General features: G+C 34.2%; 4 protein-coding genes across 55 annotated transcripts in view; 1 reads left to right on the top strand and 3 right to left on the bottom strand.

The window, feature by feature from the left end:
- Positions 1 to 12,400, bottom strand: part of LOC106060741 (uncharacterized) — an 18,166-nt gene extending 5,766 nt beyond the window's left edge. The window contains exons 1-5 of one of the 3 annotated variants that reach the window (XM_013218728.2): positions 11,380 to 11,559; positions 3,925 to 4,441; positions 3,392 to 3,460; positions 2,411 to 2,467; positions 1 to 793 (exon numbers count right to left, since the gene is read on the bottom strand). The exon at positions 1 to 793 is cut by the window's left edge and continues 899 nt beyond it. In XM_013218728.2, coding sequence (XP_013074182.2) covers positions 1 to 793; positions 2,411 to 2,467; positions 3,392 to 3,460; positions 3,925 to 4,438 — 1,433 coding nt within the window. In that variant the 5' untranslated portion in view covers positions 4,439 to 4,441; positions 11,380 to 11,559. Of the gene's footprint in view, positions 794 to 2,410; positions 2,468 to 3,391; positions 3,461 to 3,924; positions 4,442 to 11,379; positions 11,560 to 12,233 lie in introns of those variants that run through there. The other 2 variants (XM_056043138.1, XM_013218727.2) reach the window with 2 other exon arrangements.
- A 21,463-nt stretch (positions 12,401 to 33,863) lies between these two features.
- On the top strand, positions 33,864 to 64,521 carry LOC106069790 (uncharacterized). Of its 7 annotated transcripts, XR_008779979.1 has the most exons (7): positions 33,916 to 34,239; positions 36,944 to 37,720; positions 38,120 to 38,314; positions 55,079 to 55,170; positions 59,512 to 59,731; positions 60,511 to 60,806; positions 62,130 to 62,261. XR_008779979.1 is itself a non-coding variant. In XM_056042836.1 (6 exons), exons 2-6 carry the CDS (start codon positions 36,958 to 36,960, stop codon positions 62,846 to 62,848), a joined length of 1,863 nt encoding a protein of 620 aa, XP_055898811.1. In that variant the 5' UTR covers positions 33,881 to 34,239; positions 36,944 to 36,957; the 3' UTR covers positions 62,849 to 64,521. The 7 variants fall into 7 exon arrangements, 6 of the variants coding, with proteins under 6 accessions (XP_013084987.2, XP_013084984.2, XP_013084986.2 ...); XM_056042836.1 differs by lacking the exon at positions 60,511 to 60,806 and having other exon boundaries at positions 33,881 to 34,239; positions 36,944 to 37,594; positions 62,130 to 64,521; XM_013229531.2 differs by lacking the exon at positions 60,511 to 60,806 and having other exon boundaries at positions 33,887 to 34,239; positions 62,130 to 64,521.
- A 3,550-nt stretch (positions 64,522 to 68,071) lies between these two features.
- LOC129925016 (uncharacterized) lies at positions 68,072 to 68,986 on the bottom strand. Its single transcript, XM_056022909.1, has one exon. The coding sequence runs from the start codon at positions 68,984 to 68,986 to the stop codon at positions 68,072 to 68,074; it is 915 nt and encodes a 304-aa protein (XP_055878884.1).
- Positions 68,987 to 70,551: 1,565 nt separating this feature from the next.
- Positions 70,552 to 127,041, bottom strand: LOC106053932 (uncharacterized). Of its 44 annotated transcripts, none has more exons than XM_056042947.1 (8): positions 126,934 to 127,041; positions 116,838 to 117,640; positions 114,240 to 114,389; positions 102,511 to 102,584; positions 98,479 to 98,559; positions 89,351 to 89,462; positions 72,128 to 72,277; positions 70,552 to 71,968 (listed from the first exon to the last, which is right to left on the bottom strand). In XM_056042947.1, the coding sequence occupies exons 2-8, from the start codon at positions 117,616 to 117,618 to the stop codon at positions 71,649 to 71,651; spliced, it is 1,668 nt and encodes a 555-aa protein (XP_055898922.1). In that variant the 5' UTR covers positions 117,619 to 117,640; positions 126,934 to 127,041; the 3' UTR covers positions 70,552 to 71,648. The 44 variants fall into 44 exon arrangements, with proteins under 44 accessions (XP_055898922.1, XP_055898884.1, XP_055898890.1 ...); XM_056042909.1 differs by lacking the exon at positions 89,351 to 89,462 and adding an exon at positions 89,099 to 89,210; XM_056042915.1 differs by lacking the exon at positions 89,351 to 89,462 and adding an exon at positions 88,538 to 88,649.
- Between the last annotated feature and the right edge of the window lie 17,138 nt (positions 127,042 to 144,179).

Below are 144,179 nucleotides of genomic sequence, written 5' to 3'. Positions count from 1 at the left end.
GCAGGGAGTTTTCCTACCTTTCTCAAATAGGAAACCCTGTTTATTAAGCTTTTTTTCTCTAAAACATCTGAATCTTGATTAGATTGATTGAAGCGTCTCCGTTCTTTTGCTTGATCCTCTTTGGATAATTTTTTATAGTATTCATATCGATCAGGGTCTTCCTTCCTTAATTTCACAAGATAGCTGCCTCTATGCTTAGGTAATGGTTGTTGACGAATACTATCATGAAATACTGATTTTGAAAAATGAGAATCAATGCTAATTTCCTCAGAATGAGCATTAATTACAGACCCTAGAGCAGCCACAGGTTCCTGATCATCATTATCATCATTTCCTGGAGTCACATTACAACTCAAATGCTCCTTTGGAAGCAAAATCATTTTTTTAGATGCAGCCGCCTTTAAATAATTATTTTTTAGTGCAGGTTTAGAAGTACAGCTTTCCACTGTAGCAGTTGTGTCACATAAACTTGATGGTGTGCTTAGAATTATGTGTTTATCATTAGATTTCAAGCCCTGACTAAAATTTGTTTCTAAACCTTGAATACAAGATTGAGATGAGCTGGAAGAAATGAGGGGGGTAGTAAATTTTACTGGCTTAATTGTTATGGCTACACCATATTTTTGTGCAAGATCAGAAAATACTTTTAGCATCTCTTTTCTATCTGGCAGTTTAGTTTTCAATTGGTTGTAGATGTTGTATCTTGCTAGATATTCTTTACAAGAAAAAGCAGCAGAAGATATTTTTCTCTGTGAAACCTTGAAAACTTTACAAGTGGGCTCTGTGTCCTTACCTGTGAGATACAATAGCAACATACACATTCTTTTTTATTCAGCTAAGTCTCCTACCCAGCTAATTAAGCACCAACAAAAACATCAGATTTATAAGAATATCATATTTACTCAATAGTTCTGAATGCAACTTGTCTCAGGGAAATCTAATTGTTAAAACAAAAACCTTTTTGGATGTTAATTTTTCAGCCTTTATAATTAGCTCTTTGGCAAGTTTGCTGTCTGTTTTAGTTTAGTAATAGAAATTCCCAAGATGAAAAAAAAAGCATTTCACATGCTACGATTAAAAAAAAAAAAAAAAAAAAAGTAATTAAATTTAGATAAATATGTATTAACAAAAAACATTTTCAATTTGTTGAAGTATCAAACTAAAACTAAAGGTATGTCCCATGAACTTTAAAATGTGTTTGTTAATAGTGAATTAGCACTTTTGGCTAACAAATAATGAATAGTGCTTAGTTTATAAAAAAAATGTGACAAACAAGGACAAGACACTAAGAAAACATAAATTAAGCCTTTTTTTAAACCATGATTATGTTAAGTGTAATTCAATAGTAAGAGTGTGTGATCAGAATCTTGCATTTAAAATTATACAATTTTAAAGATTGACAACAGTAACTATATCATTGCAATTTAAAAATTGAGCCTTTCATTCTATTTGACTCACTTAAAATAAATATCAGAATAAAAAAAACTAGAAAGCTGCAAGCATCCATGTATATAATATTACTAATATCTTTGGGTGACCATAATTTTATCTGAGGTTAGTCACTAGTTTTAAAATTGAAATACATGTAAATTAAAAAATATGATAATTAACAAAGAAGGATTATAAAATTTAACCTTTAAAAGGTTGAAGCAAAGATGTGTAAACAATTATAAAAAAAACTTTGTAAGGCAACAAACAGCTACATCATTGTTAACTGTATCCTATTTTCTGTCTCTGTCCTCTGCTCTTCTTGTCTACAAATGATAAGCCTGTCCATATCTACTTATTTTCTCAGTAATCCTAATACTGCCTACTTATTTATCAGCATGTGATGGAAATGTCAAATACCATATAAGAGGAAGCTTGCTTTTCTTGAAAAAGTTAATCATCACTTTCTGAATCCAAGTCTATTCATCAGTTCATCATGGCTTCCCCTACATCATATATACATATAAACTTCCTTTCTTCACCAATTTCACATCTGCCTAATTTATATGATGAAAGAAAAGGTCTTTGTTTATTATCAGACAGTTTGAGTTTGAGGAACTTCCACAGTTTCAGTCACTGCTGCAGTGTTCTCTCCAGGTCATCTAGAGTAAATCAGTGTTGCAATGATCAGTCAGCCATTAGGAACTGTAGTAGTTATGCAGATGATGCCCACAACATTGTGGTATTAAGGAAAAGTGAGGTGTTGCATCTGAAACGGTCTGTGACAATCTTAGTTCAATTAGGATCTTAATGCTACCGATGTGAGGTTTCCTGATAAACTTTGAAAACAGAGAATCTCCAAATAAAGATTTTTATGGTTGCCATGAGACATTATGTCATCATAATTTTCCTTCCACTTACTAATCAATTAAAGTTCACTTAGTGCATAAAAGCAAAAGTTTAAAAAAAAACAACTACTTACTCTGATTAACAGCTTTTCTTCTTTTCCTGGTAAGTATGGCTTGATTTCCATTGGATTCTACACACACACAAATTAATTAAAATATTTCAATAAATACTTTTTTTTAAAACTTAACTAAGCTAATATAAGGGAAAGAAATGTGCATTCATAGCCATATCTATCAACGATGTATGATTTATTTCACTTAATAGATATCAAAGTAAATTAATTAATACTAGTTAATTAATTAAATGGTATTTTTTATTATTGATTTATGTTTTCTTAGGGACAATGAATAATTGTGCAAAGTTTCAACTTGATCTGAAAATGGGAAGTGGAAGAAATAACATACATGTATAAAAATTGTACCAGATAGAGTGGCTTGATATAAGCTTGTAAAAAACAAGCTTTTCTAATTAGGTATTTTAAACAATTTTACACAGTCATTCCCATAATATTATAAAAACTTCAACTATGTATTCATTCTTTAATAGAAAAGTAATGCTTAATTTACGTTTTAAAACTATTTTACAATCTAACAATTGTAAATAGTTATTTGAAAAGAGGAAACCAATTTTCATTCAATCTGTTGTATGGTTGTTGCCTTATCTCTAGTGAGTTTGCCTAATTTCATTTTAAAGTAATTTTTATTGAGATTTCAATGGATACTATATAGCATTAATGTTTTAAGATATTGTCTGTAAATTAATAAGAACAAAATCAAAATGGTTAATGAAGAAGTTCAATAACAAACAATGAGTCATACACCTTTTTATTAATTAAAAGTCATATACCTTTTTATTAATAAAAAAAAAATCATAATTACAATTTTATGTTTGTTTCCCTCAATTAATCAACAATTAAAATAGTTTTAATGCAGTGCATAATTATATCCTTATAAATATAAAAGAATAATATATAATATAATAATATAAGCAATCATCACATATTAGTATTATCATTACAGTAATAACTTTTTTTAAAATAAAAATATTGACTCACCATCAAATGAACTACTAGGACCAGGAACTGAATATGACTCGGTTCTGTTTGCTTCACCTTCATAATCAACTGTTTAAAAAAAATAGTGGGTATATATTTTTAACACATTTTTTTTTCACTCAAATTAGGGTTAGGGTTATTGTCTCTATATATATTATATAACAAAGACAATCAATTGGGCCATTAACATTTCACTTTTCATGTAAAGAAATAGGTGTCTGTACTCAGTGATGGATTGCCTAACTTTTAACTAATAATAAATTAATAATAAACTTTAAAATACAAGAAAAGTAATAATTTTCCCCCACATTGAAAAAGGTGCCGGTATGTTGTACCAGTGCGTACAGTCACCAAAAAAAAGCACTGCCTGTATTTAGTAAAATAACTGAACAATAATTAAGCTTTGTTTTTTTTTTTTAGTAAGAAATCTAAAATAAAAACTATTTAAATAAAATAGTTGTAAATGACATTTTAGCTTGAATGAAACCAATGCATTCATTTTTACTGAGCAAGAGGTATTTTTTTATTTTTACCTGGAGAAGCAGGAAGCACCATGCAATCATTGGAGTCTTCTCCTCCTTCCAATTTAACTACCATCTGATTAGGTTCATTACAATGTTTGTCTACTGACACTGAATAATTCTGATGGCTATTTTCTCTTTGTAATTCTGTAGACTCAGGTTGTTTTTCTAGCTCATGCATATTTTTCATTTGTTTCAGGCGCCTCTGACTATCAGTAGGAATTTCTGAAAATATTACATCTTGTTCAAGTTCTGCAGGATTAGCTTTTTTATGTGTCTGTTTGGTGGGACGGCAGGAATGATAACTATTACTAAGGAATGTTGTGGATGAATCCTCTCCTTCTTTAGAGACCTGTTCATCTACTATGTAATCAAATTTGTAAATGTGATCTATTTTTACATTGATATGTCCAACCAGTTCAATACTTTCATTGAATTCCACTTGACCATTGCAGAGAATCTGAAGAGATCTCACTAAAGATGAAATAAACTTAGTAGCTGCTGGGTTTAGTTCTTGTTCTGGCATTTTCTGAAGAATACAAATTAAAGTATACATATAAATAAAGAAAAATCAAAAAGCAAATTACTTAAAGAACTATTCCAGTGATAGAATTATAAATAATATTTTGATTTCTTTTTTTTTTTTAAATCAGGAGCATTTCAAACCTTTTGTTGTTGTTGCTAGTTAGCAAATGTTAACTAATCTTTTTTTAAGGGAGCAATAAAAAAATAATAATTAGGACTGTAAACTCTTTTGTTTCTGTGGCCAAGTTTATGAAAGTCATATGGTCTACAGACCGACCAATTTTTTATTTCACAACAAATGTCAGGTTTCCATAATAGCTTACAGTCTGTGACGCTGCTGATCCAAAACTGTATCAGCACTTGCTGTTGCTTTGGATACATTAGCTGCATGGAAAGGGAGGAACTACAGTGTGGACATCATTCCAACCATAGCGATGCCTATGAGATGATATGACTGAAGGAGGCCATAGACTACCCAACACATCATTCATTTATTGTAATGATATGTTTAATCAACAACCAATCAATTTTTTTTTTTTTGCTGATGACTGATAAGTCACCAAGTGACAATGATATTCATCATTTTCTCATTCGAATGAGGAATACAATATCTTTAGTGTATTAAGAATGTATCAAAATGTATCATCTTGTAATAATCGTATGTCTTACTTATCACAGTAAATAGCAGTAATGATACTCTCAACTCCGATTTTTTTTCAAAAGCTGGCAAGCCCCCATATCATGCCATATGAAATTGGTTTAGACTCTCTAGATCTAGATAATCTAGATCAAAAGTATTCAAATTAAAGAAACTAGATATCTTATCTGAGGATATATCTATCTAAACTGATTCAAACCACTCTAGACCTAGATCAATAGTCTAAACGACTCTAGACTTAGATCTAGTCTATAAGACAATATGACAACACAAGATTTTTCTAAAAATAGAACTTAAACTGTGTCAAAAGACTGGATGTGTGCATACATGTCATAACCTTTGTTTAAATAAGGGGTGTTCACTAATATTCGTTTATTACTATTAATGACATTAACGAACACTATTTTAATGAATACTGAGCTTAGACTTAAGACTTATGAGGCGACGATAGATCTACATTTTTTTTTACACTAGATTTTATTACTATTTTGTCACACATCACTAATGCTAAATAAATGTAAAGACAATCTAAAGTCATAGGCTACGAACACTTTCTAAAGCAAAAAAAATGCTAAAACAATTAACAAACAAACAAACACAATGATAGGCTCATTCTGTCTCTCCTTGGTGCCCTAATTATTGATAAACAAGGTAGGTACTAAGCATGGTATCATCAACACAGTATCAGAAAAAAAAACCTAGAGGGAGGGACAATTATTGATAGATCAGGTACCAAATTAGGTCACATGTCACTGAGCAGAGTGAGTGGGCTAGACAACCGGGGTCACACAGTTTTATATTTTTTATTTGGGTCAATTAAACCTAGATAGGCTACAGTACACAGTATAGATATAGGTAAAACTTGTGTCTAATGGCCTTGTTGTGGTGTCAGTTATAAACAGAGAAGGAAAGTGGGAAAAGTAAAACTGACCTGTCTGTCTTGAGTTAATGTAAGAAGAAATTGATATAAAAAAAGAAAATTAAAAATAACTTTTTTTTTAAACCAATAACTGTGAGGTGTTCGTTAGTGTACAGAGTAGGGAAAGGTGTTCGTTAGTGTACAGAGCGGGGAATGGTGTTTGTTAATGTTAGCGCTGGACCTCGTTGACCTGACCCTCATCAACATAATATTTTACTGTAACTATAAATAGTGTAACAAAACAATAATTCAATTTTTATTCACAAATGGATGACGAATTTAGATGTTTCCAGTTTTTTCCTAGGACTAACCATTAAGGAGCTATAAAAATTCAAACTTTAAAATTGCGGTGACAGCGCTTAACTTATTCGAAAGATGAAAATTAACATACTATATAGATCTAGGGAAAAAATTGACATGTCCTAACTTATAACTATTGTAGATTCTTATATCAGAACACCGACTTTCGGGAACCAGGTCAAATTTTTATTTTATTTTTTTATTTGGTGGTTTAACTTACAAAAAAAACTGAAAGCAGATTCTTATTCTTCAACTAATGGACAATAAAAATATATGTATTACTACTCATAGTCAAGATTTTATTTTAAAATAAATTGGGTCACTTCATTCTCCTATGCTGAACGCAGTTTTTGAGCTTTGCCCTTCATTGGACACTGAGCACCGTCCCTGAACACCACTATATAATTGCTAATAAATTATATATGTGTTAATTGTAAATTATTTAGATTGTATTAAAAGATGTAGATACACTTCTGCAATATGTATTTATAGTATAATTGCCTCTGTCTCTGTCTCACTCTCTCTCTCTATATATATATATATTATATATATATATAAATCGTTTATAGTTTATTTATTTATATATGCCTACCTATATAATTTATGTGTATGAACAGACAGAAATAAATCTATATAAATTATAAATCTATATAAATTATAGATCTATAAATTAATTATAATTTAATAAACATGATATTTTCAACTAGGCTACATGTATTCTCTGTCTCTTTCTTTTAATTCCCATCCAAGGACCCTCTTCTTTTCATAATTTGGATGTTCGTATTGTTACACCGTGACATCCCCTCCCTCCCATAGATGCTTTTCTTTGTCTTTTCATGACTCTCTCCCCCTTCCCTCCACTGCCTGTATGATAGGTTGTGACACTACACGTTTAGTGTATACCTCTCCTCACCACCTCACCACTGGCGTGATCACCTGCAGTGGGCATGGTCTCTGGCTTCAAATTAGCAGCCCGCACTTTTCTTTCATTCATAAATTAAATATTCTAGATATCTCGATCTAGGTTACATTTATTCATTGAAAAAATCATAGATTTATTAATCCCAATAATATTTCTTATTACGATTTTGCCTTGTGCACTATAGGAGAATGTGTTAAATTCATTATTATCGTTGAAACACCTCCTTTTTAATTTTATTTAACAGCTAACAGTATGAATGTGATTGGAATGTCTTTCTAAAGATGTTTAGAAGCTTATTTTGATATATCCATTAGCCTACGATCAAACAGGCTAATAATATAGCCTTCATCCCTTATATGGGTATGAATTGCCAGGGGAGGTTAAAACAATAGCTTTACATACTTGGTTACCGAGAATCTAAAAAACTGCCATCTGCTTTGGAAAAGCGGAACAAAAATACAGGAACTTATCTAAAATTGGACATGCACTGTCCTGAAACGTCGTTTTTAGCTCCAAACATAAAAACAAATTAATTATAAACAAAAAAAGCGACATGTTTCTGAAAGGAGAATTCGATGAGCTGTGCCTTATATAAATAAGAATCTACTAAGCATAGACTATAGATCTAGAATCTAGAGTAAAGTGCGAAGTTCGAGCAGTCCCGATTTGACAAGAGGTTCGAACAGTTCACTTTTTATTGCTATAACTTTTTTATTTGAATGTTTACCAAATTACTACTATATTGCTACTGCGCATGCACCTTTTTTCTTCACTTCCGACACATACTATTTCCTTTTCCTGGTGAGGTCAAACTCAGGAGGTGTGGAATTATTCTTTTTTACTACCCGGCAGTGAAGGAAATGGGTAATGGGCTTAGGGCTATTTTTAAGTCTGATGGCTCATCAGCTCAAAGAGACTATTTGAAGTTGTGGAGGGTGGGAAATGGTGCAATGGATGGTGTTCTTGTGCTGGAGTAGAAAGAAAATGACTTTATAGTAAAAATTAAATATTAAAACATGTTTTTAGATATATTTTCTTTGATCTGTTCGAACCTTCCATCAACCCGATCGAGCTTACTAGATCTAACTAGGGAAAAATCTGCTCGAGGAAAAGTACACTTGGCGATACTAACTTACACTACACCTCTTTGACTTCGTATTTAATTTTAACTAAGCCTAGTGAGGCCTAGTGCCTAGTGATACATTAAATCCAATCTATTTTTATAGAAAAAAGGACGAGGATTTCAGAGATACCATCAGTTTTTTCATAGGTCAGACCGTTATGGTGCTATAAAAATCCAAACTTGAAAATTGCTGCCAGCGGGCTTAATTGCCTTAATGCGCTCGAACTTCGACTCTACTCTAGAGTAACTTACATCTATCGAACACCTTCGTTTTAAGGTACTTATCGAACACCCCATTGTATTTTTTAAAATTCTCCTTTATTTCGATGATTATAAAGAAACTAGTCCATTCTTATTATGCATCGTCCATTTCTTTATAATTAAGTTATAATTAGTTTCATTTTCACCCAAGGATCATTTTTTTACTTATATTCAAAGTGCATTGGTAATATTGGTATAAAAATTTCACATTTTTTGAACTCTTGGGAAGAGTGGAGTGAGTCTCGGGTTAAGGGTATTTTTTAATGCTAATGATGCTTCAGCTAAAAAAAAACTATATAATACGCTTCTAATTAGGCTGAGAAATATTTACAACTATTTATTCAAAAGTGTCCTTTGTTACCTAAACATGAAAATTGAGGTTTAAAAAGGGGGTGTTCGATAATAGCAGTTTTTATATAAGCAATCTCAGCTTCGTAAGATATCGAACGCCATTTTAATGTTAAAAATAAACATCAAAGGGATATAACCCAAAGAAGACAAAATATTTAAATTATATATTTTTTAATTGTTATTTTTTTAAATAATGTAATGCAAAGTACAGATATAAATTAATCATATGTTACAATTTGTATCAGTTATTTGTGGTTTACCGTAAATGTGCTATATTTTTTTAAGTAAATAGATTTACATCGATATATGCACTAATTGTACCCATTTTAAAAGCTTGATTTTATGACACATATATTATAGCTAGATGCTAATAGTATCAATGCCGTCAGTCAGGGAGGAAAACAGTGGATTGTATTCAGTTGTTGTTTCTTTTTCAGATGCCCCATTCTATTAACTTCTGAATTTGCCCCATTCTATTAACTTCTGAATTATGTGTTATAAACCAATACCTAGCGCATGTGCTTGATGTGAAGAGATATTAATAAAACGAAAGGGCAAAGGGGGAGTTATAGAATGCAGATATGGTATTTTGAAATAAAAATGTCTTGGGCAGGTAAAAAAAAAAGGTCGGGGGGTGGGGGAGAGAAACAGTCAAGACACTGTATCCAGAGATCATCAATAATTGATCGACCATTAGAATGTGACGTCAGCCTCAAATACATAGAGTCAGTTGTGCTTCTCGATCTAGACGTGTGGTGCCGGGTCTATAAAATTATATATATATATATATATATATATATATATATTAATGCGCTACAAAGACACTCCTTTGAAACATCACAAATACACAAAAATAATAACAATAACGCATTTAACCACTCTCTTATTCTGCCTACACCCCCTTACCCGCGCTTCCACTCTCCAACATTCACACTTTTTCAGTGCAAAGTAACAACGTAAATTTCAAGACTCAATCCAAACGCAGCCACCAGACTAACACACAACAAAAAAAAAAAAGGTCAGTGATAGCGTAACACACAGGTGTAAACCAGGCCATCAACACAGCCCCAAAACATTGTTCAAGTTGTAGTAAGAACAATGTTGAGGGGAAAGGGGGAGGAGCCATCAGTCGAGTACCTACGGTCAAGCCGCTAATTAGGTCACAAACACTAGGCATGATAGATACGTAGTATATATAGTTATGTTGTTTGTGTGTGTGTGTGACAAATACTAAGCGTGCTCTAAAATACGTTGTTGTTTTTTTGGTCAACCAGGTGGTTTAGGGAGGGTGGATTTATCTACATCTATAGGTAACACAGCTTGCAAGCTACCATAGCTTTTCAGCACCCCCCCCCCTCCCCGCCCAGATCGAAAAATATCTAGCACTGACTTTTAGGCTGTTACATACACTGAGCGTGCTAGATCGGCGGCTAGTTACGTAGGGCCGCGTACCGTATGTTTTGTTTTTAGGTCAACCAAGTAAACTGTTGTGTCCTGCAATGACTTGGGGAGGGCGGGATTATCTATTGGCTACCAAAGCTTATTAGGCTCTCCCTCAAATAAATAATATCTGGATTTAATTTATTAATGGTCTTATGTCTCAAAATAGCTTAGACCTAAATAAGTACTACGGTAATGCGTTACTGGGCTTAGCACCGTCAGATTCCTTCGATGTGGACCATTTGAAAATGACTAAAAATCTGTCTTTCTTGACATGGCGTAAAAAGAAAATGACATAAATAAAAAAAATATAGATTATAACACTTTTGAAACACCATACTTTTCACAAAATTTTAGGATTATAACACTTTTAAAACACCATACTTCTCGTGTGTTCGATAAGTTCTTAATATGTTCGATAAGATAAGATAAAGCTAAAAAAGTGTTCGATAATTTAAGCTTTTGAAATCCTCAACCTGACCCATTTTAACATCAAATATAAGTTTAACTATGAGTAGTAATAGAATAAAACATGTCTACTTTTTAAGAAAAATGGATGAGGAGTTCACAGATACAATCAGTTTTTTTCTAGGTCTAATTTTTACGGAGATACACAAATTCAAACATAAAAAATGTCGGCGAATGAGCTTAACTTGTTCGATAAACGTAAGTTACTGTAGGTCAGTCTAGCTAGAATCTAGGTCTAGATTCTAATGATCTAAATGTGCCTGATTATAAAGATATGTTAGCTATCAAAATAAAGACTTATTTTAACAAATTTGGTGACAGGTGTTGTGTTCTCTAATAAGAAAAGTATCTATAGACTAATAGAGTCCTAGTGATACTGATAACGATAAGGTATTTCACCGTTTTGCCAGTTTTGGTTAGACGAAAATGGCTCTTCTTGTCTCGACTATTCTAGATAGAGTAGATAGAGATTGAATAAAATGAAATGTGCGAATGCTTACGGCTAGGCTCCAATTCCAATCATTAATTTTTAAGTAGACTGTGGTCTATAGTGTATTTAATGTTATATAAATCTAGATTATAGTCTAGATCTAAATTGAGAACTCAATAATAAGTAATAAAAATAGTCTCTATAAAAAAAAAAAAGTACACAATAGGAAAGACTTTTTAAGAATGGCTCCCTAGTTTTTAAAAATGCCCATGTTAATTTCTTTTAAATACCCAGAAAAATCTAGACATTTGTGACCACTTTTCTCTGACCTCTATATTGTCTTATTGTTTTTTTATAAATTAAATACGTTCATTTTTAACAGGAGATAATTACATCCAGCGCTAATCCATGTGTCAATCTAATCGGCATGTTTAATTCTGCTAAGTCATTGTTTTTTTTTTCTGGCTGATTCAGGCAACCCGTGCCACATATGCCCTAATAGCAATAGAAAAGAAGGGAGCACTTGTAGGATTTTGACCTAGCAATAATTAAGCGTATGAAATAAGGAATGTGTCTTAATCTTTGAGTCGGGGTATTTTATTAGGTTTTATTAAGTTTGTATAGGCCTTGGCCTACTATACTTTTTAGTATTCTGTCCATATTGATGAAACTATCAAAAAATCAAGCAAAGCTTTGGGGTTTATTAAAAGAAATTTCTATAAATCAAATAAGAACATAAAACTAAAATGTTATTTAACCTTGGTTAGGCCAATAATAGAATATGCATCCTCTGTTAGGGACCCCTCAACTCAAGAAAATATTAAGAAACTGTAACAGACACACAACAGAGCATTGAGATTCATAACAAACGAATATTCACATTTAACTAGAGACTAGAGTAACACCTTTAGTAAAATCACTTACTTTAAAAAGCCTTCAGGAGAGAAGACTCAAAAGTAAAGTAGCAGTTATACATAAGACACTGAACAATAATATTCAAATATAAAAAAAAAATAATAAAATACTTAGAAAGACACAAAGATAAAGGCACACTCCTCGTTCCATATGCTAGAAAAAATTTGTACAAATGCTCCTTCTTCCATAGCGCTATTAGAGCATGGAATGGGTTGCCTGAGCAAGCCAGGAAAACCAATGACTTGGCAGAATTTAAGTCATTAGTTAACATGCATGACAAAATGCATGACGCGTAGAACGTAATCATGTTCTTTTTTAAAGTAATGTCTGTGTATTATGTAAGATAAGAAAAACTGTCATGGAAAAGTAATGTCTCTAAGTTAACGGATTTTACTAAATGTTGTTTCTTGAATCCAGTCAAATTGGAATATTAATTTGTTATAAATCTCACAGCTGTCTTGTGCCTGTTCTAGTTTCTTTATGGTTTCTTGGGTGAGTGGCCCTAAACAGTAGATCAGGATACATATTGTAATATTGAATTCCTAATATGGGTCGCTCCGGCTACGGCCGAATGTCATATTTTACTATTTGGCAATATCCGTCTCCGCCCGGGTTATCAAAAAGCACTTTCCGTAGCACCCCTAATTCCTAATTTAACCTATAAATATATTCTGATCCCGTATATTTTTACCTTTTACCTATCCCTTAGTCTGTTGGACCGTTGGGGCACCAGGCAAGATTTGTCGACCGTCTTTCTCCATTCCTCCCTTTTTTTTTTTTTTTGCCTTGTTTAGAACCTCTCTCAATGGCAGGTCCGTCCATTCTTTAATGTTGTCCTCCCATCGCTTTTTCTGTCTTCCTCTTCTTCTTTTCCCTGAAGGAAGGTCTTTGCGAGCCCCGTAGATCTTGTAATGTGGCCAAAGGTTTTAAGCTTTCGTCTTTTTACAATAATTAGCAGGTCGTCATGGGGTCCGATCGCTACAGCAACCTTGTCTCTGATTTCTTGGTTTGTGATGCGGTCTTTGAATGTGATGCCTAGGATCCTTCTGTAGCATCTCAATTCCATTGCTAGGATCCTCCTCTCAAGCTCTGCATTCAACGTCCACGACTCGCAAGCATATAAAAATGTGGCCATGACCAGAGAGCGCATCAGTCTGATTTTGGTGCCGAGGGCTAAGCCCTTATCTTTCCATATTATTTTAAGTTTTGAAAGGGCTGCTGTGGACTGTGCTATTCGGGCCAATAGTTCGGGTTTTGTTCCCTCATCTGAGACAATAGCTCCGAGGTATTTGAAGCTGTTAACACTAGTTAGCTTTTCACCTTCAAAACTGATGCCTCTTTTAAAGCCCTGATGGCTATTGGTCATAATTTGAGTTTTTTTCGGCATTTATTTGCATGCCATATGCTGCGGAAGTCTTGTCAATGCGCATCACCAGGTCAGCTAGTTCTTCTTCTGTCCCTGCTAGGCCGTCAATGTCATCTGCGAAGCGCAAGTTAGTAATTCTTCTTCCTCCTTCATAGCCCTCGAGGGCATCTTCCATTATCCTTTCAAGGAAGATATTGATGAGTGTTGGTGACAGTAGGCAGCCTTGTCTTACTCCAACTGTGGTTTTGAACCAGTCCCCAATATTATTGTTGAAGTACACCGCACTGGTATATATTTAGGTTTTTAACCTTTAAAGACCGCATCACCAACGAATAGATTAGAGCAGGGGAAGGCAACTTTTTCTTTCGAGGGCCGCATTAAAAAAAAAGAAAAATGGGGGGCCGCTTACATATATATAGGCTTATAATATGTACTTACAAATAAGAAAAATACGCTAGCTAACTGCGAATAATGTCTTTTAATTCACATTTATACATTTACATTATATTTTTGTACACTCCCAATGGCGGAATTGCAACAAGAGTTAGCGATATCTGAAACTTATTTTACTAATTAAAAAAATGATGTTTTACATCACAACATTTCACCACAAAGTAACAGTTGTACTTAATGTGAAGTATTTAACTGTTTACATTGTGCATAATGTTCCGGAACTGTGGAACTAGCTTACTAGCTGTTATCCTTGTGACTGCTTTCAAATTACAGCAAATCATCATCGACCTGTTTTTACTTTTGTTTATTAAAAAAAAATGCTTGTTCACAGATTATGTGGACCCAAATAATGTGAAAGTTGTGCAGCAAAGTGTGGAAATACAGCTTCTGGCACCCATAAAGCTCCCGCGGAAGAACTGACCCTAACTTCTCTTATTGGTCATAATTTTCTTGGAGGTATGTCTTCTGGAGCTGAATCAGCTTCTGCACTAAATATTGAAAAATTGTTCCAAGTTCTTGAATTCTTTAAATTTGCTTTCAAATTCCAAAATCAAGGAATCCAAATAAGTTTTGTACATTTTCATTTAACCATTTCACTATAAATAGTTTTACCTTTCAGCAATGGAAAATTACGATAACTGTTTTCACTTGCTTACCTGGAGAAATAGGAAAGCTTTGTTCGAAAAAAATTAAAATGCACATACATTTCAGGTGCAAACAACCCATTGCAACATTTGGAACACTCCCTGCTGTAAAACGCGAAGTCTGTCTTCCACTCTTCATTAGAAATATTAGTAACAAAGTCACAGTCAATGTTCTTCAAGGAACATAAAAATGAGATCCCATATTCTTCTCAATACCTTGCCCTTGCTAAACCAGCGGATACTACTGTGGTACCAAGCATCGCAATGTTTTGTTTCCAAATCTTTAAGTACTTCCCTGAACTGCCTGTGGTTAAGACCCCTAGCTCCAATAAGTTTGATCACTGAGAAAATTTGTTCAATAATATGTTTTATTCAATGCAGTTTATAGTTTATGATTGGGATATTGTTCTTTAATTTAAAATTTAATTTTCTCAGTCAAAGCACGGACTCCATCAGTTGTTACAGTCGCCATCTTGTTCCAAGACAACTCAACACTTTCTACACAGTTATTTATAGTATTGAAAAAATACTAGCCTGACTTTGTGTCTTTGACTGAATATTTTGAAATAAGAATAATCTTCGTTTACTTTAAATTTTGTAGAATGACGCGTGGAGACAATGTTTCTTTAGCCTCTTCATTATATGTGATAACAGTCAGAAGTTTCAATAATTTATATAGATATTTATAATAATTTTTTTATAATATATTTGGGTTATATAGTCTGTGAGCACACCTGTAGGGCCCTGGATTAGAGACAAGATTATTAGATTATTGAATTAGACCCCACGATGACCTGCTAACTATCGTTAAAAAAAAAACGCAAAATAAAACTATATGTCTATATTACAAGGTGCTCGCTTGGAGGGAGACAAAGAAAGCGATGGGGAGACAACATCAAAGAATGGACGGGCCTGCCATTGAAAGAGGTTCTTTCCAAGGCAAAAGACAGAGAGGAATAAAGAAAGACGGTCGAAAAATCTTGCGAGGTGCCCCAACGGTCCATCAGACTAAGGGATGGATAGGTGAAGTTAGGCCTCAGTAGCGGCCCTAGGGAGTGTTAAGTGGGGCAATCGACCCAGGCCCCGCGCCTTTGGGGTGGGGGGAGCGATCGTAGTTGTCTTGTTCACCTTCAGCTTCGCCAACCAGATCAGTTCTCACTAATTAGGACTTATGACTCAATAGTTTGGAAGCCTTCCCGGCAAGTTACCGGCATCTATATGCTACCAAATTATCATGCAAGTTCTTAACATGACATTTTTGGTTTCAAATACCGTTCAGTTTCGGTAAAGACGATTGGAGGAGGATATCGTCGTTTAACGGTTCCCCTTGGCATCAATAAAAACAAGTAGCCGGAAGCGACTAATTAACATCGTTTATTTCCTAAATAAACGACATCCAATCGGATTTGAATAGGAAAACGCCAAGTGAACACGTTTGAACTAGCTGCAAGAGTTATTTCCACATGAAATAGTCATATATCGTTTATATTGTTGTAATATAAATGAAACTTTTGAAAAATTGATTTTTTAAAATGAAAATTAATTAAAAGATATAGTGTGTTGTTTTTTTTACTTTCAATGGGGATACGTTCCGAGACATTAAATTTCCGCTGTATGTTTTTTCATATACGTAGGCCTACACTATTTTTGTATCACAAGGTGGGATTATTGGATCATCTGGCATACGCGGATTTAGAGGTTCCTACAAATGTATCCAAAAGAGCTGAATACTTTTCTTGAATTTTATTTAAATATAAAATTAATAATCCAAAGTAGAATCCTTAAAAGGTTGACTGCCTAGTTGTGCGGTTTGCGCGCTGGACTATAGTACGAATTTATCGATGGTCCCGGCTTAAACCCTGCCCGCTCCCATCCCCTGTCGTCCTGCGGGAGGTTTGGACTAGGAAGTAAATTATCTTTGACTCCTGAAGGAACGTCTGAAACATGGAAAAAATTTTACAAACATTTTATTTTATAAGCCAAGTATACACTGACTTTAAATAAAACCTGTAATGTTGTGTTTCTCACATTTCCGGGTGGCGACCCATTAGATAACAACATTTTCGTTCCAACCCTCTAAGAAGATGGGGCCAAGAGGAGCAATGTAGGCTTCCACAGTGAGATCTGTAAGTTTTTTGTTGTTTTTTTAGAATGTAATGAAAAAGAAAAGAAATTTTGTCTTAAGTTTTAGGTTATATTTTGTTAATTAAAAATTCTTTTTCTAACGTCTACAACGCCCTTTTCTCATAGTAAAATGAGAGAAAATAAAAAAGGTTTAAAAGATTTTACCTGAGATGAGATATAGCTCTATTAATAATGAAATAAACTAATAAAAAACGACTTTAGTCTTTCATGTCTCAAGATCTGCCTTTCAAATTTGCACTAAGTACGCTAACTTCATCATCCTCACTGCATAACCAATCAGTCGCTTGGCCTCTTCTTATCGCCGCCTAGGAAACACACTCACTCCATAACACCCCTTTATGTCAGGACGTTGCGCCTCCCCCCCCCCATATGAGAAACTCGCGCCTCCCTAGACAAACGCTGCACTAAAGATGCAGAAGATCAATAAACGAAAACTGAATAATAATAATACCTGTAATATTTTTTTAAATAAAACGCTAAAAAGAGATTTAAAAGCCATCGAAAATAAAAGTGTCTCTGCAATTGATTTTTACATTACCGGTAAAAGATCTACTTACAGACTCAAAACAGATACTGCAAACAACCTGCGAAAATTTTAGGCCAGAAATGAGTTGCCTCCTATGGAAAAACCCATGAGAATCTTGTTCACTTGTTCAATTTTAGGCCAGAAATGAGTTGCCTCCTATGGAAAAACCCATGAGAATCTTGTTCACTTGTTCAATTTTAGGCCAGAAATGAGTTGCCTCCTATGGAAAAACCCATGAGAATCTTGTTCACTTGTTCAATTTTATGCCAGAAATGAGTTGCCTCCTATGGAAAAACCCATGAGAATCTTGTTCACTTGTTCAATTTTAGGCCAGAAATGAGTTGCCTCCTATGGAAAAACCCATGAGAATCTTGTTCACTTGTTCAATTTTAGGCCAGAAATGAGTTGCCTCCTATGGAAAAACCCATGAGAATCTTGTTCACTTGTTCAATTTTAGGCCAGAAATGAGTTGCCTCCTATGGAAAAACCCATGAGAATCTTGTTCACTTGTTCAATTTTAGGCCAGAAATGAGTTGCCTCCTATGGAAAAACCCATGAGAATCTTGTTCACTTGTTCAATTTTAGGCCAGAAATGAGTTGCCTCCTATGGAAAAACCCATGAGAATCTTGTTCACTTGTTCAATTTTAGGCCAGAAATGAGTTGCCTCCTATGGAAAAACCCATGAGAATCTTGTTCACTTGTTCAATTTTATGCCAGAAATGAGTTGCCTCCTATGGAAAAACCCATGAGAATCTTGTTCACTTGTTCAATTTTAGGCCAGAAATGAGTTGCCTCCTATGGAAAAACCCATGAGAATCTTGTTCACTTGTTCAATTTTAGGCCAGAAATGAGTTGCCTCCTATGGAAAAACCCATGAGAATCTTGTTCACTTGTTCAATTTTAGGCCAGAAATGAGTTGCCTCCTATGGAAAAACCCATGAGAATCTTGTTCACTTGTTCAATTTTAGGCCAGAAATGAGTTGCCTCCTATGGAAAAACCCATGAGAATCTTGTTCACTTGTTCAATTTTAGGCCAGAAATGAGTTGCCTCCTATGGAAAAACCCATGAGAATCTTGTTCACTTGTTCAATTTTATGCCAGAAATGAGTTGCCTCCTATGGAAAAACCCATGAGGATCTTGTTCACTTGTTCAATTTTAGGCCAGAAATGAGTTGCCTCCTATGGAAAAACCCATGAGAATCTTGTTCACTTGTTCAATTTTAGGCCAGAAATGAGTTGCCTCCTATGGAAAAACCCATGAGAATCTTGTTCACTTGTTCAATTTTAGGCCAGAAATGAGTTGCCTCCTATGGAAAAACCCATGAGAATTTTGTTCACTTGTTCAATTTTAGGCCAGAAATGAGTTGCCTCCTATGGAAAAACCCATGAGAATCTTGTTCACTTGTTCAATTTTAGGCCAGAAATGAGTTGCCTCCTATGGAAAAACCCATGAGAATCTTGTTCACTTGTTCAATTTTAGGCCAGAAATGAGTTGCCTCCTATGGAAAAACCCATGAGAATCTTGTTCACTTGTTCAATTTTAGGCCAGAAATGAGTTGCCTCCTATGGAAAAACCCATGAGAATCTTGTTCACTTGTTCAATTTTAGGCCAGAAATGAGTTGCCTCCTATGGAAAAACCCATGAGAATCTTGTTCACTTGTTCAATTTTAGGCCAGAAATGAGTTGCCTCCTATGGAAAAACCCATGAGAATCTTGTTCACTTGTTCAATTTTAGGCCAGAAATGAGTTGCCTCCTATGGAAAAACCCATGAAAATCTTGTTCACTTGTTCAATTTTAGGCCAGAAATGAGTTGCCTCCTATGGAAAAACCCATGAGAATCCCTCGCGCGCTGCTGAATTTTATTTGTTCTAAAGTTTCCTAAACAATTTCTCATGTACGATATTTTTTTTTACTGTTTTCAACGGATAATTGAATAATTAGAATTTATATAAAATACTTTTAATATTTTTTTTATTTAACTAAATTTTTTAAAAAAAGGAACCTTGGAATAATAATTTGGCCGCCTGCGTGCAATGCTCACATTGCACAATAGGTAGCTGTGGCATATATATATATATATACAGGGGCGGACTGGCTATATGGGCAAACGGGCAAATGCCCGGTGGGCCGGTACCAAATGGGCCCGTCTGGTCGCGACGAAAGAAAAAAAATTCAATGCAGACAACGTAAAAAAAAAGTGACAGCAGCGAGACACAAAGGCACGAACACGTTTTCTTTTTAATTTTTTTTTTTTTTAATTCTCATTACAATAAATTTTGTTTGAAATTCAACAAGAATATAAAAAAAAAAAAAACACTATACACTGTACGTATTATCATTTGCAAAACGTTAGACCGTACTTTCTGCTATGCACAAGCGGCATGGGCTGCTTTGATGTCTTTGAGATTGTGTTTGACCTAATCATTTTGCTGGTTGGCATAGGCCGTTGATGGCAATCCCATTTTTTTTTGCCCCTTCCCTCCCCCGTCTTTTAATTTTTCCAATGAAATTTAACCAAAAAGAGGGATTAGAGAGGTAAAGTTAGAAAACATTGATATAACGCAGAAAAAAAAATTAAAAAAGATAGGCGCGACAATTAACTTTTGAACAAAAGGCCTACTTAATAGAAATTAATTTTTAACACATACACACAGCCGCGTAATTGCAAACCACCCAACTTATTCATAGCTCAATATGGGTATAAAGCTCTACTTTCTGCGATTTGAAAAGAAAAAGTGAGTTTCTTTTTGTTTATTTTTAAAAACATAGATCTAAAAATACTACACAATTAAGGCTTACAAAAAAAAAATATTTCATTAAAAAATAAATCTAGATCTAAATCTATTTTTATACTATTATAATTAATGGCAAACTTATGCTTAGTATGAAGTCATTAATGATGTATGAAGTATGAAGTCATTAATAAAGCTCCCCCCCCCCACCCGTGTGGTCCTCACAGCGCTCCCCCGGACTACCTAGCTACCTTTTTGCGGTGTGTACTGTCTTTCCTCTAATTATAGAAAGAGAGTATTCTAGGGTAGAAAAAACGTTTGAAAGAATGAAAGATCAGAATGCAATGAAGATTATTTACATATACACATACACTAATATGTATATATATACATTGCGGTGTGGGGTAAAAATCCCACCCCCCACCGAAAATATATGACATGCCATTTGTGGCAGGTTTACATAGTAATGCCGGGGCCGATTTTGAAACCCAGTCCGCCCCTGTATATATATATATACATATGGGCGTAGCCGGGGGGGGGGGTTGAGCCGAAATGAAATACCCCTCCCCGAAGTGGGGGGGGGATCGGAAGTTAGTGACTAACTTTTGCTTTGATTTTGTTTATTTTAGGTGAGATTTAAATACTAAACCAGCACAGCCAATGATTTTTGAGTTTCAAACCCCTTACTAGGGGTTTTGAGTTTAAAACCCCCTACCAGGGGTTTTAGCAGTTAAATCCCCCTCTTTTATAAAACAAAACAAAAAAAAAATGCAAACGACAATCCCCAAATTCCAAGAGCACAGTTAAGGAAGATTGTCATTTTAAAACCCCCTCCAAAATTTACGATAAACGCCCTATTCAATATAAAAAAGCAAATTACAGACTAAAAATTTTGAATGGGTTTTTTAGTTTAACCCCCCCCCCCCTTCCTCCATAGGGTTTGAAGCTAAAAAATACCTGTTAAATATAAAAAAAAAAGCTAATTACGCACTCAAAATGTTATGCGCGTAGCTAAATGGGTTTTTAAAAAATACCTCTTTAATATTAAAAGTAAAGCGAATTATACACTCAAAATTCTCTGAGCGTAGCCAAAGGGGTTTTGAGTTTACCCCCCCCCCCCCGGCCGCCAGCGGGGTTTGAAGATAAAAAAATGCATCTTCAACGTAAAAAAAAAGCAAATTACGCGCTTAAAATGCTATGAGCGTTGCCAAAATTGGTTTGACCCCCCCCCCTTTCAGAGGGGTTTGATGCTTTAAAAATACCACTTCAATATTAAAAAAAAAAAGCAAATTACATACTAAAATTATTTGAGCCTAGCCAAGCCAATTGGGGGTTTTGAGTTTAAACCCTTTCTTTCAGACGGCTTGTTTTAAAGTTTAAAACCCCTCCAGATGGTTTTGAGTTTAAAATCCCCTTATAGATCGTTTTGAGGTGGGAAAACCTCTATCTTCAATATTATTCTAAAGCAAACTACAGTTACCAAATTCTAAATGGGTGTTCAATTTACAAAAAAAAAAAAACTTCAGAGATTTTTTTAGTTTAAAACCCCCCAACAGATGATTTTGACGATAAAACTTCCCTTTTCGATATAAAATCTAAAGCAAACTACAATCACCTAATTCCAAGAGCGTATTCAAGAGCAAACACATTTCTACCAGTGGCGGGGCTCCATTAATAAAGTGCAGTGAATAGTCATCTGCGAAATTGAAAAACACTAAATGTGGCTCAACAAAGATGGCTAAGACAGATTTTAAGAGTCTGTTATAGAGATCGGGTCTAAATCAAGGAAATCCTATGCCAAACTGGGAGTCGACCCCTTAGTAAGATTGTGACATAGCGTTGCATGAGGTTTGCGGGAAATGCTCTCCAACAAAATGAATTACGCACAATAAGAGTTGCGATGACATCATATTAAGTACAACTTGGCGCCACACATTCATGGAGGTCCTCAGAGCAGGTGGGAAGAGCTTTAGTGACAGATTTTTGTGGAAACAGCTTGACGGCGAATGCGCCGAACTGCGCGGGAGGGCCTAAGTCAGTAAGAATAGCACATTAGGTTTTTGGGATCCATGTCAATTGTTCGTGTGTCAATTGTTCGTGTGTCAATTGCCTCATACATCAATGAAAGATCAATAATTCAGAATAATAAACAAACTTTAACATAAACATAAAATCACAATGTAATATACTATATATAGGCCAATATTTTAATTAACATCAGAATGATTATCAATCATAACAGTAAAGTAAACACTCATCACAATAATTGTCTATCCTTCCTACGAATATGACAGATGAGCCGCTTGGTCAAAATTATTGTAATCGCACTTCTATCTCTCAAAAGATTCCCACTACTTGTACCACACCTTGGCCAGGGGATGAAATGACCGGGGGATGAAGTGACCGGGGATGAAGTGACCGGGGATGAAGTGACCGGGGATGAAGTGACCAAGTGAACAATAGGCACGCGAACAACTGACGCGCGAACAATTGACGCGCGAACAATTGACCAGATACCAGGTTTTTGAAATAAAACTTTTTAATAGCAGGAAAATGCACTGTAGATACCTCAGAATATGTATTTAGTTGGCTTTCAATACTAGAAATAATGCTTGGCGGTTGGGCTCCGTCCCGCGTTGGTGGAGCTCCTAGCGCTCCCCCAGACCCCCTTTCTGGCAATGGCGGGGAGTCTACAATTTTTCCACTTACTCCAGGAAGAAATTCTAGGGCACAATAAACGTCTTCCGAAAGAATGAAGGGTCAGAATGTAATAATTTGCGGGGGGGGGGGGGGGGAGGGGCGGGGGGGGGGAGAGAAACAAAATGCTCCCGAAAAAAAAACCTGGCTACGCCAATATATATAAAGGCCTATATATATATATATATATATATATATATATATATATATATATATATATATATATATATATATATATATATATATATATATATATATATATATATATATATATATATATATATATATATGCGAAGGGCGTGTGTGTGTGCGTGTGTGTGCATATGTGTGTGTGTGTGTGTGTAAACTATTTATCAGCATTATTCGAATCAAAAATTACTTTCTCATGAAATTATTTATTTATTCTCGCTAAAGCGTTTGTTTCCTTTTCCCACTTTAAAAAAAACAAAAACAAAAAAAACTCAGATATAGTGAAAAATATCTAGCTTTGTAAACACCGCCAAGACACAAGCAAGCCTCGATTTGAAAATCAGTGACCTTTCTTTAATTAAACGGACCGTTACAGATTGTGCGTGTTCTAGTGAGTGTTTGTGTATGTGTTTCTATTCCAAGCATTGAAATGCCGGTTATTGCACATGCGTACAAGAGTCTAGATCTAATTATCTCAATACTAGGCCTACTTGAGTGTGATACCTTAGCCTTATAATCATAAGAAGTTACCGATAAATAAAATTAGATCTAGATTAGTTTGTATTGTGTAGACTAAAATTCTAAATATTACATTTTAACCATTTTTTCTTAATGCATAGTTTATAGATCTAGATCTAGTAGTCTAGTCCTTTAAATTTAGTCTTAAAATATGAAGCTTTCTGCATTACTTTACATGAGAAAATATGATTATGATTATGAAGCATTATAGAAGTTATACTCTTAAATTTGTATTAAAATTTAAAGACACGCACATATACATATATGTAATTATGCCCTGCATATACACATACATGTATGTATGTATGCGGCCTGTATGCCCGTTTATAACAATTACAATATATAAGCCTGCTATATATTCTTCTTTTCAGTTTTTATTGGAAATATTTGATCAGCTCGATCTATGATATATTTTGGCCTGCCCCTTTTCTTTTTTTACATTCTGCAAATGTTAATTTAATGCTCACGTAATATTTTGGCCGTAAGCCTACTTTATTTTATTCATGTAGGCTATGTAAGTTGTTTTTTTTTTTTCTCACTTTTAATAAATCTACCCGCATTTCAACAATGCTCCTTTTGGCCTATGAGTTCTTTTCATGGGCGTAGCCAGGGGGGGGGGTTTGGGGGTTCAACCCCCCCCCCCCCGAAATGAAATCCCCCCCCGGGGGGGTGGGGGGGGAATCGGAATATAGTGATTGATTTTTTGCTTTGATTTTGTTTATTTTAGGTGAGATTTTAATACTAAACCATCACTTGCCCCAGCACAACCAAAGGGGTTTTGAGTTTAAAACCCCCTACCAGGGGGTTTTGAGTTTAAAACCCCCTACCAGGGGGTTCGAGTTTTAAAAACTCCTTCCAGGGGGGGGGGGCTTCGAGTTTAAAACCCCTACCAGAGGGGTTCGAGTTTAAAAACCCCTACCAGGGGTTTTGAGTTTAAAAACCCCTACCAGGGGTTTTGAGTTTTAAACCCCCTACCTGCTGTTTTTGCAGTTAACTCCCCCTCTTCTATAAAACAAAACAAAAAAAATGCAAACGAAAATCCCCTAATTCCAAGAGCACAGTTAAGAAAGATTTTGATTTTAAAACCCCCTCTAAAATTTACGATAAACCCCCTCTTCAACATAAAAAAAAACAAATTACGCACTCAAAATGTTATGAGCGTAGCTAAATGGGTTTTGACTCAGTTTTGAGTTTAAATCCCACTTCAGCGGGGTTTGAAGGTAAAAAATACCTCTTTAATATTAAAAACAAAGCAAATTATACACTCAAAATGTTATGAGTGTAGTCAAAGGGGTTTTGAGTTTAAACTCCCCTCCAGTGGAGTTTGAAGCTAAAACGTACCTCTTCAATATAAATAAAAGCAAATTACTCACTCTTAAATCTATGAGCGTAGCCAAAGGGGTTTTGAGTTTAAACCCCCCGCCAGGGGGGTTTGAGGCTAAAAAATACATCTTCAGTGTAAGAAAAAAAAAGCAAATTACGCACTCAAAATGATATGAGCGTTGCCAAAAAGGGTTTTGAGTTTAAACCCCCATTCAGAGGGGTTTGATGTTAAAAATACCTCTTCAATATTAAAAAAAAAAGCAAATTAGGCCTACACACTAAAATTATTTGAGCATAGCCAATCCAATCGGGGGTTTTGAGTTTAAACCCCTCTTCTACAATGGCTTTTTTTTAAAGTTTAAAACCCCTCCAGATGGTTTTGAGTTTAAGATCCCCCTACAGAGCATTTTGAGGTGGAAAACCCCCAACAGATGATTTTGACGATAAAACTTCTCTTTTCGATATAAAATCTAAAGCAAACTACAGTCACTTAATTCCAAGAGCGTATTCAAGAGAGGTTACACATTTTTACCATTGACAGGGCTCCATTAATAAACTGCCGAAATTGAAAAACACTAAATGTGGCTCAACAAAGATGGCTAAGACAGATTTTAGGAGTCAGAGTCAGTTATAGAGATCGGGTCTAAATCAAGGAAATCCTATGCCGAACTAGGTGTCGACCCCTTAGTTAGATTGTAAGAGAGCGACGCATGAGGTTTGCGGGACATGTTCTCTGACAAAATGAATTACGCTGGGGAACTCCTAGCGCTCCCCCAGACCCCCTTGCTAGTAATGTCGGGGAGTCTACAATTTTATGGAAACAGCTTGACGGCAAATGCGCCGAACGGCGCGGGAGGATCTAAGTCAGTAAGAATAGCACATTAGGATTTTGAAATAGAAATTTTTAATAGCAGGAAAATGCACTGTAGATACCTCAGAATATGCATTTTGTTGGCTTTCAATATCAGAAATAGTGCTTGGCGGCGGGGCTTCGCCCCGCGCTGGGGGAGCTCCTAGCGCTCCCACAGACCCCATTGCTAGTAATGGCGGGGAATCTACAATTTTTCCACTAACTCATGGAAGAACCTATTCTAGGGCACATTAATCGTCTTCCGAAAGAATGAAGGGTCAGAATGTAATAAAGATTATGTAGGCACACACACATAAATACATATAAAAAATAATTTTCGCGGGGGAAAAAAATCCCCCCCCCCAAACCCCCCGAAAAAAAATCCTGGCTACGCCCATGGTTCTTTTATATATGTTATAATTGGAACGGCCACATTAAAAGCGCTTCCTAAGCACACTCACGTATGGCCTGTGAATTCTATATCCCTTTTCTCTCCTTCTACCCCTCCCCTCATCTCACCCCTTATGCCTCGCTCGCCCCTTAAAAAGATGAATTTAGTATCGTAGGGAAGTGGAACATCAGAATCCTTTACGATAGTGACAAAGTAAATGCAATGAGAAAATACAAAATTAAGGTCTCAGTGAAACTCGATGGAATGGAAGCGGTCTGAGCAAACTTACATTTGATGAGACCTTTATGTATTCTGGGCACGAATATCTAGACCACGATCACATACACGGGGGGATCACTTTTACTGTCATCAGAGGCATCAAAAGCTTTGCTAGAATATGAGTCAGTTTCCTCGCGTCTAATGTCAGGCAGGTTTAATGCAAAGAGACGGAAAATAACAATTATCCAGTTTTATGCAACCAACAAATGCTGAACCGGAAGAAGAGAAAAAAGAATTGTATAATGCTCTACAGTTCGTACTAGAACAATCACCCAAAAGGGACAACAAGTTGATTATGGTTGATATGAAAGCAAAAGTTGGTACAAACGACCTCTACGTGGAAAAGCACAGCGCAGGCACATGCAATAATAATGGAGACCTTTTTGCTGATTTGTGCCCACTCGGCGATGTTATAATTGATGGAACCATCTTTCCACACAAAACCAGCACAAGACAACCTGGACTTCCCTGGATGATAAAACAGAAAATCTAACTGATCATTTTGCAATCTCTAGGAAGTCGAGAAGAAGCCTACTTGGTGCCAGGGTGAGAAGAGGAGCAAGGATCAAACTCCAATTATTTAAGGATCCTTCAGATAGACCACACTACAAACTCAGCATCAGGTATTTGAAGAGTGAAACAACGAAGGAAGTCTTCAACTCTGAGGTCAAAAATAAATTTGAAGTAGCCTACTTGCTGCCGTTGCTGGAGTAATGACAGACGAACCCCTCCAGTAACACTGCCTTACCCACCAAGATATATAGAAAAAGCACATTAAAAAAAGTAAAGTTCGCCTTTCAGACCTTGTGGTTTATTGGGCAGATGATGTAGAGGTTCAGTAACGATTCTAATAGATGTGGCGTCCTGCCTGTGGAATCCCGCCGCGCAGGTAGGGGGCCGGGCTCTCCGCCTCGAGCGAGCTGGTGGTTCTTCTATCTCTGACAAGAAAGTAAATACTACTGGCCAATACTCCAAGACCAAAAGTCTAAAAATCTTACAATGGAACGCAGAGGGCATCCAAAAGAAAAAAGAAGCTCTAAAAATATTTCTGCATGAGAAATAAATTGATGTAGCTTGCATCCAAGAAACTAATTTGAACAGTAATCTTCGTTTCTCCATTAGAGGCTATTATTATTATTATAGCTTTTATATAGCGCTATTTTCATGCTTATAGCATGCTCAGAGCGCTTTTGGTCCAAAGTCATTTGTGGACCGGTGGGGGGGAGGGGGTATCTAGGAGTTGGTTTTCCGTGCTGCCTTTAGGCGCTCAGTAAACACAACTCTGCCCGAGTCGGGTGTCGAACCTCGAGCCCCCTTCTGGGTAGCCAAGCCAAGCCAAGTTCAAGCGCACTTGGCCTCTCGACCACGCTTCCCACGGCTACACCTGCATCAGACAAGATAGAGAAACCAGACAAAAAGGAGGAATCCTCACCCTCATTAAAAATGACATCCCTACCACAGACATAACTATGCCCAACTCCTCAGAATCAGAAATAATGGGAACTAAGCTAATTCTCCCAGATGGAAATATTAATCTATTTAACTGCTACTTCCCACCAGATAAGGAAATATAGATTGACCACATACAAATACCTGACCAAGAAGACTGTCTAATCTTAGGAGATATGATTAGTCACTCTCAGAGCTGGGGATACCCAGACCTAAATGCCAGGGGAGAAGAAATTGAAAAATGGCAAGCAGAGAACAGACTTGTCTTACTTAATAAACCTGAGGATAAACCAACCTTTTTCTCAAGAGCATGGCTAACATCAACCACTCCAGATCTAGCCTTTGCAACTGACAACTTATCCAAAAAGTGCACCAGAGAAGATGCAGACCAGCTAGCCAACAGTGACCACAGACCTATATTGATCAGTATTAATACCCCTTGAAAATATCAAAAAAACTCCACCATCCCCAGATGGAACTACAAAAAAAACCAACTGGAAGCCAAGTGCTTTACCGCTTAGCCACCGCGCCTCCTAGAAAAAGCGCATGCTCGTTGATAAAGTAATACAAGCAACAGCCTGAGAAAAACTAAATCAAAACTTGTCGAACAACCCCCAAATAAAAACTACAGTTACCTACAGATTTGAAATTGAGGAGCTTTTAAAAATCCTAAACAAGTAAACAAACTAGTTACCGGTACTGTACAAGTTAGGTTTATCCGATTGGCCCTAAGGTCAATCAAGCAAAAACCGCCAACGTGGCTGTCGAAACTGTCAATAATATCGTGCACAGTGCTGAGAATCTACTTCATGTTCCAGCTCTTGTCTCGTTTTAGAATGGAGACTCTAAACAAGTTGAACTAGGCATTATTGTTGCTCGAAAAACGAGACGTTAATGAAGAAACTAATCAATTTAGATGTAAAGCCATGTTCTGTTATAGCTCTCAAAATCCAAACATGTTTTTTGTTTGGTTCGGTGTGTCTGTCGACTTCAAATTCTAGGCAGCACCAACTCAATAACAAGTTTGTCTGCCAGCAGTCTGGCCTTAGTCTAAATGCCATTTCTGATGTGTTCCCCATGGTCACGGCGGTTTTGCTTATGGGGCTGATATGCTATTGAACGGTCACTATATTAAGTTGGAAAGACTGAAATACTGGTTCAAGAACAGAAGAATAATTGACGACAATGAAAACACAAATCAGAAACGTTCATTGCAGGTGCATTTAGTCTGGCTTCACCAGCAGCCCTTATTTAAAGATCCGCAATACAGTCAAAGATCTTCTCAAAGTTGTGACTGAAAGCGCGGATGGATTTGTATTTCTCAGACCATCGTTTCTTACATAAAGAGGTAAATTGAGTACTAACGCTTTCGCTTATCCGAAAAGACATTCACGTGATTGACAACAATATTAAGTCTTTTAGACGTCTAAGGGACAAAAGCTTATTTTGGATATTTTTCCAGAATCCTTGACTGAACATAGTTCTGCATGCTATCCATCACGGAGCAGCTTCTGCCATTTTCTGCTCTCGCACCCTCTTAGGCAATCCCACGGGAACTTTGTTTTGCTACCTTTGGCCTAATCGTCCCCTCTCACGGTCGTTTTCACCCAAACGCCACGATGAGGCATGCTAGCTTGTCCGGGAGTGTCATCACCAAACTTAGATCTGGTTGCATCTCCTGGAGAAGCAGCTGAAGAATCAAAATTCAAACGCAGAACCGCTACCATCAGAGAATAGCGACAATGTTACGGAGATCAATTCGTGAAATAAAGAAACCGAAAAATTGAAGAAATAAACTAGTATGCATATTGTTTTTATTATGTACTGTTCATGGGCGTAGCCAGGGGGGGGGGTTCTTGGGGTTCAACCCCCCCCCCCGAAATGAAATCCCCCGCGGGGGGGGGGGGACGGAATTAAGTGACTGATTTTTGCTTTCATTTTGTTTATTTTAGGTGAGATTTTAATACTAAATCATCACTTACCACAGCACAGCCAAGGCAGTTTTGAGTTAAAAACCCTCTACCAGGGAGTTTTGAGTTTAAATCCCCCTACCAGGGGGTTTTGAGATTTTAAAAACCACTATCAGGGGGTTTTGAGATACAAATCCCTCTACCAGGGGGCTTTGAGTTTAAAACCCCCTACAGGGGGTTTTGAATTTTAGACCCCCTACCAGAGGTTTTTGCAGTTAAATCCCCCTCTTCTATAAAACAAAACAAAAAAAATACAAACAACAATCCCCAAATTCCAACAGCACAGTTGAGGAAGATTTTGATTTTAAAACCCCATCCAAAATTTACGATAACCCCATCTTCAATGTAAAAAAAAGCAAATTACACACTAAAAATTCTATGAGCGTAGCCAAAGGGGTTTTGAGTTTAACCCCCCTCCCCCTTCCAGTTGGGGTTTGAAGCTAAAAAGTACCTCTTCAATATAAAAAAAAGCAAATTACACACTATAAAATCTATGAGCATAGCCAAAGGGGTTTTGAGTTTAAATCCCCCTCCTCCAGATGGCTTTTTCTTTAAAGTTTAAAACCCCTCCAGATGGTTTTGAGTTTAAAATTCCCCTACAGAGCGTTTAGAGTTGAAAACCTCTCTCTTAAATATTATTTTAAAGCAAACTACAGTCACCAATTCTATGATCGTAGCTAAATGGGGTTTTGAATTAAAAACAAAAAAAAAAACCCAGAGATTTTTTAGTTTAAAACCCCTCAACAGATGATTTGACGAAAAAACTTTCCTTTTCGATATAAAATATAAAGCGAAATACAGGCATTTAATTCCAAGAGCGTAGTCAAGAAAGGTTACAAATTTCTACCAGTGGCTTGGGCTCAATTAATTAAGTGTGAATAGTCTTCTGCCGAAATTGAAAATCATTAAATGTGTCTCCATAAAGATGGCTAAGACAGATTTTAGGAGTCAGTCGTAGAGATCGGGTCTAAATCAAAGAAATCATATGCCGAACTGGGAGTCGAATCCTTAGTAAGGTTGTGACAGAGCGTCGCATGAGGTTTTGCGGGACATGTTTTCCGACAAAATGAATTACGCAAAATAAGAGTTGCGGAAACAGCTTGCCGGAAAATGCGCCGAACGGCGCGAGAGGGTCTAAGTCAGTAAGAATGGCACATTAGGTTTTTGAAATAAAACTTTTAAATAGCAAGATAATGCACTGTAGATACTTCAGAATATGTATTTTGTTGGCTTTCAATACCAGAAATAGTGCTCGGCGGCGGGGCTTCGCCCCGCGCTGCGGGAGCGCTGCGAACTCCCCCAGACTCCCCTTGCTAGCAAGGGCGGGGGAGTCTACAATAAACAATAAACGTCTTCCGAAAAGGTCAGAATGTAATAAAGATTAATTATGTACACACACACACACACATATATATATATATAATTTTTTTCCCTTGGGGGGGGGGGATAACCAAAACCCTCCCCGAAAAAAAAAATCCTGGCTACGCCCATGGTACTGTTACAATTTTTTTCCCTTTTATTACCCTTCCTTCACCTTCATCTAGCCCCTTATCCATTAAGACGTTGGGGCGCCACACATGATCTGTTTGTTGATCGTCTTTCTCCATTCCTCTGTTTTAAATTTAGCCTTGGATATAATCTCTTTCAATTAACGTCCATTCTCTTGTGTTGTCTTTCCATCGCTATTATTATAGACGACTTTAAATTAGGAAGTCATAATAGTTTTAGTATTAGAAAGTTCATTTTTCTGTTATATTTTTTCTGTTAAAAAAAAAAAGGAAGATGTGCTGATATATAAATGTATTGGCCTCCTTCAGTTGTACAACGACTAGGGTTCATCTCGTAGGACACTTTTTCACCTGACTGTGGAGCCCTATTATCGAGAGATATTCCCGTCCACATATTGCTTATCGCAGGTTAAGTTGACATTCGCTTTGGTGGTAGAAGAGCCAGACGCTTTTCTTCCAGACCTGAGGTCAATGCTTTTTGATATCCATAGCTTTCTTGGTCACCATCTCTTTCCGCACAGAGTCTAGGGCTATATGCATATATGACTTCCCAGTAGTCAGTTTTAATGTCCACACAGAGCGGTCTAGGTCTTCCCAGTAGTCAACATCAATGTCCACACAGATCGGTCTAGGTCTTACCAGTAGTCAGCATCAAAGTCCGCACAGAGCGGTCTAGGTCTAGGTCTTCCCAGTATTCAGTATCAAAGTACGCACAGAGCGGTCTAGGTCTAGGTTTTCCCAGTAGTCAGTATCAAAGTCTGCAAAGAGCGGTCTAGGTTTTCCCAGTAGTCAGTATCAAAGTCTGCAAAGAGCGGTCTAGGTCTAGGTTTTCCCAGTAGTCAGTATCAAAGTCTGCAAAGAGCGGTCTAGGTCTAATTAGTCTTCCCAGTAGTTAGTATCAAAGTCTGCAAAGAGCGGTCTAGGTCTAATTAGTCTTCCCAGTAGTTAGTATCAAAGTCTGCACAGAGCGGTCTAGGTTTTCCCAGTATTTAACATCAATATCCACTGCTTTGAGGTCCCGTTTGATTACTTCCACATATAGAAGGTGGGGATTCGACGACCAGTTTTTCTTGAGCCAGTCTCAAGTTGACCATAAAGGAAGACTCTCAGGATACGGTTGTCCTCCACCCGGCGGGCATGACCAGGCCGCGCAGGCGACGTCTGAGGTTTGTAAGCCTAAAGATGCTGAGAAGACCTGTTCGAGCAAGTAGGCGGCAATAGGCCGCATATGTTAGTGATACACAGTGATATGGAAAATATGCACAAATAATGTAGCACGGTGCTACCAGTGATACCAGTCAAAGCGCTGGTTGTGGTAAAATATGTAGGTCGCAGCTGGGACTGCGTACTACGTGAAATACTGCATTTTTCATTAATCTTTGGACTCGAAGACAAGCCTTATGATTATTTTATCAGTTAAACCCTCTAGAAATCCAAATATCACATTTTATCAATGCCATATAATATTTGGACATGTAATCTAAGGGTTCCATATCTCAAAATAACTTAGGGCCTTTTCAAGCTTAAATCCAGACCTACGCCCATGATTTTAGATGTGTGATCATGGATCAAACCTAAAATTATTACTAGATCTAGTACTACTGCTAGGATCAAATCTGAAACATAGCAAACGGTCAGCTGTGTGCCATTTGTGTCTTGCTGTTTCTGTTGTAGACCAAGATCTCTGTCAATATATAGACTCTAGGTCTATCTTTCTATTCTATATATATAATTCTCTTCATGTCTCGAGAGTTTGGACACCACGTAATGGAAAGATCAATCTTTTATTTTTGCAAGTCGGACGGACTAGAGTTACCCTACGAAAAAAATTGTGGGGGGTGGGGAGAACAAGTAGTATTCACCCGTCACAAAATATCAGGGCCGGACTTAGGTCTAACCGTTGTGACCAAGAAGTCATGGAAAGACCACTCTTTTTTTATTTTTACCCCACGTAGTTTTAGCGGTCTGCGAAAAAAAAAAAAGAGGGGGGGGGGAGAACAAGTAATCTACTCTGCATTCACCCGTAACTAAAAAGCAGGGCCGGACTTAACCATTGTGGGGCTCTATTAGAAAAAACATTCGTCTTTGCATTTATATTCATTCTTTATTACGTACAGAATTACTTTACGAGCCTTGAATGTAGCGAAGTCATACAGTACATCATAAAAATTCTATTTCCTACATAGATCACGCTCAATAGCAAGAATTAACGAATGTTTCAATCTATCTACGAGTATTGTTGACCTCAAGTAATTCTTCATTAGTTTAAGGCTCGAGAAGCTTCTTTCATCCGATTCCAAAATTACGGGATAATGCCGTTTTTTTTATCGCGCGTAGGATTGTCGTTTTCCATATTGAATGACACCACAAAATGACTATTTTTTTGTCTATATATTTCAGGAATTTCTTTTTTTTTTTTTTTTTTAGTTTTCAAAAGATTTTAATAATTTCCGGAGATTCCCATGACTTTTTCATATATTTTGCAATTTTATGAGATTTCCAGGAAACTCCTGGTAAATCAGAAGGCTGCGGAAATGCTTTTTTAAGTTATAAAATGGTTTAATTTAATAATTTAGACCTAGAATTTGCGCGGGTCCTTTGAAAGTGCGGGGTCTACTGAGGTCGCATATGTTGCATTGGCCTAAGGCCGGCCCTGCAAAATATCGGTGTATGCTACGCCATGGGTCGACTAGTATTATATGCCAGCTAAAATAGCCTAGGCAAACCTGTCACTAAATAACGCCGTTAACAGTGGCTGGCTACTTAGTGCTCTAGATCTAGATCTAGTTATTTAGGCGAATAAAATATTTAAAGAGGGTTAAAAAATTATGCGCATGCGCAATGAGTAACTTTGAGAATGTAATGTCAGCCATAATTGTTAGTAAGGTACTATTGTTTCTAATTTGTGGAATTAATAATAAATTCCCTCAACACATCGACATGTCCTTGTAATTGATACAGAAGAAACAAGGTTTGAAAGTTTACATACTAAATGCAAAGTTTTTAGAAGCTAACATGTCATTAATGATCGAATTAGGGGTTTGTTAGACTACAGTACATGTAGTTGTAGTACATGCATTTTTATCATTTTATTTTTATTATAAAATTAAATTAATTTTATATTTTATTTATATTTATTGTACACTTAATCTTAATCAACTTATTTTTACTTAATGTGGCTTATTACACTACTGTCAGTACTGTTGACTACCGTACAATGAACAATCACAATGAGTACTGACTACTGAGACTTGAGTACTGTACAGTTACTTGAGTTATAATACATAACGACACTGTCAGTGTCAGAGTTAGATTACTCTTACTTAGCCTTAGCCAAAGTCTTACTTTACAATTTACATGATTACTCATTTACTGAGTTATCATGAGTCCGAGGAGTCTAACTCTGTCTGAGTACTCTGACTCTGAGCCATCTTACTTAGATCAAATCTAGTCTAGATTCTAGACTAGATCTATCTACATCTAGAATTAGTAGAATCAAGATTCTCTAGAATGACTAGATCTATCATCTACTACTACTGATCATGTCTGATCTATCATCTAGATTTAGAAAGCTAGGGCCATTAGACTTAGGTTTTAGATCATTAGCATTAGGCAGGGGCTAGATCTAAAATCCTTATAAATTCTAGTCTAGAATCTACTCAAAGACTAAAGACAAACTTGAGTTTACAGTCTAGTCAGAGTCAGTCAGTGCCAGTCACTGCTATTCAAAATGAACAAACTTACAAAGTTACTCACCCTTTACTGACTGTTAAAATACACACTTGTCTTTACTTAGAATTAGAAATCTAGACTCTAGATCTTGTCTTGAGCAAAGATACTTACCAACTTGAATACAAAATATATTGTTCTATAATATTTAGATCTAGATCTATAATATCTTATCTTATATGATACAGACATTACTTCAAAAAAGAAGATGATTGTGTCCTGCATGTCATGCATTTAGTCATGCATGTTAACCAATAATTTAAATTCCTGGCTGGCTCAGGCAACCCATTCCATGCTCTAATAGCACTAGAAAAGAAGGGGCATTTGTACAAATTTGTCCTAGCATATGGAACGAGGAATGTGCCTTTATCTTTGTGTCTTTCTGATTATATCTATAGGTCAAGTATCAAGACTCTAGATAGAATCTACCTAGATCTAGATCTACAGCTAGATAGTAGATCTACTAATCCATCATCTAGAATCTAGGTCTAGGTCTAGTTAATAATAATAATAGTAGAATGTCTAGATTTATTAATAATACTAATTATTTGATTATTAAATACATTCTAAATCTAGAATGTAGACTAGGTCATCCTAGTCTAGGACTAGTCTTAAGGCTTAGAGTGCCAAATGCTGGAGTGCTTGTTGATAAGAGCAGAGTATTGGCTAGATTGGAACCTAGGACCATGTAACATGTCGATTGTGACTTCAGTCAGATTAGAGCGCATACCATGTAACTGTCCATATGTTCAGCCATATACACCACTGCACTGTACAATTTCTAGATTCATCTAGAGCTTTCCTAGAATCTAGATTATAAAGTAGATCTCAATGGTTTTAAACATTCACCTTCACATAACTATAATTATATCCCTTAATTTGTTGGGGCACCACACATGATATATGACAACCATTTCTCTCTCTCCGTTCCTGTCTTGGTAGGATTAAAGTCTCTTCTATAGACATGCCTGTCCATTCACACATACTCATCAATTTTAACACTACATAACCTGAATAAAGTCTGTCAAGGGTTATATTGAATGCCAGGCTTAGTCTCCCTGTGTGCATAATGTGGTAACTGAGAAGGATTTTTTCCAGTGGTCAGGGTTGAAGCAGTATCTGAAGGTTCCATGCTGGTTGTTACTTGTACCATTCTGGATTTTGGTCATTCTGTTTTATCCAGATGTTTTACTTGGTTGCTTTCCACACACTCCAAAAAATGTCCTCCTATTAGTGTTGCCACCAATGTATCAGGGGTGTCTGAATTGTTATCTCACAATCATTCTACTTTACATTGAGATGGCCCCATCGCAGCCCTCCCCTGAAAATGGGCATGCCATCATTTTGTTTTTGGTCTGCCCCAAAGCTAGACTGACTTGGTCTTACTGAGCAATAATAAGGTAATCCACTGGGGACCAGGTTTTACTAATATTGTTAGCTTTTTTGCTTCCACATACTGTTTCATTATTTTCAATATGATGAGAACTCAAAAAAAACTAGAATCTCCTGATACAATAATTACAGAATGTTTCAGAGATAATCAGCGTCTAATCTACACATCTTTGCCTCAATTTTTTTTAAGATTTCTAGATCATGACTTGATTACTAGATGGACTTGAGCTATCTTTTTATTTATAACCTGATACTCCTCTGCTCTAGTAGAGCTAAACATCTAGGTTACAGCTAGCTGTAGACAGTTCAGAAATAAAATTAGCTTAGAATAGCTTCTAAAGTGCCTAATTATGCTTTATTTGAACAAAAAACTTTTTTTTTTGGTTAGATTTGTTTTATAATTATTCAAATATTGTAAAATACCCTGGTGTAAAATTGTTAAATGCAGTGCTGCAGTTGTAAATTGCAAAAGGGGTTTGAATTCATCAAATTTGTCAATTTTAAACCTCGATGTACATAATTCAATTTAAGTTTTTTAAAAATTATTTCCACAGAGTGATCAAGAGCAATGAACGGAGACTCAGCAAATAAATTTATATCCGCTCTTGTAAAGTCACTACAAACACTTTGTCATGGCTATGTTGAGTTTAATGATGGCATAGAAATTATTGGCCATTTATATTTAAACATAGACAGTGGAGCAAGTTTTGATTATGTAGTAAAAGAGAAGGTTTGTAAAAATGCTGAAAACTCAACTGTGTTTGTGAGCAAAAGCTTCCAGGCTCAAGCCCCAGCTGAGGAGTGTATAACAAGAAAAGATAAAGATGACGAAGCTGTACCAGTCTTTGAAGAGTCTTCTGAAATGTCACCAACCACAGGCACTTCCAGGCTGCAGTCTGCCATCACCAGCATTAGTAATGTTTTATCTGGAAGTCAGCATGATGTTCATAAATCTCGAATGCTTGATCATTCATCACATCATTCACCTGTACAGAATAATGGCAAACGGAAAAGAGAGCACAATGGCAGCTATAGCGGCTTGCAACCTCCTTACAAGTATACCACTTTACAAGCAACTCCCTCCACTTATTTCAACACCCCTTCATCATCTACAAAACAAGTAGTGGACCGTAATCATTCTTCTGAACATTTCAACAATTCTTCCCATGCTGAGTTTTTTGGCGGTGACAGCAATCAAAGCTCAGGTATGGGCAGAGAAGATGAAGATGATCTAGACTTAGATGTGACATTTGTGAAAGAAGAATATGAGAGTCAGAGAAATTCTGGCCAAAGGGGAGTTTCAGCAGGTGGAGCATCCAGGCTTAGTCAAGGTAGTTTCCTTTCCCTGTAGTAGCATAAAAACCCTGCTGATGAGGATTAGACCTCTTTACAAAGTCATTTACAGTTTGTTAATGACAGGGATTGAATGACAATATTATGAGCAGGGCTTTAATAGTAGCCTGTTTTATTTGGGTTGCTTATATCCCCTTTCTCTTCTTTAAATACCATACACATTATTCCATAGAAAATGTTCCAGATTGTGATAGAATTCAGATAAAAAACATAATTTCAGTGTTGGGGTGATTGATATAATGGACTAGCTAGAGTTCTACCCTCAATTGAATGTTAAATTATTAACATGTATCTCAAAACTATGAATATTTATAAATATAAATAGTGATCTCCAACTAAAAAATAATTTATTTTACTTATCTGTTACTTTATTACAGATCCGTCCTCTAATCAATCCAACATTCTTCATGATGGTGGTACATTAGGCTATCAGTCTACCAATCACCACCAGGCTCCCCAGCAGTTTGCCAGTGGGACTGCTGTTGAATTAGGTACATCAAGTCAAAACTTTACAGACCCGTCTCAAGTTGATTTATCGCAGCATTCATCACAAAGCTCACAGAATCCAAGAAGTAAGTAACCCAGTAGCTTTTAATAGAGGAAATAGTGCCAAGATTACTCTTGAGAATAATACTATAAAACAATTTATTAAGCACCATAGCTAATAGTAAGGTTAAGGCTTCTGTCTTTTGTCAATCATTACACTACACATCATAATTCAATAATGGTATGAGATGATGATATAAATCTTCTAAAAAAATTTTTTAATAGTTATTTTCTTAGTAACATTTTGTATTGTTTTTACAGACAGAGAGAGATTTTAATCAACTCACCAATTTTTCTCGTAATAATAATAATAATAATTTAACAAAGCTTGATCATCAGAAAAGTAGTATTAGCTCAGTCTGTACTCAACACTATCAGTTGCATTCACTTGTTTGTTGTTGACATTTTTAGTTTTTAATTACTGATATATATACATACATATTTATTTTCTAAATTATGTGTTAATGTATATACATTTTTAAATACAAATATTGTGTATTTATCCTTAGTAACTGTATGTTGTTTTTATGAAGTAGAAACAAATACCAATAAATGGTTATTTATCTTTTTAAAGTATTGTTAGTTGTTTGTTTAGCTGTATTTTTCAAAGCACTGTTTGAAAGTGCTTGTTATGAAAAAAAAAATGTGTGGAAGTAAAATGTATGGTTAAAATTGATCTGTTGCAATTAAGCTGCTATGGCATGAGATCTTCTCATTCTCCAGGTGATGTTGACCTTTCAAGACACATGGACTGCACCTTGTCTGGGATGGCTTTGGATTTCACCAGTTCTCCTTTTAATTCATCAAACATGTCTGGCATATCTGACACACTGCAGCTAGGGATCAAGCTATTTGGACCTACATTTGTTGCTGACGTTGCTGCAGGGGATTTAAGTCTTCCATTAACAACTTTGACAGATGAAAACCGAGCACTTCCGGAACCTGTCAACGCTAGTGTATTTCCTGAAATGTTTGATGTTACAACTGTTAGTAGCTCATCTTTAAAACCTAATCAAAAAGTTTTATGGCATGATCGTAAAGACAAACTGAGACGAAGTATTTTAATGAGAAAAGCCAATTCTACTAAAATAAGAAATAGATCCAGCTCCAAGAAAGTTGCCTGTAATGAAAATGAAACGACTAGGTCCCCAGTCAAAACAATAAATACTTTCAGTGAGGGTTGTAGTATTTTAGATCCTCTTGGGTTACCTTTTAAAAGAAAACGAGGTAGGCCGCCCAAAATACTTAAAATGATTTGCCGAAGTGAATTTCTTTTAGATGGTACTTCCAGAGATCCTGTGCTTGGTCATTCTATATCTTCAGAAAACAGTGAGACTGATGCTAATTCTATAGTACAAGATCTTGCATTGTCTGATAGAATAACACCATCTAGATCTATATTTCTGTCAGAAGGTTCATCCAAGAGAATAAGAGGCTCTTATAGACAATATACACCTGCTGATAAGCTGAAAATAGTGGAATTTGGTATCAAATATGGATCAACAGCAGCGTCTCGGAAATATAATATTCCTGAGTCAACTGTTCGTTCGTGGACCAAAAAAATGGATATTTTTTTAATGCAAATGAAAAATGAACAAAAATCTCAAGAAAGTAGTCATTCAATTGATGTATTAGAAACTAAACACAAAAGTTTATCAAAAAATAATGAAGAGGCAAAAACATCTGTCACAGAAATACAGCAAACCAGTCAAGCAGACACAGAAGATGGATCTGATTTGGAAAAAGAGAAAGATATTTTCTCTTCTAAACCATTAGTCAAACAATCACCAGCAAATGATGAACAAGTGAAGGAGAAATAAGAACAAATAAAACTGTCACCAAAATGTTGAGTGCATTTTATATCTTGACTTGTGGTTATCTGGTTTGTGTTTGAAATGACTGACATCTTAAGGCTAATTTATTTATGTAGGTTCATATTTATACAATGTAATCAAAGACATTTCACTTTGAATGCCAAGTCAGATCTGAGTTGATAATTATTTTAAGGAAATGTTGCATTCCAAACTAATGTAAATAAACTATTAAAAAAACTGCCACCTTGGAGGACTCAGTTTTGAAACATTCTGGTTCATAATTTTAAAATATATTCAAGAACAAGAATCTTTTTTTTTTTCAATGTTTTTTGTCTTTGAATGTATACACTTTGGTGGTGATATTTGCGAACATTGTTTAGTCATTTGTTATAGATTTGTCTTCCAAGACATATTGACTGTTAAACGCATATCAATAGTATTTGTATATTTTTAACGTAACAGTAAAGTTGCTATTTAATTCTTTTGTTTAATACCAACAATTTTTGGATATTCTGTGATAAAACGAGGCACAATAACTCTTGATTAGAATTTATTTTTAAACTGCTGCATTTTTTTCTTATGATTCCAAAAGAAATACTTTCTGCAATAACAAGCCTCAGATCAGATTTGAATATTTTATTGTTTATATCAGAAAGACAAGATTGAATTGTGTACAGTTTATAGAATTTTGATGGGTTTGAAGTAAGAATGACAAATTATGGTCACAAAGCATGTTCACATGGGAAATGTCTAAGCCTAGCAGCATGTATCAAAATAAAATATATCTTGTTGAGAAATAAAAAAAAACATTTTAAGTTTTGTTGTTAGAGCAAACAATTTTTTTTTTAAACAATGTTAGTCTTTTTTTTTTTAATTGAAATTTGAACTCTTCATAATGTAAATTTCATTTTAGCATCTTATTATGTCAGATTTTTTTTCTGAAATAAACTAATTTTATTTTTGTTATATGATTGTTATATTGCACATTAATAGTTTCCTGTGTTAATAGAGGACTCTGGAAGTAGTTCTCAAAAGTATACGTAGTCTATTATATAAAAAAAAGTGACATATCATTGACTTACAGTATTGATGAATGAACATACAACTTTATGAGAAGTCATGCCCAACTATCTAGTAATTGTGATATATATTTTAAAATAAGAAAAGGTTGTGTTTTATTGTTTACAAAGAAAAGTGTTCACAATTATTGAAGAATTCATTTGGATAGAAGTTTTATGGACTAAATTTGTACTAATTGAACAGAATAAAAAAAAAGTTCCTGAAATATATGAGGACTTTTTCCCTATTTAGTCCATTCAAATTAAACAATAGAGTTGAACTCAAATTTACAGGAGTGCCAATCAGATGCTAGTATTTATTTTTCACTTCCAAGTATAAACTTTTATAAAGTTATTTATAGAGCATGTATTTTTAAAAAAAATTAGGATAATTCTAAATATAAAAATAGTCAGTGGATTTTAATTTAATGTATTTTTTTTATCCAAATGGATTCCTCCACAAATGGTATTCCTCCTTTATACCCACTCATTTGGTGTATTTGATACAAACATGAAATCATAATGGGTAGACTACAGCTGGGGAAGTCCTTTTTTTTTTTTTTTTTTTTATGAAATGTATGGAGCTGAAAACTAACTTGGTAATGTTTTTTGTTTCAACTATTTATCTGATGATCTAGAACATAACACACTATTTGACTCTAAGTGTTTACAATCTTGTTGTTTAATTTGCATTTTGAATAGAGTAATTTTTTTTTACTACCACCTTGTGATACCATTGTTGAATTTATCATTATAAATTTATAATATATATATATATATATGTTTTGCCATTTACACTTTAGAATTTTATCTCTCATTTATTTTAAGACTATTGTATGCACAGTCTTCATATTTTTTTTATCCCGAGTAAGAAATCCCCTCTATGTAAATAGAGCAGTGTTGGAGACAGGGACATTGAATAAGTTTTTTGTTTTTATTGCTAGTTAAGACTGATGACTTGTGTATATATGTGATTGAATTCCAATTATTGTCTTGAAATGCAAAGTTTATTTATTGTTTTATTTTCTTGTAATATTGAAAAAGAAAAAAAATAATGGTCTAATGTATAATTTGTTAGACTGAAAATGGTATTGTAATTGTTGAGTTTAGCATAGGTAGACAACATATCTTTGTCCATTTCTTTTTTGTGTTCATTATGTTGTTGTTTCTTAACCTGTTGATAGAAATTGTTTTGATATTATGTCAAAGTCTTTTCTCCAACACAATCCAGACCCAGATGGTTGAGCAGAAAACTTTTAGTAGTGACAGTTGACCAATTCTTTGATTGCAGGTAAATTGGAGGTAGTGGAAAGTGGCAAGGAGCATCACAATTTTCAAGTTCCAGGTGTACCTATCAAATATTTCAGATGCCCAGTATGCGGCATTGTCATTCGACACAAGAACAACATAAAAAGACACATGCGCCGGCATAATGGTGACGTTTTTCAATGTTCCTTCTGTGATTCTACTCAAACTTGCCGTTGGCAACTTCAGAAACATTTAGAATCCAAGCATTTCTTTTTCTCTCATGAGCCCAACCAAAGTGAAGACCTGGCTCAAGAAGAAGATAAAAAAATAAATCCCTTGAATGCTAGTTAACAATCAATGCCAAACATTTAGTTATCTTTCAGTACAGAAATGTTAACCCAACAAACTATTAAATAAGAAAGCTTGTAATTGTTGCTCAATTTAAAGTCCTTAGTTTAGGCAATCTTCCATTGTAAACAAATTTTTTTTAAATTTTAGAATACATTTTAAATGGAAAGAAAAACTCTTTGTGGTTTCTTATTAATCTTCTTTTCCCACCATTTCATGTCTTCTTAAATTGGGCATAAACAAGCTTTCTTATTGTTGCAGATTCCTCCACTCTTGGCAATATTGATGTTAAGCCAGCCTGGTCACAGCATTTTGTCATAGCCCCTGTGGGCACACAGTTGTATGGAGGACGGCCCATTCGCAGCTACAATTGTCCAATCTGTGGCTTACTGATAATCCACAGAAAAAATGTTCATCGACATATGAGGAAACACACTGGTGAAATGTTTTTTTGCGATCTGTGTGAGTGGCGTGGAACATGCAGGTGGAAGATGCGGAAACATCGAGAAAAGAAGCATGGGATATCACCACTGACTCCATCCTTAGAGAGCCCTGTTTGAATTTCTCTCCTTTGAAACAGTACACAAACTTATCTGTTCACTATGAGTCATAATGTTTAGTTTGATTTTAATTTAAACTTTGTTATGAAGTAATATAAAAAGAGTTTTATTACTCTTTTATTGAGTTGATAAGGAGGGGGAGGAAACTGGTAAATTAAATGTTTCCTTAAGATGCCCTTAGATCTTTTTTTTTTTTTTAACTATCATTTGTGTACATAAGTATACCCATGCCATTTTTACACTTAATATTAACCTTTTGTTACTTGTCATTATTTCTTTTCCTGGTTTGTGCATAATTCTAAAATTAATTTTTAAAAATCTATTGTATGTTTTTGTCTCATTACAAGTTGCTGCTGATTTTTCTTTTAAATTGTCAGAAATCGTTTCCTTTTTTCTTTTAAACATACTAGAATAAAACCATTGGAATCAAGTTATTGTTATGATACAATAGTTAAAAGTTTATTTTGACTAGTGGAATAAATGTAATTTATAAACATATTGATCTTGTACATTTTGTAAATAAAGGAGTTAGTGAGTTGGATAGAAATAGATGGATTATACATTGGTATATTTTCTCTGTACCTTTTGACTTTTTTTTTTCAAAAGTAGGAAAACATTTGACAGTGTCGCTGATAATCCAAGTACATCTAAGAGTATTATTGATTTACAAATAAATATTAAATGATTTTTATTGTGTGTTTTTCATGAGGATTCTGTTGTAACGTGAAGTTAGTGCATTTATCATTATATTGTTGTTTTTTTTTATTGTTTTTTGTTTTTTTTGCCTTAAGCTTTTTAATACCTAGCTTTTTTTTTGTGCATGTGCAATAATTTATTGCCATTTACTAGAAATTTATTAACTGTATATTTTAAAAATAAAATTCTATGATGTTATTGTATCACAGAAATAAATTTAATTTTGTGTCTAAAATTATAATTTTAATAATTAAACATTCTGATTTAATGAATTAGAGAAATACAGTTTTGTTTTAGTATGTCTTATATAATTGTTGGAATATACACAAATGTACTTTAGTAATATTGGTTAGCAGTACCACAAAAATTGTCTTCATTTACCTAGGACTGTTGTTGTTTTATTAAGTCATGTATTGTACAGTTTTTCTTAGACTTCTTTTGTGCTCATTTAATTGTACTTCTAGGCATTTAGGACTTGGCTTTTTGGCCTGAGACCAACTATCAAATTAAATAAACTTCAATAGCTTTGAACTACAAGTAGAACAATAAGTTTTGTTTTAATATAACCCAATTTAAGGTTAATCAGAAGATAAGATGTAGTTATATTTTCATTAACTGTTGAGATTTCAGATATTTAGAAATTAGTTTTAATCATTCTTAACATGTTGATGGCTTCAAAAAGTGAAATACTTAAGTCAATTTTTAACTTTTGTGAAATGTCTTTATGATTTACTATGTCATGAATAAATGGCAATAGTTTGATTCATTTGAAAATACTAAATTTGCAAATAACTCCAACATTTAAAAAAAGGTTGTTTTTTTTTAAAGAGAGCTGGCGTCTTAATTGTTTAGGTCAAATGTCAACTAATTGTAAAGCTGTAAATGTCAAGCTTAGATATTATTGTTTGTCAGAAACTTGTCTTAGCATTGTATGTACTAAAGTAGTGTAATAAATGGATTGATTTGACAAGAATCTCTTTGCTTTGTTTCTAAAATGTCAATTTTAGTTGACAATATTTTTACAATTATCTTTAATTATCTAAAAGAAATTCTGTGTAAAGGCTAATAGTATAATACAGACATTCTAAAACTATAGAAAAATATATATTGATATATATAGTCTCTATTAGTATTGACTGTCTCTCATTTAGCTAAATTTGTACTAAACCAAGGCAGAAGTTTTCAGTTAGAAAGCTTCAGAAATCGGTATAAACTTGTATTCAATAAATGCCATAGTTAATGTGTATTTCAATCTAGGAATGCATGTGTGATGAACCAAACAAACACCATTCCACTTAGGTAGAGAGATTGAATATTACATACCTTACTAAATGGCTTGCTTTCAAACAAAGACAGAAGTCTTCACCTTTTGATATATTTTTTTTAGGTTGAGTTAATTTTATTGAGGTGATACAGTAATTAATTCTTTCAAATTACTGGTAATCTATTATTCTTTTAAATCACCCTTTAAATCCATATTACTAAATCTTTTTTTTTTTACTCAGTTTTGAATATTTTATTATCAATTATTATTCCTTTGTTCTGGCTTAATGTATTGAATGTGCCCTTAAAATGTCTTTCTGAACTACTGAATTGTATACCATCTATAAACTTAGATTACTTATTTAGAGGAAATACATTGTCCAAAAAAAAATTAACATTTCTTAGAGAAGAAAAAAGCATACAAGAAAAGTAGTTAGAATTAACTTGGTATATCAGGGAAATGAATACACTCTGTTGTATTCGTATATGTTTACAAGCACCAGCTATGCAAATATTTAAATAATGAAAACTTACTACAACTAATAATTATTTCGCATACACAAACTGTGACATTTGCACTACAAACATTATTATTGTGTAAACTTTTGTTGGAGCCAGAGTGGAGCTTTCATTCACTGCTCCTCCACCCATTTCAGCCTTGCTGGCTTTTCCTTCCCGTACTTTGAACAATCGCCATATGTCCCCATCGTCGCCATCTGCACCAGTCTTTGACATGACAGTATCGCCTCGTCTGTCGCTCCAGAACTCTCCCAAAGCAAGAGGACAAGAGTTACTTCACACACAGAGACAGACCAAATGGGCAATAGCCAGGGCTAGAGGTAAAATGTCTATTTTGTAGTGTCAATTTAACATTAGAGTTGATGTTAGTCAAAAGTTTTTTTTAATTTTGGTGAGTGGTTTCAATGATTAGCATCACTAATATTCTTCATGTTATAAATACTTGTTATGTAAGATAAAATGGAATCTTAGCTTCAAAATTTTAGAATTTTTTTTTTTTAAATATGGCTTCTAATTAGGGTAGTAGAAATACTGAGATGCCCTATGGTTGGGTCATAAACAGTCAGCTGAGAATCAATCATAATAATTATAATAAAATGGTCCACTTTTTAAAGAAAAACCTGAATTTCTAAAAAAAAATTTTGCTTCCATTTTTTGTTTAGGTCATACTTCCTTACTTTAACAAAAGATATAAAATGTATTGATTTAATACAAAATTACAATGAAAATCAATTTTTTTTATTAACCAGAATGGCTGGCCCTTCATGGCATGAACATAAATTTTGAACAGTTCACAGATGAACAACTGGATCAGATGTTCCTGGGCTTCTACACATCCAGTCAAAAAAAAGATGGATCACCATTCTCAGCTACTGCTCTTCTTGCTTTTAGAACAGCCATCAGTCGTTATCTGAATACAAAGTGTGCCAGACAGACTAGTATTGCAGTGAGTCATACATTTAAAAATTCTAATGCTGTTCTGGCTAGATTGATGGCTACAGCAGTCAAAGTAAACAAAACAATTTCTGTTCAGGATATAATTTTGATGTACACAACTGGCACTTTGTCCTGTGCCAACCCTGAGGCACTACTTTATAAAGTTTGGTTTGAACTCCAGATGCACTTCCGAAGCAAAGTTGATTGGAGCAAAGTTTTGGTGGATCATTTCTTTTTCTCTCGAAATCAATCAGGTAAGATTACTGTTACTTGGAATACATGTGGCCTTGGAAATTGTAACCAGGTCACAATATTTGAGGCCACAGGAGGCCCTTATTGCCCTGTAGAATCTCTGAGAATTTATTTGGAGCATCGCAACAATACAGTCAAAGTTCTGCTTCAAATTCCTGCTTCAAAAGATTTATTGGACAAGGGGATTTGGTATTTACCAGAAGAAATAAGAGACTATCGAGAGAAAAGCTTTATGAAAAAGATTTCATCACAAGCTAAACTAAGTCAGACATACACTAATGCTTGTGTTCTTAATTCATTTGAAGATTATTTTCAAGCTATGCTGAACTTGAATCAGGGCAAAACATAAACATACAAAAATCTACTGAAATAAATAATGAGATAAATAGCATCTCTTTCCTTGTGGCATTGTTCATGAGCAAAGCTAGTACAAAAACAGGTGTCACTTCCTTTAGGCACTGACGTGTTAGAACAGTAGCTCTTATTTTATTGCATCTCAGAATCAGGGCTTTTTTTTGTGATGGTATTGCGTACCGGCACCTTATTATAAACATTATTACTTTTCTTGTATTTTAATGTATATTATTAATTTTTAGTAGTTAAAAGTTAGGCAATCAACTACTGAGTATTGGCACCTAATCACCTATTGTTTTACAAAAAAAAAAAAAGCACTGCTCAGAATAGACCACAACTTTTAGTTCACTAATGCTTTGTCAAGTTCATATTGGAGAAAAGTGGACTGATTACTTAGTATCCTCAAAATAAAAGATTCAGTCAATTGGAGGTGGTCACATAATTTAACCTTGACTTAAACTGGTCTTGTCCTTGATTTCAAACCAAAAACCAGTGCTACATTGGGCAATAGAAAATATTGAATTTATTTCCTAAATGATCTTACTCTTAATCAATAGTATTCTTTATATCCACCTTTAAAAAAATATTTAGCTGTCTTTTTGTTCACAAAGCTTATCACTTAAAAAAGAAAACAGATAAAGATGAAATGAATTCTATAATAAATTATTACACTTCACATTGATAGAAATTGAAAAAAAAACACTATTTTCTTTTAAACTTTTATAATAAATCTATGTCATATCATTAACTTTTTTTATGAAGAGACATTTACACATAGCATCAAAATGTAGAGCCCATGACATGTAGATGTTAGGATGTAGGACCACTAAACATAATGCTAGTAGTTATTCTTGCCTGTAATTATTTACTCTTTTTTATCAGTAGTTTCTTCTGTGCTTTCATCTGCATCATTAGAATAGATTAATATCTAGTCCTACATTTGAGATAACTCCACAGTTAATTTGTCTGTTATCAACTGATTTGTGTACATTTTATTACACAAGTGTGGCTTAAATGTTGTTGTTTTTTAAAAAGAGATATTACATTGTGATAGACATTTCGCATAGCATTCAAAATGCTTGTGACTTACCAGGTATGGCAATATTTCTAAACATGGCTAAGCTGTTCTTCTCGTCTTGATTGTCTATTCTTCATTGATGAACAGTAGTGGTAACAAAGAACTATTCTTGTTGAAATCTCATCAGTCTTGGAATTTTTACTCCACTTGAAAAGTCCAATGATTAAAAGCTGTTATTGTCTTCAAAAGTGTACTCATTTCTTTCATGTTACCTTGCAATTCTCTAGTTTAAATTTCCTTAATGCTAAGGTTTGTTAGCAGTATACACTCATTTGTTACAGTTAATGACATGTACTAGACATCTGTTAAAAGATAGTTTAGATTGCAGTGCATTAACTCTTACTGTTGGAACTCATTTATAATGATTAATTTCTTAATACTTCTATTGGTAACATTGTGTGGAGTATTCAATTGCCTGGTTGAAGGTCATGGGTTTCATTCCTTCTCTAAAGTTTACTTGTTCTGTATTTAAGTTTAGTTTTTGTTGATAGGAAAGTAAGCATCAGTCACTACACTTCTTCTAAGGACCTTTAGATCACTTAATTTGTTTCATTGACATTTAGGTCACATCACTTGTTCCATGAGCCTGTTTAGCCAGGTCTTTTGTTTCAAGGATTTTCAGGTCACTTCACTTGTTTCCTAGACTTTCAGGTCACTTCACTTGTTTCCTAGACTTTCAGGTCACTTCACTTGTTTCCTAGACTTCAGGTCACTTCACTTGTTTCATGGACCTCAAGATCTGACATTGTGTTCAATTTTTTTTTCTTTTTTTGATTTAATGTTCAATTCAATGTTTTCATTCTCCCACTAAAAACAGCTGTTGTGAAATAAGATATTTCCAAAGATATGGTCTTAAAACATCACTTATTTTTGTGGGAACTAGACATTGTGCTAATGCATAACCTGAAATGGTTTACAAAGAAAATGTTTGTTTGTTTTTTAAAAATATTTTTGTTTTGTTTTGTTATGGTTCGAAGGCCTAATTATTTTTATATATTTGTATATAAAATTTTAAAATTGTTCATATAAAATAATTTTGCTGTCTTAATATTGATATGGGATTACTGAATATTTGTTGTCTAATTTGTAAGCCTGGCACAAATGTACTTAGTAGTTCTCTAACCAAGTTTGAATATCACTGAAACTTTTCTCATAAGCATCTTATTGATTATTTGTTTTAATATAACATATAAATATACTAAAAATGAGTATTTGAAGATGTATGTGAATGTTAAGTATCTTATAAAATAAGTATCATATCATTGTTACTGTTATGTATCAGCACTTTCTGTTCATTGTTATAGATTAGTTTTGTTGATTTGAATTCAGTACCATAGTTGTAGTATTAATAAACTGAATTACTCCACACTTTAAGTCTTTCTTATTGAATTACAAAAATTATTTATGTTGTGCTGTGTTTCCCTGTAAATCTTGAAATCTTTCAAAGTGAACATGTTCTGGGAAAGTAAAAAAAAACAATGGATAATATATATAAAAAAAAAACACCCTCTCACAAACACTCTTATTCCTGCTTCCAGAGATTCTCATCTGGTTAAAACAAAAAAAAATTGCATTCAAAAATTGCAATTTCCACTGTCCCTATACAGTCATCTGATTAATAATTAGATACTGGAATTTAAAGATAAAACAGTGTCATCCTTAAATGTTTTTTTTTTAAATTTTGACAACACTATGTCTACTCACCTGGGTCACAGCTGGGGGGAGGAGCGCACTCAAGTGAAATATTGAAACAAATTTAACCCTCTTTTTGTATTAAAAGACTACTAATGGCTCCCTAGATTTTACAATTACACAGTATAAGAAAAGTTTTTAAAACTCTATAAATAGAATGTATGAGGAATTTCTTTCCAAATATAATTTGCCTTTTGAGGGTTAGGGACTATCACCCTACTGCCTCACCCCCCTTTTGCGACACATTATTGATTTTAATGTTGGTTGGTCATTAATTAGCTAAGACTTTACAGTTTCCTTTGGCATGGTAATTTATTAGCAAAAAGTATGGCAGCAACCTTTTTGTCTGATTCTATCTATTCTTATGCACGAACTGTGGCAAAATCTGCTGCTCCAGAATTGGCTTGATTAGCCACACCAGATTCTGACTTGTCTTAAGACTAAACAAAAACCAGTGACTCAGCTGGGTGCATCCATTGTCTTCAGAGACAGAAGGAGCCATAATATATAATATAATCTATTCTTTTACAAACTGTTATAGTTTTTGTTTGACATTCAGTGATCTACTTTTGTGCCTTGTTGAAGTTGAAGGTCTGCTATTAACAGTGTTAGTAGAGAACAAAATTCTTGGCTTCTGAAGACTCAATACAGCTTGAAGCATTCTTTTGCATTGCACTAAGATCACATAGAGCTTATATCAGTATGATTTAACCAACTAGTAGACTAAAAATATGTTCAATAACTTCAAAGGTTACATCAAAATCTTCCAAAAAAGGTACTGTTTGTAAGTATTGGTAGAACACTTGATTAGATTTTGAATGAACTGATTACAGTAAAGGGAATAGACTCCTGTAATATACTTTTTGAAAAACTTAGGTTCTATGAAGCAGAGGATGTAAAGCTCATTTGTATGGCTGTCAGCTAATGATGGTTTTGTGTGGCCAGCACAGGGGCCAACTGCTCTTACTTCCCCATGTACCCATTAGAGTTTGGTGTGTTCTAAAAATCTCCACCGGGATTGGAACTCAGGACAGCTCAGCTGAGATACCAAGCTAATTACCACTCAAACATCACAATACATGATTGCAACAGGGGCACAATTAGCATAAGAAATTACTTGAAAAAAAGAGGACTGTAACCAAATGGTCTTACAGTTTATTGCATATACATATGACACTGTTCTCTTGTTGAAGAATATTTTAGATGGTTATTTTTGTTTTACATCTTAATGACAAAGATCACACAGAATTAGTAAGCATTAGAATTAATGTAACTTGTTAGTAAAACAAAATATTTAGATTTTATGATTAACAATTGTTGTAAAAGAAATACCTGCTGCAATCTGGAATAATATAGTACTAAACAAATAGTTAAAAGCAAAGCAAATCTTAAGAAGAAAAAAAGATTTTAAAAAATCTTAGTCATGAATGCAGCAAGAAATGGACCTTGGCAAAAAAAAAAATACAGAAAATTATATAAATACCAGTGTATGAAAACTATATACAAGCTTAACAGGGCTCATCTACATTGAAAAAACCCAACACTGGCAATGTTGTGCAAGTTAGATTGAAAAAACCCAACACTGGCAATGTTGTGCAAGTTAGATTGAAAAAACCCAACACTGGCAATGTTGTGCAAGTTAGATTGAAAAAACCCAACACTGGCAATGTTGTGCAAGTTAGATTGAAAAAACCCAACACTGGCAATGTTGTGCAAGTTAGATTGAAAAAACCCAACACTGGCAATGTTGTGCAAGTTAGATTGAAAAAACCCAACACTGGCAATGTTGTGCAAGTTAGATTGAAAAAACCCAACACTGGCAATGTTGTGCAAGTTAGATTGAAAAAACCCAACACTGGCAATGTTGTGCAAGTTAGATTGAAAAAACCCAACACTGGCAATGTTGTGCAAGTTAGATTGAAAAAACCCAACACTGGCAATGTTGTGCAAGTTAGATTGAAAAAACCCAACACTGGCAATGTTGTGCAAGTTAGATTGAAAAAACCCAACACTGGCAATGTTGTGCAAGTTAGATTGAAAAAACCCAACACTGGCAATGTTGTGCAAGTTAGATTGAAAAAACCCAACACTGGCAATGTTGTGCAAGTTAGATTGAAAAAACCCAACACTGGCAATGTTGTGCAAGTTAGATTGAAAAAACCCAACACTGGCAATGTTGTGCAAGTTAGATTGAAAAAACCCAACACTGGCAATGTTGTGCAAGTTAGATTGAAAAAACCCAACACTGGCAATGTTGTGCAAGTTAGATTGAAAAAACCCAACACTGGCAATGTTGTGCAAGTTAGATTGAAAAAACCCAACACTGGCAATGTTGTGCAAGTTAGATTGAAAAAACCCAACACTGGCAATGTTGTGCAAGTTAGATTGAAAAAACCCAACACTGGCAATGTTGTGCAAGTTAGATTGAAAAAACCCAACACTGGCAATGTTGTGCAAGTTAGATTGAAAAAACCCAACACTGGCAATGTTGTGCAAGTTAGATTGAAAAAACCCAACACTGGCAATGTTGTGCAAGTTAGATTGAAAAAACCCAACACTGGCAATGTTGTGCAAGTTAGATTGAAAAAACCCAACACTGGCAATGTTGTGCAAGTTAGATTGAAAAAACCCAACACTGGCAATGTTGTGCAAGTTAGATTGAAAAAACCCAACACTGGCAATGTTGTGCAAGTTAGATTGAAAAAACCCAACACTGGCAATGTTGTGCAAGTTAGATTGAAAAAACCCAACACTGGCAATGTTGTGCAAGTTAGATTGAAAAAACCCAACACTGGCAATGTTGTGCAAGTTAGATTGAAAAAACCCAACACTGGCAATGTTGTGCAAGTTAGATTGAAAAAACCCAACACTGGCAATGTTGTGCAAGTTAGATTGAAAAAACCCAACACTGGCAATGTTGTGCAAGTTAGATTGAAAAAACACAACACTGGCAATGTTGTGCAAGTTAGATTGAAAAAACACAACACTGGCAATGTTGTGCAAGTTAGATTGAAAAAACACAACACTGGCAATGTTGTGCAAGTTAGATTGAAAAAACACAACACTGGCAATGTTGTGCAAGTTAGATTGAAAAAACACAACACTGGCAATGTTGTGCAAGTTAGATTGAAAAAACACAACACTGGCAATGTTGTGCAAGTTAGATTGAAAAAACACAACACTGGCAATGTTGTGCAAGTTAGATTGAAAAAACACAACACTGGCAATGTTGTGCAAGTTAGATTGAAAAAACACAACACTGGCAATGTTGTGCAAGTTAGATTGAAAAAACACAACACTGGCAATGTTGTGCAAGTTAGATTGAAAAAACACAACACTGGCAATGTTGTGCAAGTTAGATTGAAAAAACACAACACTGGCAATGTTGTGCAAGTTAGATTGAAAAAACACAACACTGGCAATGTTGTGCAAGTTAGATTGAAAAAACACAACACTGGCAATGTTGTGCAAGTTAGATTGAAAAAACACAACACTGGCAATGTTGTGCAAGTTAGATTGAAAAAACACAACACTGGCAATGTTGTGCAAGTTAGATTGAAAAAACACAACACTGGCAATGTTGTGCAAGTTAGATTGAAAAAACACAACACTGGCAATGTTGTGCAAGTTAGATTGAAAAAACACAACACTGGCAATGTTGTGCAAGTTAGATTGAAAAAACACAACACTGGCAATGTTGTGCAAGTTAGATTGAAAAAACACAACACTGGCAATGTTGTGCAAGTTAGATTGAAAAAACACAACACTGGCAATGTTGTGCAAGCTAGATTGAAAAAACACAACACTGGCAATGTTGTGCAAGCTAGATTGAAAAAACACAACACTGGCAATGTTGTGCAAGTTAGATTGAAAAAAAACAACACTGGCAATGTTGTGCAAGTTAGATTGAAAAAAAACAACACTGGCAATGTTGTGCAAGTTAGATTGAAAAAAAACAACACTGGCAATGTTGTGCAAGTTAGATTGAAAAAACACAACACTGGCAATGTTGTGCAAGTTAGATTGAAAAAACACAACACTGGCAATGTTGTGCAAGTTAGATTGAAAAAAAACATCACAGAAGACAAGGCTTCTCTTTGTTGAGCAATTTGTTATTTCTGTGTCCACATCAATGACATGGCGTTCCATCTTTGCACACAAAAAAGTAAGGTACCAATTGGTTCAGTGGCAAGCTGGGATTAACAACATAATGTTCTAACAATATTCAATGATGCTATTTTGTTTTCAGACATTGACAAACGAATGGTTTACTTTTGAATTATTAATCAGGACACAATTTGTTTCAGTTGCAATAATTAATTTTTATACCAAATGGTGGTTTGCACTGAAAAGATTTCAGCAAAAGCAACATAAAACAATTTTCTCTGCAATTTGAACTAAATAAAAAGCCAGTTTGCTTGTTTTGTAAGTTTCAGGTGTTCCTTCAGAAATGAAATGTTTACATCCTTTTTTAAACTTCTTGCAGGATGATAGTATGGGTATAGAAGGGAGAGTTAAACTTCTTGCAGGATGTTGGGTTATAAAAGTAGGTAGAGTTAAACTTCTTGCAGGATGTTGGGTTATAAAAGTAGGTAGAGTTAAACTTCTTGCAGGATGATGGGGTATAGAAATGGATTTAAACTTGGGACCAATGTTTTCATATCACACAATTATTCTACAATTAATTTTTTGTGCTTTTCATACTTTTAATAATATATCTTTATAATCCTTGTTAGATTTGTCTTACAATTTTGCAGTACAAATTACAAAACATGAAAATAGCAAATAAAATATAAATTCATAGCACAGTTTCACTCAAACATTAAATGTTAAGTTTGGATTGTATTTAATAATCTAATTGCAAAGAGAACAAAAGAATTATTGTGCCAGTTTATTTTTGTGATCAGTGTCTTGTAGTTAGCATGACAGTTTTTGGCTAAATATGACATAGATCCATTTTTTTTCTCTTCAGATGATGCTACAGCTGGTTCACCTCCTCGAATGCCTGATGGTGTCAAACCTTTATGTGGTTATGTCCATCCTGATGATGCCAGGAAATGGATGGTCAGTTATTTCAATTACTACTTTAAGATGTACTATAACTTAAATTTGACTCAGATCAGGGAAACATATTATTTTTGGCTAAATTAGTAATGCTAATTAAGCAATATGATGTGGTAATCTAGAACCTTGTATTGATTGCCTAAAGATGTGGTACTCTAGAACCTTGATTACCTAAAGATATGATACTCTAGAACCTTGTAGTGATTGCCCAAAGATGTGGTACTTTAGAACCTTGATTGCCTAAAGCTGTTGTACTCTAGGACCTAATATTGATTGCCTAAAGATGTGGTACTCTAGAACCTTGAACTGATTGCCTAAAGATGTGGTACTCTAGAACCTTGTACTGATTGCCTAAAGATGTTGTACTCTAGAACCTTGTAGTGATTACCTAAAGATATGGTACTCTAGAACCTTGTAGTGATTGCCCAAAGATGTGGTACTTTAGAACCTTGATTGCCTAAAGCTGTTGTACTCTAGGACCTAATATTGATTGCCTAAAGATGTGGTACTTTAGAACCTTGTATTGATTGTGTAAAAATGTGGTACTTTAGAACCTTGATTGCCTAAAGCTGTGGTACTCTAGAACCTTATATTGATTGCCTAAAGATGTGGTACTTTAGAACCTTGTATTGATTGCCTAAAGATGTGGTACTCTAGAACCTTGATTACCTAAAGATATGATACTCTAGAACCTTGTAGTGATTGCCCAAAGATGTGGTACTTTAGAACCTTGATTGCCTAAAGCTGTTGTACTCTAGGACCTAATATTGATTGCCTAAAGATGTGGTACTCTAGAACCTTGTACTGATTGCCTAAAGATGTGGTACTCTAGAACCTTGTACTGATTGCCTAAAGATGTTGTACTCTAGAACCTTGTAGTGATTACCTAAAGATATGGTACTCTAGAACCTTGTAGTGATTGCCCAAAGATGTGGTACTTTAGAACCTTGATTGCCTAAAGCTGTGGTACTCTAGAACCTTATATTGATTGCCTAAAGATGTGGTACTTTAGAACCTTGTATTGATTGCCTAAAGATATGGTACTTTGGAACCTTTTATTGATTGCCTAAAGATTTGTACCTGTACTCAAGAACTTCACTAGAAATGTGGTGCTAAAAAATATTATATTGATGTCATCTTTTAAATAGTTTTTGGTTTATTTCATTAAAATATATAAATTTTTTATTTGATTGATGGTTATCATCGACTACTTGGTACAAAATATTATTATCATTAGTTCTAGATTGAAAGTTGACAATACTAGAATGTCATTCATAGAAAACTTTATTTAAATGTGTTTATCTTATCATATCTTATATGATACAGACGAAGATGATTACGTCCTACGCATCATGCATTTAGTCATGTATATTAACCAATGACCCAAACTCTGCCAAGTCACTGGTTTTCCTGGCTAGCTCAGGCAACCCATTCCATGCTCTAATATCTCTAATAGTGTTAGGGAAGAAGGAGCTTTTGTACAAATTTGTCTTAGCATATGGAACGAGGAATGTGCCTTTATCTTTGTGTCTTTCTGAGTATTTTATTAAATTTTGTTTTTGTATTTGAAGATTTTGGTTCAGTGTTTAATGTATAATTGCTACTTTACTTTTAAGTCTTCTATCCTGAAGGCTTTCTAAATTTAGTGATTTTACTAAAGGTGTTACTCTAGTCAAATGTGAATATTCATTTGTTATGAATCTCACTGCTCTATTTTGTGTCTGTTCCAGTTTTTAAATATTTTCTTGAGTTGAGGGGTCCCAAACAGAAGATGCGTATTCTATTATTGGCAACACAATTGCAGACTCTTTGGCCCACCAGGGAGGGCAAATTCCACCCACTGATGAGGCTGTAAGCTTTCATCAAGCCCTGGCTATAATACAAAAAACAGAAATAGAAAAGTGGTTTGAGTGCTGGGACAAGTCCCAAAAAGCCCGTGGAGTCCGGGAGCGCATGAGGCGCCCTGACTGCACTTCCCCGTGGTGGAGGCTGTCCAGGCCTGAGCAAGCTATTATAGCACAGTGCAGGACAGGCCACTGTCCTGTTGGCTCATATTTCTCATGGCTGTGGCCAAATTTTGATTCGCGGTGCCCCCGCTGCGGGGAAGAAGAGGAAACCGTGCCTCATATCCTGTTTGACTGCCCCAGACTTGCTGATATCCGTCTCGACAGGTCTGGGAAACCCAAAATTCTCGACCTGTATGGCGACATTCATGCACTACGCAAGACAGCAGGGTTTCTGTCCAGGGCTTTTGCAAGAGAGGATTTGAGCCTCTCAAGCCCTCACTCTAATGGAGTTTGATGATGATGATGATGATTATTGGCCTAACCAAGGTTAAAAAACATTTAAGTTTTATGTTCTTATTTGATTTATAGAAATTTCTTCTAATAAATCCTAATGCTTTGTTTGATTTTTTTTATAGTTTCATCAATATGGGGATTCCATGACAGTTTTTCATTTATTATAACACCTAGGTATTTTGCATTTTTAGTCTGTGTTACTGATTTACCATGAATAAGATAAGTGGGATTTGTTTTAGTGTTTTTGTTACTCTTAATAACTGACATTTTTCTGGGTGGAAAGACATGCTCCAATTTGATTACCATTTCTGTAATGCATCTAATTCTCTTTGTAAAATTTCTGTGTCTTGTGTTGTTTTTTTTTGTTCTATATATTATGCAATCATCTGCAAATAATCTGACTTTTGTTCCTGAACTAATGCAATTTGGTAAATCATTTATGTAAATTAAAAATAGTAGTGAACCTAAGACTGTTCCTTGTGGTACACCTGAGTTTACTGTTATTGGTGTTGATTTAGAGACATTTATTATTACAGTTTGTTCTCTCCCTATCAGAAAATCTTTAATCCACTGATGCAGTGGACCATTAATGCTGAAATATTTTAGTTTTTTAAGCAAACTATGATGGTGAACTTTGTCAAAAGCCTTGGAAAAATCTAGTAAGATAGCATCTATTTGCTCACTGTTCTCTAAACCTTTTGAAAAATCATCAATTAGTCCTATTAGTTATGTTTCACATGATCTATATTTCCAAAAACCATGGTGGTATGGAGTAAGGACATTATGTTTGTCTAAGTGGTTTATGATGTTGCTACATATTATGTGTTCTAGGATTTTACATGTGATGTTGGTAAGTGATACTGGTCTGTAGTTTCCTGGGTCATATTTTTCTCCTTTTTTAAATAGGGGGGGGGGTGACATTAGCTTCTTTCCAGTCCCTTGGTACTCTGCCCTGGTTAAGAGATGCCTGAAAATGTATTTTGAACACTGGTGCTAGCTCATTGCTTAGTTCCTTGAGTAATCTAGCTGGAATACCATCAGGTCCAGAAGCTTTATTCGGTTTGATGTTGGCTAATATTTTTTGGATTCTCTTTTTCTTGTGCTACTATATCTTCTATGTTGTTTACTTTTAAAATATGTTGTTTTATAATGGCCATATGGTAAATTACAACAGCAGTCATTTAAGATAAGATAATTTTATTCATCCAATCAAATGGAAATTTAGTTTGACTACAATTGACAATATCAGTGTAACTATTGTGCAATAACAGTATAGATGAAAAATTCAAACAACATTAACACACACAAATTCATAAGTATTTTAAATCCATTAAGAATTTTTAAAATTCAAAATTTGATATGACTAAAAAGCTGAGCTACTTCAAACAAAAATATAAAAAGATTCACACATTTCACCTGTTTTATTGTTCAAACCTACATCTTGATGTTATATTCGCTAAACTCCAATGCAGAGAACATATTCTAGGGAAAAATGATTCTTATAGCTAATACAAAATTGTGCTTTCTAATCTTCTAAACAATTAACTGATATAATTATTTCTAAATTATTTATTACAAAGCTTAAATTAACTCACTCTTCTCTTTTTTTACATTTTTTTCTCCCACTTCCCATTCTCAGATCTAGTTGAAATTTAGCAAAATTATTTATAGTCAATGATAATAAATGAATCAATAAAAAAATTAACCAATTATTTGATGAATTAGTGGTAATTAAGTAATGTTGTTTTATGTAGGAAAAGGGGATTTAAACCTTGCAGGATTGAGATCAGTTATTTTGCAGTTCTTCTCCTTAGATTAGCTTTGTTTTTGTTTTTTTCAAAAAAGTATTTTTGTGATGTTTTGCTTGTTTCATTTGTTACATTATTTGTGAAATAGGAATTCACCATAGAAAATATTTTTAGTTATTGATTTTATGTGCAGATTAATCTTGTAACAGTTGCCTTAAAAATGCTTTCAATTTAAACATTCTATCTCCTCTCTCTTGACACTGCCACAATCTTTTAGTCGATTACTCTTTCAGATGTTTGAACTAGTCCCAGGGTCAAGTGTGTATATTCACCAAGAGAATTACAATCTGGCATTGTCTAAAACTCGACATGAACGTCCCGATGGTAAAGCCATGGCCAGGTACCTCATGTCTTGCTTTTGGCGTCAAAGTGATCTTGTTGGGGCCAGCATAGCAGAGCCTCCGAAACCGTATCAAAAGTCCCTAGACAGAGGCATTATCAATGCAATACTTAGTAAGTTTTGCTGTTTTATTTTGACCTGCCTGTGTTGTGACAGCAGTTGTTGTTTTTCTCCTTAGCAAAAGATATAACATTTTTTTAAGGTTTTCTTGACAGAAAAATGTGGTAAATGTTAAGTCTAAATTTATTTTTGTAAGTTATAGGCAAGCTAGTAATTTGTAGGCCTATATAGCTATTTATTCTTAGTAAGTCCAGTTGAAAATCATAAGCTAGGTGTTTGATTTTTTCTTAAGGGATAATTTGTAATCTTTACCTTGGCTTTGTTTTGATAGGTCCACATAATTATTTATTCACTAACAGTATTGCTATTGTTTCTAATTTTTGACAAACTCTTCTTTTAGTGACTTAAAATACAACATTATTCTCCTTGACCATTCACAAATGAAATTATCTGCAAACTAATATTATTTGTAAGGAAAAAAAAAAAATCAACAATTTTGTTGTAGAATTAAAGGTCTTAATAGTTTTATTCAAATTAACTTTTGTACCAATATGAATTTTTTTTTAAACTAAGTTCTATAAACTAAAAAATTGGATTACTTAAATTAAAGTAATGAAAATCTTACAAATGAATGGCCTAAAAATATGCCATTTATTATGGACCTAGCCTGTTATGAACCTGCTTGTTTGGTCTTTATACCTTGAAAGTAGTTATATCAAGAGACAGAAAAATGTTTTCATCTTTCTGGGGGAAACAACTTTAATTAAAAGGAATTCAAAAAAACTTGAAATACCGGTATCCATTAATATGATAATTGCGTTATTACTTTCAGCCTTCTGCAATGAGGTATCTGCTGAGCGAGTAACAGTCTTACGTCAGGCTATGTGGAAAAGAATAGGAAGTCTTTCACACTGCCAGAAAATAAAAGATTTGAGAAAAATGTGGCGCTCTGGAACACTGTATTGAAGACTTAAAGAATATGGCACTTTAGATTATTGCATTGATGGGTCTAGGATGCTGCGACACTCTAGAATGTTATTCTGATGACCTGTAAATGTAATGCTCTAGAACATTGTATTGATGGCTTGAAGATGTAGCAGTCTGAAACATTATATCCATGGCACAGAGGTGATAATGCATTGAGTAACATATTGTTTCTTGAAGATGTGGGGGTCTGAAATTGTGTATTTCTTGCTTTAAGATGTGCAGCTCTACAATATTGTAACTATTACTTGAGGATTTGGATCACAGACATGTTGTATTGAGTCCTTGCTTAAATAATCATAACAAAACCCAAAAGGATAAATAAGTTGTACAATGAAAGTAGACACAATTAGGGGTTCATGTGTTTCAAATGTTTATCTCAAGTTCCTGAAAGTTCTACATGAGAGCTTACTTGTCTGCAAACATTTTTCTTCACTACCAGTGAAATGTATGGGCAGTTCAACTAGTTTGTGTTCAAGTCTCTGTTTATACAGTACCAATCATTTCTTCTCTCTTCCTTAGAGTGTAAGGAATGTGGTGCTATCAGTCAGTTGGTGAAAATAGTAGTGAGATGTTGGCAATCAAAAAGTGTGAAATTGACTTTCTCATATCTTGACTTTCTCCAATATATACCAACCTAAAGAATGACTTGGTTCCTAGTGATTCTATTTCAACCTAGCACTGCTGACATTAGAAGTAATACATATCTATCTATCTATGGCCTTCTTCAGTCGTGAAGCGACTATGGATCATCTCATGGAAATGAGATGAATGCCTGGGCACTAGCTGTGGTTGGAACGATGTCACCCACACATCAGTTCCCCCCACTCCACGCATATCTATACATTTGAAAAGCATATTAATGAAGTGTTCCTTAAATGAGCAATTTTTTTTTACAAGTATGGTTGTTTTTAAAAATGTATTGTACTTATCCATTGTGAGTCAATATGTTGGACAGACTAGGTTTTTGTATTATATATATATATATATTTTGAGTGATTCTTAATTCTAGCTTCATAATTGCTTTATTTCATTTTATCTGCTAGAAAAATTTATTCTTTATTTGATTGTATTGCTTTAAAGTATGGTAGCTTATTAAATGTGTTTTTAATTATGAATAACATAAGTTAAACAATTTAAATGGTAAATTTAATCAAAACAGAAACTGAAAAACTGTCCAACTTAACAAAGTTACAATACCAGTCTTAAGGACAGTATCATGGGCACGCGACCCCAAATGTGCCACAGTACATTTGTTTATGGCACATTTATTATGTCCTGTACCTTAGTTTACTTTTGCTTTTGAGTCTCAAGCATCTGCATAACATTCACAATGCGGTACATATGTACATGTTATCATTCTAATTTCTTGTTTTTCATCTTCTATCACATGAGAATTTACTTTATGACTATCCATCATAGATGATTGATCTCTCAAGGTGGACAACTTTCTCTTTCTCCTTTCAGGATTTTGCCAGAATCATTCAAAAGAACTTGCAACTGACATCCGTAGAACCATTCAACAAAAAATTGGCTATGCTAAGTTCTATTTCGTAAAAAAGACACAAGATCATGATACCCCATTGTGTTCACCCATGGCTGTGGAAGCATCACCACGTCGGATGTCAATGGAAATGGCCCGGCGTGGTGTTGATGGTATGGCATTGGATATACAGCCTAAAGCAAGTAAAAAGGGCAGAAAACCAAGTAGTTTTTTAAGAAGGATGTCAGAATGTGAAGATTTATCTCTCAGAGTATCTTCTAGAGGTGCTACACACAAGACTGGCTTCAATGTGTCCAGTCAGTTATCAGATCAACTCAATTCTGGTAGCATGTTGTCAGAAAGACTTGCCGCAGATATAGCTGACAGTGAGGATGTGGCCAGGTGTGTCTCTGCTGAGAAACATGCTGCCAGCTATTCTGGTCATATCACTGGTCGAATGTCACCCAGCTGTACCAGTCATCACCTACCCAGTGACCAGTCTGCTAGATCAAGTATCAGGCCCTTGGCTGAGCGGGGTCAGGCAGATATTCCTGGTCGCTCATCCCTCAACCCTTTAGAGCCCATGTCAGTTAGGGTTCTTGACTCGAGTCTTAGTGACTTGCCTCAAAGGGGAGGGACAGTAACTCCTGGAATGTCCAGAGGTTTCTTAGACATGTTTACTACTATGTACTCAGCCAACTGACTGAAGCAAACATTTTATTAATAGAATCAAAGATAGTCTACTGTCCATTGATACTCAAGGCTACATAAAATATCAATATTCAAATGATAGATGCAAGATTGAAAATGCTGTCTTATTTTGAACTGCTTGCTGTTTCTTTTCAAAGTTCAACTTCAGACTAATGATTACAATGCGTCAAGTAAAAATAGATGTACTTCTTCAATGTATTAACAAGAAGTCATTAAAAAAACTTGAATTCAAGTCATTGATCAGAACAAAAAAATCATTAGAAAAGTTTTCAGTATTGTTGTAAATCTGATTTAAAGCAGTGTAAAACTGGCTATTAACGGCAATTAATATGTATCATTCATTTTTAAAGAAAGATAACACATTGCAAACATTTGTAAATTTGGACAAAAATACAAAACTTTGTCCCTTTTCATTTTTTTAAACTTCTATATTATATGTGGTTAGTTTTCAACAATTTTATTATACCGTTTTGTTATTGTTAATATGAAATTGGTAATAGAATTTAAGTTTTTGTTTGTGCAATCATAAATTTGTGTACACCGTTACTGGTTCTAAATTACATGTAATGTTGTCCCCTGAAAGATATCATTCACAAATAACATATGGAATATTTTGTTAATACTATATCAAGGTTTGTTATACCTGTACTTTATGCAATGATAGATCTCCAGATATCTCCCTACTTGAACTATCTTTCCATATCTTATCAATTATGTACTCTTACTTGTATATATAATGATTGTATGGGACTCTCCACTAAAAAACAAACAGAATCACTCACTATTTACTCGTGATTAGTTTTCATATTTAGACACATGACAACAAACCAAATGTTTATTTGTAGATTAAAAAAGACTATTTTTTTTATTAAAATGAGAAATGGCAATTCTGCTGTTCCAGCATTCGACAGTCACACTCCTGTCTTTATAGTCGTGGATCTTGAGTCTTAAATTCTAATCACTAAGCAAAATATTCAGTGTGAGGCCTAGTGCAAGAGAAGTTCTGGGGCTCCAAACTAATATCTCCAGAAAAGTTCTGGGGCTCCAAACTAATATCTCCAGAGAAGTTCTGGGGCTCCAAACTTATATCTCCAGAGAAGTTCTTGGGCTCCAAACTAATATCTCCAGAAAAGTTCTGGGGCTCCAAACTAATATCTCCAGAGAAGTTCTAGGGCTCCAAACTGATATCTCCAGAAAAGTTCTGGGGCTCCAAACTAATATCTCCAGCGAAGTTCCAGCCTTAATAAAAAAATATCACCTACATTTTCCATGGGATTGGACAAACTGTTTGAGGTAACAAAGGAAAATATTTGTTCCAAGTAAAGCATGTAGAAAAAAAAGAAATTCACTTATATAAGTTTGGTCATCATTATAGATCTGTGGATATATATGAAAAGTTACATTGCATTCTTTTATTGTTACAGTTCTAATGTACATGATTCACTGTGACTGAAATGAAATCGGAATTTAGTGACTGATTTTTCGCTTTGATTTTTTAAATCTTAGGTGAGATTTTAATACTATAACATCACTTGCCCCGGTGCAGTCAAGGGTTTTTTGAGTTTAAAACCCCTTACCAGTATTGATGGGAACTAAACTAAATTTTAAAAGTTCAACTAAAACTTTAGTTTCAACTAAAATAAAGTAGTTAAACTATTAATTTATCATGAAAATTAATTAAACTATACCAACTTTTTCATAACTTTTTTGTTTGTTGATCTAAACCTTGATATAATCATCTGAAAGTATGCCTATAGTTCGATCTTATTCTTTCAACATCATAGAAATAGTTCTCCATAATAAAATCAGTAATAAGGAAGATGTTTCTTACATAAATGTTATTGCACAATAACATTAGAAAAAAAAGATGTCTAAATAAATATGTGGGCTTGTATTTTTGACTTAAAGAATGGTACTTTAAACAAAACTTACTATATAACGGAAAATCTTACTTATACCGATAAAGTTTACAATCTCATTAAATAACATTTATAATTTCACATTTCTAGCACCTAACAAAAGAAATAGAAATGAAATTGTTGGAGTTTTTTATGAAACATTTGAGCTGTGTAACTATTTTAGTGTAAAGTTCATGTTTGACTAACCATTCCAATGTATTATTTTCTTGTCTGACCACTCACTATATAACTAACACTATTGCATAACCGTTAAATGCACAAGGAAAAAACGCGGGGTGGTCTTAATTGTTACTGACCAGGTTGTTAAAATCAGTTTGACACAGTCTACTTACTTTTTGGGCAGGGAGGGTGTGAAACTAATTTAGCGTAAAGAAAGAGCGATGTAATGCTTGACTAACCATGTCAGTGTGTTATTTTCTTGTCTGACCACTCCACATTAAGCAAACACTTTACACACGTCCAGTACTCTAGGCCTACATGTGTATGTCTACCTGACCAGGTTGCTAAAATCAGTTGGACACAGTCTATTTACTTTTTGGTCAAGGAGGGTGCAATGTGCATAAAGATTTTATTTTTAAAGAGTGTGTTATCCCAATGCTTTTCTGATCTATATAGGCCTAACTGCACTCCTCCTTAATCTTCGAGGTCGAAGACAAGGCTTGTATAAAGGCATCAAGGAAACCTGCTTCCAGATACACCCCCCCCCCCGGTAAAGTTAGAGATTGGACCATATCGCTCTATACGCATGATATAAAAATGTATTCTATTAATATTACAATGCAATTCATAAATATTCTTCGTTTTTTATTTTAATAATGTGTAGTGACCTAATAAAATACTACAGGAAGACATGTCTTGATGCTAGGCTTTATTGAACAAGAATGACAAAACAGTTCACAATAACACAGTACACACAAACACGCAAGCTGACCTGGACACCATGACATTTTGACACACTAGAACAAATCAGTTCACAACACACAACAAGAAACATAAATACACAACATTCACCCCCCGTTTAGTTTCTTTTCGCTCTATTTCTGAGATTATACGAGTGCTGTAAGGGCGTATCTCTGGCAGGTGAATTTTGTCCATTTTCAATAATGTTTTCTTCTGCTCTTAAAGCATGTGGAACCATGTTCTCTACAGATGTCTCTATGTCACCCCTAGAAGCCACTGAGTGTTGGGAGACACCCGGAGAAGTCTCAGTGTTACCAGGAGCAAGTTGATGTTGAAAGACCTCAGAAGATGTTTCAAAGCCTCTTGGAGCGAAATCATGTACTACGGTCTCTGAAGATGAGTCGCCTCGCGAAGCCAAATGGTGTAGTGATACAGTTTCTTCCCGTCCATTTGGAAGACGTATGTGGGCATAGTTCTGATTAGCTTCAATAAGCTCCACTTCATCTACCAGCGTATCATATTTGCTTTGCCTCGCATGCCTTCTCATTAGGACAGGCCATAGAACAGATAGCCATGACGGCAGAGACACCACAGGCGGACCTTCTTTTGTAGGAAAATAGTCTTTCATGAGGCGTCGTGTTTGTAGCAGTGCATAGTAGAGATCTAATTGAATGGAGAGCGTCGTTTAGGGCTAGCTCCCATTGTGTATTAGGTAGCCCTCTTGACCTGACGACAAGAAGAATTGACTTCCAGAGAGTCGAGTTCAGTTTTTCTACTTGCCCGTTCCCTTTGGCAATATATGCAGTGGTTCTGCTTGTTACTATGCCTTTACCTCTGAGGAAAGATCGTAGCTCTTCCGACATGAAGGCTGATCCCCGGTCGGAATGTAAATACGAGGGCGTGCTGAAAATGCTGAATAGATTTGTGAAGCATCTAATTACTGTTTGAGTAGACATGTCAGGACATGCATATGCAAAAGGAAACCTTGAGTACTCATCAATAATTGTCAATAAATATTTATTTTTAGTGGTAGAAGGGAGTGGTCCCCTTAAAGTCAACACTAAGTCTCTCGAATGGTGATGTGGATTTAACTAAGCTGCCGGCAGATGGTTGATAAAAACGAGGATTTATCTCTGCACAGATGGGGCAATAGTTTGTTACAGTTCTTATTTCTTCAACTCCATACGGAAGATTCTTTAACCAGACGAAATGGAGCATTCGCACTATGCCAGGATGACAAAGAGTGTTGTGAACTTATTTCAAAGACGTAGAGGGGGGGGGGGGGTACTTGCACAGAATCCACGAGAAAGAGCATCGGCGGCCATGTTGTCAGCCCCCGGCCGGTAACACACATCAAAACTGTACATTGATAGTTCTATTCTCCACCTCTGAATTTTGTCGTTTTTTTTATTTTACCGTGATGGCGAGGGTTAAGCATGAATGATACGGACCTTTGATCCGTGGTGAGTTTGAAATGCGACGCTAATAGAAAATGTCTCCATTTCTTGATTGATTCCACGATAGCCATTGTTTCTTTCTCTACGGAGGATTGACGTCGCTCACTAGGAGATAGTATTCTGGAGAAGAAAGCAACTGGTCTTTTGTTCTGGGATAAGGTAGCGGATATAGCGATATCCGATGCATCTGTTTCAACCTCTAGCGGCGTTTTGTGGTCTACATTAGTGACAACAGCCATTTCTAGTTCTTTTTTTAACGCTTGAAATGTATCTTTGACTCTCTCAGGGAGTGGGAAAGTTCTGTTGTGTACCAAAGGATAGATCTTATCTGAGAAATGTCCTATCCAGTTGGCATAGTAGGAGAATAGACCTACCTCTCGCCTTTGTGCATTTTGGTTCTCGGGTGGAGGAAGTTGACGCAAGGGCAGTAGTCTCTCGGGGTCTGGCTTCATCTCATTATGGGAGACTTCATAACCTAGTAATCTTATTCTTGAGGAAGCGTATGCACACTTTTCCTCATTAAGGGTTAGTCCATATTTTTTTATAGCCCCAAGAAATTTATGCAGATTTTTATCATGCTCTTCTCTGTCCTTACCACAAATGGTGATGTTGTCAATATAAGCATATGTACCCTCCAGTGTTCTATGATCTTGTCGATTGTCCGTTGAAAACAGGCTACCCCGTTAGTTACTCCAAAGGGTATCCTACAGAATTGGTATAATTTCCCTCCAGCTTCAAAGGCAGTATAAGGGCGATCAGTCTTCCTTAGAGGGATCTGATGGTATGCGTTGCGCAGATCAAGGGTGCTATTTAGCTACGGTATTTGAGAGACCATATCATCAATGCGAGGTAAGGGATAAGCATCCCGAAGTGTGAACCAATTAACAGTTTGGCTGTAGTCCACTATCATTCTTCGTTTGTGTCGTTCGTTAGTTGTTATTAAGACTTTTGAGCCCGCAATGGAGATGTCGAGGGCTCAATGATGCCATCTTTTAAGAGTCTCTCAACTTCTGAATTGATGAATAGAGTGTCGTTTGCAGAATAACGTCTGGATTTTGTGGCGATAGGTCGACACTCTTTAAGCATATTTTGGAAAAGAGGAGCGGGTTCGACATTAGCAGCTTTCATTCCATTTAAGACCATTGATGGTTTAAACCCCTGAAAAGTGATTTGTACACTCTCATGTTGTTCAAGGAAGTCGTGGCCTAAAATAACATCCTCACAGAGGTTGTCAAGTATGTGTAGCTTGAAGTCTTTATAAGTGGAGCATTTACTCTTAATGTCAGCATTAACATGGCCTCGAGTATAACCAGTTAGGTTCGTATTGATAAGTTTTGATGAATGAAAAGTTTTGAATCTATACTTTCTGACAGCCGATGCAGAAATGTAACTGTCCGAACTACCTGTATCGATGAGGGCGTCAAGGGTAATGTTGTTAACTTGTATTTTCATTACAGCACGAGATAGAGAAAACGAAGAGGAGGCTGTTATTGTATACGCCGCTGAATCAGAGTTATGTCTGTAAACTGTAGAAAGTTTTGATTTGCATACCTTTTTGTAGTGTCCCTTTTTACCGCATTTATTGCAGATTGCATCTTTAGCGGGGCATTTGCTACGAGAGTGGATAGCACCTCCACAAAAGTAGCACTTGCCTTGAGCTGCAGCTATGGTAACGGGTGTCGAATCAATCGGGTCTTCTACAGCAGAGCAAAGCAGTAATTCCGACGTAGTGGATTGTTGTGCTTGAAAATTAGTGGCTTGTTGCGAGTTATATGTCACAGAATGTTTCTGTGCCATCTCCAGAGATGAGTACCGGTACTCTAAAAGTCTCTGCCTAATCTCTGGTGATGACATGCCACTAATGAATGTGTCTCTGATGGCCTCGTTCTGGTTTTCGAGGGCAGTCTTATAGCCAGCAATCTCAATCTTTGGATATACCTGTCAACACTCTGTTTATAATTGGATAGGAGATAGCGAGCATAAACCTCATTGGTTTGTTTGACAGTCCGTTTAGTGTGTCTACAGCCTTTTCAAAGTCAGTGCAGTCAGATATCAATTCATACACAGCATGTGAGATAAAGTTACATAGTAGATCGAACTTCTCACCTTCTGATACATCTAGTTTTAATGCAAATTTTTCGAATGTGTGAGGCCAGTGCTTCCAGATCCTTTGAGCGTCCGCATCATTATGATCCACCACCAATCTTTCAGGTTTTAGAAAACAATCCATACTTAAAGTTTGAAGCACAATCAATCCACAAGATTCTTGTTCAATAAATTGTAATGACCTAATAAAATACTACAGGAAGACATGTCTTGATGCTAGGCTTTATTAAACAAGAATGACAAAACATTTAAAAATAACACAGTACACACACAAGCTGACCTGGACACCATGACATTTGGACACGCTAGAACAGATCAGTTCACAACACACAACCAAAAAAAAAAACAACAACATAATGTAGACTCTTGCAGACACTTTGTAGATTAATTTATTACCGGGTACGGTACTTCAAAAAAGAAGATGATTAGGTCCTATGCATCATGCATATTAACCAATAACCTAAATTCTGCCAAGTCACTGGTTTTACTGACTAGTTCAGGCTCTAATAGTGCTTGGGAAGGAAAGTTTGTAGAAGTTTGTCCTAGCATATGGAACGAGGAATGTGCCTTTATCTTTGTGTCCGAGTATTTTCTTAGATTTTGTATTCGGAGATTATGGTTCAGTGTATTATGTATAATTGCTACTTTACTTATAAGTCTTCTGTCCTGAAGGCTTTCTAAATTGAGTGATTTGACTCAATGTGAATATTCGTTTCTCACTGCTCTGTTTTGTGTCTGTTCCAGTTTCTGAATGTTTTCTTGAGTTCAGGGGGTCCACAACAGAGGATGCATATTCTATTATGGGCCTAACCAAGGTTAAATAACACTTTAGTTTAATGTTCTTATTTTATAGTTTCATCAATATGGGGGATTCCATGACAGTTTTTCATTTATTATAACACTTAGGTATTTGGCGTTTTTAGTCTGTGTTACTGGTTTAACATGAATAAGTTAAGTGGAATTATTTTGTTTGTTTTTTATTTACTCTTAATAACTGACATTTTCTGGGTGGAAAGACATGCTCCAATTTGATTTCCCATTTCTGTAATTCATCTAATTCTCTTTGCAAAATTTCTGCAATAGTCTGCAAATAATCTGACTTTTGTTCCTGAACTAATGCAATTTGATAAACTTATATGTAAATTAAAAATAGCAGTGGACCTTTTCTATCAATTTAATGTTTTAATCTTACCAAAGGTTCAGCTGTCACTGGAGACTGGTTTACCAGAATAATATGACGAAGTGTGTATATAGAAAAATTCCCAATGTCTTTTTATCTAGAATTCAACTACACATCTAGCCAATATCATTAAAAAAAATCATTTTTATTGATCAACAGTTGTACAAAACCTAAAAATCAGCACATTCATGAATGAAGATGAACTAATTAGAAATGTGTGTCAACAAATGAATGACTTGCACTGCTAGTTCACATTGTACCAATACATCAATTGGGATTGGTTAAAAAAAAAATGTACAAATAGTCATTTATACAACAAAGAAAGGTAAACATTACCAACTATCATTAAATATTTTCATTGAATACCGGTACCTTCAAAAACATTCCAAAATACATACTTTCTCCAATGTTAACTGGTCAGCACCAGTTCAGATAGGAATGTATTTCCATATTACAGAGCCTCCACTGCATTCAACTTAAAAATATGAAAATTGTGTCAAGTTTTTTGAAAACTCATATGAAAGAAACATTTAAGTTAGTTAAAATCTGACCTAGAAAATGAATTAAATAAGACTTAAATAACCTTATTAGCTTTAAGAAAAGGAAAAAAAAAGCTTCTATACATAAAATTAGAGTCCAAAATGTTATTCACATGTGAAGACTAACAAAGTACATGCTGGACTCAGTCTTATGTATATCTCAAGAAGTGGGGAGGCTATAATTACATAGACTAATATTTTTTTTATAAAACATTTCAAAACAAAATACTGAAAATGTTTAAGTTAAATGCAACAAAAGTGTGCTTCAAACAGCTAGTTTTGTCAATGGAGAACATTTAGAACGGACTAAGATGATCCTGTTTGAACACGTTTTGTTGACACCATTAACAATATCTTTCAAACATCTCAATTAGTCCTACCCAAGAGCTAGATCAATTGTTTCTTCTGTCTACACTACCATGGTACTGTTTGTCAAACAAAATAATGACCAAAGTAAGTAAAAATAAGATTAGGTGGTATAAGTTAAAAATTCTTGGTCAGATGATCTTCACTAAAAAAACAGAAACATTGAATTCTAAATGCAATGTTTAAATATAAAAATTTAAAAAAAAAATTCACTTGAAAAATCTTGTTTCACATCCTACTCCACAAGTACTGGTACTCATTGATTTGTTTGCTACACATAACTCTAAAACTCTGAAAGACAAGAACACTAACTATTTCTGTTCAGCTAAATGTCATCTTCATCATCAGGATCTATTTCAATCAGTTCAAAGTCATTGGTTTTCATAAATGGATAAGGAGTGACTTCTACTTTAATGTCCGGAGGACTTGGACCTGTTCCGCTGACTGCTGTTTCACTTGTACCACTTGGTTGGGGCTGTTCTAAATGACCTTCTTGCTGACCACTGCCATTTCCAAAAACACCATGGAATCCAGACTGTATCTGACCATGTTCACTAGCACCTTGTTGAGTATCTCGGCTATCATCTGAAGCCAAATGTTGGTAATCATAACTTTCATCACCCCCACCCTGAAGAAAGCTGTCACCTAGAGTAAAAGGATAAACCTCATTCAGTTCATTCTTTTTACTTATAAAGGCATAAGTTAAATAATTTACAAATGACACTTCATCATTATTTACTATTACCAAAGAAATACTAGAAGTCAACTCCTAGGACTTATGAAGTACCAGTAATGGCTAGTTACCTTCAGAGCCAGCTGAAGACATTCTTCTTTCCATTCCATGACCTGACATACCACTGTAACCTCCCTGGGGATAGGTATAACCTTGGCTTGCATGAAAAGATTGTCTACCAAACTGACCCCTTGGACCTTGGCCAGGTGATTTGAATTGACCTAATAATAATAAACAAAGAAAAAGCTATTGTTAAAAAAAAAAAATAAAATAGGTGACAATTCCTTTCATAGCAAAGTCAATGCTTCAGGCATGTACCCTTGACCATGTAGTTTGCTACACTAAGATTGTTACTGAAGCACAAAAAAAAAAAAAAGTATTGTTCATTCATATATTTTTTCCTTCTTTTAGATTTTCAAATTTTTAGTTTTCATGTGCTAAAAAATGAATACATGAAATATATGAATCCCTAATGATCTGTATGTTTAAGGCATTCTACAGAAGATTGAATGTATATGACATATTTGGTCAATTCAGGTGCTGAGGATCAAGCTACTAGAAGAAATGCGTATATATGTTTAGATAGGGGTTTAAATTTGGCCTTGTTACAGTAGATGGACACATTCACAGCACATCAATGACAATGTTTTCCATTCATTTTAATGAGATAATCAAGTCAAGCAGTATCATAAAGGCTGTTAATTAAAGATATTGTTGATATTGTTTTGTTTTTTTAAAACTATAACTGGCATATTCCTTTTGTTAAGAACAGATTTTGACTTTGATATTACTTTAAATCAATGTCAATTCTAATTGAAATGCATAAGCAACCACTAGATGTACAAGCACCCACAGTTTAACCCTGAAATTCAGTTGATTTCAAATGGTTTAAATTTTAATGAGCAAAAATATTATATACTTCTTGATTACGTTAAACAGAATAAATAAACTTTTTTTTGATGCCATTGTTCTTTGATTATATGCTAACTTCAAATTCTAATGTGATATTAAATATTTAATTTGCATAGGTACAAGAGAAACATTGATTTAGAAAGATCAATGCCAGACCACAGCCTTTTCAGGAATTTCCAAAATAAGAAATGACACAGAATAACCAACCAATCATAATCAAATAACATATTTGGCTATTATAAATGTCTGCCCCAATTTTTTTGCAATCTGAAAAATTGGAATAACCATGAACCAGGCATATAAAATGTAGGTTTAAGCTAGAAATAATGCATAAAATTTATTGATATTTTGGTTGATATGAGGAGTCAGAATCATACTAAAACGAATGTTTCTACTTCCATTTAAAGTGAGAGATCCATTAATAAAAATGATTTTTATTGGATCTTAAAAGAGTTATTTTAAAAAAGGAAAATGGAGGGGGAAATGGCCCTAAGGAGCTAGGGAATAAGTGTAGGTAGGGTTAAAACATGAATAGCACAAGAAAGTGTAGGTTGTGGCTTTCCTTTCTAATATTATTTAAAGAAGCACTTGATTATTGTCCATGTTGACCATGTGACCAAGTGCATCTATTTATATGCCAGGATAATTGCATATTTGTATTTACACCTAAACAAAACTTGTATCTAAATTTTTTAATACTCCATGAATGCAAAATAAATAAAAATAAATAAATCTATATATAATTTTAAAATACTTCTAAAATTCTTTAAAAAAAAAAAACACTGTACAATATAGAGGTTTCTACAAATTTTAAATACAACGTCAATGGCATTGATAACACAAATTCAATAGTTAGGAGATAATCACTCATTACAAAATAATGTAGATCTATACACTGACCTCCAGCACCCAAGAATGGGTTCAAAGACACAATAGAATCACTTACTAGTTTTATCCAATTTTTTTCTTTGAGCGGCCATCCTTGCAGTTGAATTGGTAATGTAAAGTGACTTAACTCGGTCAATATTGCTTTTCAAAACTGGCATTCTTTCTATCACCTACAGCGTGACATTAGTTGTATTGGTGGTAGGTTTTAAGAAAACTCAATGCTAACATTTAAAAAGCCCATTTGCTTCTGCTATTCTAAAACACAAGCTCAAATAGGCTACTTTTACCTGCCCTTCTGGCATTAGTTCTTTTCCAAGAAACTCTTCGGGAAGAACGTGCTCTGAAAATCTCTCCTGCACGGTCAGAATCAAAACGAAGGATGGGCATAAGTTTAAAGAGCTGTCAGACAGACCAGACAGAATCACAACTCAACAAAAGACAAAATATTAAGTACAAAACTAGCAAAACCTTTGATTCAAGTGCTTGGTCAAGCTCATGTTTCTGTGTATCACTGAGACACACTAACTTAAGACTAAAAAAAAAACGGCCATGAACAGATGAGTTTAGAAAAAACAAAAGCCAAATGGAGAGAAAAGATTTTAAAATGTGATTTAGGATTTTCTATTTACCACAGACTATTATTTATTTAGATAAAATATTTTGTTTTCAATCTTAATGACCAGAGAGTGAAAATGGGCTTCACAAAAAGCAGCAAGTTATTTCAAAGCCTTGAATCTTGAAAAATATTAAACCTAGTAGTTAGTGTATATATTAGACACTAGAAATGACATTTTAATATTTACACTTCAGTGTTTAATCAAATGTCCAATTTTGTCACTAGCTAAGGAAATAAATCATTACTTTTGATTATACTTGTTAAAAACTTCTCGTAAAATTTCCATTACTACCTCGTAATTTCGCATTAGTCCTCTTTCGTGACATTCGTCTGGAAGACCGAGTTCTAAATATTTCTGCTGCTCTATCTACACAGAACTGAAGAATTGGCATCCGCAACAACAACTAATAAACCAAATAAATTGTGCATTAGTTAAAGGTCTTCCTATTGCAGTTGTGCTGTAGTGACTCGTCCAAAAAGTAAGGTGATAAATCAATGGCGCTCTTTCTAATGTTGTAACCATAGATTAGGAAACTTGCAAAAATTTAAATTTTTAATCACCATATAATTATCATTCTTAGAAATTACAAACAACTTTCATAAGTAGATTTTGATATGTATAACCTACCTTTTAGTCTAAGACGACTTTTGTACCTTCTTTCATTAGCTCTCTGGCTCATGACAAACCCTGCTCGTTCTATATCATACTTCAAAAGTGGCAGACGGGAGGACAACTGTTTTTTGTTTTTAATTAATAACTTTATTCTACATTCTTCTGTTTATAAACAGTTCATTTAAAAGCAGGAATAGCCCTTTTGAGTGAGTGAAAATTAAAAAAAAAACACTACAACAATCCTGAGATTTTAATCAGAGAAGATAAACTATATAGAATGGAGGGCTAAGTGAAGTAACTAAATCAATACCAACACCAACCTTGACAGCGTATTCTTGCTCTATATCTTCTATCTTTAGCTCGGTCACTCATATGAAGAGATGTACGTTTAATATCATATCTCAGGACAGGAAGACGAACTAATAACTGTTAATAAAACTTTCATATTTTTCTTTGCTGCTTCTTTTAACTTCGGACTAATCAAAATAAAACAAAGAGCCCTTCTGAAAGATATCTTACCTCTCTGTTTGACACCTTCCCAATACTTTCTTCCCTTAGCTCTTTGATACATTAGTCTAGCAGTCTGATCCATATTATAACTCAATAAAGGAAGGCGTGATACCAACTAAAACAGCACATAAACATTTCTAGCATTAAACGAGAAAAGTTCTTTCAACTTTAAAAAAAGAGCCCTTTAGATGACAATTCACAGATGGCTATTAATAGTACATAAATTTTATTGTACTTAGCTCACCTTTAGTCCGATAGCATTTTGTATTTTTCCTGTCCTGAGCATTTTTCACTAAATAGTAGCTTGCAATATCTAGGTTATGCTTCAGGAGGGGCATTCGAGCAAGCAACTGTTAATTACAATTGATCTTGGAAGGTTTAACAAATCTCAACATGAGTTTAAAGATTAACTAGTAAATATTAAAGCACCCAAGGAAGGAAGTTCACAACTGAACTTTGACCTAGGCTGACAAGTAGCCAAGCAAATCAAACAAACATTAAAAAAAAAAAAAAAAAAAGACAATGAATAAGACCTTTTGATTTCAAGATTGTAAAATACTGGCACTGTGGTGAGGACTACATTATAGTACTTGGAGCTAGGAATGACAATATAACCTACCTTTAAGGTAACCTTTTCTGTAAGCATACTTCTTGTCATGGCCCCTTCTCATCAAACAATCAATTACCCAAAGTTTGTTGTACACAAGTAAAGGTACCCGAGATAGAAGCTGTTTTAATAAGTATACACTTCTATTATTCATCACCAGCAGAGTTCCAGCGCTACTAAATGTTATGGTGAAACAAAGCAACCACATATCCATGAAAAGTCAAGGGAAATGTGTTGGTCTACAAGAAACTGAGATTTTTTAAGATTCCAAGTAAAAATCTTGTTACAGGCGCAAACTTCATGAGTAAAGACAGAAATACAATTACAGAAGATTTTGTTTTCCGAAACTTCAGGTCTTAAAAAAAAGAAGAGCTAACTAGTTAAAAGTCAAATCTTAGCAAACAACATTCTGAACTGAAAGTGAGCTAGTCCTTTATTCTAAGTCCAGTAAATTTATAGGATATACACATGCAATTTATTCTCAGTTAAGTAATAGAATGAAAGCAAAAATACCAAAGGAACATAGGAAAAGTAAATCATACCCCCCCCCCCCCAAATAATACAAATTCTAAAACTAGACAGATTAGTAATAATATACAAACCTGATCGTTTGTTAAATAAAAAGTATACAAATAACCCAAAGTTTGTTGTACACAAGTAAAGGTACCCGAGATAGAAGCTGTTTTAATAAGTATACACTTCTATTATTCATCACCAGCAGAGTTCCAGCGCTACTAAATGTTATGGTGAAACAAAGCAACCACATATCCATGAAAAGTCAAGGGAAATGTGTTGGTCTACAAGAAACTGAGATTTTTTAAGATTCCAAGTAAAAATCTTGTTACAGGCGCAAACTTCATGAGTAAAGACAGAAATACAATTACAGAAGATTTTGTTTTCCGAAACTTCAGGTCTTAAAAAAAAGAAGAGCTAACTAGTTAAAAGTCAAATCTTAGCAAACAACATTCTGAACTGAAAGTGAGCTAGTCCTTTATTCTAAGTCCAGTAAATTTATAGGATATACACATGCAATTTATTCTCAGTTAAGTAATAGAATGAAAGCAAAAATACCAAAGGAACATAGGAAAAGTAAATCATACCCCCCCCCCCCCCCAAATAATACAAATTCTAAAACTAGACAGATTAGTAATAATATACAAACCTGATCGTTTGTTAAATAAAAAGTATACAAATAACTTCACTTTGAACTTGTCTCGCGTGGAACTTCACTACCAATTAACAAAGACTATTTTGTAACCTAAAATTTACCTTGATAGTGTCTTTGAGCACTTTTTTTTTTATTATAGGTCCTGTCGTATGTGCTTTTGGCTAAACTGTATTCTAGCTTGTGCATAGCGTATTGTAAGAGGGGTTGTCTTCTTATCATCTGTTTTGTATAGTCACAAACATGGGAAAGAGCTCATTAAGTAAATAAATGGTAATCTCCCTTTGAGATCCATGGTGAAACAATAAAACTGTGTGGACTACTGAAATGAAATGTCACTGTCTATGCCAGAAAACACCATACAATAATGAGACGCTGATATTTCTACCTAATCTGTTAGACCTGTACAACTGTACATTTCTGATGATTAAAATGACATGGTGAAAGTAATCTCTACAAACCTTGTATGCGCATCATCCGTTTCATGTGAGCTTTACGATCCTTGGCATTCTTGGCCAAATACTCACATAAAACAAACATATTATACTTCAGCACAGGGATCCTTGATATTATCTGATAAATGAACATGTGCATCAAGCCTTTCCACAAGCAATAACATTTAGTCAACAATAAAACAGTGTGTTGCAGGTGAAACAGAAAATAGCAACCTATGAATCTTTTATCAATATCCTAATTTAATCACAGAAAGCTTTCAGGACAATATATAAATTTTTAAAAATCTCAAAGTACAAGATAAACACCAAGAATAGGCAAACACACTTTGAACCAACTCAGTTTTAATGTAGAGCACTACAAAGAAACAAATGGACCAAGATTTAAAAAAATAGTGAGAGGAATTTAAAAACATAATTCCTTTCTTTTAAGTGTACATACATTCCTTAGTTTTGTGGAATAAGTTAAAGGGATTTGGTTATCATTTTCCATTTTCTTGTTTTATTTGCAACCCCCACATTTTTTTTAAAGTAATCGAACATATTCTACAAAAATAAAAATTTCCTAAGTAAAAAGTTTCAGGACAATTACATTTTTTTTTCAAAGTACAAAGAAAAAAAAAGGGCCTGAACTATGAAATAAACCCTTATAAAATATAGCTAAACCTTAGTTCCCTAGGAAATAAATGATTTCTTACATACCTTTTGTTAGTAGCCCCAAGGTCTTATTGCTTCGTACATTATTAGCTCTTCTATCATGGACAGTTTTGACTAAAAGAAACCCTGACCTTCTCGAATTATATCTTAATAATGGAATTCGACGAAAAAGCTGTAAACATTAGGACAAAGTGTAAGTAGCTAACAATATGTTCAACATTGACACAGTGGAGAAACAAAAGAAAATACAACCCAAGTTTCTGTCAACTAAATGTGTTAGGCCATGTACTAATTGGTGCAGAGATATTCAAAAATATCTTAATCAAAATCTTTATTTCAGTAGCAGGTTACCTAAAAGGAAAACTGTTTCACATCACAATTTGAATTGTTGAATAAAATGAATGTGTAGTGAAAGATTCAGGTTAGAAAGCTTTATTTACCTGACAATTTTTTTCTCTGGCGGTAATGAATTTCAGCTGAGCGAGCTCTAAACATGAGGCTGACCCTTTCCCCATCATTAGAGAGTAAAGGAAGTCGAAGGAAGAGCTGTCAATGTGAGCAAATGACATGAACATTTTGTCTCTTATACTATTGCAGTTTCTAACTACAAAGCCCTTGTGAAGTTGGAAAGGAAGGGAGGGAGTGGAAGCACCGAGTCTTTTGGAGTGTCTCAATGGAGTCAAAGAAAAAAAAAAACATAAGAAAGAAGAAAAAAAAAAGAATTTATAAAGATCACTTACCTTGTCTTTTCTTAGCTTCAAATCTACGAGAAGTTGCATTGTAAGATAACAGATGCATGACTCGTGGGATATGGTACCCTAATAAAGGCATTCTTCTTAAAAGCTATGGATGAGTTATATGCCCAAATTAGAACAGGTAGGTAAGCCTAAATGATCTTAGTGCTGTTAGAAACAGTGCTAGATGATTAGCTTTGATTCAAGGCTAAGAAAAAGAAGCTGACAACAACAACTAATCTTAATTTAAATCCACCACTGACACTCAATAACCATGACTATGAGATTATATCACAAGAATAGAATGTATTAAGAAACAATTCAGAAAATGAAAGAAGACCAAACAAATGTTAAAACTGAAATGTTAAGTGCACAATAAAACCATTCTGATGTGAAAAAAAAAATTTACAACTTTCTACTGCTGTTGAAAATTTACAAATTAAAAAATGCAGCTTAACAAAAGTTTACAATTGTTCATTCCATAACTTACATTTCTATGAATAAAAAAAAAAGATCTGAGCAATAATAACTGAATAATAGCATATTTGTCTTTTTAATTATATTTTTTTGGAATTAGAGAAAATAATTGTTGAAAGTGTTGCAGAAAAGATATCAATATTTCATATCACCTTTGTTCCTACTACGCAGATCAAAAAGTCTTTTGTGAGTTCGCGAAACAAATATGACACTAACTCGATCCAAATCATAAGCAAGAAGTGGAAGCCGATTTTTTAACTGAGGAATTAAAGAGTGACATTAATAACTAGCTAAAGAGATTTTTTTTAAAAAGTGCTGTGATGAAACTTTTCTCAACATTAATAAACTGATACATCCATTACCAAGAAAATTACTTGTTAGCTATCTTACACTGACCTTGACCTTTGCGCTTGTTAAAGGCTCTTCTAACTTTGACTGTGCGCATAAAAAGCAATTCCAAACGACGCAAACTAAACTGCAGAAGAGGAAGCCTTGACACAAGCTGATGTAAAAAAAATAATTAAGGTAGGTTTTAGTAGAATTTGAAAGACAGAAGCTGCTGTGGTGAATATCTTACCTTGGTGAAATAACAACTTCTGGCGATCTCTGTACCTTCTGACTTTAACACGTTCCAGAAAAATATTTTCTAATCGTGCTATGCAATATTTTAAGATTGGAAAGCGCTTAACCAACTGTAACGCAAATAGAAAATTTTGTTTTTTTTTGTGTGTTAATTTTAAGTTCAATGCTGTTCCCTATGAAAAGCTGCCGTGGTGAATACATTATCACAACTAGAAAGAATAGTTAATAACAAACCTTTTTGACACCGTCTCCTTAAATTCTCAGACCCACGCACTCTAAGAAGATTGGCAGTTCTATCAGGTAGACAACGAAGAATAGGCATTCTACTATAGAGCTGTCCATTGGAAAATAGAGTTACATGTGTACACACATATATTGAGAGAAGAGAAAAACTTACCCCTTTTTCTTGCCCAATTTCTTTTGGAGCTGGTGTCACAGAAATGACAGATTGTTCGTTTTTCATCAAGTAATAAAACTGGCATGCGGCCAAATAACTGTTGATTTTGTAATTTCACTTAGCAACTAGCGTATTTAAGAATTTAAGATTTAAAAATTTGATTTTTCTGTGGTGAAAACATGAAGTTTAGTACTGACAAGCAAAGAGTAAGTTTTAATGTAAACTTAAGAAAACTAAGGTATGACTTCTGTAATAGAACATTTTGGAAGAAAATGATTGTGGTCAAAAGTAGATGTGAAGCCTGGCATTCTTTGCATAATCAAGCTACAGAAAAATAAGAATTGAAAAGCAATATTTCTGAAATTATCACTGAGGACGATGAATGTACAGAAGATAAGTAAGGCTACAATCCTATAATAACTATGGTCATTAAGTGAATTCAGAATTCTAAATGAGCCCTTAGATAACCGAAATACATGCCTTCAATCCATCTTTAAAAAAATGTGCAGTAAAATGCACATGTATAAAAAAAACTCTGATGTTTCTCTAAAAACTTACACATAACGTTAAGTCGGTACCATCGTCTTTTTTTGGCAGATAATGCTAAATATGTGCTGGTTTTTTCAAGATTTGCACTCAAAATTGGAATTTGAAACAAAAGCTGAGAAAAAAAAGAGCCAGATAGATATATACATTTCTAAATCTTTAGAATGGTGCTGTGGTGAAAAAGAATTAAAGGAAATGAAAAACAAGCTCAAGCAAAGTACTGAAGAAACAATGACCTATATAACCTACCTTTAAGTCTTTTTCGCAAACGATCATACGTGATAACAAGAAAATCACTTTCAGCTCTTTTTCTGTCATAATTAAGTATCGGAAGTCTCAAAAGAAGCTAGCCAAATGGAAAAGAGTCTTATTATTGTTTTGTCTGTTTTTGCTAGAAGAGCCCCACGATTTGGTATTAGAAACTGAATTACGTTTATATGTAAAGTTTTTTTTTTTTTGCCAAACATGTTTTGGTAAGAAAATCTTGCCCTTAAGTAAATTTGTTTTCAATAAAAAAAAAAAAAAAGCATCGGACCGGCTCACTATAATTTAGTCACTAAAAAAATGTGAGCAAAAGAGTAAGGCAAAAGGAAAGAGCAATAACAAATGTCTGTTTTGATTTTCAACCACTAGCTTATCAATATAAATATATTGCAGATCTTGCCTTGTTGCATCTGCCAGTTAACAGCTTTCAACCGAAGATTTCTCATTCCTATTTTTGTTTGTGTAGTCTTCAGAAAATATTGATCTGCTAATACTGGATTATATCGCAGAATAGGCAAACGATTAAAAAGCTAATGAAATAAAAAGAATAATAAGACACAATGAGACTATAAATGATATAAAAATGAACTGTTGACTGTGCCCTTCTGATTCAGATAACTATAGTTGCACTAATGACCAAGACTGAGCCAAAAACTAAGCACATTAAGGCAAACAATTTTTTGGCAAAATTGGGAGAAATAAAATATTTAAAAATTAGAAAAATTTAAACAAAAAGAAAAGATTTTTAAAGCTTTATTTTAACAGAAAGAAAGCCTGAGAGAACTTGAAATATGCATAAACTTGCCTTTCCTTTCTATAGAAGTTTGTCTAGCTTTCCATCGAGACATTCTCATTGCATTCCTAGTTCGAGCATTTTCCAAAAAGTAAACAGTAGATGGTTCCGGCATCAGACGCAGAATGGGAAGTCTCAAAAAAAGCTGGTTCAAAATTGTACATTCATGAGAAGTATCTCAAGATAAAACAAAAATTGAGAGGCCCTTTTGATTCTTCTATTAGCTCTTAATTTTCAAATTATGAGATACAACAGTGAAAGGTCAGATCAACTTTTAGAAATCTATGATGGCAGACTTACATTTTTTTCTGAAATTTATTTGAGAACGTCTAGACTTAGAACTTGTATGCAAGTACATAGAAGCCCTCTCTTTTTCTTTGTCAAGTAGTGGCAGTCTGCGAAAAAGCTATTAAAGAAGCAGCTTAGAATAGAAATGTTTTCTCCATGAAGATCATTATCACATTTAAAGCTTAATTTGAGATCTAAACTATTCTATTGGTCCAAGAAACAGCCCTTTAGATTTTATTATCATTTATTAAAAAGTATTTTATTTTTTTAATTGCCAGACGAAGACATACTTTGAAACTAGAGAAATGTGAAATAGCATTTGAAACAAAACAGCATTGCAACAACTTTTGAAAAATCAGCTTGAGAGAAATTTTGTCTTATATGGCTCTGGTAGGAAGGCTAACTACAAAAAAGTCCAATCCTGCAAACATTCTGACAAAGAACATTATAACCTAATGATTGATCATAAAAACAACTGAAATATTTTTTATGAAAGAAAAATCTAGACAGAAGACAAAATCCATCACTTACATCTTTGTCTAAAAGTTGTTTGAGAACGTCTAGACATTGAGCTTGCATACATATACATAGAAGCCCTCTCCTTGGCTTTGTAAAGGATTGGCATTCTGTGAAAAAGCTATCAAAAGTGCAACTTAGACGAAAAGAAACAAAAAGTTCAAGAGATGCAAATAAATCTCAACGGTTTAGTACAAAATTTGACTGAATAAGATTGTAGATCAATAGAGACAAAGAGCCCTTCAGACATCCTTAAACAATGCTACTTAAAAAATAACTTACTGCCAACTTTTTGACGATACTTGTTAACACTCCTTCTGGTATAGACAGTCTTGTTCAAATAACATGCTACTTGTGCTTTAGCACTTGAAAGTACCGGCATGCGAAACAAAATCTGTTTGTAGCAATATTAGACATCAAAATAGTCACATCTCCAATCCTCACTTTTTTTTTTATTTTAAAGGGCCCTCTTGATTTAAGGAACAGGCAATGCAATTAAAATAATAAAAAAGGAAATGAACATCTTACACCACTTAGTGATTTTGAACAAAATGATATTTCACAGATATGTAATCTTTAACTTACATATTTTTAAAGAGTAATTATTACAGTGATAACGCTGTTTGCGTTTCTTCAATCTCTCCATAGTACTTTGATAAAAATAGTTAGACATATAGTTTTCATTTCGTTGAAGAATAGGCATACGGAGCAACAGCTGAGAAAAGAAGGTAGTAAAAACTATGATTGATAATATCACTAAAAGGCAATGAGTAAAAAAACTAGTAAAAGAGCCTTATGTTTGATGACAAGAATGGCAGAAATAAAAAATTATTAAAAAACGCATTACAGAGTAGGAAAACCTTACAGGTCTTAGTTAGAACACAAGTCCAATGGGTTGGTGAGAGATTTAAAAACAAGAGATTAAAATTTAACCTGGAATGTTACCTTTAATATCATGTTTGACTACCCCTTCCCCCACTCCAATACTAGAAACACAGGACTTACACTTTTTTTTTCGAGATAACTGTGTTGTTCTCCTAGACATACTGCTAATGTACAGGTAGTTTGTTGTTCTCAAAGGTTCCAAAGTCAAAATTGGCATTCTAAAGAAAAGCTGACCAAGAAGTGCAAGAAACAATACCACTATCAAAAAATATTAGTGCAACTAAGAAAAAATTAAAGGAATTTTTTTTTACAAAGGAAAAGAGAGCCACTAAATTAATTTTGATGCTTAAAGGTCACAGCCATAATTCAATTTAGTTCAAGCCTACTACAACAAATACTAAGTAAGAATTTACCACAAAAATCATGAAGAAACTTCTGGATATCAAAATGATGTACATAAAGCTAACTTACTTCTTAAACGAAAAGTTCTCATTGATCTTCGTGATTTACTGTTAACATAGAGTAGATGAGCAGCTGTTATTGGATCCCACTTCAATATTGGCAAACGCTCAATTAGCTAGAAAACATTGAGTTATCAATCAATATCTACATTAGCAAAAGACAACATCCTGTAGGTGCACTTACTGGTGACGCACAAAAAGGAAACAAGCCTCAAAACTTGATAAGAGTAGGAAGAAGTGGAATCATTATAATAAGAAAATATAACTACCAAAGGTAGTGAGAGAGGCAACTTACTCTCCCGAGCTCTAAGACGATGAGCTCTCATGTTGATTTTTGAACAACACACATGCAGGATTCGGGCAGTCAGTCTATCAATGTCAGCTCTCAGAAATGGCATTCTAACGCACAGCTAAAACATCATAGTACACCATTAGCAAATACACTATTATAATTAAACAAGAGTCCTTCTGATCATTTTGGCCAATGGTAACATTTCTTTTTATCTGATTAAATAAAAAAAATATTTTGTATCAGTTATGCGACAAAATATTTAACTTCAGTTAAACTTCCAAATTTTGTTGAAAACAACAAAAACAACAACATTCAAATGAAAAGATTTGACAAATGAAGTACTGCAAAATTCCATACAACTCAATTTACACTTATCAAACTTGTTGCCATTTACATTTGACAAACTAAGTAGTCATCCTCAAAAAGGAAAGTAGAATTCTTCGCATAGAGGAAAACAGTGATATCCCAATAAGTGAGCAAAGGTTATATATACTTTCACTAACAGATTTATTGTCATACACTTACATTTGTGTCGCCAGTACCGCATTGAGTTTTTTGACATACATCTTGCATAAAACAAATTTTTAGATCTGTCAGCAGCTCTTTTTAACAATGGCATACGTCTGAAAAACTATTTTTTATTGAACACTTAGCTAATTTAATTTAGGACACAAAATAACAAATGCTTTTGATGCTTACAGGAATGATTAAGTTCACCTTGACCTTGAATGCTGTTCAATTTGGCTTTAAAATTCTCTATTAAGCACCAGGATAAGTCATGAAGTCTTTGACAAGAAAAGAGAGGAAAGCCAAGTGTTGACTAATGGAATGAAATACAAGAATCTCAAGAGATGAACACTGCTACTCACTGCGTCTCTGGTTCATTCTCATCATGCCTAAGCGAGACAAGTTGTTGTGATAGAATTTTTGGGTCACCCTGACTTTATCCAATATCAGAATAGGCATCCTCTGGAACAACTAGGTTGGAAATAAAATGGTGCACCCAAATACTTTAACCAGAAATACCTTATACAGAATACATATTATTCAATTTTTTAAATTCAGGTGAAACAAATCCAAAAAAAAAAAAGGGGGGGGGGAGGAGGGACACTGAAAATAAAGGAAAGCAAGAGACTTTGGTCAAGTTCAACAAAATCCAACTTGCAGAATAAGTGATTAATGGACTAAAAAAATGTGTGAGCTGGCTTTGTGTTTCTGTCTCCATGTCTTACAAACCTACCACTAATTTTTCTTTTAGCCCTCCAATAGATTATTCTAGACTTGGAGTTAGCATATAGAATTTCAGAAGCCCTTGCCATGTCATGTGATATTACAGGTATTCTTTCAATTAGCTGTAAAGAAACCAAAGTCATCAGAGACAACTATATTGCAGAGCTTTTCTGAGATGAGTTTTGCTTTAAAAAAAAAAAATTAAATAAAAAGAGGATAAAGAACCAGGTTCCATTCTGATCGTAATCCAAACTTAACAAGCATTACAAGAAGAACTTCAAGAGGAATGTGTCTGGAGAAATACAGTTACATCTAATAAACTTACTTTTTTCTTTCACTGTTTTTCTGTTATAATGTAGTCTAGCATAGCCATTAATGTACAAATATGCAGAAGCTCTCTCCGACACTGACTGAAGTACAGGCATTCGCCTCAACAACTAATACATTTTTTTTTAGAACAAAAGTAGGAGGTTTGTAAAAATGTTACTAAACAAAAGACAGGTGCTGTGATGAAAATAAAAAAGAAACAAAAATCTATTCTTAGCAGCAAACTTGTAAAACTTTGCATATTGCAGATAGACATCAACAGTTCAGGTGTATAGATTTCTCTATACAAAGTGCATGTCCTAATAAATGAGAGAAAAATCACTCACTCAATGTTGCAGCAGCAGATCTACTTCTCATAAGCAATTTCATTCTAGAGTTGTGATAAAACACATCTTTGGCTCTGACAACGTCCTTAGCTAAATAGGGCATCCGAAATATCAGCTAGTGTCCAATAAGAGAAAAGGTTTTCACACAAGGAAGAGAAACTTGTTTTTTGGGATTTTACATAAACATCCAAGACAACACAGTAGTAAGATTGATTATAAAATGCCACTTAAATTTTGGTGCAAAGTAATGTATTCTTCTTGCAATCCTTCACCTTATACAAATAAAAAACATGAATTTCAGTGGAGGAAATAAGAACAATAAAATTTATTTGACAGTACCCAAAGACCAGATAACCTTGAAAATTCAACCTAAATAATGACTGGTGAAAAAAAAAACCTAGAAAGACACCAAAGGAAAATATAAACGACAGATGTATCCACTTGACAACTTACCTTGAATACAAGCTTTCTTTCTAGCTAGCCTTCTACGTAGTTTTTGATAGCTATTGACATAAAAATGCTCCTCAATGTTGCCAGAATCATGCCTCAAAAAAGGCATTCGCCTGTATAACTGATTTTGATACAAATTTAGCTTGATGTTTGCAATGACTCATGATGCAAGCAATTTTTTTTTTATAAAGAGCATTTGATTCCGGATGACATGGTATGATATAAATTTTCAGAAATAAATGTTAACACTTAAATTTAAAAAAAAAAAAAAAAAAAGTTTTTTTTAAAAAAGAAATTTATAAATCATTTTAGTTTTCAACAATGAATGTCTTACGAAAAAAAAAAAAAAAATACTGATAACATACTGAGAGCACTCTTTTTTTTTAAATTTAATGTGAAAAACTATTTGACATCAGTGCAATTATAAATATCAAATTATCATGAAGCAATACAAATACTATACCATATTTTATCCTAGCTCGCGACAACCTCTTCATTATATTCATGTAGACTATCTCCCTGCAACGAGTTGTATGGCAGCGAAGAATAGGAAGTCTTCTAAATAACTATATAATAAAGTTTTATAATATAAAACTTTAGGTTTAGTGATGAAAGAATATATCTGTCGGACAACACTTTCATTTTGATGTATGGTATCAACAAAATAGAGTTGTTTTTTTTCATGGATAAAAAGCCAAAGGTGCCCTAAAAACCAATTCATCATACCATCATGGCCTTTCAGCCGTGCCCGAGACAACCTCATCATGCCATTCTTGTAGACTAATTCACAACATCGAGCAGATTCATACCGAAGCAGTGGAAGTCGCCGAAATAACTATAGAGTAACACAACAATTCAATCAAAACAATATGCTTAAAAAATAACTTTCCCACTTTTGTTTTGATGCTTCAAATGGTAATTACTATATGACAATAAGCAATGAACATACTTGGAAGTGTTTTATCTCTATCCCTGTACATCCGCCGCATACTATTTATATAGAATTGTTCCACCACTGAATCATATCTTGACATAAGACAAGGCATTCGTTGGAAAAGCTAAGAAAGGAACAAAATATTGACTGGATAAAAGACAGAGTAGACCTTTTGATGGCTCCTTTTGTGAAATTATACATAAGCGTACAATGACTCATACACAAATATATAATCACACAAAAAGTTTACCAAAGAATTTTGAACTCCAAGTGTTAGCTTAAAAAAAGACTCACCCTGACGGCGCCTAAGTTGAAGCTTTCTCATACAGTTAACATACATGGAGTGTTGTGTACGTTGGCGAGAGTACCACATAATTGGTATTCTTTTAAATATCTGGACAGATAAATATTTGAGGAACAACACTGATTAATCAGGGCTGTTGTTGACTAGATAAAACCAAGAACAGACCTATGTGAGAATCAGCATGTCTGGCTATTTATATTTAGTCTATCAGAAAAAGTTTTTAAGATAAGTAAATGATCACTTTGTTCTACTTACCCTTAACATTTGCTCTCAATCGCCTTTTTTGCATTTTCCGAGTGGCATTTATATAGAAAGTCTCCAAAGCCCTTTTGGGGTGGTATGTTAGGGCAGGCATTCGAAGGAAAAGCTGGTGTTTTGAAAGTAAGGGTGGTTGTTTTTTTGTGTTTTAACCAGTTGTGAAAGGTACATGAAACAAAAAAGTTGATGGCCTGAATGTCTTGAGAAATAATGGAAATGTTTGCAATCCCTTTCATATCAAGTTGCGCCTTAATTTAATCCAAAGATACGATAAGAAAATTGAAACAGCATCCAACATTTAAAACTTGAAAACCTTATCAACAATAATGTGCCAAAAATGGTTGAAATTATCTATGTTTTTCTTTTAATGCCCTGAATCTAGTTACAAAAGATGTTAACATTCTATAGACCAGAGTCCTTAAACATAATTTATTTTCCAAGCATTAGAAACTGAAAAACATACCAAGTCTTTGTGTAAACATATCCATGTCAAATTTTTAGAAAGCCATTAGAAAATACTTCTTTAATCATACAGGCCAGATAATATCCAATACTTACTAAAATGAAATGATTTTTTCTTCTTCCTCTGCACTTGCTTCATGGTATTTACATACATTACTGCTTGAGTACGTTTTGAATAGTATCGTAAAAGAGGTATTCTTGAAAAGAGCTGACAGAAACAATGAAGAACAAGAAATTGTTTTCTCCATCAACATATACCTGGTCAACTTTTCCCTTTATTTCCAGAGAACTTTTTTTTAAGTGCTGTGGGTGACAGATTCCTAACAGGCTAAAATATAATCGACTCACAGTATTCCTTTAATCTACAGCGTCTAAGAGACATCTTCTTCATACAGTTGGCATAAAGTAATGCTTCTACACGTATGGGTTCATGAGCAAGAAGTGGTAACCTCAGAAACAACTGAAGAATGCATAAATTAAAATTCTGCTGCACCAAAACATTTGATAATTTGTAAGGACAAAAAGCCCCTTTGAGCTACAAGACTGAATTATCCATTACTTGCATTTAGGTAAGATATTAGCTTTTTTTTTTTTTTTTTTTATAAGTACTAAAGCTCTCTGACCAAAGCAAAAACATGCATGACACAAGCCACCATAGCATACTTCAGTTTGAAAGCACCACAATGTCCCTAAAAATAGCATCACGCCAGTAAAAATAATATGTAAAAGAAACTGGACAAATAGTGAATTAAATATATGCCTCAGTGCAAAAACTGAAAAGTTGTATCAGTTGCAAATGTATTTATTTTAAACTGAGCAATGACAACTGAAGTAAAAAATTATGTGCTTCATTTTTTTTTACCAGAACGAATAAAAATCAATGTTTTTCTATATTTTCTAAAAATAATTTACCATATGATACATTAAGTACAGAATATATTTACAGAGGACCAAGCTTCCTTCTGAAATAGCTTAGTCAACAATTTTCTCTAATCACAGAAAAAAAAATGTTTAAAGACTGGGAAAACAACAACTTGTAAGACATAAAAGCAACAACAAACAAACAAAAAACTTACTTTCTATCTTCTTGTAATCTTCATTGCTATCACAATGCATAATGTTGTGCCATCAGATCTTACTTCCATCCAATTTCTTTACACAACCTTCGGCATGGCCTAATAAAAACTTACCTTATTTAATTTAAAGCCTAAAAATAACTTCCTCGTGAAATGGGCAACAGATATAACCAAACTTTTGAGTAAATAAAAGACCCAAAGATTCCTAACATCTTCAAGAAAACTAGCTTCAATAGAACACACAATATTTTTTCCCCTTACAACGAGAATAACAAATGTGAACAACTTGAGCAAATAGATCTTTGGGGAAAAAGCAGAAAGACCTATAAGACAGTAGCCTATCAAAGACCTCAAGGTGCTCAGAATTTTAGGATGATGTAAGGGATTACAACCAAAAGGAACGCTTTTTTTTTTCTTTATCAAAAAAGCTTTGTCTTTAATGCCAAATAATTGGAAATTTAGAAAAATGGACTTTCATTGCAATCAATTTTGTTTCCACTATCAAGTTTTGAACTTTTTGTTTCACCACAGCACCAAAATCAAAAGGGCTCTTTATCCTAAATATAGTTGCTCTTGTTTCATTGAATGCATGGTTAATTAACATTATGTCTAGAGAATGTAAGGTTCACAATCACTTTTGAAAAACTTCTGAATAGCAATCAGTTGATAATTAAATTGTGAAGCTTACTTTCATAGTTAACACCAGCAATGTCAAATTCTCAAATTTAAAGGCCAAATGTTTCCTAAACATGATTTCTTTCAATGCAAATCAATCAATGAAATTGTATGGAGAATAAAATGTATGAATTAAGGCCATGTTGAACTAAAAGAAGCTGAATCTATCTTAACTGTAACCATCAATAAAAAAAATAATGCATCACATACATATTTAAGCCTATTTTAATTTGAAATAGCTGGTGTTGCAAAATTTTTAAATTATTTTAAGAAATTTAAATCAATAGTACACACAAATAAAATAAGTGCATTTTAAATAAAGTATTCTTAAATTGTAATGTGATAACACACACAAGTCTAGACTCAAGACCAACCTAATTGTGTCTTTTTTTTTTAGCAATCCCTAAATTGGGTATTAATCCTGAAGGCAGTGGAAAATGAAGTGAAATATTTTCCCTTAAAAAACAAGTAAAACATGTCAAGATTGCCAAAATGCTTTGTTTCTTCAGATTTTGTTTTCAAATTATTATTGTGCTAAAAAAAGTTCAGGGGAAATAATTATTTCATCAAACTAAGCAGTAATTAAGAACATCTGAGAAACTATGGCTATGTTCAAGCTCCAAAGCAAAAGTTGCTAGTAGCTGGAAAGAGGCGAGTCAGTAATGTGGGTAAAGATGTTTGTGTGTGTGTGAACATAATTCTTACAGAAGTCCTTGAAGAAATGTTTAGGTAAGCAGACAGACAGAAGGTTTGAAGAAAAGGTCAAGAATAGTTAATTTCTTCGAGAGACTATAAAAGTACAAAGCTAGATATGGGGTCATTAGTCATCATAAATCTTTTAATCAGTAATTGTTCACAATGTTTTATTTAACACTAACATTTTTGTCCGTCAAGCTATTCTACTACTTATATTGTTAAAGTAAATTTTTTCACCAATTTAAATATCCCTAGATATGCCAAGTAATTGGGTCATCAGAATTAGTGTCAGAAAGTAAAAAAACAAACTAACTATCCAATACCAGGATCACAATCAACAAGAATTTAAAAAAATTAATGGCCTTGTAAATGTTTCATCTAAGCTGTGTCACAATTTTATATCTGCCTATGGTGCTAGGTTGGACAAAACCTAAATACTTTGTAATATATCACACTGATTTTTTTTTCTCCAAAAATTACTTATGATTTGTGATTTTTTACAGACTACTTCATTGCTACTAAAATTTTGGGTTTTAAGTTATGCAATCCCATAATTTAAATGTGAAATGGAATTCTGTATAAGCTTATTTGTATTATTAGATATAAAATGCAATGTATCTATGTATTGTAAATCCGAAAGTTCAAATTTGAAATATAATTAGATATATGTTCTTAAATGCATAACATTTTTTTTTTAAAGATGACAATGAGTCTAGACTGTGTGTATCAAAACAATATACAGTAAACTATGTTCATTTTCTGCTCATGAGGATTAGCTGCTTAATGATTTAGATTTTATATTAATAATAAATTACACAAAAAAGAAATATTTAGCATAATAATCTAATCACACCATTATAATATATCCATGCCTGAAACAAGAGCATCTATATAATGCTAAATTTACTACTAACTAACTAATGAAAATGACAAATTACTTTATTCTATAAATGAAACAAGACATTCCTCAGATATATTTGATTATTTTTCAGTTGACAAACATTCCATAGCACATTTAATGGGAAAATAGGTTTATAGGTCGGAAAATATTTGCATTTTTCATTTCACATATTTAGAATAAAAAAAAAAACTGGAAAAAAAAACAATGCTGACTGAAAAGGAATGCAAGAAAAAAGCACCTATGGTATAAGGTGTTGACCAGTTTAATAAGTCATAAGTGGAAACATGAAAGTGCCTTATTTCAATGAGAGTTAACAGGAAAGAAGTACTAGGGACCACAGCATGGAAGATTTCTTGAAGTCAGCACTCTTTCAAGTGAGGCTAAGTGTCAAGCCATGGACGAAAGGGTAATAGAGGTGAAGCACATAGTCATGTTGAAGTTAGGAACTGTGGGACATCTATTTCAGATTTCTATTTGTTTCAAGCAGAAAATGTAAAGCTCTTAGAACTGCTGAAACAACAGCTTTATTTTACACTTGGGTTCATTGAGTTTTACCAAAACATCTGATCATTAGGATCCTTTATTTGACTGATGTTTAAGACTTATGGAATATGAATAACAAATAAACTTTGAAAGAATGCCAGTCTTTAAACCTTTTCTTTGTTCAACTGATATGGCTAAAGGGATCACATTGAAAATTAAATAGGTTTGTTCTTGGTATTATTTTGTATTTTGAAAAACTGTTGTCTCTAACCAAATCTTGAAAATGTATCTGACAATGCTTGTTTCATGCAATAAAGCTGAAGTAAAAACTTCAGGAAAAAAAAAGGGACTCTTTGACACAGGGGACAAAAAAAATCATTATAATTTTGAAAAGTAATTTGTCATAGAATTACATGAAATATGATAGTCACATAATGAAAGTGTAACATGTGACTTGCTGTGAATGATAAATGCTCTCACAATAAACTTGTAACATACACCCTACAAATCTTTTTTTTTTTTTTTTTTTTTTTTTTAAAGATACAAATTTGAAAGAGTTTTATTATGGGGGTAGAAACAAATGACAAGGATTTTTAATAGTCAAAAAATGTTGAATAAATAATTTCATACATATTTCCAGTCCATACAAATACATTAGTCTAGAGCAATTTTAACTCTTTGACTCTAGATGCCAGAAGTGTCTTATAAGAATACACTTCTGAATTCATATATTTTTTATTTTGCTGTCAATATTTTTTTAAATACATGAATGATGAAAAACTGTTTCCACTTTTTTTGGTAATAATATAAAGAAAACAAAATATGTAATTTTTTTTTTTTTTTTTGGTAATAATATTACATGATGGGAGATGTCTTGAAACAAAAAAAGATAATAGCATGTGTGTATATATTTTTTGTAAACAAAAATTTTATATTGATATATGTATGCTTTGTAAATCTCCATGTGCACAATACATGTTATATGTGTCTTATCCCATTTACATTAAATGAGTTTTAAAAAGTTAATGCTGATATAAAAGTGATTTAATGTCATGTTTTTTTTTTAATATATATATATATATAAAAAAAAGAGTATTGTGTGTGTGTATTTTTTATAACTTTTTCTTTATATGTGTGCTTATGCAGTCAAATGTATAAGCATAGGAGCCTATTTTCATGACATGACAGTTAATAGTTCATGAACAAAATATCTTAGAGATCATTCCTATTTAAGACGCTGTGTAATCCTGTATAAAATTGATTTTCAAACTTTGTCAGATTGCAGAGGTGTTAGATGTTTTATCAATTACAGATGTTACTTCAAAAAAGAAGATAATTATGACCTATGCATTTCATGTGTCAATCTAGTCATGCATGCTAATCATTGGTTTTGCTGGCTGATTCAGGCACTAGTGAATAGGACAGTGTTTCTCAAACTGTGTGCCGAGGCACACTAGTGTGCCGCCGAAGATTTGCAGGTGTGCCGCGGGAGTTTACAGAACGCAGCACGTGCAGCGTTACACAGGCCTGCCTACTATTAAATTACAACGACCAGTAATAGCAGTGGAGCGCTCCATAGTGACGGAAAGGGCTGTTAGCTATTCAGGTTATGGAATTGTCCACTATACATATATTGACTCAAATGTAGGCCGCCTTAGCAAATGCACAGCAGTTCTTGAATTGGAAACGATAATAATAAACGATGTGTTTCATGTAGGCCTAAATTGTTTAGGTGTATGTTAATAATAACAAATTATCATTAAGCATTATTCATTGTTATCCATGGAGAAATACGTTAACAAGAATGAAACTGCGAAAGTGTTAAATGAAAAGCAAGGAACCAAACGAAGGTACAAAGAAGATTACATCGGATATGGTTTCATATCTTCTGGACCTGAAGATGCTCCATTGCCATTCTGTCTAATCTGCAATGCAACTCTGTCGAATGAGGCGCTTGTTTCAATCAAATTGAAGAGACACTTGGAAACAAAACATCCAGCTGTAAAAGCGCAACCGAAGAAATACTTCGAAAACATCAGGGCGCAACAAACTAAACAAGCTAGGAATCTTACGAACTATCTAAAGCTGCCAGAAAAAGGATTGACTGCAAGTTATACGGTTGCTTAGTTATTAGCAAAACGCAAGAAAGCACCAGCTTTAGCAATAGTTGTTGAAACTATTCTTGGACCCGAAGCCGCCAAAAAGTTTTAAAAGTTCCTTTGTCAAATGATACTATCTTGCGCAGAATTGAAGACTTATCGTCAGATTTAAAAGGTCAAATCTGCGAACACTTCGACGTGACTGTTGATGAAGTGTCTCTGCTGTGGTCTCTTCAAGTTGATGAATCCACTGACGTTAGCGGCAAAGCCCAGCTGCTAGCTTTTATTCGGTTCATAAAGAATGAAAAATGTGTCAACGAATTCTTATTTTGCTAAGACTTACCAACTACGAGCAAAGGCGAAGATATTTTTAAAGTGGTGAACATTTTGCTCTTCAAACTACAGTGGAAAAACTCTGTCAGCGTTGGCACCGCAGGCTGTCCTCCCATGCAGGGAAATAGAAAGGGATTCGTCACTCTTGTGCGTCAAGAAAATCCAAATGTATTACCTGTTCACTGCATGATCCACAGAGAAGCTCTTGCCTTCAAATCTTTGCCGAAAGATTTGATGTTTGCTCTGGATCAAGTGATTGAAGTTGTAAACTACATCAAATCTCGACCGCTTGCATCCCAACTTTTCTCAGAGCTTTGTGAAGCAATGGATTCAGACTACAAAAGTCTCCTGTATCACACCAACGTTCGTTGGCTCTCCAGGAGAAAAGTGTTATAGGTGTCGTCAGACTCAAGGCTGAGCTGATTTCATTCTTGGAGACTGAAAAAAAAAAGACTTTGGAATTTCTATTCATGACGAGATCTGATGTTTTAAGGCGACATTTCTCTCATTTATTTGACAAATTAAATTCATTGAATTTAAGTCTTCAAGGACCATCGGAAACCATCATCACTGCATCCTCAGAACTGAAGTCATTTGGTGAAAATTTGTCTTTGTGGCAAAGTAAGATCTCGAAAGGACTGCTTTCCTACTTACAATGAATGTTCTTCAAATAAAGAAATCACCCCCGAAATTCTGGAAACTTTGACACACCTGCAGTCAGCATTGCAGCATTACTTTCCAACAGTTGGAAGTAATGAGTATGGATGGGTCAGCTATCCATTTGGAAACAATGAAGCTACAAATCTGACAAGTGAAGAAGCAGAGCAGCTCATTGATTTAAAAAGCGATGCAGTTCTTAAGTCAAGTTTTGCAGAGAAAAGCCTGGATGTGTTTTAAATTTCAATTAACAAGTTATATCCTGCAATCAGTTTAAAAGCAATCAAAATAATTCTTCCATTTGCATCTTCATGGTTTTGTGAGTTTGGATTTTCAGCACTGACTGAAATCAAGTCTAATAAAAGAGAGAGACTTCTTACAATAGACGACGAAATGCGAGTTTGTTTGCCAACTCTGGAGTCTCGATTAGATCCCATTTGCTCTCAAAAACAGGCACACGCTTCACATTAAATGTAATACTTAAAAATAGGTAAAAAAAAAATTTTTCTTTTTTTATTATAAAACAACTGTTGTTCTTCGTGGTGTGCCGTGAAATTTTTGTAGCTTTTTTTCTGTGCCGCCAGACAAAAAAGTTTGAGAAACACTGGAATAGGAGCATTTGTATGAAGTCCTAGCGTATGTAAAAAAAATGTGCCTCTATCTTTTTGTCTTTCTGAAAATTTTATTGTTTTGTTTTCTATTAGTAAATTATGGTTAGTGTTTTATTTTTTATTATTGCTACTTTACTTTTTATTCTTCTGTTTTGAAGTGTCTCTAAATTTAGTGATTTTTACTAATGGTATTACTCTAATCAAATGTGAATATTCGTTTGCTATAAATCTCGCTTCTCTTTGATGTATTTCTTCTAGTTTCTTTATGTTTTCTTGAGTTTAGGGATGCCATACATACTATGCTTATTCTAATATTGGCCTTACTAAGGTTAAACAGCACTTTATTTATTCATGGTTATTGATAAGGTAATTCACCTAAATCTAGACCTAGACCAAGATCTAGCTTGAAATTTAGACTCTATAAATGAACAATTATTCCTGGAAAATATGATCACACATCACCAAACGGTAAGCAAAAACAACAATTTTATTTTTAAAAAATACTCTCATTTAAGATCTAATAATATCCATGTATGAACAGACTAATATATATTTTTTTTTAATTAATTTTTTTTTTTTGAGTTGCAGGGAGATTTGACAGACACAAGTGGGTATACACGTCGCTACGGAAGGCTGCGCGCTGGACTGTCAAACCCTGCCCGCTCCCATCCCCCTCGTCCTGCGGGAGGTTTTTAGACTAATAAGTAAACTATCTTTAACTCTAAAGGAACATCAGAAACGTAAAACTTTTTACAAACAAACTTTTTACAAACACTAAATAGCAGCACCAGACTTAACCATTGTGACCAAGAAATCATGAGAACAAGTAATCTACTATGTATATTCACCCATCACTAAATAGCAGGGCCAGACTTAAGCTTTGTGGGGCCCTATGCGAAACAGATTTCGCAGGGCCAAGTATGGGTAGGGAAGCAGACAAGTGAAATTTAAGAGTTTGTATTAGAAAATAAATTCATCTATGCATTTTATTCATTCTTTACTACGTACAGACTTAACGAGCCTGGCGTGTAGCAAAGTCATACAGTATATCATGATAATTATGTTTCCTACATAGATCTCGCTTAATAGCAAGAATTAACAAATGTTTCAATCTATCTTTGAGAATTCTTCATTAGTTTGAGGAACGAGAAGCTTTTTTCATCAGATTACACAATTACGGCTAATGCATAATGCCATTTTTATTTATCGAGCGTAGGATTGGCATTTTCCATATTGAAAGACACCCCAAAATGACAATTTTTGTCTATATATTTCCGTGTATTTTAAGGACCTTTTCGTATATTTAGTAATTTCTGGAGATATCCAGGAGCTCCTGATAAATTGATAGGGGGCTGGTATCTGTTTTAAGTTATAATATGGTTTAATTTAATAATTTATACACCTAGAATTAGCGTGTGTCCTATGAAAGTGCGGGGCCCAATGCGGCAGCATAGGTTGCAGTCGCCTAAGGCCGGCCCAGCAAAATAGCAGCGTATGCTATGCCGCCGGTCGACTAGTTTTACATAATAGAATTAGTTTTACTAGATTTATAACCTGGAGTCACTTTTCACGACTATTGATCATCTCAAATATAGCAATAGCAGTAAATAGCATAATCTCATAACTTCAATTTGGGTCAAACGTTGACTGTGATATATATATATATTAAACATCAGCAACATAGCCTATTGGTTTATAATTTTTGTCACTTGATATTTTATAGAATGTGTGTTAACAGTTAATTCTAATTTCATACTGTTTTAGAACAAGATAAAAATTCATTTTCAATCTAATATTTCTTGCTCTGGTGATGTGTTTTGCACTGGCTTAATAGTCAAAGGGTTAAAAAGTTCTCTGAGGCCACAAGACTGGTTAAAAAGTATACCTACTGTTAATGCAGTTACAAGTTTATTAGTGATGTTACAAGATTAATGCTATGACTTACCTCTGCTAATGCTTTGTCAAAGAGTTCTTTATCACGCTTACCCGTAAATGGGTACAAAGCATGAGCTTCACGCATATTGCGCTGAAAAACAACAACAAAACAAACCATTAAAAATATGTGTCTATACATTAAAGCTGAAAAACAACAACAAAACAAACCATTAAAAATATGTGTCTATACATTAATAAGTATATACCAGACCTGACTATCTAAAAAAGTCCTAATGTGTAACACTTGCACAATCAACTATTTTGTCAAATATAATATATATATATATATATATATATATAGATATATAATTTAAAAGCAAAATAACATTATAATTAGATCTAGATATATATTAAAGAAGATAATTTCCTTTTCAATTAATACAGGCCTTCAAATCTTCATCACAACTGCCACTATTAAATTCAGAATCTAGATCTATAGTATATAATCTATTAATCTAGTAGTTGCAGACTTCTCGAGACTAGATCTAAAATCTAAATCTACCTAACTAATACATTATAATATATTAATTCCTAATACTATAGTAATAGAGATCTGGTCTAGACTCTAGATATCAGAAAAGACAAGTAGAACAAATCTAGATGTATAAAGAAAAATAGGTTATTTGACAATTATATAATTTTTTTTAAGCGGCAGAAAAAAATCCTCATTTCTCTACTTAAAATGTAGGCAACAGCGTAGGTAGCTTTACCAATGACTCATTTTTGTGGTCTCTTTTTGGTAAATATTTCCATGGATCCTCCCAGTGGCGTAGCTTGGGTTGGGGGAGAATTTGAAGATCCCCTGGGCCCCCAAATGAGTGCAAGAAATGTTTTTAAATAAATTAACTATTACGTCACTGCCATGCAATCTAGCTATTCACGTTGTTATATAAGCTCGTGACCCTGTTGGATGTCTAGAGTAGTAACTCTTTCCGTGTTACTCTCAGGGTGGTTTATTTCATCATCCTTATCATTTAAGAAGAAATCTGATAAGATCACTGAAAACAAAGGAGACCATGAACAAGTCGAAGAAAAGTATCACTATTCAGATGAATCATACAGAGATGCAGCAGTCGAAGAAGTGAAAATGTCTCTTGATTAGAGAAGTAGTGCTGAAGAAACTTACTGTGATTACCTTTTACCGCAATCAGAGAAAACATCTGAAGTAATTGGTGATGAGTCAAGTGATGGTCTTCCAAAATCACTTTCTCCAGAAGTGGAAAAGCTCTAATTAGTCCAAAACTAAGATGAACGGATTTGTTTCCAGTAGATTTTACCAAAAATAAATCACGAAGTTTGACATCATGGTTCAATAGAAAGTTAGGGAATCAATTGTTAGTTAGGGAATCAATTGTTAAGAAAGTCAAGCAAGTTTGTTACTTTTCTCAGATGCTTGATTCCACCCCAGATGTTGCTCATCAAGAACATGTATCCCTATTAGTTCGTTACTTGGATGTTAATATTTTCAAAATAAAAGAGTCATTTGTTGCTTAATTTGAAGTTTTGAAACCTGATGGACAACCTTATGAAGAACTTGTTCTGAAAACTTGCAAAGACATTGGACTGGACTTTGATCTGTGCAGAGGTCAAACCTATGATAATGCAGCCATAATGAATGGCCATCTGTCTGACCTGCAGAAACATCTCTTAGACATGAATCAAAAGGCAACATTTCTGTGATAATCACTCTCTCAACCTGGCAGCTCTTTATTCTGCTGTGATAGATTCAGCAATGGTCACCTTTTTTTTGGAACTGTACAAGAATATTTCCACTTTTTCCCAATCCCTCCACCTAGAGGTGGGCCAAACTGAAAGAAGCTGGAGCGGGGAGTTTAAAAAAGTAGAGTAAAAACAAGATGGTCCGCAAGAGAAGAAGCTACTCGGCAGTTTCCTTGCATCTCGACAGAATCATCAAGCTGTTGGAGAATCTTTCTGAATCAACAACTGAAAGAAGAATGGACACTAGAAGCAGTGCACAGAATCTTCATGCAGTGAAAAATTATGAAACTTTTGCTTATCTGGAATTCTGGTCAAATCTGCGCCCAATCAATATAAATCAGAAGAAACTACTACAAAAACCTGAACTGCACATACAGGAAGCTGCTGAAGAAATTAAAACTCTTCATGCTTGCTGCAAAATGATGAGAAAAGGACGAAACTGATCACCCAATCCATCTAAAAAAGCAAAAGAAGGTAGTCATTGCTATGGAATTCCTGTAATCAAAATAACAAGAAGAAAGAAAAGACTTGATGGGGAGTTGAGTTCTGATGTAGGACTGTCAATAGAACTGCAATTTAAAGTGTTGCGACAGAAGTGCTGGACAGACTTCATATAGAGATGAAGGACAGATTGCAAAGGCTGGAAAACAATGTGGACACCTTAGGTTTCTTCTTGAACCAAGACATCTCTTGGAGTCTATGGATGATGAGACGCTGATTAAAAACTGTGTTACTTTTTCCTGATTGTGTAATGAAATACTGGCCAATCGCTTGTTCAAAGATGTCATTGATGCAGGGGCACTTTCCATCAACAAACCAGTACCACAATCACCAACTGATATATTGAGGAAGCTGGCTTCATAAGGTAATGATGTGTGTTCAGACCTTGCAACCTCCACCCGAATACTGCTAACTCAGGCCACTTCCATTGCGTCATGTGAGAGATCATTCTCAAAGCTCAAGTTCATCAAACACAATGACGCAAGAAAGGCTTATTATGGTTTTAATGTAAGGAGAGTCACAAATACTAGACACTATCGATGTAGATGATGTTATAGATGCCTTCGCTGCACATAAAGCAAGACGCGAAGCGATGTGAATTGAGATTTGTCACTTGTGCATTATTTCGCCAATAAATAACGGTATTAGTCATTAAAAGATCTTTTATGATCATTTCTTGTTAATTTTACTGATATACTGTACCAATTTGAATTTAGGCTTACATATTTATTAAGTACATTATCTCGTGTCATGATGTCAAATGCGAAAATGCAAGGGGCCCCCAAAGAGGTCAATACCCCAGGCCCCCAAATCCCTAGCTACGCCCCTGGATCCTCCAACCTCTAGGCGTAGTTTGACAATCTTTCATTCGTGACTCAAACCAAAAATGCCACCATATTTATTTTATAATGCCAATTTTATGCCACACTTTCTTTATAAAATAAATATTTTGGCTTATTATTATGTTCAACAAAAAATATTTTCACTTTTCCTGGTAGATTCTACATTCAAGTCCCATTTCATAAACACACAAATGTTAAAGATTATGATACCAATTCATCAGAGAAAAAAAAAGGGCCCAAAAAACTTTTTTTTCGTTTGGAAGGGGGATTTCTACACTTTGTGCAGACATTTCGGCGGGCCCCATTTGGGCATCACTGATCTAGATCATACTAAATTAGATCTAGAATGTAGAGAATAGTAAAGTAATGTCTAGCTAGACTCTAAATCTATAAGGTTGTAGTCTAGACTCTAGATCTATTCCTGTATAATAAGTAGCCTAATCTAGATCTAGATGATAGATCTAGAATCTTAATCTAGTAGATATCTAGATCTACAACTTGTTTTGAATCGATAGCACTAAAATGAATTCGGGAATCAGGGATTCTTTTTTTTGCAATCTAAATAATCCAAAATAATTTATTTCTACCAATGAACAAAGATAAAAAAAATTTTTTTTTAAAAGTCATGTTGGTGTAGCAGCTAACTGAATGGTACCAACCAGCTACTCCACCACTCTTATGTTCTTCATGTCTAGACTAAATCTAATTGCTATCAAGAACCAATCAACGTATAGATCTGAGCATGTTTTCAACCCCCCCCCCCCCCCCCATAGGATGGCTTAGCGTGTCCTCCGTGACTGCTCATAAGGTAGTCAGTCTAAAGAGGGGGGAAAAAAAAAGATACGAAATGCGTAATGCGATGGGATAAATTCATATTTGCGAACTGGCGGTCATTTTTTGGAGATTTTGCACAACGGTAGGCAGGTCTGATATACTCTTTCAGTACCCATCTAACTAAATTGGTGTAAGGACAATCTTACCAAGAAGGTTAAATGCTGGTCAGTTCCTTTTCTATAATACATTTCTAGTTCTTCTTGTTGAGCTCTGGTTAATGCTGAAATAAAAAAATATAAAAAAATTTAATTAATCATTTTATAATTAAGTCATTGTAATTAATGAGGTCATATAAAATTCAGATGTTGAAAATAAAATCATGATATTTTTACATTTGTAAGGGTGTTTCTTTTTCATGTCCCGTGATGACAGATCTTGAGCAAGGTTATGTTAATTCTAATGTTAAATCCATATGCTTCTGTAATTGGATATTAGTTTTGGTAATACTTGTGATAATGCTTGTTGGTATGGATTTAAAAAAAAAAAACACAGATTAGCATCATTTAATTTAATTGATGTGATAGATAAACAAAAAGGAATGAAAACACAGGTGTTAACGTAAAGGAAGAGAGGATAAACAGTCAGAAAAAACTTGAATATTTTGCCAAATAGTTTGACCCAATAGGGCAGTGGTGCCCAACCTTATACGGCCTGCGGGCCATTTTAGATTCCGACACTCGTGTCGCAGGCCACATTAACGAAAGATAAATTTAAAAAAAAGAAATTGTAGATCTATCTACACCCATAAGTCAATTATGTAACAATGGTTTCAGGCGTCTTGTAACTGAAAGTTTTTCCACTAATTAGTCCACTTGTTTTGCAGTTGTCATGGCAGAAAAGCTGAAAGCTACAACTGTTGTTGTTTTCTAGAAGATTTTATTCAATCTCTGCCAGCAATCACTTTTTTATGCTTCATTTCTCTTCTTAAAATGTGAGCAACTCTGTAGCCTCTATTACAGCAGACTCATTTCTTGACTTCTTAGTAAATATTTTCGCAAATTGCAAAACTCTACTCAACTCTCGCCTCCATATTTTTGTAATGGTTTGTTTTAGAATGCATTTTATGTTTTGTTCCTTAAAAACATTACTGTACAGATCAAACATATTGACTTATTATGTTCCACAAAAGAAGATCTGTCCACTTTTCCTGGAAGTTTCAACATCCAATTTTCGTTTCTCTGACCATCCCATTACAATAACATACAAATGTTACATGGAACGGCACCAATCATGTTGGTGTCAGAAGAACACAAAATCAAAATGATGTAGAAAAGATGCGCTGTGTTATACACATGAGATGTCAAGGACACGGCTAGCTCAAGACAGCCGTGGAAAATTCCAAGACTCTAAAACAACCGTTAATTCTTGTCGCCGAAAAAATAATTGTGTTCTTATATATATATATATAAAAATAATGTGAATATTACAAGACGGTAAATTAGAATGAAATCCATCAAAGTGAAGAGTCTTAACCATAGACATAGATATATATCTCTATGGTCCTAACAGAGAAATCTAAGATCTTATCTAAGATAAGATAAGATAAGAGAAAATGAATTTGTCAACCTTTTTTGTTATTTCCTACCTTTTGTGCCGATGTTTTGGCGGGCCGGTCTGAACAACCGGCCCGCGGGCAGTAGTTTGGGCATCACTGCAATAGGGCATATTGTGGTAGGATGTGTTGTCTGTTGAATTAGCCTAACACTATAGAATGCGGAATGTTGTGTTGGAATGCTATCATTATTTTTTTTAAACTTTCCTTAACCCATGAAGCGTCGTAATCGGCCGACATTTCGTTTCTGTGGCGTCCCGGCCGATATAATCGGACGACTTTAGACTGCTGATTTTCTATTCCAATCCACGTTTTAAAGTGACCATTTTTAAACTTCAGATCTATTAGACATTCTTCTTCCTGTCAGATCCAAAAATAGCCCATTTCCCCATCTGTTTTTGTGTTTACATTCTGATTATTCACCGGCAAATTTTTCTTGCAATGTCCGATGCTAGCCCGGGTCCATGAGATGTTACAAAACATAAAGTTTCAAATACTTTTAGTTGTTCTTTTTTAATATTACAATTAGATTTAGATCTAGGAATAATGAGAATATTTTATATATTAGATCTAGATCTATTCATGAAGAGGCCGATGATTTATGTCCATACTGTCCGTAGTCATCTAAAGTCTAGAGTCTATATCTAGACTCTAGACTAGAGACCGGACTGGATCTGCACCTAGACCTAGTCAAAATTTAGTGAAATTTAAGACATTTTAAGATAGATATTAATCATATTAATGATAATACTGACTTCTTTATGCATTAAGTATTCTATTTCTTCAATCTTTAAATGCTTTTATCTTAACTGAACAAAAAAAAACGATTTTTATCTATTTTTTTTTCCTTCACTGTTACTTGTATTAAAAGGGTAACCAAGTCACTAAAAAAAATTTTTTTTTCAAATCTAATGGTCCATTTTTAACAAAATTATATCTATTTATAAAGGAAAATAAATGGGCTATCCAATTACATCAAAACGTTTGTTATAGCTCTAAAAATGTTTCTCACAGAGGTCAGCAAACAAGCTTTTTTGTTGATAAAAAAAATCAATCATACTAATTAGGTCAGGGTCAAGGTCAACTGATCAAATTCAGGTGTTCAATATATGATCTATAGTGTTCGCTGTCCAATTACCTTTCAGAATATATATAAAACATGGATATCAACCTTCACTTTATGGCATTTTAAGACCATTTTCTAACATGCATTAAAAATGCTAAAACTCCCCGAACGCCACAGAAAGTTTCTTAAGACGCTTCGTGGGTTAAAGAAGAGCTCATTATGTCTCTTTTAAAGTGAGGAGCCTTTTTTTGTTGTGAAAACTGGATATCTTTAGCTATTGTAGTAAATAGTGTATTATAAGCCCCCACAAGGGAAATTTTATTTTAAGAATATTAAATGTATATATTATTTGAAAGTAATCATATTTTCCAATATTAATTACAGTCATTTATTGATTATTGTTATAAAGGTTCCTCGTTTTTTTTTTTTGTTTTTTTTTTTAAAAAGGAGTTTTCTCTTTCCTAATAGGCAAAAGACTGTTTTTTATGAAATTAAAAATAGGCACCTTAGATATAGTGAAGATGAAAAACTTCAACTTAGTCACATTTTTTTTTCAAGCCAGGAACATGTTTTGGCATTGGAAGGATGAAAGCAGGAAATATTTACACAAAGCATTCAATTTCACTTTCAAATATTTGTATTGGAATTTGATTTTATTTGGCCACAATCGTGTCTATAATGTCGAAGGCGTATGGACACAAACATTCTCTACACCTGTGTTTTAAACTTTAAAGCTGCAATAACGCCAACCCTTGTAAGTAGTAAAATCATGTAGAATTAAAGCAAAAAAAAAAATTAATATTGAGAATACTTTTATAAATTGTATTATGAGCTTTACTGGCATGCAAGGTAGAAATTGTTAGTAAATATCATGATTTTATTTTAGAGAGTAGTATTGTCTACCTAAGTTACGTGGCTTATGTGAGTTTGCAAGTGCCTTTACCTATACACAATGAAGAAGCAAAGTAATCCAGCAATGAACAAACATAAAATATAAATCACTTTTATAAATAGAATATTAACTTGATGAAAATAGTATTATCGTTGAATGTACAGTGAAGATACTGATGATCAATAACTATCCATGACAGAAAAATCACACTGAACAATCCACTTAAAACAATGACCCAAATACTAGCTCTACATTCTTTATATAGTCCTGCAAAAGACTTTCTCTGGCTTGTTTATGCCATTGTTAGTATTTTCTTCAAGCATTTTTATTAAATTATGTTAGTATACATTAATATTAATATCTCTCCAAGATGTTCAAGATGATTCAGTCAAGCAATAAACAAGTCCCCTCTTTATACAATGTGATTTAATAATGTGTTCGCCCCCCCCCCCCCTCCTAGAGGCATGATAAGTTTCTTGCCTGGCTTGTGTACTGAAGCATACAGTACTTTTAGATGGTAAAAATTACGTAATTTTTTTGGACGAAATTTGTTTCACACACAATATCTTATATGCTAGCAGGGAACCACAGGTTGTTAGCAAGTAGTAGATCTAGATTTTAGAACCTGGGTTTATAAAGAATTAATTTTTATTAGCTAGATCTAGAATGATCTATAACACTAGGTCTATTATCTACTAAGCTATGTGCTGATTTTTAAATTCTATTTTGCCTTTAAGAAGTTTTGTAATCAATGAATATTATATATAGTGATGGGCAAAAGTTAACTAAAAAGTTGCTAACTTTTAGTTTAACTAAAAGAAATTAGTTAAGGCCAAAGTTTAATTTTTAAAAAAAGTTTAGTTAAAATCCTAGTTTAATTTTTAATTACAAATTTTACAAACTTTTTTAACATACATACCAATAAATATTTAGATATATGTAGTTTGGAGAATATATATAATGAATAATAGAGAGGAGAATAAACTAGAGGGTGCACAGGTCACTAGAAAGCCTTTTGACCTTTACCCTATAATGGCTGCTATTCCCGCCAATTCAAGATATTTGAAAGGCGAGAAAAATAAACATGTTCATTATATTTCTAGCAAGTTTCGCTACTTGATAAATCCTGATAATTCCTTGCTTCTATAGATCTACATTTTGCTGCTTTTTATTAAACACCAGTGTGTTCCTGTATAGCTGCAGGCAAAGAATTTTGCTTTACTATAGATCTAAAAGAAATGTCGACTCTTTTTATTTTAAAACTTTTTACTATATAGATATAGAGTTAGAGTCTAGTGATGTCTAGTCTATTAGTATTAGTCTATTACTACTATTAGATCTATAGTCATAATAGTCTATATTTAATTATTTTAGTCTCTTAGTCTTAAGTCGAGTCTTACTCTTAGTAGTCTTAGATCTAGATGTAAATTTAAATTTATAAGTCAATAATATAGACATAGATCTATTAATTGAAATCTATATTACTTTACTTTACTAGACTAGATCTATAGATATATCTAGATTACTTATTATAGTAAGACCTAAGATGCATAGATGATAGATCTATAATGACTATAATACTAATAATAGTCGTCACTATACTAGATCTAATACTAAATTAACTAAATCTAGACTAGATCTACATCTACTTCTATTATAATTATACTTATATCTACTTTCTAGATCTATTAGATCTACATCTAGTATTATCTACTAGAGTATATAGATCTAAATACCCATAACTAGTTATAATCATAATTATAATAAACTAAAATCTCTAGATCTAAAGTTACTAAGATATCTACTAGACTAGACTATCTAGATTTTAGATCTAGTAGTAGTAGTAACTAGTATTTCTTATATTATTTTTAGATTAAAATATTAATTATTTGATCTAGGTCTAGTAGCTAGATCTAATTCTAGATCCAGATTATATTTCTGATCATTTCGTTTGTAGAAGATATTAGATCCAGAATATTCTAGAATCTAGAGTTAGTTAGAGAGTCAACATGCAGTTTTATCATTACTTCTAAAGGTAACTTATATTAGAACTTGGACAATTACTTCTAATTTCTTTCTATAATAGTATCATTCTAGTGATTCTATTAAGATCTACATCTATCCCATAAAGACATTTAAATCTTTTTTCATGTGCACAAATAAATGTTTATTACATTTTGCTAAAGAGATTGGTTGTGCTTTATTATACTTTATATTTTTCATGTTTGGCTGTTTCGTCCTTAAAAAAGGTCAAAATAGTTTGTAAAAGTGTAACTTAAGTTTCTTAGTTTAGTTTAACTAATTTTTTCAATTTGTGATTTACTAAAAGTTTAATTACTTTTTTTTTATAGTTCAAACTTAGTTTTAGTTTAACTAAAAAAATGTAGTTTAGTTCCCATCACTAATTATATAATCATTCATTATAAAGGGAGCATGGTGGCTGAGTGGTAAAGCGCTGGGCTTCTAAACCAGGGGTCTGAGGTTCAAATCTCAGTGAAGACAGGAATTTGAATTTTGGGATTTTTGGACTTCCTTTTGTGTTCAGTAAACTCTAATTGGTACCTGACATTATATGGGGAAAGTAAAGGCACTTAGTGATTATGTTGGCAAAATTATTAACTTTTGGCCAGAGAAACAGAAGACCTTTACATCATCTGCCCTATAGATCACTAAGTCTGAAATGGGTACTTTACTTTCTTTTTTTTTTATTTACTTAAATTATAATGATTATTCTAGATCTGATTCACTCTGAATATATAGTTTTAGATCTTGTTCACATTAGTATATTTAGACTAGATCTAGACTAGCAGAACTAGTAAGTTGTTCACTCTGAAATAGAGAAAACAAGATCTAGTAGCAAGTGTACACAATGAAACAAGCCAGCATCAATCTAGATTAAATAAGAAAAATAAAAGTTTTGAATACACTAATCAATGAGTACATAATTGAATAATAGTAAGTTATAATTGATCTAGATTTAAGTAAATGGTCTACTAAAGTGAAACTAAGTGTAAAAGAATATCAATAGTGTTAGTACATATATTTTCGATAAAGAAATATAATAACTTGAGATCTTTTTTTCATTAAAAAAGATTTTTATTATATTTTTTACTTTTTAAATTGAACTAAGACAATTGAAAGAATTTATGGCTTCTGATTTTGATGAAGTCTTACAAATATGTGAATTATCTGGATTACTAGATCTATATACTCTCTGCAGGTGTACTTTTGGTAAACTTTATAACCTAGAAATAACTTTGGGGGGGGGGGGGGGCGCTGGTTGAAACAAAGTAAAAGAAAAATGACACATTATCCATTTTCAAAAACTTATCACAAGACAAGTGAGACGATTATTGTTTTTTAGTGCTTATTTGTGATGATTTTATATTTATGATTGTGCTTACAATGCTTATTTTTTCCTTTTTGTACATATAATGGCACAAACAGAATCAATTGCCAGGGAAATAAAAATGACTACAATACACTGAAGAAACTTTTAAATTCTTCTTTTTTTCTTCTTTTAATGAACTCCTTCAAAACATTAATTCAGTACATCACAATACAGCACATCTTGACATATATTCAACAAAACCAGTTAAATGATAAATCCACAACATAATAGCACTTAAACTATACTGATACAACTTTTTTATCTTCTTATTTTAAACTTTACACTATTTGACTTAAAACATAAAGTACTCAAGAGAAGACTAATTACAACTTATGGACCCACAACAACTCCCTGTCCTACAACAGCTCAAGGACCCCGACTAACTCACATTCACCCAATTTATTCCTATTTAAATCATCTTTTCTAGAATCCTAGAAACTTCTATTAGCCATGGCCTAGAAACTGATGTTCGCAACTTTTTTCTGACCTCCTTCTCTGGTTGGTTAATCATAATTAACATGTGAACTTCTTTATACCTTTTTCTAGAAAGCAGTAGAATGAGGTCTCAGTATCAATTCGTGACAATAACAATATTTGTATAAACCAGTAATACATACAAAACATTATTATTTATTACAAAACATTTATTTGGGGGTATGACAAGAAAAAGTTTGAGAAACACTGACATACATGTTGATGAATAATGACTTTATTAATTTTATAGTTTATAAAATAATATTTTTAGATATCTCAAAGTTTTGCCTATGACAAAATGGCCATGGATTTAGTTGCCTTGAAACTAAATGTAAGAGTATTCTACTAATCATGACAGATATTATGGACTGACAATGGCGGTGCATAAAATGCAAATGTAGTTGTCAATTGCTTAGTGACCAATGTAATTAGGTTCACTTTTTAAAATGAACACCCCCCCTTTTTTTTTTTTAGAATTCTGATTTTTTTTACCCCACCCTATCCTAGTGTGTTGTGTCATTGTGACTTAGTTTCCCTTGGAGACATTTTAGTTTAAATTTAAAAAAAAAAAAAAAAAGAAGAAGAAGAATGTTAATAGATCAAATAAAACTTTTGCCACTGCTACTGGAACATTTGGTTCCAGCTCTGACTTTTATTTCAATTAACACTAAGTCTTGAAAAAAAAATTGGAGGAAAAAAACAACTCATAAGAACTTAAATTTGAACCATCACTAACAAGTGTTCTAGCTCATCATTTTAGTATCAAACAAAGTAGAGTTTTTAAGAACCACTGTGGCATTGTTTTAGGTGCTTAGTCAAAGCATCTGAACGGAAAAAGGGTTTTGAGCACTCTCTACAAACAATTATCCTTTTTTGAAGGCACTGATACTGGTGCCGAATCAAAGTTCTATAATGTTGATACTGTTTTCCACAACTGTCACAGACATATCGTACAGAGCCATCTTTCTGCACTACTTGAAACAGTTTAGCTTTGCCCCGTTTAGAACTGCCTGATGCAACAATCTCTTGCTTAATATTTTCATGAGACAAGAGCCAGTTAAAACTAGAATCTTCTGAAGAACCAGCAAACACTGAAAATGAAATTACAAGTCTCTGAGGAGCCTGTTATTGTGGGAAAAAAAAATCGGCTACATCAAGATTTGAATCCTCCATTCAAAATAATTGAGTAACTGGCACTAGTAATAAAATTTAATTCAGCTGTTTTTCACAGGTGCCATACAAAAAAAAGTATCCTCAACTATACATTCTTAGCACTAACTCCTAAGTTAAGAGAGCTTAAAAAACTTTATTCAAATAATAATAAAACAGAACAGACAAAAAAAATAGCTTTTAACCCTTTTGAGATGGCGCGCCGATTTATCAGCCCAGCCTGGTTTGGCGAAGAAGACGAAAGGCCAATCTATCTGCCATGATAGTTCCTACCAGAGGATTGGCTAGCATGTGTTTGTAACAGCCAATCAGATTAATTCTTACTATTTTTTTTACACATTTGTAGACTGTAATGGCGGCTTCCTTCGCTATTTTTATAAGAAAATTTGTTTACATTGATTTTTTGAAGTTAGCTAGTGATAGGTGAAAATTTCAACATGTCAGATGGTGAAATTGATGAAAGCATACTAATTGAATCTGATTTTTAGTGACTTTGAAAGCCTTAATAATAATGAGAGCTGTATTTAGGAGGGCTTTAGATCTATGTCTAGAATAGATTTAGCACTAGTCGATCTATGATCTAATACTAGGGTTGACGATGCACATCCATGGTAACATCGTTTAGAGTAAGGGGTGAGGAGCTGGATAGAGAATATGCCCCTAGGGATTAGCACTCCATAGAGTGCTTTATGCTTTTATTTTTACTATCAATTTAGTTCAAATGTTTGTCAGGGAGACTAATAAATATGATGCCAACTTTCTGACCAACAAACAGCTCACAAGAAGATCCTTGGGTCATAAATAGGTGTCTGTCACTGTGGCCATAATGAAGACCGTCTCTTTCCATAATATGGGTTGGGGGTTGGGGGGGGGGGGGGGGTTTGAGTAGTAGAATAATGTGAGAGAAGTGTATTCATGGGTCTTGTTTCCCAAATACAAGTATTAGGACTTATCCAGGCCTAAAACTTCTTTACAAACTCTTAAATTTGTTCTTCTGTTCAGTTTTGAAAAAATTTTGTTTGTAAATTTCTGCACATAAATTATGCAAATTCGCTTAGCTAATTTTAATAAATGTTAATATTTCAGTTGAGTTTTATGTGATTTGAAGCAAGAAGAGTGGCCAGGGTGAAAGAGCGCCGAACCAACAAAAAGCTGAGAGAAGAAAAACATACACAAAACTAAGCATTTATCAAATCAATTATTGTTATTTGATTTTAAAAATAATAAATATCTTGCCAATATGCCACAGAAACAATGTTATCAGCTGTGATGTGTCCACAGAAAATGTAATGAAAGTTATCTTTTAATCAAGTAACAACTGTCATCCCAAAACCTCAAACAACCATTTTTTTTCAAAGATTTATTTAAAAACATTACAAATGGTTGCTTTTCCATTTTTTTAAAATAAGAAACATTCTTAGAGATGCCTTCATAATGTATATTCTCTGTGATGGAAATGTACATTATTAGTTCCTATGTGTATCTTATAGATACTAGAGTCATGGTGTGCATTTGAGGTAATGTTTTATTCTTTTATTAGCTAACTTAAATCCTTCTCATAAACAGAGCCAGTAATATATAGGGAAATATATGTCTATTTGAATGTTTAGTTGACATTTGCTTACTAAAAAATGGCTTTTGGAATGGGGGGGGGGGGGGGGGATAAGATCTATTCGCGTGGATCTAGACTACTGATCTATGTCACTAAAATTCGCGGACTTTTCAGGGTGTGAGAGAAATATCTTCACTATATATATTCTAGTGATTTAGCATAAATTTAGAGTCTAGATAAAAGTCGAAGACTTTTCACTGCTGCCTGAATATTATCTTCACTAAATTTACAGAAGATCTAGACTCTAAAGCTAATTCGCTAAAATTTGCGGACTTAAACTCTAAGTCACTAAATTTTGCGGACTTTTCACGGCTGTGTGAGAATTATCTTCACTAGATTCTAGTGATTTCAAGTAAATCTAGAGTCTAGATCTAAGTCACTAAAATTTGCGGACTTTTCGCAGCTGTGTGCGAATTATCTTCACTGAATATACCGTAGATCTAGAGTCTAGATCTAAGTCACTAAAATTTGCGGACTTTTCGCGGCAGTATGCGAATTATCTTCACAGGATATACCGTAGATCTAGAGTCTAGATCTAAGTCACTAAATTTGCGTGCTTTTCACTTCTTTGTGCTAATTATCCTCACTAGACTCTAAGTGATTTAGCGTAAATCTAGAATCTAGCGTATTTCTAGAGTAATCTAGACATTAGATGTATCGAGATCAATAAATTGACTAAAATTCACTGATTTTTCATGTTAGGTGCGAATTATCTTCACTAGATCTAACTTAAATCTAAATCTAGATACTATTACTAGATACTAGCTAGATCTAGAAGATTTACCGACTTTCCATGCGAAGTCACTCTTACACTTACAAGAAGAAGATTTTAGGTGAGGGAGGGCCCGGAGGGGTGAAGCCTACAAATTAGTCTGGTAATTGCTCTATTAATAGACAACAGTCACTACAGACTAGATCTAGCGGGTCTTTAGTGGTAACAATAAATGGAAACAAACATTTCTACGCTGACTTCAGAAAAATACTGCCAGGTGAAATGCTTGCTTGAGCCAAGGCCATCTTCAATCACGAGGTCGCGCTTCACAAGTGGGTGAAAGGCGGTGTAGAAGCGTCACTGGTCAGCTCATTAACACAGCCAGCCCGTAAGGTCATGCGATCAGAATGCCTAGTTACGCTGTTGTTTGTAAAAAGTGTTCCGTCTTCTTGGCACCAAATGTGCAAAAAGTCTCCGTCTCAAAAGGGTTAAGACATATTTAGGGCTAGCCCTACATACTTCAATACAGGCTTTTTGTTTTATAAATATAGTTTTAGAAGGGGAAAAATGAAGTGCTATACACATGCAGTTTTCACTTTGAAGAAATAAAAGCTAAATGTATTGTCTTGTCATGTAAAAGACATGAAGAGATGTCATACAAAAGTTAAAAAAAAAACTGCTGGTAACTTCTAATCTTATTGTTTAATATTAAAAGTTAACCATAAACTTTCTAGCTCTTTGTTAGTGTACTAAAGGCTTTTTTGATTTAAATCAAATAGTTTAGAACAACTATATAAATAACATACAGAGTGATGACGGCACATGTATTTAAAGGATACATTTAAGACAGAAATTTACCACCAACTAAGCATAAAACTCTTAAATGTGTATTTCTTTAAAAAAAAATTTTTTTTATTTTTAGTACTGATTACTAATTGTTTAATTATAACATCCATAAATTTGACTGCAACTAACTAAATATTTAATACTGTATAAACAAACTTACTGGATGGATCACCAGCACCCTCTAAAGAAGCACTAGAATATGAATCAGATTGATGAGAAGCAGCAGCAGTAACACCTGAGTAATTAGAAGAATTTGGATGCATCATGACAGGATAAGCTGTTTGCTGATGTTTACCTCGAGGAGCAGAGCCTAAAAAAAAAAAAAGGAAATACAAGAATTAAAAAATATTACTCCATATTTATCAGATAAAATTGTAAAAAAAAAAAATATCTGAAAATGACAAGACTCGCCCTTGGGTAGAAGACATAAATATCCCTTTCTAACCTTGTGATTTAAGTGGATAGATGATAAAGCTCATTGGTTTCTATGGCCCAATGATCAATAAGGGTATCAATGATCAACTACATTTTATTCCCCAATGTATGTCAGGTACCCATTAGAGTTAGGTATACTCAAGGTTGTAGTAGAAATCTCTAGATAAAAAACCTAGTCTTCACTCAGATTAGAATTTGAGATTTCCCAGTGTGGAAGCCAAGTGCTTTACAACTCCGTCACCATGCCCCACAACAGTACGGCAAGATCTATCTTTATATTTAAGAAGAAATTATGTGACAATTAAAAATTTAAAAGGCAATAGTACTACATGAGCATATGACAACATGTTTGTTTATAGGTAAATGGATATTTTAAGTCTTTCTACTAAACACACTTATATATATATCTATAAGCAGGAATGTAAGGAACAAAAACCCATTTTGCCCACACACAAAATAAAAAAAAACAACAAGCAAACATGTAAACAAAGTGGTACAAAGACTTTGCATTTATTTCCATCAAATAATAATTTAGCATTCTGTTATTATATGAAAATCTTAAATGGCCACACAAGAGATGAACCAAACAGAAAGCGATAATTTGAAATAAAATTTAAAACAAAAGAAAAGTAGAAGCTAACATGGCATGGAAAAATCAAATCCAATGATTTTTTATTTTTTTTACTACATTTAACAGGCTCAATGTTACTGCTAGCTAAATATCAAGTAAAAAAGACCTAACTTAAGTATCATTTTACAATCTTGTGGGTCAGCGCTCAAGTGACATTAGTGGCATCAACTTTATAGGGCTGCTTTAATGTTTCTTTTTTAAAATTATTTTTAACAAATTTTGGATTTTTAAAAAATAATTAATACAGTGGAACCTCAAGAAATGAGCTGCTAATGAGTAATTCGAAATACGAGCAGCGCCAAGAGCAAAATCTGTTCGTTTTATGAACAATAATTCGAGTTACGAGTCGAGCTTAATAGCTAAAACATCGGAGTTGAGCTTAATAGCTAAAAAACCTATCGACAATGATCGCGCTAAATCGGATCTTTCCGCTCTCACTCAGAAATAGGAACCATAATTGCCAGATCAAGAAAATGGGGAGAAGTTGCCTCAGCCACTACTTGGACAAAAACAGCAGATTTCGACCATTCGCACATATCACAGCGCTTAACAAAGGCTCGTCTCGGTAGTGTGAGTGTTGTAGCTAGTGTGTTTAGTGATTTTAATCGGAATTATTCTTGTGCCTCATGGGTTATAAGAAAATCAACATAAGTGCAAAGTCAAGTGTTATGAAGAAGAGGATGATATCCATCGAAACGAAGCAGTGTTGTTTTGTTTATGCTGTTAATAAAGTGCTGTTTACGTAGCCATAGTTCTGTGATGTCAATTCGTCCTCCCTCCCCCTCACCTGCAATCGGTTAGCCGCAGTCGTCAGCCACCCAGATACTATTCTGTACATTTACCATTACTTTACATACATTTTATTGATATCTTTTCTGCATTTCTCATTTCATTATTTATTTTATTGTTTAAGTATACGTGTTACGTGTACATTTATTAATTCATAACGTCTTTTTCAGCATTTAGGTAACTTTGGGACTTTATATAGGGTTAGAACCAATTAATTAGGTTGACTTTATTTTATATAGGAAAAATTCGTTCGAGATACGAGTAGATCGACTTACGAGCTCGGGTCTGAAATGAATTAAACTTATATCTCAAGGTTCCACTGTAGTAAATTTGCACTACAAATGTAAATATTTTGTTGTTTGGTTGTGTCAATTTGCTTCCCTGCTCATTATGTGGTGACTGCATAGAAATGTCTATAGAGCAGCTATCGGAAATGAGTATCTAATAAGCTAAAAAAAAAAAAAAAAAAACATTCAGTAGTTGTCTTAAAAGAATTAAAAAGGCCTCAGTGGGGATAATACAAAAACTCATCAGTCAATCTTAATTCACCATACTGTTACTTGAAATAGGAAGAGGGTGCCTACCCAAAAAATAAATGGCCTCCCTATGATGCATGACCTTACCTATCTAACCCTTAAATACAATCATCTATCTCTGTTGATAACGTTAACTTTACACACAACACTCCCCCATAAATATTGTGATTAATAAATTATTGCATATTTATAGATTATTACATATATTTAAAAAGGTTATCCATGACAATATCCACATTTAACTAGAGAAATCATTCATTCATGTTCTTTGATTGTAATATCTAAAATCTTACCCTCCAACACAAATAAATGATGACAATTTTAGAACCATAAAACTTAGCAACAAAAAAAGTTTAGAAAAACTTACCCGATGACTGATTAGCACCTGCATAAGCACAACTATTCTGCTGACTTGACATATATTCTTCTTTAACTATACTGATATCTGGGTCAATAACAGGTTTTTGATCTAGATCAGAAGAATTTTGTTCAAGAAAATTTGAAGAATAATTTTGACTGTCATCTTCCTCACCACCAGATTGAAATACATTAGGGTTATCATAGTCTTCACTTCCAACACCGCTGTTAATTAAAGGACTAGGTGGAATGTCTGATCTACTTATTTTTGTTGAAGGTCCACCTGAGTCTTGATAACGTGTGGACGGTGACATGTGCTTAGAGGCAGGACTTCCACTTTTACCACTACTCAAGTTTCTACGAAGTGGAGGTGTTCGAGGGCGCTTTGAGCCAGGAGTAAATGTAATGTCTTGTGTACCGCCACGTGGAGTATTTCTAAATGACCCCATTGTTCCTACATTTGTACTATTTGGTACTGTTGGCCCTGAATCTTCCATAACAATTGTGTCTTCATTTTGCTTTTCAGATTCTGGTATTTTTTTAGGCAAAGGTTTAGGTTTTTCAGCAGGCTGTGCATGAAAACTGTTACTGATGAAGGTGATTGAATTGTCATTTTTACAAACCTTTTCATTTAATACATAGTCAACTTTTTTGCCGGTATCACTGTCAACATTAATGTAGATATGCCCTATAACCTCTACACCTTTGTCAAAATCAACATAACCATTACACAAAGATTGTAAAAATTTGGCTAAGGAGGCTATAAATTTAGATGATGAATCAAAATCCATTTCTAGAAATAGGCTTGTTAATCTGAAAAACAAAAAAAGAAATAATGTGTAAAAAAAAAAGAAGGATCAAATGCCTCAGACATGCCTACCCTCAATAACCAGAATGTGAAAACTTAGCAGACCTGCCTACCAAAAAAAGTCCAAATGCGTAGCGCTAATGGTCAAAATGCGTATTTTGGCACCAGAATGCGTAACACTTACGCGATCCACTATTTTGTCAAATATATATATAATATTAGATCGAGATGTCATGATTAGATCTACAATCTAAATCTAGATCAATACGACAATAGAGATGATATCTAGACTAGATCTGGATCTATGTCTATATAATGAATATAATCTACTCTAGATCTGGGCTCAAGAGTGTTACTGATGCTGTGTATCCACTACAAACGTAGGTCTACTCCAAACTTTCGTAGGCCTACCTTCATCCTTGATCTATTCTATACTAAGACTAAGAATCTAGTCTAGATGGTAGTAGATGTTATCGATCTAGAAATAGAATCATGACATAACGTAATGACTAGTTAGATCTATTCCTGTATAACAAGATATCTAGATTCTAGATCTAGAATCCAGAACTAGATCTAGACTAGATATCTACAATGTCACTCAATGTGTTTTGAATCGATAGCACTTTGATATTTTTTTCTATACAAATGAATACAGGAATCAGGGATTCAACATAATTTCTACTAATGAACTTACAAAAAAAAAGTCACGTTGGTGTATCAGCTAACTGATGGTACCAACCTGGTACCAACCCTCCACTCCCTCACTCTCGCGTTCTTCATTTCTAGACTAAATCTAATTGCTTTTAAGAACCAATCAACGTATAGATCTGGACACAATGTGTCCCCCCCCCCCCCCCCACAGGATGGCTTAGCGTGACCTCCGTGACCGCTGGTAAGCTAGTCAAGAGAGGGAGAAAAAAAAGGATACGAAATGCGTAACGCCGCGGGTTAAATGCGTATTTGCATACTGGCGCTGACAGTCATTTTTGGGAGATTTTGCGTAACAAATACGCATTTTGCGTAATGGTAGGCAGGTCTGACTTAGGTTTATTTTAAGCTAATGTTGTCTTGAATTTTAGAATTAACAAATTTGTTTAATTTTCTTTATAAATACTCAAAAGTGCAAAAATAGTCTTTTAGATAAATTTTAACTTTCATGGACATGCCCTTTTTATTTAATGCATAAAGTTATAAGGCACTATCTTCGATTCCGAGGATTAAGGATGAATGCAGCATTTCCAAACCCAGTTGCAACTTATAGATTTTGTCACATCTAATTCATTGTGCAGACAAAGCCATGTTTTCCTTGTAATAGAGAAAAGCAGATTGGCTTTGAAAGAAACAACAAAAGCTCTCACGAAGGTTGCAGGACACATGGATCTAAAGATGAACCCTTGCTAAAGACATGTATAATTTGTTGATATTTATAAATTAGTTAATGTAATGTAAATATTTCCAGTAACACACTGTTTACAAAGATATTTCAATAAAAAAAAATTTTAGCATCCAAAAGTTATTTAGCTAGATAAATAATTTAATATTAGAACTTGACATATTTATAGCATGAACCTAACTAACCAAATATACTACCTCAGCTGTTTCTGCTCTTGCTATCTTATTTAAATAAAAATATTCTGATACTTACAAAATATGTAAATATAATGAAAAATAAAAGTTAACCATTAATTAGCAATTCTGCTTTAAAACCACATGACGGAAAAAAACAAAACAAAAAACAATTGAGCTCTTCATTGATATCAGCTTTTCATTGACAGGGTTAGCAGCACTTTTCCATGACAAAATTTTAGGAGGTTTTTTAAGGATGAAATGTATGATGTTTATATATATATAGTGTATGTGTGTCCTGCCTGTTTGTTATACATTGTAAAACATACACAAAACTATGCATTTATCAAATCAATTATTGTTACTTGATTTTAGAAATAATAAATATACATAAAATAAATAAACATCCCACCCAGAACAGAAATAAAGTCGTGGTATGTCCACAAAAAAATGTAATGAAAGTTATCTATCTTTTACTCAAGTAACAACTTGACTGTCATCCCAAAACCTCACAAACAGCCTTTTTTTTTTTCAAAGATATATTCAAGAACATTACAAATGGTTGCTATTCCATTTTTTTTAAAATTAGAAACATTCTTAGAGATGCCTTCATAATGGGTATGTATACTCTGTGGTGGAAATGTACATTTTTAGTTCCTATGTGTATCTCCATAGATCCTGAGTCATGATGAGCATTTGAGGTTATGTTTTATTATTTTATTAACTGCGCTTAAACCCTCCTCATATACAGGCCTATTTGTATGTTTAGTTGACATTTGCTTAGTTAATAATATTTTGAATGGGAGGGGTATTGTACCTATTAGAGTTTTTTTTCTTCTTTGAAGTAAAATTTTTTTTTTTTATTAACTATGTAGTTTCCCTGGCTTTTACAACCGAAATAACTTTAATGGACTTCTCACAGCTGTGTGCAAAATATTTTTGTTAAATCTACAGTAGATCTAGACTCATGATCCAAGTTACAAAATTGGCTGACTTTTCACGGCCGTGAGAGAATTATCTTCACTATATTCTAGTGATTTAGCGTAATTCTAGACCAGTGTTTCTCAAACTCTGTGCCGCGGCACACTAGTGTGCCGCCGAAGATTTGCAGGTGTGCCGCGGGAGTTTTCAGAACGCCACACATGCAGCGTTACACAGTCTGCCTTTTATTAAATTTTTATTTTACGTTGCGATGACATTCCCATTTGAAACGACCAGTAATAGCAGTGGGTCGCTCCATAGTGACGGAAAGGGCTGTTAGCTCTTCAGGTTATGGAGTTGTCCACTATACATATATATTATTATAACGACTCAAATGTAGGCCGCCTTTGCAGACGCACAGCAGTTCTTGTAACGATAATAATAAGCGATGTGTTTCATGTAAATTGTTTAGGTGTATGCTAATAATAACAAATTATCGATTAGCATTATTCATTGTTATCCATGGAGAAATACGTTAGCAAGAATGAAACTGCGAAAGCGTTAAATGAAAAGCAAGGAACCAAACGAAGGTACAAAGAAGATTGCCTCGGATATGGTTTCATATCTTCTGGACCTGAAGATTCTCCATTGCCATTCTGTCTGATCTGTAATGCAACTCTGTCGAATGAGGCGCTTGTTCCAAGCCAATTGAAGAGACACTTGGAAACAAAACATCCAGATGTAAAAGCGCAACCTAAGGAATACTTCGAAAACATCAAGACTCAACAAAATAAAAAAGCTTAGAATCTTACAAACTATCTAAAGCTGCCAGAAAAGGGATTGATTGCAAGTTATAAGGTTGCTTGCGTTATTGGCAAAACGCAAGAAAGCACACACAGAGGCTGAATCAGTCATTGCACCAGCTTTAGCAATAGTTGTTAAAACTAGCCTTGGACCCGATGCCGCCAAAAAGTTTTAAAAGTTCCTTTGTCAAATGATACTATCTCGCGCAGAATTGAAGCCTTACCTTCAGATTTACAAGATCAAATCTGCGAACACTTCGACGTGACTGACGATGAGGTGTCTCTGCTGTGGTCTCTTCAAGTTGATGAATCCACTAACGTTAGCGGCAAAGCCCAGCTGCTAGCTTTTATTCGGTTCATAAAGGATGAAAAATGTGTCAACGAATTCTTTTTTTTGCAAAGACTTACCAACTACGACCGAAGGCGAAGATATTTTCAAAGTGGTAAACGAAAACATTTTGCTATTCAAACTACAGTGGAGAAAAACTGTGTCAGCGTTTGCACCGATGGCTGTCCTTCCATGCAGGGAAATAGAAAGGGATTCGTCATTCTTGTGCGTCAAGAAAATCCAAATGTATTAGTTGTTCACTGCATAATCCACAGAGAAGCTCTTGCCTTCAAATCTTTGTCGAAAAATTTGATGTCTGTTCTCGATCAAGTGATTGAAGTTGTAAACTTCATCAAATCTCGACGGCTCGCATCCCGACTTTTCTCAGAGCTTTGTGAAGCAATGGATTCAGACTACAAATGTCTCCTGTATCACACCAACGTTCGTTGGCTCTTCAGGGGAAAAGTGTTAAAGCGTGATGTCAACTCAAGGCTGAGCTGATTTCATTCTTGGAGGCTGAAAAAAAAAGACTTTGGATTTTCTATTCATGACGAGATCTGGTGTATTAAGGTGATATTTTTCTCTGATTTATTTGACAAATTAAATTCATTGAATTTACGTCTTCAAGGACCATCGGAAACCATCATCACTGCATCCTCAAAACTGAAGTCATTTGGTGAAAAATTGTCTTAGTGGCAAAGTAAGATCTCGAAGGGACTCTTCGACTGCTTTCCTACTTACACTGAATGTGCTTCAAATAAAGAAATCACCCCCAAAATTCTGGACACTTTGACACAACTGCAGTCAGCATTGCAGCATTACTTTCCAACAGTAAGAATTAATGAGTATGGATGTGTCAGCTATCCATTTGGAAACAATGAAGCTACAAATCTGACAACTGAAGAAGCAGAGCAGCTCATTGATTTAAAGAACGATGCAGTTCTTAAGTCAAGTTTTGCCGAGAAAAGCCTGGATAAGTTTTGGATTTCAATCAACAAGTTATATCCTGCAATCAGTTTAAACGCAATCAAAATAATTCTTCCATTTGCATCTTCATGGTTTTGTGAGTTTTGATTTTCAGCAATGACTGAAATCAAGTCTAAGAAAAGAGACAGCATTTGCTCTCAAAAACATTAAATGTAATACTTAAAAACAGGTAAAATCTTTTTTTTTCTTTTTATTATAAAACAACTGTTGCTCTTCTTGGTGTGCCGCGAAATTTTTGTAGTTTTTTTACTGTGCCGCCAGACAAAAAAGTTTGAGAAACACTGTTCTAGACTGTAGATCTAAGTCACTAAAACTCGCAGACTTTTCACGGCTGATTGAGAATTATATTCACTACATTCTAGTGATTTAGCGTAAATCTAGAGTCTGTCTTAGCTTATCTAGGGCAACCCCTACAATACCTTGCTTATGTCGATGACATTGCCTTATTGGGTAAAGAAACCTCTGACATTGCTAGAGCCTTCACACAACTAGAAAAGCATCTCGACCAGCAGGACTTGAGGTCAATGACAGTAAAACCAAGTACATTGCAATGACAAGAGACAATTAAACAGAGGGACAATATGTCAAAATCTAAGACCACGAATTTGAAAACATCCAAATTTTCAAAATTTGACCTACTAACAGAAATAAAGGAAAGAATAGCAGGAGGCAACAACAGAGCATTTTATAGCATCCATCATTTACTTAAGAGTAAAACAATTTCAAGGAAAACCAAGAAAATAATATACAAAACCATAATAAGAACAGCAGCAATGTATGGAAGTGAGACCTGGACACTGACTAAGACATCTGAAAATTTAATTAGTACTTGGGAAAGAAAAATCTATGGAGCCATACAGGATGAAACAGGGTGGAGGACATGCACTAACCATGAGATATATCAATAGTACGGCTGGCTAACTGTAATTACTTTACACACTAAGTCATAAATCATAAACAATAATAACAATGGCCTAGTTTCCACACAACTATGTCTGGACCAGTGAAGCAGGTAGATAACATCTCAAATAGCTACGAGACCAAGACTTGTCAATTTTTAGTGTCCGAAAAACCCAAATTAAAATGCCAATATCTTATTAACAGAATAAAAGTTATAGAAAATATTTTGCATACGTTTTTTTTTAAGCATAATAATTTATATTACAGAAAACAAGTATTAAAACAGTTTCTGTGATTGACCCCAAATAGCTATGTGGAAAAAAAAAACGGAAGCGCAGAAGACCAATAAATAGAGATTGCGTTTTTTATGTTTTTTTTAACATAGGCAGCACTTGGAAATTTATTACACTTCTGAATGAAATGTGAGAAGTATAAGGCTAGCAACAAAGAGTTTATAAATGCTAAAAATAAACTGAGGAAAGCAATAATTGAAGGGAAAAAAACATACAAAGAAAAAATTGAGAATTTCTTTGCAAATAACAACTCAAAACAATGCTGGGAGGGATTAAAGAAAATAACAGGCTGCGCCTCAAAACGAGAACAAATTTCAGTGGCTGATGATGAGAAATTCGCCAACGAACTAAATTATTTTTATTCTCGTTTTCACAAAGAAGATTTTGTTGATCGACACAAAGAACTTTTCAACACTCTGTCCAAAGGAAAACAAGAGCCCTACGTAAATTTTGTAACTGAGGATGAAGTGACATTGTTATTTAAAAGAGTAGACGTAATAAAAGCTTCTGGACCAGATAAAATTAGTGGCAAGCTGATCAAGCTACGTGTGGAGTAAATCTCTTCTATCACATCTTTAACCACTCATTGCAAACGTGCATAATTCCACAAATCTGGAAAACTTCAGAGATCATACCAGTGCCAAAGAAACCAAAAATAGATTGCTTAAATGATTTCCCCCCAGTAGCACTAACACCTATTGTTATGAAATGTTTTGAAAAATATATGCTTAAACAACTTGTAGCAAAAGTCAATAACAGCCTAGAACCTCACCAATTTGCATACAAAGCAGCTAGAGGAACTGAGGATGCCATTCTATTGCTTTTGGATCAGCTTTATAAGCATCTCGATATACCCAAAACATATGCACGAGTCCTCTTCGTAGATTTCTCCTCGGCTTTCAATACCATACAGCCACATCTAATGATAAACAAACTGAGTAACTTAAATGTAAGCCCTTACGTCAAGCATGGGTTCTAAACTTTTTAACCCAACGGCCCCAGTATGTTAAAGTCAACAACACCAAATCGTCAACTCGAGTACTATGTACGGGTGCTCCACAAGGTTGTGTACTTTCTCCTGTACTATACACTCTTTACACTAATGACATAAGAAGCATCTATGACTCAGTTAAACTCATTAAATTTGCTGATGATATTGCCATAGTCGGTCTTATTTCAGGAGACGAAACTCAGTATCGAAGCTCAATAGTAGAGTTTACAAACTGGTGCACCAACAACTTTCTAGAACTGAATGTCACAAAAACTAAAGAACTGATAATAGATTTTAGAAAGAAAAAACAAACTATATGTGAACTGCAAATAAACACTACATCTATAGAACAAGTAAACGCATATAAATATCTAGGCGTTATCATCAACAAGCTTTCATAGGAAGACCACCTTGGAACTCTGACAAAGAAAACAGCCCAGCGACACTTTTTTCTATACAAACTCAATAGCTTGAAACTAAACAAGAAGATCCTTGAGACTTTTTACAGCGCGACTATACAAAATCTGCTAACATACGGAATAACTTGTTGGCAAGGCAACGCCTCATCTAAACTGTTGCGACGTCTAGAAAACATCATTAAAAAAGCATCCAAAATTACACTCACAACATTACCACATTTAAAGGAACTTTTTGAACAAAAGTGCCTAAGAAAAATCGAAAAAATCTTGGAAGACAACGGCCACCCGCTCCATCAGAACTACATCAGGTCGTCGTGAAGTGGGCGACTGCTGTCAATCAAAACAAGAACGGAGCGGTACAAAAACTCGTTCGTACCTCACTCGGTCAGACTCTATCACCGCCACTCATTGATCAGGGAACACGAAATGCACCAAAATACCTGTGTGTAGTCGCTGAATGAACTCTTTATGTTGTCTGTTGTATTTATGTGTATTTTTCTGTTGTGTTGTCTTCATATGAGAAAAGAGTCCTTGTAATCACAACAAATTTCCGTAAGGATCAATAAAGCAGTCTTAGTCTTTAAAGTTGTGTTATCGATTACTTTAGACAATGGCCTAATAAATGCTTGAGGAGGATTTTTTTTTTAAAGTTAAGTACGTTTTTTTTTTTTTACTTATAATGAAAATAACACTTTTTTTGTTTTCACCAATACAGAAGTTAGGATAGAGAACAAAGGTTAATTTTTTTTTCATATTAGTTATCATGCCTGGCCATAATTCTACCAAGTTTTATCGCTGTAAGTCTTACGTGGCGCTTACAAAGTGGAAAATGCCATTTACCAAAGAAAATAATGGCCATGGGCAGTTTTTTTGAGGTTTGGTGTTTTGAAAAGCCTAATATTCTGCATATATTATATTCCAATAGTTTTTGTGTACTAAACACCTTCACACAAAGAGTGAGGAATTTTAAAGCGCATTTGAAAAAAAACATTTTTTCAGACGATTTTGATCCCGCTTTTTAAATATTGTTATTTTTCGCCATCTCAACGCCACTATTTTGTCCACACCTCTCTGGGTCACTCTGACATTTCTTGAAGATCAAGACCCGATAATTTGTTTTATTTCCTTCAATATTTACATTCTAAACAGGTAAAGTTCATAAATATAAATGAAATCAGCTTTGTGAGCTAGAAATTTACTACTAATACTAGATCTACTATTAAATTTCTTGTTTAATAAGTAGATCTATCGTCTACGAAACTAGATTCCAACTTTTTAACTTTTGAGCTGGGGGTGTGTGTGTCTCACCGGCTTAGCCTTAGTCAGCGACAAGCTCTCCTCTCTCTTGTTTCATGTCAACCGATGTTAGGGGTAGGTCAAAACACCACCAAAAAGAAAATCATAACTTTCTGTTTAACATACAGTCATAATTTAAAATTTATACTTATACACTTATCTTATAGTATAAAGAGTCTAGTTACTAGTATACACACCATTGGCATTGGAAAGTTCTACTGTTCTAGAAAGTATTTTAATGATGTACTGACAAAAAATTGTTTTTTCAAAGATGAATTGTTTATTTCACATCCCTACCCCAAAGTCAATCAAGACAAAGCCTCACTCACACTCTTCAGTCAAATCAAGTTCAGAGTATTCAGACTCGGTCTTAAAAAAAATATTGGATTTCTAGTAATTCTAGATTGAGTCCTAATCCATCAATGAATTCAATGACCGTCACCATGTGTTTATCTAGTGATGATTCGGGTAACTAGCCTAGTTTCTATATGACTGCTTTAATTTTAGAAAGAAATAGACTATCTGCGGCTTGGCTAAGTCTTTTAACATTTTTACTTAATTTTAAGAGCTCAAATTTCTGAACTTGAAGGGTTAACAAATAAAATAGATCCGCTACTCTCAGTACAAGATCTCTAGTAAATTCAGTTGCAGTCTAAATCTAACATAAAATAGATCTAAGTCTTCTTTAAGCTAGATGTATAGAGCATTTTTATCTAATTAATTGCAATTACTTAGCCAATTAGTTTAATAGACTCTAGTCTAGCTATTATGATGTTAAAGAGTCTTACACTTACAAAAATAGTAAATAATGTTTCTTCCATTAAAAGAAATGCAGGTGTCCCCGCGTCTTACATGAACTTAATGATAGAAATGCCAGATTTTTGTTCAAATTTAAACATAAATTGTTGCCAAAATTTAATTTCCAGTCTCGAGATATCTTTTCTATCAAACATTTCGTAGAAATTATTTATTTAAATACTTGTTTATAATAATACTATGTGTATCACTTATTTCCCCCAACCATAAGCCTTAGAAAATAGTCCTACATACAATACAATAGTCCTACATCTCAATCCGCCCCCATACACCAGTGTAGTCAATTGAGATTTTGAGGTTAACCTAACTTTTTCCAACAAAGTACCAAATCTACAGTGACCCAACTCCATGAGCATAGCATGCGGGGGGGGGGCAAACCCCCTATTTACTTCTATTGTTTTGAGGTTGAAACCCCTAGCTTCCAAATAAATCAAATAATTTCACCAAATTATGTGAGCGTAGCCAAGGGGGATTTGTTGTTCAATCCCCTATAAACATGCCCATTATTGCCCAGTATCAGTTTTGATTAGGGTTATCCCCCTTTGCCCTAATTGCAGCCCTAAATAGCCCAAATGGTCCCCTAATGGGCGCGGGTACCGTTTGCACATTGGCGTCATTAGGTTCCCATTAGGGTCCAATATGGGCAACCCTAATCGTGCTAATATCGGCCCAGAATGGGTAAAACCACTTCCGGATTCATTGGAGATTTCCAGAATCGCGACATAATCAAGCCAATACTAGCCCCAATGGTTTAGTAACTGAGATTTTCATTGGGGTTTAATTAAGTGAAAACGTTTATTATGCAGTTATGGTTCCGTTACTAGTCCTAATGGTTCAGTAATTACTGTATTATTAGGGTTTAGTTAGGGATAGCCCTTATTGCACCAAGATCACCTCTTCCAAAGAAAAAGCACTTAAACAACTACATGCAGTCACCAGATTCCATATTCTATGTGCGTAGACCAATAGCCAGAGGGATTTTGAGGTTCATTCCACCCTGCCCCTTGCATAATCGGGGGGGGGGGGGAGATGAGGATACTTCCCTCCCAATTAGAAAAAATAAGTTTCAACCTCCCCCCCCCCCCTTTTTAATAAAAGTCACTGGGTTTTATTAATAAAGAAAACATGCGAGAATTCAAGAAACAGTATCAGCAAAACTAAAGCAAACAACTTTTACCAAATTCCACGAGTGAGCGCCGGGGTGGGGGGGTACCTCACTCAAAATAAAGCAAAACTTCATTACTAAATTCCATAAGCGTAGCCGGCCGGGGGGAGGGGGGTTAAGTTCAGCTACAGTCACCAAATTCAATGAGAGTAGCTGGTAGTGTGTGTTTGTAGGGGGGGGGGTGAGGCTCCCTTGCATGCTCCCACCCCACCCCCAACAACAACAAAACTAAAGCAAAACAATTACCGATGACATTCAATTCACCCCCCCTCCCCCCCCCCCCCCCAAAATATATCTCACACTTATTGATCTGTTTTCTATTTTCTATAAGTAACTGGGATCCATTAATAAAGTAAATCTACGAGAATTCAAACCATAGCATGAGAAAAACTAAAGCCAACTAAAGAATGAAACATTTCACATTTGAAATGGTTCACAGACCAATGGCTCACCGACAAATCGTTGATGACTATTGAAGAACGTAAGTTTTTGCTGCTGTTGTTGTTTGTAAGTTTTATTTTGTTCACATACTGTGCCCATGTTCTAGAAAGAAGAACGAGCTAAGATTAAGGCAAATCTTCTGAAAGAGCTAGCAATCGAAAATTCTTGTAAATAATAGGGCCTACCCAAAAAAATGTTATAATGTGTTTACTCGTATTTGATTAGAGTAACACCTTTAATAAAATAACTTAATTTAGTTAGAGATTTAAAAGTAAAGTAGCAATTCCTAGTGCTATTAGAACTTGGAATGGGTTGCTTGAGTCAGGAAAACCAATGACTTGGCAGAATTTAAGTCATTGATTGGATATGCATGACTACATTGAGCTAATAACACGCGTAGGACGTAATCATCATCTTTTTTTTTTTTTTTTGAAGTAACGTCTGTATTATATAAGATAAGATGTAGGCCTACTTTTAATGTAAAGAAATTATATAAAGACGCGACGAGACTATTAATAAACAAGATATTAATATTCTGAGAATCATTTGGTTGGTAAACCGATTGTCCCAAATGATTTGTCGGTAAACCGTTTGTCTATAAACCATTTCACAGTTATTTGTTTCCTACCAGTCGCTTGCCTCCATTCATAAAGTGCTGTGATTAGCAGATTTGATATTTGATCTACATATTTAAAATTTGTTTTTAGAAGAAGAATAGTAAAAAAATTGCTATGAAAATGCATTTTTAAAGTTCTGAATACAGGAATAACTTTTGTCAGAAGTGCAAAAGAAAAAATGAATTAATTAATTACCCTTCCCTTGAACAAAATCTTGGAGATAAGCTTAAATTCGTATAATCGTCTGGGCTTATTGCGCTGGTTGATTATAGAGGACTTGGTAATGTGGAGATCAAACAATCATCTGTTTAAATATGTTATCCTGTGTTAGTGATATTTCTCTGGTTACTTGAAACTTTCAAGATATGGTTACGTCACAAATAAGGTGCGTGATCTGATTCGTGTCGTGTCACATCTAAATTGGTAAAGTAAGGTGCGTGATCTGATTCGTGTCGTGTCACATCTAAATTGGTAAAATAAGGCGCGTGATCTGATTCGTGTCGTGTCACATCTAAATTGGTAAAATAAGGCGCGTGATCTGATTCGTGTCGTGTCACATCTAAATTGGTAAAATAAGGCGCGTGATCTGATTCGTGTCGTGTCACATCTAAATTGGTAAAATAAGGCGCGTGATCTGATTCGTGTCGTGTCACATCTAAATTGGTAAAATAAGGCGCGTGATCTGATTCGTGTCGTGTCACATCTAAATTGGTAAAATAAGGCGCGTGATCTGATTCGTGTCGTGTCACATCTAAATTGGTAAAATAAGGCGCGTGATCTGATTCGAGTCGTGTCACATCTAAATTGGTAAAATAAGGCGCGTGATCTGATTCGTGTCGTGTCACATCTAAATTGGTAAAATAAGGCGCGTGATCTGATTCGTGTCGTGTCACATCTAAATTGGTAAGATAAGGCGCGTGATCTGATTCGTGTCGTGTCACATCTAAATTGGTAAAATAAGGCGCGTGATCTGATTCGTGTCGTGCCACCAAATGTATCGCTCTTTCTCTTTTAATCTGCTGCGCACGCTGTCTTGTCAGACATTTTCTTAAAGGTTTCCAATGTGTTATTCCTAGCAAGCCAGTTCAACTCTCAATGATTTCATGCGAGTCTTTTCATACAACTAACATTTCACTCTTTCATGATAGCATTTCTAGAAAAATGATTTTGGAAATTCGGAAACATTTTTAATTTTGAATATTTTGTATTTTTGGATAATTTTTCTAAATGTTATGTGTTAGGGCCTACGTGTGTGTGTGGGTGTGTGCATATTGGTCGATGTCATTTTAGAAGAAGTGGTAGCAATAGCAGCAATTAAAAGAGAGAGGGGGGGGGGAATGGAGACTCAGTCGGAATGTTGAATGGAGAGAACTGTGCATTATAACTGTCTTGATGTAGTTTTATATCAACTTGTATTTCTACGGTCTTGGTTGCTGAGGGGGTGGATCTCGGTGAAGACTTTGATTTTTTTAGGACGCCCTAGAGTCACCCAAGTCTAACAAGTACCTGACATCCTTTGGGGAAAATAAAGGCTGTAGGACGTTCTACTGGCCACACTACACCATCGTTAACGGTTGGCCATAGAAACAGTTAACCTAAACATCATCTGTTATAGATCGCAATGTCTGAAAGGCATATATATACTTTACTTTTACATATTCATACACTACATGTAGCCTGGAAATATTTGTTTATAAAAATGAGGTTTATTTAAAAAAAAAAAAGAAGAGAGAGAGAGAGAGGGGGAGAGAAATATTTTGAGATTTTCCTTTAGATTAATTATGACTGCATCCAAGACATCTAGTCCACACCTCCCGCTGAACGACGGTGTAAGGTGTTGCGCAAGGTTCAAATCCTGGAAAATCAAGACCAGAGCGCAAACTACACGAAAAGGCAGCCATATCCTGCTTCTTGTCACTAGTAGGCCTTCAATCAAGCCTAACCCTACTCGAGACAAGTCGCTTTTCGTCTTGTCTTTGTAAGTTGTTTGGCTTTAAAAGCCAACGTGGCAGACGCGACGACTAATGTCACTGACCTAAAAATGAATAAGAGCTGAGAACAAGAAATAGGATTTTAACTAGATTTCAATTCTAATTAGTTTAACTTTGTATATCTAACAATATTTTATTAGAATCAAAAGATCTATATTCTACTATGTGTCGTATATGTGATGACGTAAGATAGACTCGTACATTAAAGTAATTTAAAATTAGATGTTATAAATTGATAAACCTAAATCCAGTCCATGTTTTGTTAACAATAAAACAAAGTCTATTGAAATGATAATCTTGTATCTCCTAAAAGTAATCTAATTGTTGAAAGTAGAGAAAAAAACAACATAGCTCTGTGTATTATATAAGAAAATTTTGGTAAATTTAGATCTAAACATTTATTTTTTTTAAAGTCCTTTCTTTTTGTGTGCTACATATTTTAATTATAATTTTGCGCATGCGCTGTGAGTTGTTATAAAAACTAATGTTAACCCTTGAAATACAACATTTTCTATTATTAGCTTTCTGTAAAGTAAGAAAAAATAGAATAACAATAATAAAAAAAGATCTATAGTAAGTAAGACCTACAGGGCCTAATCGATAAAGTATATATATATATTTCAACAGTTTAACATCCTATTGATTAAAAAAAAAAGACATTTTTAACTAATCAAAATAGCTATACGGTATTAAACAGAAGAATATGCGATATCGTGTTGATTTTTAGTTTAAAAACACAACGCTTCCGTTTGAGAACGACTACGTGTGTTTGTGTATGTCTCTATGTCTCTCTCTCTTTATATATATACTATTTCTGATATTGAAAGCCAACTAAATGCATATTCTGAGGTATCTACAGTGAATTTTCCTGCTATTAAAAAAGTTTTATTTCAAAAACCTAATGTGCTATTCTTACTGACTTAGACCCTCCCGCGCCGTTCGGCGCATTTGCCGTCAAGCTGTTTCCACAAAAATCTGTCACTGGTAATGTCTGAAGCCTCTTCCCACCTGCTCTGAGGACCTCCATGAATGTGTGACGCCAAGTTGTACTAGGATGTCATCGCAACTATTCTTATGCCTAATTCATTTTGTCGAAGAACATGTCCCGCAAACCTCATGCGACGCTCTGTCAATATCTTACTAAGGGGTCGACTCCCATCTTTGTTGAGCCACATTTAGTGTTTTTCAATTTCGGCAGATGACTATTGACTGCACTTTATTAATTGAGCCCCGCCACTGGTAGAAATGTGTAACCTCTCTTGAATACGCTCTTGGAATTAGGTGACTGTAGTTTGCTTTAGATTTTATATCGAAAGGTGAAGTTTTATCGTCAAAATCATCTGTTGGGGGGTTTTAAACTAAAATTCTCTGGAGTTATGTTGTTTTTTAAAAATTCACAACCCCATTTAGCTACGGTCATAGAATTTAGTAACTGTAGTTTGCTTTAGAATAATATTGAAGATAGAGGTTTTCCACCACAAAACGCTCTGTAGTGGGATTTTAAACTCAAAACCATCTGGCGGGGGTTTTAAACTTTAAAAAAAGCCATCTGTAGGAGAGGGATTTAAACTCAAAACCCCTAATTGTCTTGGCTACGCTCAAATAATTTTAGTGAGTAATTTGCTTTTTTATATTGAAGAGGTATTTTTTTAGCATCAAACCACTCTGAAGGGGGGTTTAAACTCAAAACTCCTTTGGCTACGCTTATAGATTTCTGAATGTGTAATTTTCTTTTTTTTTATATTGAAGATGTATTTTTTAGCTTCAAACTCCACTGGAGGGGAGTTTAAACTCAAATCCCCATTTAATACACTCATAACATTTTGAGTGTATGATTTGCTTTGTTTTTAATTAATTTGCTTTGTTTTTATTATTAAAGAGGTATTTTTTACCTTCAAACCCCTCTGAGGGGGGGGGGGTTAAACTCAAAACTGAGTCAAAATCCATTTAGCTTCGCTCATAACATTTTCAGTGCGTAATTTGCGTTTTTTTAAACCGGGTATTGAAGAGGTATTTTTTAGCTTCAAACCCTACTGAAGAGGGGGTTTGGGTTAACTCAAAACCACTTTGGCTACGCTCATAGAATTTTGAGTGTGTACTTTTCTTTTTTTATATTGAAGAGGGGGTTTATCGTACATTTTGGAGGGGGGTTAAAAATCAAAATCTTCCTTAACTGTGCTCGTGAAATTTGGGGATCGTCGTTTGCATTTTTTTTTTTGTATAGAAGAGGGGAATTTAACTGCGAAAAATCCTGGTAGGGGGTTTTTAAACTCAATCCCCCCCCCCCCCGGTAGGGGGTTTTAAACTCAAAACCCCCCTGGTAGGGGTTTTAAACTCAAAAACCCCTGGTAGGGGGTTTTAAACTCAAAACCTCCTTTTCTGTGCTAGGGCAAGTGATAGTTTAGTATTAAAATCTAACCTAAAATAAACAAAATCAAAGCAAAAAATCTGTCACTAAATTCCAATCTCCCCCCCCCCCCGCGCCGGGGGGATTTCATTTCGGGGGGGGGGGGTTGAACCCCCAAAACCCCACTCTGGCTACGCCCATGCATATATATATATATACAGCTGTCTCGTTCTGAGGCTGCATGTAACCAGGTGTTCTCTTCTATGTCAGCTAAGGCAAGTTGGAGCCTAAGCTGGTCGTTGAAGCGTTTCCGTGGGGCGCCTCTGTTACGTCTACCTCCCTTTATCTTACCAAAAGAGACTGCTTTTGGCATACGTTCGTCTCCCATACGGGATACGTGCCCTGCCCAGCTTAACTGTCGGACCATAAGAAATAGGCCTACTGTCCATACTGGCGTTCGCAAGGGCTTCGCTGTTTGTAGTGCGGTCTTGCCACCGATGTCCATGATGGAGCGCAAGCATCTTAGGTGAAGGCGCAAAAGTAGTCTTAGTTGCTTTCTGTATATTATCCATGTCTCAGATCCATATAGAAGGGTTGAGAGAACCACCACATATATATATATAAAGATACTAATAAACTCTAGACTGAACGACATTGGAGATTGGCCTGATGTCATCACAGATAATATTCGCATACACCTTGTGACTCAAGGATCTGAAACAGTTCAGCGTGTGGACAGTCAATTCAGAGAGGCGTATAGACATCAAGAATCAGCAAAAGGAAAGGCTAGAAAGCTTTCAAAGGCTTGTTTTTTCCGGCAAATGTCAAACGGCGAGAAAGTTCTTAGAAAGTGGATGTGTTATTCGCCAAAAAAAAAAAAAAAGAATCCTTATTTTGCTTCCTCTGCATACTCTTCTCAACAAGATCAAGTACCAAATCTTCATTTAAATCCAAAGATGGATTCAATGAGTGGTGGAGGGTATCCCCGAAAATAGAAAAACATGAGACCAGCAGAGCTCACATTCAGTCATCGCTTGCTTGGAGAGAACTTGAAGTTCGCCTGAGAGTAGGGAACAATATTGACAACAAGGCCCAAGATTTGATTATATAAGAGACGAAAACCTGGAGAGTTAGTAAAATTACTATCAAAGTACGATTCACTCTTGAGGGAGCATGTGCTTCGAACTAAGCTTTGTTCCAGACCGAATACATAGGGCCTACATGTCTCCACAAATACAAAATGAATTTATTACAATATTGGGGGATCACGCTAAAAAACAAATCATACAGCAAGTAAAACAAGCCAAATATTTCTCTATTATTTTTGACAGTACACCTGACATCTGAAAACTGAATCAAACTTCCCAAATTTTACGGTACGCTGTCATGAATAATGACGGGGTGCAGGTTTGTGAGTCATTTGTTGACTTCATCGACACAAAGGACAAGCATGCTGCTGGAATCGCTGAGATGATTCTAGAGAAACTGCGTTCGGATGGCTTAGACATAATGGACTACAGGGGTCAAGGCTATGATAATGCTGCGGTCATGAAAGGTCAAAACTACGGTGTCCAAAAACGTATTCTAGAAGTCACTATTCATTGCCTGCTCAAATCATTCTCTGAATTTAGCAGAAATTCGAGCTGCTGAAGCTGAAGTCAATTCGGTAACATTTTTTGGTACACTGGACCGTTTACACGCCTTTTTCTCAACTTCAATACACCTCTGGGATATCCTCATCAAAATAACCGGAACTAGCCTTAAACGTTTAGTTGAGACCCGCTGGAGCGCCAGGGGAGAAGCCGTCAAGATGGTTAGGGATACATTTTCTAAAATTATAGAAACTCTGGAGACAATAACTAGCAGAGATGAAAATTCATCGACTACATCTGAAGCAGGTGGATTATTGGTTGCTATTCAGTCTTTTAGTTTTCTCACCTATCTTGGATTTTGGGCTCCTGTATTAACTGAAATTAATGATGCGCAAGTCTACCTTCAAAAACAAGGATTGTCTATTCAAGACGGTTCACTCAAACTAAAAACATTAGAGACATTTTTAAGTAGTAATCGAGAGGACATCGCTGAAGCCAGCATTACCTTTGCCGAAAGTGTGTGTTCAGATCTGAGAATCAGTACAGAATCTCAAGAACGTATTGGCCATAAGAAAAAGATGCCTGGTGAGAAAAGTGACGACTCTGTACTTACACACAAAGAAGAGCTACGAAGGGAAATTTATTCTACCTTGGACAGGATTGTTCAAGAAATAAACACCCGATTCGAGCAACTTCATGATGTAGCAGATAGATATGAATTTTTGTCGCCTTCCCAGCTATTAAATCCTCAGGTCGAAATCAATCTCGATAGTACTCCTAGCGACATTGATAAAAACGAATTTCTGCTGGAGCGAATGAGGCTTCAACGGTTTGTCTCAGTTTCATCAGAAGCCTCCGAACTTCCAAAACAAGGACCTGTTGAGCTCTTGAATTTTATAAAAAATATATCAGCTAGATGATTCAGTCCCAAATATTGTCATCATGATTCGCATATTTTTTACTATTGCGGTAAACGTCGCTACATGCGAGAGTTTTTCCAAACTTAAACTGATCAAGAATTACTTGCGATCAACGATGACAAATTTACGACTCACTAATTTGTCCATTAAACAAGAGCTGGTGGAAAAAATTGATAAAATTATTGATACTTTTGCCAGCAAGAAAGCGCGTAAAATTCATTTGTAGTATGTTTATGTAAAAGCGATTTTTTTTTGAATTAACAATATTTGATTAATGAATACATATTATTGTGATCAAAAAAGTAAGGTTTTGCAATGTTATTGATTAGTTGTTGTTGTTTTTTTTTTGTTGGGGGGGGGGGGGGGCATCAAGATGAGGTACCGCACCAGGCACCATATACTCTAGCTACGTTACGCCACTGATATATATATATATATATATATATATATATATATATATATATATATATATACAGTGCTTTTTTTTTGTAAAACAAAAAGGTGCCGGTACTCAGTGATTAGGTGCCGGTACTCAGTGATTAGGTGCCGGTACTCAGTAGTTGATTACCTAATTTTTAACTACTAAAAAGTAATAATATATGTTAAAATACAAGAAAAGTTGTTGTTTTTTAAACAGGGCATATAGATTGCTTTTTTTTGTGACGGTACGCACCGGTCCGCGTACCGGCACCTTTTTCCATGTGAGAGAAAAAACATTACTTTCTTGTATTTTAACGTTTATTATTAATTTGTTAGTAATTAAATGTTAGGCAATCCATCACTGAGTACTGGCACCTATTTTTTTTTTTTACAAAAAAAACACTGTATATATGTGAACAGGTCAGGCAGGCTCAAGTGGGAGAGGACCTATTCTCTGCTGCTCAACATTAAAATTTACCAACAGTAGGCAGATGTTTGCGCTACTGGGTGGGCTCAATCTGTGCACCTCGGTATGGTGACCAAGGGGCTAGAGTCACCTAAGTAACCAGACAACTAACTATACTAACTTGACTAAATGAAAACAAGATAACAAACTTTAGTTTACGATAAATAAAACAAAAAGAAACTTTATTTACATACAAAAATAAATGAATCAATAATAAAATATAATATATACACTAACTTGACTAATCACTACTACGGAACCCATCAACTAACTAGAACCCTCTAAATCTACACCACTACAAACACTAATAAACTAACCCAAACAACTACCTAACTAAATCACTACAACTACTACCCTAGACATAGATCGACAAACAAACTACAATAAACTAGACTAAACTAATTACTAACTAGCTAAAGCAAGAAACAGACTATAACTAAGCCACTTAGGCAACACTACACTAGTCACTACAGAAACAAAATAACACTAGCTTCCCTAGAATTAGAATAGGTCTACAGAAACAATAACAAAACTTTAATACTAGATCTATCAATAGCAGAAACAAAATAACACTAGATTTCCTAGAATTAGATCTAGAATAGATCTACAGAAACAATAACAAAACTATCAATAGCAGAAACAAAATAACACTAGATTCTAGATCTACACTACAGCAAGAATAACAATACTATCAATAGCAGAAACAAAATAACACTAGATTCCCTAGAATTAGAATAGACTTCAATAGATCTACAACAGCAATTATAAGCAGCAATATTAGATACAGCAGCATGTATTTCAGCAGTAACACAGCAGCTAAAAGCAACAGTAATAATAGCAGGCCGTCCCAGGTACAGGAATAAAAATATAATTAGACGACAGACCACAAAGATATTCAGCTGTCACACAGACAGATATGGTACTGACCACTGGTCAACTGTACACTGAACTGTTTTAAAACAGCGTGGCATCACTTTTTATACACAAAAAGCGGAAGTACAAATAATAAGTTTGGCACTAGCCTATAAAAATAAAATATATAAAAATATAGCTCTGGGAGCGCAAGCTCACATATATATATATATATATATATATATATACCATATATGTATATATATATGTATATATATATATAGTGATGGGCAAAAGTTAACTAAAAAGTTGCTAACTTTTAGTTTCACAAACAAAAAATAAACTAGAGAGTGAACAGGTTACTAGAAAGCCTTTTGACCATTACCCTATAATGGTCGCTATTCCCGCCAATTCAAGGTATTTGAAAGGCAAGAAAAATAAACGTGTTCATTATATTTCTAGCAAGTTTCACTGCTTGATAATTCCTTGTTTCTATAGATCTACATTTTGCTGCATTTTTATTTACACCAGTGTGTGTTCCTGTATAGCTGTCGACTCCTTTTATTTTAAAACTTTTTACTAGATCTAGGTTAGAGTCTAGTGACATCTAATCTATTAGTACCAGTCTATTACTACTATTAGATCTATAGTAATAATAGTCAATATTTAATTATTTTAGTCTCTTAGAGTCTTTAACTCTTAGTAGTCCTAGTCTTAGATCTAGAAGTTAAGTCAATAATATAGACATAGAATATAGATCTATTAATTGAAATCTATATTACTTTACTTTATTAGACTAGATCTATTAGTTTAGAGATTCTACTATTCTAGAATTAGAGTCTAGATTAGATCTAGATATATCTTGATTACTTATTATACTAAGATGCATAGATGGTAGATCTATAATGACTATAATACTAATAATAGTCGTCACTATACTAGATCTAGATCTAATACCAAATTAACTTAATCTAGACTTGTATATAGATCTACAAATCTACATCTATTTCTATTATAATTATACTTATATCTACTGTCTAGATCTATTAGATCTAGATCTAGTATTATCTACTAGAGTATATAGAAATAAAAAAAAAATAGATCTATACACCCATATCTAGTTATATTCATAATTATAATAATCTAAAATCTCTAGATCTAGAGTAAGTAAGATATGCCTATCTACTGGACTGTATCTAGATTTTAGATCTAGTAGTAGTTACTAGTAAGTTACTAGTATTTCTTAGATTATTTTTAGATTAAAATATTTATTATTTGATCTAGGTCTAGTTAAGTAGCTAGATCTAATTCTATATATAGATCCAGATTATATTTCTGATCATTTCGTTTGTAGTTAGAGCTAGAAGATATTAGATCCAGAATATTCTAGAATCTAGAGTTAGAGAGTCAACATGCAGTTTTATCATTACTTCTAAAAAAAGGTCACTTATATTAGAACTTGGACAATTACTTCTAATTTCTTTCTACAATAGTATCATTCTAGTGATTCTATTAAGATCTACACATAGACATAGTGATGGGAACTAAACTAATTTTTTTTAGTTAAACTAAAACTAAGTTTGAACTAAAAAAAAGTAATTAAACTTTTAGTTAATCACAAATTGAAAAAATTAGTTAAACTAAACTAAGAAACTTTAGTTAAACTTTTACTAACTATTTTGACCTTTTTTAAGGACGAAACAGCCAAACATGAAAAATATAAAGCACAACGAATCTCTTTAGCAAAATGTAATAAACATTTATTTGTGCACATGAAAAAGATTTAAATGTCTTTATGGGATAGATGTAGATCTTAATAGAACCACTAGAATGATACTTATAGAAAGAAATTAGAAGTAGGCCTAATTGTCCAAGTTCTAATATTCTAAGTTACCTTTAGAAGAAATGATAAAACTGCATGTTGACTCTCTAACTAACTCTAGATTCTAGAATATTCTGGATCAGTATCTTCTACAAACGAAATGATCAGAAATATAATCTGGATCTAGAATTAATCTAGCTACTAGACCTAGATCAAATAATTAATATTTTAATCTAAAAATAATCTAAGAAATACTAGTTACTATTACTACTACTAGATCTAAAATCTAGATAGAGTCTAGTAGAAATCTTAGTAACTCTAGATCTAGAGATTTTAGATTATTATAATTATGATTAGAACTAGATATGGGTATTTAGATCTATATATTCTAGTGTCTCTAGTAGATAATACTAGATCTAGATCTAATACATTATAGATCTATAGATAGTAGATATAAGTAGGCCTATAATTATAATAAGTAGATGTAGATCTAGTGTAGATTTAGTTAATTTAGTATTAGATCTAGTATAGTGACGACTATTATTAGTTACTAGTATTATAGTTATTATAGATCTATCATCTATGCATCTTAGTATAATAAGTAATCTAGATTCTAGATATATATAGATCTAATCTAGACTCTAATTCTAGAATAGTAGAATCTCTAAACTAATAGATCTAGTCTAATAAAGTAAAGTAATATATAGATTTCAATTAATAGATCTATATTAATTATTATTGACTTATAATTTTAAATTTACATCTAGATCTAAGACTACTAAGAGTTGTGACTCTACTTACGACTAAGAGACTAAAATAATTAAATATAGACTATTATGACTATAGATCTAATAGTAGTAATAATAGACTAATACTAATAGACTAGACGTCACTAGATATATCTAGTAAAAAGTTTTAAAATAAAAAGAGTCGACATTTCTTTTAGATCTATAGTAAAGCAAAATTCTTTGCCTGCAGCTATACAGGAACACACTTAATAAAAAATCAAAATGTAGATCTATAGAAGCAAGGAATTATCAGGATTTATCAAGGAGCGAAACTTGCTAGAAATATAATGAACACGTTTATTTTTCTTGCCTTTCAAATACCTTGAATTGGCGGGAATAGCGACAATTATAGGGTAAAGGCCAAAAGGCTTTCTAGTGACCTGTGCACCCTCTTGTTTAGGCCTATTCTCCTCTTTATTATCCTCTATATACATTCTCCAAATTACATAGATCTAAATATTTATTGGTATGTATATTAAAAAAGTTTGTAAAATTTGTAATTAAACTTTTTAGTTTGTAACTAATAAAAAATAGTTAAACTAGGATTTTAACTAAACTTTTTTTTTTAAATTAAACTTTGGCCTTAACTAATTTTTTTTAGTTAAACTAAAAGTTAGCAACTTTTTAGTTAACTTTTGCCCATCACTACATAGACATATATATATATAGACTGGACGATAAAGAACAAATTATTATCGGAAATATTTGGGAAAAGATAAGTTTGTAGATCCACATCACAAACCTATATATCTTTGCCTATGTCTATGATTATAAAACAAAGACAAAATATTGGGAATATGGCAGTTTATGTCTATGGATCTACATCTATCCCATAAAGACATTTAAATCTTTTTTTCATGTGCACAAATAAATGTTTATTACATTTTGCTAAAGAGATTGGTTGTGCTTTATATTTTTCATGTTTGGCTGTTACGTCCTTAAAAAAGGTCAAAATAGTTAGTAAAAGTTTAACCATAACTAAATTTTCTTAGTTTAGTTTAACTAATTTTTTCAATCAGTGATTAACTAAAAGTTTAATTACTTTTTTTTTAGTTCAAACTTAAATTAGTTTTAGTTAAACTAAAAAAAATGTAGTTTAGTTCCCATCACTATATATATATATATATATATATATATATATATATATATATATATATATATATATATATATATATATATCATGGGCGTAGTTTAGTGACTGATCTTTTGCTTTAATTTAAAATTTGTTTATTTTAGGTGAATTTTTTTAAATACTAAAACATCACTTGCCCAGCACAGCCAAGGGGGTTTTGAGTTTAAAACCCCCTACCAAGGGGTTTAGAGTTGGAAACCCCCTACCAGGGTGTTTTGAGTTTAAAACCCCCTTCCAGGGGTTTTGAGTTTTAAAAAACCCTACCAGGGGGTTTTGCATTTAAATCCCCCTCTTCTAAAAAAAAAATGCAATCGACATTCCCCAAATTCCAAGAGCACATCTAAGGAAGAATTTTGATTTTAAAACCCTCTCCAAAATTTACGATAAACCCCTCTTCAATATAAAAAAAGCAAATTATACACTAAAAATAGTATGCTCGTAGCCAAAGGGCTTTCGAGTTTAAACCTCCCGCCAGCGGGGTTTGAAGCTTAAAAATAAATCTTCGAAATAAAAAGAAATAAATTTTGCATTCAAAATGCTTTGAGCGTAGCCAAGCCTATTGTGTGTTTTGAGTTTAAATTTCCCTTCAGAGGGGTTCGATGCTAAAAAATACCTCTTCAATATAAAAAATAAGCAAATTACACACTAAAAGCGTAACCAAGCAAAGCGTAACCAAGCCAAAAGGGGTAGGGGGAGTGAGTTTCAACCCCTCTCCTCCTGATGGCTTTTTTTAAAAAGTTTAAAACCCCTCAAGATAGTTTTGAATTTAAAATCCCCCTACAGAGCGTTTTAAGGTTGAAAGCCTCTCTCTTCAATGTTATTTCTAAAGCAAACTACAGTCACCAAATTCTATGACCGTAGCTAAATGTGGTTTTGAATTACAAAAAAAAAAAACAAAAAAACTCCAGATATATTTTAGTTTAAAACCCCCCAACAGATCTAAAGTAAAATAGTCACCTTATTCCAAGATAGTAGTCAAGAGGAGTTACACATATCTACAAGTGGCTGGGCTCCATTAATAAAGTGCAATGAAATTGAAAAGCACTAAATGTAGCTCTACAAAGAAGGCTAAGAAGGATTTTAGGAGTCAGTTATAGAGATCGGGTCTAAATCAAGGAAATCCTATGCTGAAGTGGGAGTCGACCCCTTAGTAAAGTTGTGACAGAGCGTCGCATGAGGTTTACGGGACATGTTCTCCGACTAAATGAATTACGCATAATAAGAGTTGCGATGACATCCTAGTACAATAGGACCGCCACACTTTCATGGAGGTCCTCAGAGAAGGTGGGAAGAGGCTTCAGACATTGCCAGTGACAGATTTTTGTGGAAACAGTTTGCCAGCAAATGCGCCGAAAGGCGTGGGAGGGTGTAAGTCAGTAAGAATAGCACATTAGGTTTTTGAAATAAAACTTTTTGATAGCAAAATAATGCACTGTAGGTACCTTAGAATATACATTTAGTTGGCTTTCAATACCAGTAATAGTGCTTGGCGGCGGGGCTCCGCCCCGCGCTGGGGAGCTCTCAGCGCTCCCCCAGACCACTTGCTGGCAAGGGCGAGGAGTCTACAATTTTTTCACTAGCTCCAGGAAGAACCTATTCTGGGACACAATAAACGTCTTCCAGAAGAATGAAGGGTCAGAATGTAATAGATATTAATTATGTACACACATACACACACATCCATCCATACAAACATATATATATTTGGGGGGGGGGGGCGGGGAGGGGGAGAAAAAAAATCCGCCCCAAAACCACCCCGAAAAAAATCCTGGCTACGCCCATGATATATATATATAGACAGACCGACCTCTTTACATCGTTTTTGTTGATCTGACTAAAGCCTTTGACATGGTAAGCAGAAGTTGCATTTTCAAACTCCTAAGGAAAATTGATTGCCCTCCCAAAACTACTGAAGTACATTGAGTGCTTTCACGAGGAAATAAAATGTACTGTCAAATTAAATGGAGTCCAATCAGCACCTTTTGAGGTTAGCAATGGTGTCAAGCAGTGATGTGTGCTCGCACCTACTCTGTTTGGAATATTCTTCTCCTGCCTATTGCATTAAGTGTACAACGAAATAAACGAAGGTGTATTTCTCCATACAAGATCCTCTGGAAAACTATTTAATATATCAAGGCTGCGGGCAAACACCAAGGTTAGGAAGATACTAATCAGGGAACTCCTGTATGCTGATGATGCAGCTATTGTGGCTGATTCTGATACTCAGATTCAGCCCCTAGTTGACAACTATCTGCTGCTTGCCAGAAGTTCGACTTAAATGTTAGTCAGAGCAAGACTAGGAAACTAGATCAGAACACAAATACTGCACCTCACGTAACCATTAATGGCCAACCACTAGAAATTGTTGACCATTTTTTGCTATTTTGGCTCCATCATATCCAACGATGCTCTACTGGATAAGGACATTAACAACAGGATAGCCAAAGCAATGGGCACCATGTCACGGTTGCAAAAAAAGCGTGTGGGACAACATATTGCTGACTAACACTACTAAAGCCTTAGTCTTCCGGATCTGTGTGATGATCACTCTGCTTTACGGAAGTGAAACATGGTCAACCAACCTACTCATGGCAGGAAAAAAAAAAGCTGAATATCTTCCACCTCCGATGTGTGAGGCGGATCTTTAAAATAAAGTGGCAAGATAAGATAA

Source organism: Biomphalaria glabrata, chromosome 1 (genome assembly GCF_947242115.1).
Source record: "Biomphalaria glabrata chromosome 1, xgBioGlab47.1, whole genome shotgun sequence".
Lineage (NCBI taxonomy): Eukaryota > Metazoa > Mollusca > Gastropoda > Planorbidae > Biomphalaria > Biomphalaria glabrata.
The sequence above is the reverse complement of the archived record's forward strand: the minus strand, read 5'-3'. Positions and strand labels throughout refer to the sequence as shown.

Excerpts from the sequence above, each read along its gene's own strand:
- LOC129925016 (XM_056022909.1), bottom strand. The coding sequence starts at position 68,986 with ATGTCATCACCAGAGATTAGGCAGAGACTTTTAGAGTACCGGTACTCA.
- LOC106053932 (XM_056042861.1), bottom strand. The coding sequence starts at position 117,618 with ATGGATTTTGATTCATCATCTAAATTTATAGCCTCCTTAGCCAAATTT. Across the intron at positions 114,390-116,837 it reads AGGTGCTAATCAGTCATCGG|GCTCTGCTCCTCGAGGTAAA; the intron begins GTAAGTTTTTCT and ends TTTTTTTTTTAG. Across the intron at positions 82,415-98,478 it reads TTGACAAAGCATTAGCAGAG|CTTTTTTTGAGACTTCCCAT; the intron begins GTAAGTCATAGC and ends ATTTTGAACCAG.
- LOC106069790 (XM_013229530.2), top strand. The coding sequence starts at position 36,958 with ATGAACGGAGACTCAGCAAATAAATTTATATCCGCTCTTGTAAAGTCA. Across the intron at positions 37,721-38,119 it reads AGCATCCAGGCTTAGTCAAG|ATCCGTCCTCTAATCAATCC; the intron begins GTAGTTTCCTTT and ends ACTTTATTACAG. Across the intron at positions 38,315-39,011 it reads AAGCTCACAGAATCCAAGAA|GTGATGTTGACCTTTCAAGA; the intron begins GTAAGTAACCCA and ends CTCATTCTCCAG.